This window comes from Melanostigma gelatinosum (assembly GCF_949748355.1).
Source record: "Melanostigma gelatinosum genome assembly, chromosome: 17".
Lineage (NCBI taxonomy): Eukaryota > Metazoa > Chordata > Actinopteri > Perciformes > Zoarcidae > Melanostigma > Melanostigma gelatinosum.
This window is the reverse complement of record NC_136650.1, coordinates 14,456,406-14,573,790: the sequence shown is the minus strand read 5'-3', so window position 1 is coordinate 14,573,790 and position 117,385 is coordinate 14,456,406. Positions and strand designations below refer to the sequence as shown.

The following is a 117,385-nucleotide window of genomic DNA, read 5'->3' as shown; positions in this document are numbered from 1 at the left end:
TAACGTTGTGCAATAATTTGTCTTGGTGACACATATTGTCAATATTCTAAAGTAATAATTTCTCCATATTTTCGTTTATTTAGTTTCACCTAATAATATTCTTTGGAAACAAACCACCTAAGGGCCAAATCAATTCAAATGTTCCTATTTTAAAAGTTTTAAAAGTTTCAATGCCAGATCTTCTAGCTTGTGAATTTGGATATTTTTGTGCTAAAGCATTGGATACAAATTTGAACGGAAGCACTCAGTACATGAGTGACAACATAATATTTTGGGGAAAAGCTGAAAAGCAGACTGCTGCCTTTGAGTGGTACATTAAAGGTGGGAAAATAACAGAAGAGTGAGTGAATAAATTCTGACCTCTATTTTCTCAACAAATACTTTTGTGTCTGGTCTGTGTCTATTTCCTCATCATTCTTCTCCCTCTCTTTTACATACACACAAGCAGACAAGCAAGCCCACACATTCTTATATACTCGTGACAAGGTGTCAGCAGGAGCAGGTGGAGGGCACTCTGCCACACACTGAACCATCCGTCTGTTGCTGCCTGTCTCCATATCGCGCCAGGTACACAGCATACCAATGCAACTTGGCGGACAGCAACGAGCACTCTGCAGCAATTTGAGAGAACAAATACAACTCAAACACTTAGAGAAGAGAGATCACTGCCAAGACATTAGACAAAGACCGACTGTGAAGCAGCAGAACAACTGACATATTCGCTGGCTTCAGCTATTTGTTAGTTTTCTCAGGATCTGTGATTGAAAAAGTGTTCATTTCAAGCCATTACTGCAATTGCCATTCTATGAAAAAGACATATAAAGAAGTGCAAACATAAATGCAGAAATGGAGTATGCATATTTGAAAATGGCCGACAATAGTAAACAGTTATATATTTAATAAAGTACAAAACAAGCATGTGAATGCAAACTGTACAATAATTTAAGAATCGTTCATCCTTTTCCTTGTTTCAGCATTTCATTACATCCATGTTGAGTTGACAAAAATGCTACATTTGTGGAAACAGGGTTAAGTGTTTCAATGGGAATAAATAGATTGGAGAAAAACATAGAAATAGAATAAAGAATCTGGCGTGTAATCCATGTACAATATTTACAATTAACCTAAATATATTTCATACAAGAGAACGCATTCATCATAACACTTATCACAAAACAGACTCTCATTGGCGGGAATAGGAAATTAGAAATATATTATTGAGATGGCAAATAAAACCTTAGTGTTTAAAATGAAACATGATTTGACCAGTTGTGGTACCTTAAATGTACCTCATAAGATCATGCTTTAAGACTTACTTGCTTGGTTTAGTATGACCTAAAGTTTTGAATGAAAAAAGCAAAACTGTTTCAACTTGTGTTGTACTTTCACATAAAAAAAAACTTTAAAAAAAACATTTAAGCCATACATGCACTTTCATCTCACAATAATGTCAGCAAAAGTCATTTAACATCCGTCCCAAACTGTGGACAAGCCTCCGTCATCTCTTGTGCAAAAAATGGCCCACCAAAGCTAGAGTGTCAGCCTTTGATAACAGAGAATAAAGCTACTCTTCAAGTGAAATGACTGTAAGTTCCATCTCAACTCTCCAGCTTACTCCAGCAAACTGTGACTGGGGGTTTCAGGAACATGCCTGATCACATCGTAGATGGTGGTGTGCATATCCTGAACTGACTCGAGGTGAGCCAGAGATCTGCATGATGCCTGCAGGACAGTTGCACGGGCTCATTTTAAAAACTACACACAACTTTCCAACAATAGACAAAGGCTTACAATCTTGCCACGTTATTACTGAATCCATATTGATGTACAACATGTTAAATACCTGTGCTGATTCCATTTTCCCAGGTATGGAGACAAACTCGTAGATGCCAAAGTCTTCTGTTGCATCTTCATGGCCTGTTAATACACAGGCTTCAATGTCAGACCAGTGCATTAGTCTATTACGAGTCAAACTTTAATTTAACATGACAAATCATACAGTGCAATAATGACACCATGAAACTGCTTTCTGGTTGGAATCAATGAGACACCCTGACCTTGTTTACTTTCCTGCTTAAACTCCTCCTATCTCAAACCAGTTTTTTGGGAATGACTTTCAGTTTAATGGAAAACCGAGGCCTTGTTCATCCCTACAACCGCCTCAAAATATGATGTAATATAAATATACACGTATTTAAATATGATGGCATGAGGCATGCTCTACAATCGAAGTATCCAGCAGGTAGCTCACCTGAACGATGTGGTCGTTTCTGCTCTGAAAGTGGCCTGTCAAAAACAGGCAAATAAAGTTGTTAGTCAAAGCATACACAATGTACATAAAAAATGCAATTGTGCATATCTGTATTGATTTCACATTCAAGCTTACCTGTTGTAAATGCTCATCAGAACTGTTGATGACGGATAGAAAGAGACAGTGGGAAATAATTATTCACAAACACAGAAGTTACACGTTTTTAAATATTACCTTGCCTTATTCAAATGCAGTAGCTACTTTGCCATGGTTACCTTCGGCTTGACTGACATTTGCAAGTTATTTACATTTATGGCTAACCTCAACGTGTAAGAAATCAGTCTAGCAAGCAGTTAGCGTTGTCTCACTCATCTCATCATTCAGATTTCGAACATGGAACATTTTAAACATGTTGCAGGACTCACTGCTTAGAAAACCACCTCTGTACGCAGCAGAAATTGACATTACCTCTCTTAGGATGGCAGGTTCTCCTGAGGAAGAACAGCAACATACAGCCGATGCCGAACAAAGAGCAGACGGTAATGGCTGCCAGAGGAGTTACAGGGCTGCCATCTTGGCTGTGCTTTTCTTTCCCTGCAAACAAATACAGGACGGACACTGACATTAATGCTCATTGTTAGCCAAGCTGGCTCTAGGGATGGCGATGGCTTCCCATTGGTCCACCACTTTGGTCTGGGCATCAATAACTCAACTACTATTAGTTAGTTGGATTTACATAAAATCTTGTTCATGGTTCCCAGAGGATGACTCTTAATGGCTTCACTTACTAACGCACAAGCGCACAGTCACACTAAACACGTGGTTAAAGTCTTGAAATCAAACAAAATCTTCTGCTTAGGTTTAGTTAACGAAACCACTTAGTTAGGTTTAAGAGAAACATCATGGTTGGGCTTTAAAAAATGACTGAAAGTAAAATATAAACAACGAAACATAAGTATGGAAAACACGTCACAAACACACCAAGCTAAACTTTCGGAGACAAACACTCTCATGGTTGAAAGTCCTGTTTGTTTCCACCTCGCCTCCCTCATGGAGCATTTTTTTTAGCTCAAAGCAACACTGCCTCATACAGCCGCTAGCGCAGCTCATCTTATTAAAAGGTTAGTCATTAGAGGCTTCTTTGGTAATGTTTTTCTGTCACTAAAAAATTGTTGCTGTCACGACATCCGTTGACTCACTAAACAACAGCATTTTAAATCATAGCCGGTATCAACAGCAGCCATTAGTGAGCCTTTCTCAATATCACCAAGACAACATTTCAATGTCGCATTCGGCACACAGAAACTCCACATGCTATAAAACTTAGTCAACAAATACGACAGCTGTTATCCACTGTTTGCTTTCCCAGCAACTGAGCTTTAATACAGGCTGCAAACGCAGGAACCTGGCAACAAAGATAAAACGACAGGTTCATAATAGCCATGTATATTTCATGTTATATCCCATAACCTGGTTTCACTTTGTCACAGTGGACACACTGTTAAAGTATTTTATCCACCCACATGTTCCCATAGCTGGCCGTGGTGTTTGTCATTGTCAAGATATATATCTCACAGCTCATAAACCTCTTCTGCTTTTGGCATGACACAGTGTTTACAGAGTCTTTATCTCAAAGGATTCCCAAAATCTCCCCACGCTCTGCTCTTTCCTGCCATGTTCCACCCTCTACCCACCTGTTCCTAAGCTGGCCACCACCAGAGTGAACTGGGCCTCGTTCTGCTTCTGCGTGACGTTGTTGAAGGCGCGGCAAAGGTACTCTTCTGCCTGGGCCAGTCTATAGGAGCGCACCTCCAGCCGTGGGCCCTCAGTGATGACCTGGGTGGCGTTGTGGCTCTTAGAGATCCAGACGTAGCTGTTGGGTGGGTTGGAGTCAGCCAGGCAGTCAAAGAAGACCAGCTCTCCAGGGTTGATGGTGAACACTTCTCCTGTCCGCAGGCCCTGGTCTGAGTTCACCTCCAGGTTGTAGGGGCCATCTGCAGGGGCAAGAGTGGGTCAGGGAAACATGACTGTTTGCTGCTGATGTGGTGCGTATGATACAGAATGGTTACTTTTCTATGGTAAACAGGGTCATAAGTTCGATCCTCAGTTCTTGAGGGGAAAAGAAAGAGCAGCGCTTGCCCTCGAACACAAACATGTAACCAAGAAAACAGCTTCAGTGGATGAGAAAACATGAACACAACTTTGCTTATTAATCCATAAATATATCTTGCTACAAATCAATAAGTCGGTATGTGATATGATAAAATGAAATCTTGTGAAAAGTTTCATTTCATTTTGGGTTTATGCATTTGTGGGACATATAAATGGAAACAAATAATGTTCTACGGTATAATTACAACCAAAATAGATTGATCTTCTTTTGTTTCTTAATGGTGCCAACGTCAGTGTATTTCTGTTATAATTCTGTTAAGATAGACTTAAGATAGACCAGTTTTAATGTTTTTTACTTGTGTAAGACTGGAAATATGACTTTGAGAAAATCAAAAGTCTTTGTCAGTCGTACACCAACATTACTAAAAACTCTGTAAAAGAAACTGAAAACGGTAAAATTGAAATCTACTTTCTGACACGGACATGCTCTGCCTCTGCAAACTGATTATTTTCACACAAATGTTCCACGTCCTTTACGTCCCATCAATACAGAAACATTAGTTTTGTGAAAATGAAAACACATTCAAATGATTCCACAGAGGGATTATATGTTCTGGGTACCACTTCAAAGAAACCGCCCAGTGTATCAGTTTATCTACCTGCTTTATGGCAGGGCAGAGGAGCTCTGTGAGATAAGTCTGCTCCCATGCAAATACCCATAACAGTCACATGTTTCCAGTTGTCAGAAAGTAGTCTGATCTCACTGTCATTTACATATATCCTACTACAGTGCAAAGACAGAGAAAAACAACAATAGATGCTTAGTATTGGTATTACAGGAGCTTTACATCCTACAATCAAATGTTTTTGAAAAATAATTCTATAAAATAATTGAAAATGAACTCCACTGAACCATGTAATGTTAATGAATCTGGTTCCAGTGTGTGTCAAATAAAAAATACTTATAGGTGCAATAAATCACACCTATTGACTTATTTGTCTGCATAGTCTGATCCCAGTCCCTGTGATACTGGCCGGGTATTAAGGACTTCATTTTTGCTGTAAACTATCATTGCTGGCAGCTACTTTCACAGTAAAATAAAAGTGATCAAAGTCTTGATGAGTTTCAGAAGCTGCTGGCTTTGAGACGTCAACGTTTATCTCCTTTATTGTGAAAAAAAAGAAAATGAACCCAATTGCAATTCTCTGGGGACTAGTTGGGAACTACATTTTCAGTTTCAGGTGGTCTTGGTGCCGGGACAGACAAGTAGAAGGAAAAGGAGAATACGGATGGATACTCACAATAGACGTTGAGTTCCCCGGCCCTGCTGTGTCGCTCCTGGCTGACAGCGTTGCTAGCCAAACAGTGGTAAGTTCCCTTGTCCTCTTTCCTCACAGGACTGATTAACAATGTAGAGTTGTCTTGGGAGAAGAGGTATCTGTCGCTGAGACCTAGTGCGACGTTGTCCCGTAGCCACTGGAACACCACTCTTGTTCCCCTTTCCACAGAACAAGTCCAGGTTACGTTGGCCTTGTCCTCAACAACCGCATATGATGGGCTCTTCTCAATGACTGGAGTGGACACAGGGACTAAGGAATAGACAAAGAAGTTAGGCCTGAGTCCATAGATGACATCCAACTGATGACATGTGATAGGCAGACACTCACCGTCCACTGTTACGTGCACAGTTCTCTCCTCCTTGATAACCAGCCCTGTCCCGTTATGAAAAGCTATGTTGAGGTTCAGGTGGTATTCCCCCTCATCGTCCTGGTTCACTTTCCGGATTAGCAAAGACACATTGGGTTCTCTAAAGAGGAGGTGGTTGCGGTACATCATGTCAGTGATTGTGGTCTCTTTGGTAAACGTCACCAACGTGGTTCTGATGCCGCTCGGCCTGGTGTGGGACCAAGTCCCCTGGATCTCAACATCATCCAGCGGGAAGCGAGTCTCAACGGACAGAAGCACCGACTTCCCTTCAATACCATGATGGATCGATGAAGGGACGTGGATGAACTCAGAGCTGACGTCTGAGTCGGTGAAGTTGGCAGGGAAAAGGAGAGGAGGAGGAGGGAAACAAAGATAGTTATTGCATAATTAGGTCATTTTAGTGATGAACACGCAAGGTGCTACAGAGTGTCTGCTAGTTAGCCTTCTGAGCGTGTTTCTGTTCCCATAGGTTTCTCTCTGTATTTCAAAATAAATATGGGTTTGGAGATCAAGAAGCCACATCATTCATTTGGAGTTTAAAATGTAGTTCACCCTTCTTTTGGCTCTGTTTTAGTCTCCACCAACTTCTGAGGGAGAGTCCGACTCTTTAGCTGCTGAATGCTCCACTATGTACACCAGTGAAAACAGCTGCCATGAGAGCGGTAAGAGTGAATCAAAACCAGGAAGTAAACCAAAACAATGAGCTGAAAGATGCTAAAACGCTCCGTAGAGAGAGAGAGTGAAAGAGTGTGTTTGTCACTACGAGAGACAAGATAAAATAAGATAAGATAATCCTTTATTAGTCCCGCAGTAGGCACAGTGTATTTATATTGCACAGATTGTTAGTGTTGGGTCTACTCTCCCTCACACACCGGGGGTGAATCAACCGGTGGCTGAAGGAGCTGCACAGAGCTGCCAGGGCGTCCCGCATGGGGTGGGAGGTGTTGTCCATCAGGGATGATAGCTGAGCCATCATCCTCCTGTCTCCCACCACCTCCACCGTATCCAGTGGACGAGTTTGTTAAGGCTCTTCCTGTCGGCTGTCGAGATGCTGCTGCCCCGGCAGACCACTCCATAAAAGATGGCTAATGGCACCACAGAGTCGAAGAAGGTCCTGAAGATGCTCCCTGCACTCCAAAAGACCTCAGTCTCCTCAGCAGATAGCTGCTCTGACCCTTTTTGTAAAGTGCATGTGTGTGGTCAGTCCAGTCCAGTTTGTTGTTCAAGTGAACACCCAGGTACTTATAAGATCTCACAATCTCAATGTCCATTTCCTGGATGTTCACTGGTACCGGAGGAGAGTGTTTACCCCGGCGGACGTCCACCACCAGCTCTTTGGTTATTTTATTATGGCTGTCACAATATCAGATTTTCACGACATGATTATTGTGGCCAAAATAATTTATGATAAAGATATTATCGCAATATTGATTAAAAGATTTGAAAAATAATTATTATGTTATCAGTGAAATTCATCTTTAACTTTGTTTATTGTGTTTATTTGCGTTTTTTGTCTCTTTGTTGGCAAATTAATTACACTCAAAATATGAGTGAAGGGAGGTGGAGAGAGTCTGTAAAAAATATATACAACTGTATGAAATTATTAAAAAAGAGCTGGACTATTTACACATTATTATCGTATGTGTATTATTGACCTAATATCAATGCCAGTATATCTTGATGGCCCTAATACATACTGTATGCTAATATACTGGTGTCGTCAGGTACACCACCTCACAAACAAAAACAAGAGACTGATAAAATGTCACCCCTTTGTACATGTTGTATGAGAGCAATCCTAACACATAAAAATCCAGTCAATCTGGATTTAAACATATTGCACATGAAAATGTTGTTGGCCAAATTAAGAAATATTAGTCTTTTTTTAAAGACCATATGCCATAGGCCTATCGTGAATTACAGTATATCAATGCTGAAAAACATTGATAACATTGTGCTGTTGATTACATGGAGTGATGGGGAGAATATGAAAGCAAAACAGGGCTATTTTCGAACCCCTTTCACTTGTGTCTGACTAATCTCATAATCTATATCCTCGTCTTCAAATTGTCCAGGTCCTGAAACTGCAATGAGTTAATATTGACCCAGCTCACCACAGATTGTCATTGTTGCTGAACAAACACTCGGGCTGTCTGAAGTAACTAACTAGATAACCGTTGATCTATTGCACCAGGCTGTCTGTTCTGGCTATAGTTGCCAGGGCAGTAATGTGTCGAAACAACTTGGAACAAAAACACCAAGAATAGGAAGAGTTATGTCTGTTTTTCAGGAGCTGTTGTTCTTTCAACTGGAAGTTTCACCTGTCATATTAAAAACCTTACTCAGTACAGAAATTATCCTGTCTCTAACTTTCCATACATTACATTCCAAGGATCAGTAACATCAGATCAGAGCTACGACGTCAGGGTTTCATTTGACAGAATTGTTTTGATAACTTCAAGCTTCACTTTTTGACAGATTGAAGATACAAAGTGAGCAACTGAGTTTGGATGCCAGGTTGAGATAAGCGGCAGGATGTGAGTAGGCAGTTACTGTGAAGCAAACTCACTAAAAACCTCTCACTTTTCTCTAACTTGTGTCCCTTTGTCTCACTTCTGGCTGTCTATCCTGTCTTTCTCAGTTTGCAGCATTAAAGGACTTGGGGGAGGTGGATAATATTCATGAGAGACTGTTCATTTGCCATATGATTTCTCATCATTTAGGTGTGTTACATCTCCTGCCATAAAATCTTGAATGAAACTAGGGGAAAACTCGTTTCCCTCCCATCTCTACCTTCTACCCTCTAATCTCTTTTTGTCTTTGTCACCCACCCCTCTTCCCTCCCCTCTGACCCGTCCACACTTCCTCCCTGGAGACGTCCAGCTGGTGTCAGCCAGGTCCCTGGTGACTGCTGCCCATCATGCTCATCACAATAGATTCACTGTGTCACGTTCTAAATAATGCAGACGCCCCATCGACATGTTCCACTCTTACAGGCCTGCAGGCCAGTTAATGTTTGTGTGTGTGTGTGTGTGTGTGTGTGTGTGTGTGTGTGTGTGTGTGTGTGTGTGTGTGTGTGTTTGTGTAGTCAGTGGCAGGAGTGTGCCTGTGTTTACACCAGCTGAGATCTCGCGAAAAGGCAGAATGAAGAGGAGTGTGCCGAACCCGCTCCTTCGCTGTTGTCCCCAAACAACACGGATATTGTTGTGGTGATACAAGAGATTGCAGTGACAATGGCTGAGAGGATATCTTCATTTAGTCGACACACACACACACACACACACATATTCAAACAACTATTGTGTGGAGACCCACAAGCACCTGCCTCTTATCACCCTCACACACATATCCGAGTTGTTTGGATACTAAATAAAGTCTCCCGGTGCGTGTCAGAACGCCATCAATCGCCTGTATAGGGCTCCTCAAGGAGGGCTGATGATACAAGCATCAAAGTGAGTCCATGTTTCAGGGACTTTATTTGTTAGAGTCATCGGGTCATGTGGGGAATGCTGGTACATGTTTGTTATCACTGAGTCACAGACCTGTGGCATCGGTCACTTCTTCTTTCCACTAACACCCTCCTTATGTCTTCACTTACAGCAGACAACCAAAGAAAAGCTAATTCTGTCAAGTCACACAGTGATGATTATGGAGAGGACATGCAAAACAAGCCAAAATAGACTCTAGGAAAGCGTTCTAGGAAACTTTGACATTGACAAAGGCTAAAAAAGATAGAGGTATACTTGAGTGTTTTTGCCAAAATGTTACAATATTAGGGTGCCAAGTTAAAATATACGATTGTCCTTGAATTTGCTTCACCACTTTTACATTTTGCAACCCAGTTTCAATACAGCTTCTCTGTCCTGAACCCTCTAAATACAAAAGGATTTCACAAGTTACCACTTTGTCACTGCGCACCACTGAAAACTTCCTCAACTCACCCTCAGCTTTACCCTGCCAACCACGCAAACACAGCAACCCAAGTAACTGCTATAGCTGCACCAACGCAACGCGGACAACTCAAGCAAAACATGCCTCCACGGCAACTGAACGCTCACCTGTTAGGGTGAAGAGAACACAGCAGACATAAAGCGCTGTTCTTCCTCTGGCCTCCATGGCATTCTCTAGGGTTTTGTGGGACTTCTGACAGGCAGGCAGGCAGGGAGTGAGGGATGTAGGAAGGAGGAGAAGAGTGGATTAGAAAGAGATGGTGGAGGAGGAGGAGGAGGAGGAGGAAGAGGAGGAGAGAAATGTGACTGGTTGTGGTCATAACATTTGCCAGGGAAATAAGAGGAGCTAGCTTTAGCCTGCATGCAGCCAGGCCCCTCCCATGAGACACCAGGAGGAAGAAGAGGTCCACCTGGCAGAGAGGCAGCACAGCATGGTCCTCTCTCTGTCTCTCACACACACACACACACACACACACACACAGCTGCCCTAAGGCTGAGGGTTTCTCTCCGTCAACTGTAAAAGGATAGTTGAGTCTTTACATTGTAATACACCAGCTGTTTGCTGCTTTAGTCCCTGAGGCTGTGAAACAAAGAAAAAGCAGGCAGACAGAGAGATTTTAACCGCTCCCGTCACCCCGTTTGGTTACGTTACAGAGCCTTCGGTGAACACAACGGTCAACAATCAGCTCTTCTGTCGGCAATGATTTTGTAGTCTGGAAACTGGAGGACAGAAAGACAGAGAGAAAAGTTTCTGAGCAACGACGTACCAACACACGTGTCACTGACTTTTCAAATGCCTTGAAGATACAGACGAGATGTTGACGGAATGTTTTTATTGTTGTTCAGCCCTCTGGGACATTGTGCAGACAACATCTACAACGGAAAACTGCAGGGAAAGCTGTTGTTAATTCTTGTCTCGTAAGTGGTTTGCATTGCTGCTGAACAAAGACTTATTTATGTCACTATGTGAGTTTCACTCCAGTCATATGTATAAAATACTTCAAATCATATTCCTCAGAAAAACTGGGTTTTTTTTTTAATCATTTCCTGTTCATTGCCCGCAGTAGTGAAATCGAAGCCAGTCAACGGTTTGTCTCAATGTGCAGGAGACAAACACAAACAGACACAGAACAGTCACACGTTAAACACTGAAACACACACCCTTAAGACCTTGTTTACTGCCGTTTCTTTCCTACATGGCCATCCTCTGAAAGGATGTGGGGAAACTTGGGACTGAACTGCACATTGAATGAATTACGCCATTGTAGGTTTTGTAAATGAGTGCCTGGTTTGGTGATGGCACCATTAAATACACTGATTGTTATCTTTGCTGTCAAGCACTCCATTGGAAGTCCATCTGCTGAGAAACCTGATGAAACTGAGGTTGTGTCACATCAATACGATATTTGTTAGAGAGAGCACATGATTTGGGAATTTTAATAAGGATTCATCTATTAATGTAATGGGAAACAAATTTTGAATGAATGCAGTCCAAATGATCTCAGTCTATAAAGTTTAAATGTGTTCTAGCAGTGAGAAAAGAGTCATTGTATTCTCTTGGACCTTCACTTTATGAAGCAGCGGCTCTCAGAACCTGCAAGTTTACTTTCCACCTTTAGATGGAGTCAATGCATCATCTATCAGACAAAACCTGCCGAAGGATTTTTGAAATGAGGCGTGTTCAGCAGGATATAACATGTTTAGGGGTTAGTTTGTGTGTGTTAATTGTGACGATTTGTATTGAAGGGTTAGACTTATTTACTTGTGCTTACTCTGGCATTGCATGGCTCTGTGGCAGTGGTTCGCAACCTTTTTAGACTTGTGACCCTATAAGTCAAAGCAATGTCTATTCACAGGATGCATATGAGTTACTGGAGCGATAGCTTCTCAGAATTGTTCTCAGTCGTAAGACGCCTGAAGACAATTAAAACAATTAAACACACTAAAGTTTTGTAAAACGTGAGAAAAATGATCTCAATTTGTAAACATGACAGATGATTTACTTTGTACTTCTCTGTCACACACAGTACGATTATGCTGTTGACAACATTTTGTTGCTGTCAAGTGAAAACGAAGCATCTCTAAAACATTTGGTGATTTTGAATTTTTCAGAAAGGTTGTTTATTTTTATTCAAAGGGAACAAAATGTTGGCATAACACTGGGGTATTTTGAGAAAGACAAACAGAGCTTGCTAATAGGTCAGGATGATGTGACTTGTACTGTGGTGAGTGATGAGTTACAAAAGTTGATCCAGCCTCGAGCTGAGACATATTTAACAGGGTCAAGATGAAATGTCCTAGCCAAAATGTCTGCCCAGGCTCTTCCTCTGAGTACATTATCATGAATGAAACAATCAACGTGATCTATCTGACATATTTTATCCATCTGATCTGGCCTGTGTTATGTTAGAGGCCTTTTTGGACCGCTTTAAGACCAGGACACAGCAGCTGAGTGACACACACACACACACACACACACACACACACACACACACACACACACAACCTCATATGGGGCCCTCTTGCTGTGTTAAAACATGTCACGTTTTCCATTTGCAGCCTCCCAGCCCATGTCTGTGACTGTTGCCACACTTCACCACAACTACCCCTCTGTGTCGATTGCCTCCCGCCGCCTCTCACTCCTCCACCTCGTCACCTCCATCGTGTCATCTTGTTGTTCTTATTCTTGTAGCACCACATCATTTTCCTACTGATGATTTATTCCAAACCCAAACCCCTCCTCACTCTTTTTCATGTGGCCTGTGCTCCTCTTGATCATCATGATCTTCTTTTCTCTCCTCCGCAACATCTGTATATATCTCTTCTCCTCGACTTCAATCTTCTTCTTCTTCTTCTTCTCCCTCTCTTTGGGATCGTTCCTCTTCTCCTCTTTCATTCCTCCTCTCCTCTAGCAGCCTTGGCCTCCAGCTGCAGATACTCAGAGCAGACACAGCACACCAGCCCACATCAAGGCCACACAATTGGCACACGTGTGTGCATGTGCATGTGCGTGTGTGTGTGTGTGTGTGTCTGGAGTAGTCGTTACAGTGGGGCCACATAGGGTGTCAGCGGCCTACTGTGATATACTTTGGGCCGCCATACATATTTCTGTCCACTGAAATGTGGATTTAAATATAACTGTGTCGTTATGTTTAAAGGGCCCTGTATCTCGTCAGTGAGGTCGTTGAAGTGCAAGATGAACACATCTGTGCCAGTCACCTACATGTAACACCAGTTCAAGTTATGGGAAAGAATATTTCGCAGCAAAAGCAAGCAGTCACACTCTCACACACGCAATCCATGACTGTGCGACCAAAAAGAGAAGCGGGCACGTACAGTTGTGCCTTTATGGGTTGTCGATAAGAGGATGTCACGCCTTGAATGACAACTTGAAATGCTATATCGGCTTCATATGAGGAAATGTTTGCCTACAGCTGAAAGAGAACAAGAGACAGAGAGAGTGGGGTTAAGTGGAGCAGTGAGGCAGCAAAGAAAAGGGGCGGGGATGTCTGCAAGGCCTGTGAGTGATTTGATTGGATGACAGGGTTTCATTCACAGGCAAAGATTTATAACAGTGGGAAACAGAAAGTTGGACACACACGCTGCACTGTCTGTGTGCGTGCATGTGTGTGGGTGGATGCAGGCGCATGTTTTCCCCTCATGCTCGCATGTGAACAGCACTTTTTTTTTTTTTTTACTGCTGCACCGTTGAACCCTTCTATCTCTCTCTGGATCTGACTGTTGTTGCACTGTTGTAGCACCTTGACTTCACGAACCGAGGGTTTGCACCAGGGCAGCACAGGTTGAGTCAACGTGAACCTTTCAAAGAGGTCTCGCCATTCTCCACCCTGAACGTTCAACATCAGTCAAAACACATTGTGTGTGCATATGTGTCCCAAAGCAAACATGTAAATATGCTTCTACAAGCTACATAAGTTTGTCTTCCTTCAAGTAATGCTTTGTATGTGTGTGTGTGTGTGTGTGTGTTGGGGGGAGGGGGAGAGACTGTGTGTCTGGTGGCAAGAGCCTCACCCCTTTAATGCATTCCACTATCTCGCGCCCACGCACTCGCCATGTGACCCGCAGTCAATGACAGGAAATAAGCCGGTGTCAAATCCTGCTGCCTGCAACCCAGATCCTCTTCTGCTTCCAGTCAAAGACTCTGTGTGCTCAAAACCTAACACACCCACAGCAGCACAGAGCTCAATGTAAATCTATAGGAAGATAGCCGCATTCTTCCCCAGGCTGTGTGCACTTTGGTTCCCCTACCGCCATTGCTTCATCTCGGTTGAGTCATTTGTTTCTTAATTCGAATGACATAGCGTGAATATGACTGAGCACATACTTCATTTAAATTCCCCGCTTAAATAACTCATAGTAACATAAAGTTTGCATTCGCTGCAGCACATGTGGCATGGTAGGCCTATCTGTCAACGGCAGGTGTAGCGCTGATAAAAACTTTTCTCAACAGTTGTGTTGACATAGTTGACACCCATATATGCACACACATATTATCTTGTTTCCTGTTCTCCAGTCTAGAGTTCCTTAGAGAGATTAAAAATCAAAGATTCATACTGTGAATGGGTGCTTTTCTGAGACGTATGTCATTTTTTGGTGGGGGAAAGAAAAACATACACTAGACTTAAAGTATGCAAAGTGTCGACTCCAGATATGAGTAAGTTAAATGTCTCTGCAGTGCAAAGTGTATATTTACTAAAGAAATGAAAGTTCACAGTTGTTCCATCGCAGTAATGACTTTTTAATTAATTCCCTTGCAGCGTTTAGTCCAACACTCACACACACGCGTCCATGAAGAATCGGTGTTTACATCGTACACGGCACAAACCAAACTGGTGTGTGTTTTTTTCACGGGTGGGTGCACGTGCATGCATACAGAGTCGAGTGGACACAGCCACCTCTATGTTCTCTCCAGCAGTAAACCGTTGGCTGTTAAGACAGACCACAATCCCCGGCTGAAAGGCAGTACTCCCTTTGCTCAGGTCTGTGCAGGTCGTCTTAGCTTCACACAGTCGTGAAGTGCAGAATAAGGGAAAACAACACGACGCTACCAATCACAGGTAAAAGGTATATAGGTGTATATGTGAACCTTATTTCACTGGCGTAGTAACAGCCTCGAGTAACCTGAGAGGAAAAGGTGGCATTCTGCGACATAATATCAGACAAAAGCAGCAAGTATACTTTTACTTTCCTGAAAGCACAGTTTTGTATTTTGGTAGTGAGGTAATAATAATAATGTTCATAACTGTATTTATAAAGCAACTTTGAAATCGGAGTTTACAAAGTGCTTTGACAAAGCAGCAAAAGGAAAGCAAGGTAGGAGTCAAAACACCCAGCCTTCAACACACACACACACACACACACACACACACACACCTTTGGCTCTAACAGAGACCACCTCATTGGCCTCTTTCCTATCATGGAAGGTGCCAACGTTTTCGGTCACTCCCACACACTGGTGGCTGCTCATGTGTATACCAGTGTACCAGAAAAAAAGCATTTAACATCACGCAGCATCCTGCATCCCTGCTACGATGTCCAACACCGGGTGGTCTCTCGCTCCCTCCCCAGAGGTGTCACGGTAAAATATTCCCCGCAGGTGCAAAGTAGAAGTATGAGATTACATCGTAGATTACAAATTTGAAGGAATTTCAGTGTGATACCCGTAACCACCCACAGTGGTGATGCAATCAGCAAGAGGAGTGAAGTAAAACTAGCCGAGGTAACCCGTTGGTTGGTTTTCTAGTTCTTCATATTATGCTGAACCAAAAAGCAGCAATGTGTCCACTTTAACAGAAGCCTGACAATCATAAGTGAGTTGTAAAGAAGTTTAGTCACTGCCTGAATTTGCAGGTACAAAAGTGTGGCAAGAGGAAAAGTCTCAAAATTCATACAGCAAAGTGCCCAGTGCACACAAGTAGTCCCTTATCCAGTGACTAAATAAGAGAATAATTGCTTAGCAACAGTACAGCCTCAAGAATAACCACTGAGTTGTATCAACACCTCCAAAAGGCTGAGCAAAAACGAATAATTATAAGCCTTACCCCATTGGCATTTACTCCAAAGCTATTTTGTGTTGTTCGGCATTTCTACTATTTTGTCCACCCCTGTATGCATGAACACAAACACTGGAATGTAAAGTATGTGTTGACTTGTGCGAAGACCATAAACAACGACAGAAAGAGACCCTCTAATTGAAAGCGATGTGGAAAACAACCATCATGTTACCAGTAATTTGATCCCACCTGTCTCCAAGGAGAGGTACGAATACAAGGGAACGGGACAGTAACACAGCCCTATACTCCCACAGCATGCAAATACATGTATCTGTGACCACTCAACTGATTACAGACAAGATGCCATAATTGTTCCCAGGTGGAACAATAACAATTCTTCACAATGCATGAGCCGCAGATGCCAGCGAAACACCAGCGGTGCCTTTAAAGGTCCAATTAAAGTCCTCTCCCTGCGGAAAGATAAACCGACTTTGATTTCTTTACGACAGATGCTATAAAACAATGCACGATGAAACAGGTCCTGATTGTTTAGTGTATTGTCCTTTTTGCAAAAATGCCAGTGAACGATGACCATTATGTCACTCCAAATATGGCCTGTCAACAACAGGTTGCATGGAGCACATGTGTTGCATTCTGTCCGTCCACTTTAAGTTATAGACACAATAACCCTTAGCAGAAATATAAATGATCGTTTGCGTCGTTAAATGTTTTTTTTTGCCACAAGTGGCACCTTACAAAAGCCAGTCAAAGTCCGTTCCAACCTTCCTTTGTTGATTAGAATCAGATACGACGGATATGTTTACATCCTTAAAAAAGTTGAATTGGTGATAAGATAACTCACCCCACAGGGATTGTGATTGCACTTGACCTTGACACTGATTCTGCATTTTTACAAATTCCTAATTGGTCACTCACTGCGTACCACTGTTTGATGTCTTTCATCTCCACCATAAAGTTGCTGAGTTCACTTGATCCACATCCCCTGAGCGACTAACCGCAAACACAGCAAACCCCCCCCCCCCCCCCCCCCCCCCCCATCTTCCGCTTCTCTAACTATTACCGTCGAGGCTTGAAATAATCCTTCCGGTCAACCCTTTAATCGCCAATCCATCGCTTTAAAAAAGAAGACAAAAGAAATCTGTCAAATATTATTCATTTGCTCCCAGCTTGTTTGTTTTTTTCTCCTGCGTCTGCAGTTAATTTTCTGCGGAATGTGAGAAGCAGCTGTCACTTCTGCACATGAATGGAGCCAGCTTAGTGGCCCAGAGGCATCGGAGTGGATCAACGACGGAGGAGGGACAGCTGGGCCCGAGGGGACAATGGCACTCTCAGTTAATCATTAATACTCTTAATGAACAGCAGCCAGGCACCAGAGGTTCACTCACCAGTCTCTCCAGAATATTCCGCCTGCAGCAGGAGGATGCAGGCGGCCTTCGGCTTGCCGGCTGACCCCAAACTGACACTTGTTGATCGGGGCCTTCAAAGGGGCTACGGGAGCTTTCAACGGCTGTCTGTTTGAGGAAGTTTCCCCCATCAGCCTTGAGAAGAATGACAACTGACTTACATTAGCTTGATTTATAACATGGTGGACACAAGAGATCGGGGCCAAATTGTCTTCTCTTGTTAAATTACATTGTTTGTCAACACATGTGTTCGTTTTCCCCCACATGTGAATACAGTCACGTTGAAATCTGTGCGGCCCAGTGCTCCAGACATGAGGACAACATAAAGTCCACAGTTAAAACAATAACATACACAATAAGACCACAATGTACTCATAATAAAACACGTGTGATTATGTCCTTGTGGTAGGCTAATTGTCCCGCCCCTCTGCACTATGATTGGATGGCTTTGTAAATAATGACAGTGATGAAAGCAGCGTTTTACTCAACATTTTTCAGCTCTCGGCGACCAGAAATAACGTCATAGTGCAGAATAGACGCTCAGTAGCCTACCTCGTCATGCTGCTGCCATTTTTTAAATACGCTAGTCTCAGTCTTTGTGCTAAGCTCAGCTAATCGCCTGCTGGCTCTAGCTCCATCTTTAAAAGAATGGTTAAGCCTTTTTGGGAAGTTGCATATTTGCATTTTTATCGAGAGCTAAATGAGAAGATCGATAACCACTCTCACGTGGTTAGCTTAGCTTAGCGCACATACTGAAAACAGGGGGAAACAGGTAGCCTGGCTCTGTTCAAAGGTAACACATTGTGTGTATACTGGCACCTCATGAGCTCACTAATTACACGTTATATCTCCGTTATATCTCGTTATATCCAATCTGTAAACAGTGTAAACAAATATGACACAGTGTGTTTATTAGCAAGCTTTGGATGTGCAGGTAGAAGATAAAGAAAATACAAAAATCCAGATGCTAAAATCAGGAAAGATGAGGGTTGTAGCCTTAAACCATAAACCTTATCAATAATGGTTTATTTCTTTCCAGAAAAAAAAAGCTTTCCTTGTTTTTAACATGAGTTAATAAAGCCACCAAACAACCTGAGATGTTATTGGAAGATAAATGAGTTTCTAAAAGGGAGCAGATGTTAGCTAAAGGTCTCATTTGTTAGACTGATCCTCTGTTTATGTTTGTGTGGGCGCGCGCATGTGTGTGTGTGTGTGTGTGTCTGCATCGGTGACCACATGAATTTGTATGTAAGTGTGTGTCTGCTCGTGGCTAGGCATCCAGCCCAGCCCTCCCCGTCAGCGGAGGTGGCAGGTGTTCCTGTGTCCCCTAAAAGAGCAGGTTTTTATGTCTCCTCAAGTTAGTGCCTTGGTTTCCATGGCGATGCCCCAACAGAAAGAGGCTTGTGTCTGGGGGCCGGTGTCGGGGAGGAGGGCAAGGGAAGAGGAGAGAGAAGGGGCTTTACTTGCGCCACACACTCTGGACTTCAGTCTGGCTTGACAAGAAAAAGGGAGCGAGGAAATCAAAGTCAGAGACAACTAACAGGCTCGGATTGTCTGCTGGCACCACGGCTGGTTCTGTCTCCACACTCAAAATGTCGCTTAGACATTAAGCTGCTGATGGGTGGATGAGACTCGACTCACACGAAACACTGCGGACTAAGTGATGCTTGTAAATCCTGACAATGGGATTGGTAACTTACAAAGGAATCCAATGTCACACATCCTATCAGATTCCAGGTGTGACAGCTGTCTACCTTAAGACTTATTATCACCCTTTGCCTTGTGGCATGGACATCCCCCTCTATTTAGGCGGGACGTGGTAGACAGGCCCACAATCAATCTCTCCCTTTCTCTGTTTGTGTGAGCAGGTCCTCTGCTGTGTGTGCGTGGGTGGTGTGGGTGGGTGTAAGGAGATCTGGCAGAGACTGGGAGTCACCTGTCCCTTGTTGGCCTCTCTCGTCCTCCTCGGGAGGGACATAAATCTCTCTTGGCTGGACTGATCAGCAGCTGCCATGCGCACACACACACACACACACACACACACACACAGACACACACATACACACATTGGGATAAAGGCAACACATTCAGACACACAAATACAATGAATTTTCTTCACATCTCAAAATCCGAGTGAAAGATTGGGCTGGCATTTTTTGTGGGTGCACAAAAGCAGCGGCACAGTATCCGTCAAATGACTCACCTTAGTGAATACATGACACCATATTATTACTGCACTGGCCTCAAATTCATGAGCAGGGAAAGCTAGATCCATTTTGAAAAGGGAAACATTCATCAATATTTTCTAATGACGTGTAACATGAAGGGAGGGGTTGCGCAAAGGGACAAACTCACAGAGAATTTTCACCTGCCTGTAGTTTTCTCAGCTCAACTCTTAATATAGCACCAAACAACTATGAAGAAAGAAAGTGGACTAATACCTTACCTTCATTCTGCTCAGCGCTACGTTTTTGTGTCTTTTAGCACATAGTTTTGGATCTCCTGGTACTGTTCTGGTTCACGTTCACCCGTCTCATCAACCTGCCGCAGCGGGTTCTAGTTGCTAGCACACACTGCATGTTAGCAACTAGCTGGTGAAGGTATTGGAGCATTTAGCAGCTAAAGGGCCAGACGTTTCCCTCAGAACTTGGTGGAAACCATAACAGACCATAAAGAGTGAACATTGGATTTGGATTGTTGGCGACAGAAACACGACTCCAGCTGAATGCTGATGTTGCTCTGCTGGATGTTTGGAAAGGCAACTTTACTGCCATAAAGACTTTATTCAGTATGATGTGTCAATGATGTGTGCAGCTTGCTCCGCTGCCCCAAGTGAACAAAACATCAATTAATGGAGCTTTTTTAAGGTTTTTTTGTTTTGTTACTGCTGATATGTCAACAGATTTGATAAGAGATTGAAAAGGATTTGAAAAAGACTTCAACCAGACAAATAAGAAACCCATGAAAGCAAGCTGCACGGTCGTCACAACTACAATGTTTGTGTTTTTCTTTTCCCCTAATATTTGAACCTTTATCTTGAACCTGAAGAATGAGCAGTTCTGCTCCAAACACCTTGCACAGACTTACCACAGCAACATGAAAATATGCTGAAAGAGCTCATTACCAGACCTGCACATATATGTGAGGAACTGTCTGGACAACCTGTCTCACAAACAGTCAGATCACCTTTTTAGTATTATTTATTGGTCAAATGTAAAGGAGTGGCCCTGCTAAGCAGCATTGCTTCATGAATGCCAGTAGCAGATTCTCAGGAATACTGAGCTGTCAGTTGGAGCATTTGGCAGCAACTTGTGTTGTGTTTCTTAACTGCTGAGGTGTTAATGTTACGCCTAGACCTTCTGGGTAGTGTTTGTTGCCACAGTCTGTTCCTGTTGTGTTGTCTATCACTCACCTGTCTCTCGTTTCAGACACCCCTCCTCCCTCGGTGATTACAAGCCCCGCCCTCATTGCTTCCACCTGGGCCTCGTTCCCCTGTGTATTTAGTCTGTGTTTCCTCCTTGTCCTGTGCCAGTTTGTCTCGGAGATGTTTGAGGAGCGTATCAGCGATATTTCCCTGTGTGCCTCTCCTGTGTACCGAACCCTGATCAAAGTAAAGAACTTGTACGTGGAACCTATCTACCTCGCCTTGAGTCTGCTTTTGAGTCCTGCTCCCTGTGGGCCCCAGACCCCCCTAACAGTTAAAGGTTTAGATAAGGAGTCACCACAAAACTTGATGAACTCTTCACTGGTTTAAAGCTACATACTGGGAAACTATATGCCACCTGCTATAAACACCAATTACAAATAACTACATACATTTACTGAAGTACTACATATTTGATGGTATACAATTGACGTCAGTATTTCCATTTCATGCTTCTTTACACTTTGCTAAGTTTCAGAGGAAAATTATGTACTTTGAACTTTTTTTTTGTTGCTCATTTTAGCTTCTGTTTCTAGACCAGGAAGTATAGCTTTCAAGACATTTGACACATCTATAAAAAAAGAATACATTATAAGAAATTAAACAAGTGATTCCCTGCCTTGCCCTTATGGAAAAAATAAATACCAGATGGTTTAATTTAAATAACAATTTCAGTGTCACATACAATTATCCAATATTTCACAAAATAGGAAATATTAGAAAACCAAAAATTTGTCCAAATTAGTGTAGTATAACTTCTTATTTCTCCCATCAATCACTTTACGACCCCCCCAGATTTATTTTGCCCCTAGGTTGCATTATACCTTCAAGTAAACAAGGTTAAAACTAGCACCAATGGCTGAGATCAGAGAACACTCAGAATAATTATTTGTTAATGCAGAATGCATATTTTGACTTTTGATAATTTAATTTAGCTAATTATACGTCTGTACTTTTATTTAAGCAGCATCTTGAATTTGTACATGTTTGTTTCACTATTTATACTGAAGGACCTGAGTATTTCTTCCACCACATGACTAACACACCATCAAGACACTGGCAGAAACATCTGCAGCTAAATTAGAAATGCCCCTATTGAGTAACACTCTGTTAAATGTGCCTTAAGTCACCAAATCCACATAAGCACATGTTAGGCAACCATTTGAGTCCGAAAATCAAGACGAACCTGTTCTGTTCTCGCCCTGTTCCCTGCCTGCTTCTTGTCAAAGTTACGAAATAAGGTGTCGCTTTTATAAATGACTCAATAACCATTATAATTAATGAAAATGAATGTTTAAACGAGTAATTAGGTTGGTTTTTTTCATGTCCACTAAAATTATACCATCAGCGAACAGTATAATAATTGTTTAATCTTGTGAATTATTGTTGTTCAAAGGGCAACTTCAAGACCTCAAGAGAAGAACAAGATTAAACATTAAATTACATTTGACATATTGTTCCAGTACAGGGTGTTCTTGATTGATCTTGTTCCTGAGACTTCTCGAAAATGACAAGGTGAACACATGACAAACAGAGGAAACTTTTTAGAAAGTATTTTTTTGTCAGAGAATGACTAATCAATGAGTGTTGCAGAATGTATATGCGTGTCTGTCTCTCATCTCTATACCGCACACAACAAATCTAATTGGTTTGTTCTCCAGATAAGAAGTATGCATGCTAATGTTTTCAATCTGGGCGATGGCTCTCAGAGCTGATTTAACAAGAACAATGATGATGAAGAAATGTAAATGGCCACATTTACAGTAATTGGTCTGGGAAACATTGCCTGCATTGTGTCTTTTGTGATGCAAATGATTTAAATTTGGGTGCTGCCTATAAAGTTGGGGAGGAGAGACTGTCATACATACTTCCATGTCATTATTTCCCCCAACTTTGCCTTTTCAGTGGATTCTACAAGCAGCATGCAAAACAAGTTTTTTATGTTAATAATGGCAGCGGGGGAATGTCCTTTCTCTGATCTTCTGTGCATCTCTAATACAGCCTCCCAATGAAGTTATGATAATGCAGCTTGGTTACACGCCTGTAACTGGCTATTCAGTGGGTTAATCTGACATCAAGTCTTGTCATGTCTAAACCGTGTCCAGTATTAAAAGAGAAGAAAAAAAGTGTTTTGTTTATGTCAGAGTTTGAAGAACTTTCAGACAGCATACTATTTGAAATGTCTACATCTGATACACAATGAAAGTTAGTTAGATAAAGTTAGAAATGTAAACATGATTAGGTCCTATTAAAATAAAACAAGTAAAATAAGGCAACATCTAAACATTTAAAAAATATTTTAAAAAATGGTAAAGCCAAGAATGAAAGTATACAATTAAATATTTAAATGTAAAGTTTTAGGTTTTAAGAAATGACAATGAAATGTATTCAATATTGCAGAAATGTATTCATAGTACATTCCTTCACATAATAGGCTAATTTGTAGGCTACATGTATGGTTATATCTTGTTGAATTGTAAATAAACTAAATACATTTAAATTGAAGAGTTACATTTCTTTGTGTGTAACTTTGTGTTAGTGTTAAACAAATAATACTAATAAGTGTTGTTATTATTATTAATACTACAACTATGTTGTAAATTAACACGCAGAATCTCATAATCTTCCATCGTTTGCTGTGAAATAAAATGTGAGGTATACCCTGAGATGATCATGATGATGATGAAGCTCTGCAGAATTTCCCATATTTTTAAAATTTAAACAACATTGCTATCTAGTCGCCCACGCGGCCACCACGCCTGTCCTCGGGCATGGAGACGACCACCCGAGCGGAGGAGTCCCCCCCTGCCACCGATCAAGCCCCTTGAACCTGACCCCTCAGGACCATCTATCGGGCGAGCTTGACACATTGCATCCCCGCTGGCGCATTGTTGCCGCAGGAGTTCCTCAATGGCTTGAAGGGGAGATAGATAGTGTGGCCGTCCATCCAATAAACGGCCTCTCTCACACGCGGAGGGGACTCTGAATGGTAAAGCACAGAGGAGGCCGAGGGAGAGCAAAAAGGAGGCGGTTTGCCATTGTAGTCGGGGAGGAATGCGGAAATGTCCTCGCTCCGTGTCAAACCTCTCTGAAGGGGGTCAGGCCACATTCAGCCGGCGTGGGAAAGCCAGGCAGAGACGGAGCTCACACGGGCGAGCGGGGCTGCAGTTGCATGGGGCTATCCGGGGATATATGGCAGAAAAAAAGAAGAAGAAAGAAAGGAGAAAATCCAAAGAAGAGCGTGGTTTTGGAGGGCCGTATCACGCTTTTGCCTTTGTCCTCTGACCCCCCCCCCCCACACCCACCCATCATACACCCCCTTCCCCTCAACCCCCACCCTGCACACACACACACACACACACACACAAAGTTGCAGTGAGAGTGTGGGTGTGTGAGTTTTCGTACAGCCCTCCACCGCCGCCGCCTCCTCCTCCTCCCTCGTTTGAGTGTCTCTGCCTGGGCTGGTGCAGTCTGAGGGATGGGGGATTAGAGCCTGCACCGTCCAACTACCTGTGTGGCCCCCGCATGGAGGACAGTGGACAGGGATGCGTTTGATGCACTTCTTTTTTTTTTTCAAATCCGAGACACGAATGCCTCCTCAGCATTTTCTCGGACATGCCGAAGTTGCGACATTTTTACTGACAACATATACCAAGGTAAACACTGAAAGTGTGGATATTTATGCAGAATTGTGTGCATTATTTTTTCTTTGCGAGGCTAGAAATGTTACTTTACAACGCAATACTATTTTGAGAAGTGAAAAGAGCAATTCCCCGACTTGCCAGCATTGAAATGAGCACCATTTGAGTCCACGCACAATTAAATTAAAAACAATTAGAGGAAGCTATCTAAGACAATGAAAACATCGTGTAAACCCTGCTACTGCATTGTTTTACACACTTACAGCGATCTCGGGCGCGAAATATGCGTTTTACTGTGTTTTAAATGGATTGTTGCTGTAGGAAGTTCAGACAATGCAATCAGTAGACAGCCACGTGCTCGCCAAGTTTGTGTCGCCTCAAACAGAAACTTTGATAAAACGGGTCAGAAGATGCAGTTAGTTTGCTAACTTGAGCACAGCGTGCGGTGTGAGGTCTGTGCTCCCGTTTCGCGTGTTCTCTTTAAATGTTTAATTTCCTTTTTAACAGAGTCGGACAGCCGACATGAACTAACTTCAACACCACTGCATGTGGGGCGAATTGCTTAACACGCGAGGCTGTTTATTTGGTGCAAATAATAGCTTTAAAAAGAGGGTAAATGTGGCTAATTTGAATTATTTTTGCATTACTGTGTGTTAGTGGTAGGAGGACATGCGTTGCTGTGCGTAATAGGAGGAGGAGGAGTGGAAGTCGGGACGCAACGGGGCTCTTGTGTTGATAGTCGGAATAAAACATCATGACAGTCCTGTTGTTGCCTACCTGGAGCACCGTTTGACCAAATTTGACAAAGATGATGTCTTCCTCCATCTGTGTCTCCCTGTCATCTAGGCATTGCATGTGCCAACTTTTTTCTGTGAATATGCCTTTGTGAGGAACCCTCTGGCTCGTCAACCTCGCCGGGATTCCCCGCAGTAGTTTCAACAAGAGACGAGAGGGGCAAAAGAAGAAATCTGCAAAAATGGACAAAGAAAGTACTGGTACTCAATATGAACCCGTGGCCGAGATTGGAGAAGGCGCTTATGGGAAAGTGTACAAGGCGAGAGATTTGAAGAACGGCGGACGCTTTGTAGCCCTAAAAAGGGTTCGTGTCCAGACGGAGGAAGAGGGGATGCCTCTCTCCACCATCCGGGAGGTGGCGGTACTGAGGCAGCTGGAGGCCTTTGAGCACCCCAATGTTGTCAGGTAAGTGTGGGGTAGAGGTGGGTAGCTGTGTGTGTGTGTGTTTGAGAGACAGAGAGAGAGGGGAGACAATGTGACATAACGTTTGTATGTGATTCAGAGGAACGCACACTTCTTCTGTTTCTCTGATGGCAACCATGCTGCACCATGAGACTTTTTCTTGAAGGCCGACACTTATACTCTCTCTTTTTGCGGCAGACGTCCTCTTCTTTGAAGTTTTTCTGCTGACCATGTGAAAATGTGGGTTGCGCAACAACTAGCCACTTGCAACCACTGCTATCGTGCAGTAGGCGCACACCTGTCGGATCAGAACTTTCTTAATTTTTGTTGTCCTCTGCATTGCTGGTCCAGTTTGAAACCTAGTCATCACCATTGGTCCACTTCTATTACATTGATTCACCTCATGCACTTTCCTCTAAAAAAATCAATGAGTACCTGAACTAAAATCAAAATTCAGTTTGATCAAGTGGCATCGTGTTTGATGTCGTGAGTGCTCGGGGCTTTGACAGGACGGCAGAGTATCGATGAACGCACATCAGCTTGAAGTACATCAAACCCGGGAAGTTTCCATTCAAAGCCGGTATTTCTGATACTATTCCTTTCGCTTTCTGCAGGATCTTTGTAACTTACATTAGTTTTAATGAGAAAATATTACCAGGTAAAAATTATTCTGAGTATCTGGGATTCCATTTTCTAAACTAAAAGGTTCATTTTATGGTTAATACGTAAACCAGGGCTGAAAATAACTATTATTTTCATATTCTTGTTAGTTGGTTGCATTGAGGCACATTATGATGCATTTCTGCTCTATTCAGTAAAAATGAGTATTGGGCGATGATAAATGATAACGTTGTCATGTGTTCAAATGTAAGTTGTAAAATTTAGTTTTGGCGAGAAACTTTAATACATACAACTGTTTGAAGGAGGTTTTCTCACAGCAATATAAAAAAACAGAGAGAGGGGATGATAACCCATTTAACGTTTTACTTTTTTGTACTTGGGATCGGCTGATATTCAAGTTGAAACAAAAAGATCCGGATATATTTATGTGATTTGTTTTCTTTGAATTTACAATGTGCTATCCGGTATGTAACTTGTTTTGAAAATAGCTATACAGCCAATTAAAAAGCATGTCGCATGTTTGAAGCATTTTATATATTCAACGTTAGTGTGTGCCCATCAATACTGATCTATGCTGTCCCATTGCCCTTGAGCAAGACACTGACACTCTCCCTGCTCTGTTACTGTAAATCAGACTGGATTAACTGATTACAGCCATTTTGAACTTCAGTTACTTAGTTTGTTGTTTTGCTCCTCTGTGCTCTGCACACAGAGGACGTTTTCTTTCAGTTTGTGATGAATTGATTAGTCCGAGGTTGGTAGTCGGATACTGCGTCATATGTTGGCACTAGCCAAGGTCTGACCGTGCTACTTTTTTATATTATGGAATATTGAGTGCTTTGGGATTGAAGGGGAAGCTCTAAATGGACGTTTCAGAAGCTTGACTAGTGCCCTTGTGCCTCTAACAATAATTCCCCTGCGCATAAATGAATGATAGAGGACAATGGTTGTGATCTTAATGGGATCACAATGGGTTTTGTGCTCACTGTCAGACAAATGCGTCAGTGGCTATAAAGTTCTATCAAGGTCGGTTTTATTTAGTGGTTGAACACACTTTGTGTAGCTACTGTGGACGCAATCGTTTAAATAACACGCAGTAGCATTTGTTGCAATGCATCGGTTCAAGAGTGCAAACCGGCGGCTCTTTGGACTATTGGAGGAACTTAACTATCCTCCAGTTTAGCCAAGCAGCTCAGGCCAGGAAGGGTGCATTGTGGGCCTTCTGTGTGACTCCAGGCAACCCCTGGATGTTTGTAATGAGGCCCATTATTCATTCCATATGTTCAGTGTCTGCTGAGAGCCCCCATTGTAGCCCAACAATCGAGCTGTGAGGGGCGTTTAACCCCAGCGCTTCAAGAGGAGGGCGCCGTCTATTCTGTGACATCATGCACAGTACTAATACCTTGACTGAATCGCCTCTCACTCCCTGCACTGACTCCAGCAATACCAGGTCCACTGATTACAAGGGGGGTTGGCAAGGACGCACGATGCCTCGTTGGATAGGGGTGAAAGAGTTTTCGGAGCGATTGAGTCATTTTTACCCATGCTCCGAGTTTAAAACGGCTCATGTAGATGAGCTAGTTTGAGTTCTAGCGGTACGTACACGAAATATTTCCTCAAATCCAATCGATCTCTGCATTTTGAGGCACATATCGTCGCATTGGGTCAATAAAGATATTGTAGATGTAGTCTTAGTAATGGAAGACGATGATTCATGTGTTGTAGCCGACACATTTATACCGACTTTACAAATCATATTTCTCACTTTTATTGGATAATATACTTTAACGGTGAGGTGATTACAGTAACCCATGACAACACGTATAGATCCACGATGGCTCCCTTCGTCTCCCGTGTTGTTGCAATGAAAGGTGCTGCCTCTGCAGCTACAGCCGGCGTCCACTCGCCTTCCCATCGAGCGTCAGGAGTTGTCATAGTGCCGGTTGAGGAATGCTGCTTGTGCTCCCCAAGCTCTTTGAAGAGGACATACTGGATAGCTTTTTTTCAGCTTTTCACCAAAGCCCGCCTTGGCAGGTCTGCCAGCATAATCTGGATTCTTGGCCATAGTTTGTTGCCTAGTGAAACACAGCCACAAACTCTTTGGGTGTTTGGGGCTTGGTGGTCTTGAGTCTTTACAAGCTTCGCGTAGAGGTAGTTTTTCATGGGGAACCCGACGCAATGTTATCGGCGTGTCTTGCAGTACATGATAATTCTGCCCTCCAAGCTTTCTCTTGTAAGTTTCTGTAGGATAAAAACACCCAGGAGTCATAGAATTTATTATCCAATAATGGAGGATCAATCTCCTGTATCCAGCTGTGCAGTTTTCATTGGAGGATTTTCCTTCTCCATTAAAAAGAATATTGGAAAAATTGTGCATTTCAAAGCTTTACGCAGTGGAACCAAAGCTATTGTGTTCATAAAACTGTGCTACATGGTACGAAAAGGGCAATGCTTTGACTTTACTGAATGTGAAGATGACTGTCACTCAACAGTGCACCTTTCGTCGATAGTCTGACGTCTCAATATACTGCTCACCACAGGTTAAACTATTGTTGAAGGAAAGGGTGAATGCGTGAACAATGGAATGGATGGGAAAAGAAAGAACATGCAGACACAATAACAAAGAGATATTCACTCATATTAGTTGTAGTCGGACGCTTTGCCGCATGCTGAGCAGTGCGGAGCCCACTGAATCAATTGTATTGATCTCCTCCACCTGTTCCTCTTGTTCCAGGTTGTTCGATGTGTGTACGGTCTCCCGGACTGACCGAGAAACCAAGCTCACCCTGGTCTTTGAGCACGTGGATCAGGACCTGACCACCTACCTGGAGAAGGCCCCCGATCCTGGAGTACCACCCGAGACCATCAAGGTAACCATTGGTGTTGTTATCTTGAAGTGCTGTGGAAGACGGATAGTGCTTGCGGTCTTTAATGGTGCGAGTGACTTCTGTTGTCTTCACTTTTAAAACGTCAGTGAGCAATACATTTAAACACGTGTAAGAAGTGAGTTTGAAACCTTATTCACAGTATTTTAAATACATAGGAAGCTATTTGCTGACACTCTGGCTTGAACGCTGCAGGGCCACAGTTTGAGTGAGTGATTATTATTAATTTTTTTGGCCAAAGACACAGAGGACAGAGTGCAGTTCCCTCCGACATCAGAGGTACCGGAGCATTTTGAAGCGCAGCACATGTGGCAGATGGGCTCCAAATTAGAGACTCCCTGCCTTCTCTATTTTCACTCTGCCCCGTCTCCCAGCAAGTTTAAACTGCATTACAGATGGAGACAGAGAAAAAGTGTGTGCGAGAAACGGGATTTTAAAATCCTCCCTTTTGTGTTTTTAAAAAGGGACTCAATTTGATGCCAACAATTGTACTTCACAGAAGTTCCACCCCTCTATCAACAATTCCAGTGAGCCGATTCAAACTCACCACCACTATCACATTCTCCGATTCATTAAACAAATCCACCGAGTGTCCATTTCCTACTTTGTCAAAAGGTCGGAAATGGACGGGGGCGCCTCCTTCTTTCCTCTGTGACTGTCTCCCTTTTTAAAATTGTAATCTTTCCCACACTCAAAATCTCTTCATCGTGTTTCACCCCCAAGGTCTGTAAATGTATTGTGTACCATGACATATACTGTATATTCCTATATTTGGAATGCAGTCCTCAAGAGTTTAAAGTGTCACATTTGAAAACGGAGAAGTTGTGGAAGCTTGAGTAACCGTTGCTTTTCACCCCAGGGCCGGGTTTATGTGTGAAAGTTTTTGTGTCAAGCTGCAATGTCGGTGCGACGCTGTGCAAGCGTAGACGAGTCGGGTAGATCACACCCGAGGCTTTCCCAGGGTTTCCGCTGAAGTCGATACAGCGTAGGGTGCTTTAGTTTCTACGGATATCTCGGCGCGGTGGTGATCGTGCTGATCACGCTGCTCGGCTCCAAATATTGTATTTCAAATCACCCGTTTAAATGAAAAACCCTGCCGATTCAAATTGTTAGCAATGTGTTGCAATTTAGTCTCTTAATTGATTAGTTGACAGAAAATGCATCTGCAACTAATAGATTAATAGTTTGAGTCATTTTCCAAGAATTTGTATCGTGTGTCTAGTTTTCCACCATTTATTTTATCTGTTGGCTTTGTGCTGTTGGTTTGTTTGTGTGTGAGAGCCACTCCCATGAAGCGGTTAGAAGAGCTGTACAAATGTTAGAAACAACAACAACATTCCAGCCTTATATCTGCCAAAAAGTGCCTTAAATCTGCAGCGTGGGAGCATTTTGGATATAGAAAATGACATGGGAGGCATGTGAACCGCGGATTCGTTACACAGTTTACCATCATTTCACTGCCGATCATTGGCCTATATTCAGTAAAAAATATGCGATCTGGGGATCTGCATTAATCGGGAAGTAACAATCCTGGCGTTGGAACACGTTTGGGGGGGGAGGAGGTTTCTTAACGATGTTCAACGATCCAACAAGTGCTTTTGAAGCATACGGAAGCCTTAAGGCACCCCTCCTTCTTTTGCTTTCTCCTAACATCCATACAGCTGGAGCCTTGAGGGGACAAAAGGACAATGTTGGAGTGACAAGATGACACAGGCACCATCCCCTGTTATTTCTAGGACAGTGGACACTGCACAGTAACCCCCCCCTCCTTCCTAGCAACTTCATTTGCCCCCGGCGATCGTGGATCCCGGTCCGCCAATCCCAAAATGACCACACCTGTGCCCATCTCATGAAATACTAACTCTATTCAAGAGCGTCCCCCTTGAAAACCAAAAGGAAAACATTCAGCCTCAGCTAAAGACCCTAAACCCAAAAGAACAGGCAAACTTTTCCTTAAAAACAATCTACCCCCAGCATCAGACAACCCCACCCTGCCCCAGCCTGTTCATTTAAGTCCCCCCCCCCTCCGCCCTCTACCACCCACCCTCAGCCTTACTCAGACTCAAGACCCACCGCATGGTCATTGATGAAAGCGGCCCTCCTCCAGGAATCAAATGAGCTGGAAGGACATCAAGGAGCCTGGCTGCCCCAGCCTCGGCGCTAGTCAGCCGGGCCAGCGCTTGGGTCTCACCCACCCTCCTCCGCCGCCATCGTCCAAGCTTCCACAACTCCATTCTCTGGGCCCATAAAGGGGGAGGTTAATGAAGCATGGGGAGGGAATTACACTAACGCTAACCGGCAGATGTCCCATATTGTGCCTAGCTACAATAAACAATATGGCTGCCTCTGGTACATTAGCATTAGAAAAGGAGGCACACTCAGGAAGCCATGTTTTGACTGCATCTTGCAGAGGGCTGACTACTTTTTTTTTTTTTTTCCCCTGATCCTCCTGCTTTTTCAGGGTCAGATCTGTTGCTTTGTGTGATTTTTGTTTCCTCCTGGCCAAGTTGCTTGTAGGGTTTTTTGAAGTTTTAAAGTGCTGTCAGTTGAAGACAGTTATTTGTTGAGCAACTCTCGTTGCTGCAGAAATCCACTTGGTGTGACGAGACGGCTCACAGTAGCTGTCCGTGCCACATGTGGTCTTAAACTTTGTGGCCGTGTGGTAATCTGGCGCTTCGAATTTTTCGAACTTGGTACTCCCCCATTTGCAATGCGGCAAGTTATGCTGTTTTACATAGTTGGAGTATTTGTCATCACTCAGTTGCGAGGTTAATTGATACAGCAGAGACTGTGGCACTCGGGCCAAGGGGGCCAAGATTGTTTGTGTGTTTGTCCAAGAGTCACACTTCTGAGATAATTAGTGTTTACTAGGAAATGCTGCTGAAAGGAAGCACGGTGAAATGGCTATTTAAAGCGGAGAGGAACTGATTTGGGGGGGGGGGGGCATGCTATTGTGTCAGCCCCCCTACACACACACACACACACACACACAAAATAACCAACTGCCTGCCTCTCTCCTATGGCCCTGTGTGCCTGCTACCCTCCTCTCTGGGTCATGGCTGGATGGAGATGTAGAAAGGAAGGTCTGTTTATGCATCCTGCCTGCCCTTGGTCAGAGGACACACACACACACACACACACACACACACACACACACACACTAAGGCACCCTTACACTGAGGTGCGTACACACAAATGGAAATGTAGATACACACATATTATGTTAACACAGACCCAGAGGGACATCCAGTTTGTGTGTCTAAACACACACACACACACACATCACTCCCCATCGCCACAGCATTGTGTGGGGTGTCCTGTCTCCTGCTCTGTGGCCAGCACAGCAGCCAGCCCCACGCCGTTTGCTAATGTTTTCTGCTTGAGTGTGCAGACCCCTTTGACTCACTCACCAGCTGGTGGGCCAGTGAATAGAGCAGCGGGCTCAGGTCCATGTCACTTGTGAGGTCTTGGCAGAGGCTTTTCGGGGTGTGTGTCGGGGTTAATGTGTGTGTGTGTGTGTGTGTGTGTGTATAGGAAGGAAGGAAGGCGTGTGTGTGTGGAGGGGGATGTACAGTCCAGAATCCAACACATGTCGACATTGTCTCCTCTGATTTTCTAACAGAGTAAATTATTGGGACTTACATTTTTAGCTCCGAAAACTCCATATTTATTTATTTGCATCTGTTATTAATCGTAAATAGCTCCCCCGAGACATCATTTGTTTTACAACAATCCAAGCTAAAACTCAGCCAAAACCACCGAGCCACAATCCCTTGTAATGACTTGTTATTTGTTTACGGGTGCGGGACCTGTTTGAGAGTATTTCGGTTTGAAAAGAACAAGTCTAAGCTGGTTTTGATGTAGTTCATCCGTGTTACTTTTGCTCGTGTGTCATGGATGCAGTGTCTATGGCCATTTCTAAGGTCAGCTTTTGGTCATAAAAAGGGGACGAGTGCCAATTAACTCGAGCAGGACAGCTGCTGAGAAACAGAGATCCATGGTTGTACAGAACGGGGCCTCTTTCTGCCTCTATATCTTGTGTGTGTGTGTGTCAGTTATCAAACATCTGCCACAGTCGACAAGAAAAGACACATGCCTCCTCTAGTTAACTCCCTCCATACCACAATGTCTCAGCCTTTGTACTTAACTTCCCACTGCAGCGTCTTGTCATTCCGGCCTTTAGTCGCCTGGTTTGGCAGAGGAATGAATTCAAATGTTAAATGTGGAGGCGTGGGGTCATGAAGCCATCTGTCTTTTGACATTTTGAAAGGTCAATTAAGGCTGAACTATTTGGGAAATCAAATTCATCGGGTGAGATTCATCATACAGAGCCACATATGATGTGTATAAATTATCTGTCCTTGTCCATGTTTACAAAAATCCACCCTCCCCTTGTTGTCTTCCAGGATATGATGTACCAGCTGCTCCAGGGGCTGGACTTCCTGCACTCGCACCGCGTGGTACACCGTGACCTGAAGCCCCAGAATATCCTGGTCACCAGCGGAGGACAGATCAAGCTGGCCGACTTTGGTCTCGCCCGCATCTACAGCTTCCAGATGGCGCTCACCTCTGTGGTGAGTTGTGTTGTTCATATCTGTGAACTCGGCAGGGTTCGTCCAATAGTTCCTTTACATCGGGGTAGCCTCAAAATAAACACTCCCAAAACACCGTGGGCCCGTAGCTTCACACCTGATAAATAGAGACCCAAAAGTGGGTCACAGAATGTTTTAACTGGGTCATAGACACAAATAGACTTGGATAGGGGAATATTACATAATATATTGGTGTGGGATGTCATATGGAGTTCAGGCCCTGATGCAAACAGAGTTGGGCTCTTCTGCACCGGTTTACTTTGCTAAACACTGAGTACTACATCTGCATCCTTATTCCATCTTCACTACTCTACCTCTTTCCAGAGAGGCGACTCACTACATTTAGCCAAAATCTACCCACAAAATATCTGAATACTTTTAATAAAACCGATCCACCATCAACAGATCAATAGATTAGAACAGTGATATTTTTATGAAGGGAATATACCAGATTTTGATAGTTTGCATCTCCCTCTTGACTCTTTTTCTTATTAACCAAAAAGAGAGAACAAAAATACACTCACAAAGGAAATATCAACATAAACCAGTGAGAATAACAACAACTCGGAAAGAAACTTTATGTACCCGTTTCACCATTGTTGTCCTCCTTTTCTCTCCTCCCATTATCAATTCATTTCTTCTTTAATACACGTATACTGTATAACTGACATTTATATTTTTGCCTTGCTCAGGCTCACGCCGTCATTCTCATCAAAGCACACACACACACTGGCTTGAAATACCCTCTCATCTCCAGGGAGTTAGATAAAAAGCGTCTAATGTGATGTAGCGGGCACTGACGGAGCATCAGCGGGTAGCGCCGCAGCACTGAGCCAAGTGATAGGGTTTCTCTGTGTAAAGTGAGAGGCGAGGGCCCCCGTGGTCCGTCTCACGAATCCCTCTGTGGCTGTTGCAGACAGGGATGGGACAGATGAGGAGAGACAGACACCCCTCCCTTTCCACTGGCGGTACTTTGATGTCCAACTGTTGAGCTCTGGGCTCTGATGACCAGATAAAATAGAGAGGGAGACTGAAAGGAGTCTTTGGAAGAGGGAGAGATGAGACTTTTTAGATTAAGGTAGCCGACAACAGATGCTCAGTACCTTGTTATGAACCTGCATTTACCGGGGGAAGGTTTTCTCACATTCACTCGGATATATGCACCCATGCCTTTAGCGCCTTTGCTCATCACCCTGACCGGTCTGGACCCCTCGAGTTCATTCGGGTTTGCATGTTGTCGGTCCTTTTCAAAGATGAATTTCAGCAAAGGCCCTTGACATTACAATGGACTGACATAAAGTGTTTAACACTGATACAAAATGCTGTGTTAAATATACTGTAAGTTAAGGTTACTCTTGCACCTTTTAAGAAGCACTGATAAAAGTCTGTGTACGAAATGTCAGGTTGAGTTTCAAAGTTTAGTGTTGTGTGACTAGTCCAGGCCCGAAACTGTAATTTCTCTGTAATTGTTATGATTCTGATAAAACTAGTCAGTATTTCCACCAGTTGATTTCTACAGTTTATCATTCCGATTGATGATGATACACAGTTAACTATCAAAGAGGAAGACGTGCCTAACCATAGAATTTACATAGTGTTACACAATATTCTGTGTGTGTGTGTGTGTGTGTGTGTGTGTGTGTGTGTGTGTGTGTGTGTGTGTGTGTGTGTGTGTGTGTGTGTGTGTGTGTGTGTGTGTGTGTGTGTGTGTGTGTGTGTGTGTGTGTGTGTGTGTGTGTGGTTTCACTGGAGGTTTTGTCTTTATGTAGATGTAACAATTCATTTATGACTAAACGGGGACACTTTCTATCCAGGGTTGAATACTTAACACAGGAATTCACCTCTTTAAAGATAAACGACAAATATCAAGTCCCCGAAACTACTCGCGCACACACACGGACACTAAAAGCGTTTGTGCACCCACTCACACGCTCATTTCCTTTCTTGGCTGGACAGATTGGGCCACAAAAATGAGATTGTGTGTGTGTGTGTGTGTGTGTGTGTGTTAGTGCACGCATGCGCTCGGGAGTAGTGCTGTAAAGGGACCACAGGATCTTCGGTTCTAGATGAATGTTCCTGTCTCTGGAACCCCCCCCCCATCAGTCCAACACACACTCACAATCTCCATTCATCCATTCAGTGTTTCCTCTTGCTAATAAAAGCAGATAATCAGCGCACATGTACACAAATACCCACAGCGTTTAAGAGGATCTTCCTCTTTGCCCAACAGAGCAGCAGTTGCTTATTTAGTCACCTTATGCTACCGTTACTGGTAGACAGATGGGCTTTGGAGAACTGCAGTTGCTTAAGCGAACAAGACACTTCTCTCTCACTTTCAAAATGATTCATTTAGCACTTCGAGAATGACAAGATGGCTGAAGTGAGCATTTGCATAAAGTTCTCAAAAAGAGTCCCTTTCTCCTCTTATTTTTTCCCCGGTGTCAACAACAGAAAGTAGCCCTCTTGTACTTTTTTGCTGATGATTTATGAGTGGTGCCTGAACTTCTCTTTTCAGAATGAATTTGCTTTCTCACCTCGCAACACGTTGGGTTGTAAATATGTCATTGACCAAAAAAAAAATGTTGTGTGTATGAAAACGTGCGCGATGGAGTCCGGGTGCATTTGCACATGCATGGTTGCGTGTGACTGATGGCCTCATCGCCATCACCCACCTACCATGTTGCACATATTTCACCCTCCCTGAAAGAGAGCGAGCGGGAGAGAGGGAGGGAGACCACCCATTGGGTTGGTACGGGGGTCCAGATTAGGCTGCCCCTGGCAGTCCCTGGAGATTCGTTGCTTTGTTGATGGTTTTTTAATGACCCCAGTCTGGCTACGGGCTCATTGTGAGATCTTGAGTGACAGGCAGATGGGAAAAGCTGATGGGTTAATCTGACATTCCAGAAAAAAGCGGAGAGGAGGCTTTTTTTTTTTTTTTTTTTTGTTCATCTCATTGAGATCCCATTTCTACCAAAGCACTTTAGAGAGAACCACTTTGTGTTTGAAGTTGGAATAAAAGCAGAAATATACAGACCAAGAGTGCAGTTATACTGAAATTCCATGTAATGCTGTGTTAAAACTTGACTTATTAACGAAACAAAATTTGTTTAAATTTGGGCACGTGTGATTAAAGGCCCTGCTATATATATCAAGTTAGAAGGAAATCTTTCATCATCTGACTTGGACCCATCCAAACAAAGTCAGGGGACACATTCCTAAAACATCCTGAGGCTAAAAGTAGCATCCTAACTTTAAGACTCAAGTTTTTTGTCATCGGGCATTACACCTTGTTACATGTTACAATATGTACAATCAATACACATACAATCATAAGGTTAGTTATCTTCAGTATTAATGTTGGCAGCTACTTTAGATACAATTTTGATTATGCACTTGAGAAAATGCTCATTCGATTTAGTCACATTGTAGCCATTTTTATTCTAGGTTCACAAACAGATTTTAATACCGGGCGCCTAATTACATATTAGAAAAATACAGAAGCGATGATAAACTAGGAATAGCTCCGCTGTTTGTCGGAGTTATTCATTGAACCCAATCCACTGACGCAGATTGGTAACGTGTCATTCAATCACTGTCGATGATTTAATTCATGAAACCATAATTAGCTAGGAGCTTTTACCTTCATCTCCTAGTGGTGAGAGAAGATGCTTTGTGCATACGGCTTCTTCTCTGTAAATGACATAATGACAGGATAAGACATTAGGTCAGGTGATGTTTTCAAAACATAACTTCCAGTAACTGGATTAACTTGTTGAATTGAGCACACATAAAACTTGATCAACCCAGAGGTAAGCACATGAAAGCGTACTGAAACACTAATGTCCGCTGGACGGACCTGAGCATGGTTTTTCTTTTCGTCTTCACCGGCCACATATTGGCGTCGGTCGAAGTAAAAGGCCGACGGGATGGTCCTATGAAACCCATTAGCTTCCACTCTCATGCATGTCATGCGCATGCTGTTGCCTGTCAAATGGGATTTGGGAAACTGAAGGGGAATGCCACCGGACTATTGTGTAGGCACTTGTTGTCGAACTCCTGTGTTTTTCTAGATCAAAACCAAAATGTACCGAGGGGTTGCCGTAAGTGACAGGAGATGACAAGATAAGCTTATCAGTGGTGAAAATGTGTTTTTGCCTCTGAGCTTATCTTCAGTAAGTCTGTTATTGAGTAAAGCCAAAGGACATTTTAGACTCCTCAAGTCGGGTCCTTTTGCAGTCTTTTCCAGTCAATGGAATGGCTTCTAAATGTCCTTTTTATACCCTCAAATGAACCAATTGTTTTCACTATTATTTTTAGCTTTTTAAAAATAGAATCCTGTGACACGGTGTGTACAGTCACCGTCGTAGTTTCCTGTAAACTCTGTTGTTGCAGAGGAGTGAAATTGTCACCTGATCAAAGGTATTTTCCCAATTCTTCCCCCTAGTTCATCTGCTTATAGCCCTCCCACTATGCTTACCAGAATTAGACGCATATCTCAGACGACATTAAACAAATTGAAACCAGATTTCCTGCCCACGCTCAAACGGCAGACCGGCTTTTACAATACAGAGCTTTCAAGAGCAGTCAGACTATTCACGCTGGGTTTTTATTTCCACTATGAACATGTCTCCTGTTTCTGGGCCCATGTTTGGCTATGAATATGAGTTAAAATCTGTGGGTTAGGGTAACGTGTGGATTATTATAAGTTGTGATAACAAGATAATGATGAAAATGAAGATGCGCCGTCTTTAAGTCGGCAAACCACATGTTTCTTGATGGCAGTTCTTTTGGCCCTTGATTAAAATGAATTACGTAAGCTTTATGTATTTAACAGTTTTAAGACGATTTTAAGAAAACATCTTTGCTGAACAAACATGCGGGTCTCAAGACTCCCATAATCTTTACGCTTTGCTGGCATGCATGCAAGCATCAGTAGCTCACTCTGCAACAGGGTTCAGCAACACGCACTGATGAAATGAACTTTCTCTGTGGTGACCAAGTGGACAGTCGTGTCTGTGAATCTCTTCTTTTGCCAGACAATCTGTTTCTGCTCTGGACAGACAGACCGAAAGAAAGAGAAAGGCAGGCGAGTAGCAGCAGGGAGAGGGAGAGGGGGAAAACCCTTGCACTGCACGCAGGAGAGCACGTGCAGCGCACTCTGGGAATGTTTAGATATCTCCTCAAACAGCTCCGCATGGGGAAAAAAAAGGAAAAGTCATCCTCTGTGCTTTGACTGCAGCCGGCTGGAGCAAAGGGGCTGGCCCCAATTTGACACAGGCAAACGCACACAGTTCACACACACGTATGAAGAGGGATATACTGTACGTACACATGTTCAAAGGTAGACGATTACATTGTTAATAATGTTTGCACGGAACATATAGTAGATACACATTTCACATGCACAGTGCAGTTCTTATTTAATTTCTTCTGTGTGTACCCCTAGGGAAGCAGCGGTATGACCACCCTACGCACACACACACATACACACACACACACACACTCTTCTGCCCTTCACTGCATTGATTGTTGATGGTCTCTTGGCATTGCTCCAGTTGGGGAAAAGGGGGTACTGACCTGTGTGTGTGTGTGTGTGTGGTGCATGTGCACACTCCTGCACACACCGGCATCTGAATATTAAAGCCTTGGCTGTACCAGCAACGGCAAGAGGAAGAGGAGGGGGAAAAAAGAGAAAAAATGACGGCATATATCAGGAATTTTCCAGCTAATGATGTGCGGATGTGGTAGCACTGGGGAGAGAGAGCCCCTGACTGTGCTGTCTTTGTTTCGCTCGCCGAGGGCCCCATGCAGCATTCCTGTACACTGTGCATACTTTGGCAACAGTTGTAGTGCCCTTTTTTCTGCATTACTGTATACAGTTTGTGTGCTGCTCTTGCACTTTTCCTTCTAGCCTTGTAGCTCTGTCTCTCCCTCCCTCAGCCTCTACATTTCCCCCCTTTGTCTCCTTTTTTAAAAATCTTCTTTCTCTTCTTTACTTCCTCTCTTGGCCTGGTGCAGCTGTATTGTTGGGACTGTAAATTGTCCTTTTTGCAGTACAAGAGAAAGAAAGAGGGAAAGTGAGGGAGGAGTGAAATAATGGTGTTTACAACATGGCTGACTGCTAGAGCTTCGAATGGGGCCTCTCTGGAGACACAACATTACAGCCTCAGCTCCACTGTACTCTCACAGTGCATAGTTTTGCTCATATTATTATAACATCCGCTCTCCCTCTCCCATATGTGGCTTGCCTATACACTCTTAAGCCCTTGTCCATTTTCTTCCCTTGGATTCATGCAGGAAGACTTTAATTTGACGGTTTGCTTTCAGGAATCTAATCAAATTCGAGCTTAAGACTTAAAGCGCGAAACAGTCGAGCCATTTCCAGAAGCGTTTAACTGCACTGACAGTGTATTCCACTTGATTCAGTAATTGCTGAAAGTTAAAACTTCCAATCCTGCTCTTATTGACTCAATTACAACTGTAATTTGGTCTCGGGTGCATCCAAAATGCTTGTTTGTTAGGTGTGCATATGTGAGTAGATGGTATGTGTCTGTGTGTGCAGTGGTGCTCTTTCATCCTGGGCTTCCTCAGTGAGAGAGAATGTAAACACGGGCCCCCGGCCAAGCTCCATCAGCCCCAGTGCCTCTGGCCCAGCAGCCTTAAGCCCCTGGCCTCATCCTCATGGCATCGGGTCACCGTGAAGGACCGTCTCTGGGGTCCACACGGAGGAAAATGTCACGTAGAGGTGGTGAGAGTTAAGGAGGGATTGCATCCTGGGTGTTGTTTTTGTATTTTGGGCCATCATTTCGATGGGAAATTATAACCTTTTGTGTTCATCAAAGTCATTGCTGAGATCTGGGAACACGGCAACATTACTACAACCAAATCTGATGGGGCAAAACAAACAGGTTGTCAACAATGCAGCCATTTAAGGGAAAGTGAATAAGTGTTTTTCTCAGACTATAAAAGAGTTGGATAAGAAGTTTGATACCACTCTCATGTCTGTGTGTTGAATATAAAGCTAGTGCCAGGGGGGGTGATTAGCTTAGCCTAGCTCAAAGTTTAAAAAGTCCACATACCAGTAGCTCCATTAAATAACACACATTCTATTTCAATGTATTAATTGGTAAGCGTTAGAAGTGCTGCAAGGGGGATGTTTTAATGTTTGTTAGAGCCAGGCTAGCCGTTTACCCTCTTTCCAGTATTTATGCTAAGCTAGGCTAACGGCCCCCTGGCTGTAGCATGCATGTGCGTCCTTGGGGACCAACACGCAAATTCAATGCTTCATAGCAATCAGCGGTCAAACACTCCACAAGATACCTTTTAACTTGGTGAGTTCAGTCCAGTGTTTTATTACCCACAAGAAAGATGGCCAACACTTAATGAAAATAAGTTGGAATGAACCACAATGATCAAACACATGCCACAGATAACGTGCATACATTTGCAGACACACAGACACACGCTTGGCACTGAAGCACATGAATCCATGCAAGCACTCGCACATAACATAACTCAAAACCAAACGCCCCCGCGCTCACATGCATGCAGCCCATTGTCATACTCCGCCGGTGGTGCAGGTCCGGATGTTGCAAGTGAGACAAGTTTGGAGGTCCGGCCCAAGAGGTCAGGAGGTCTTCTGGGGCAGGAGAAGCCATTTCCTCCTGAGGCAGAGCAGGGATCCGCAGTGAGGGAGGAGGATGGTGGTGGTGAGGGGGAGGATGCTCTCAGCAGAAAGGAATTCCCAGAATGTTGTCCTTTTAATCTGGAGTCAGGCTCACACACTCTGTGTGTGTCTCTCTCTCTTTTTTTCCTCCCTAGGCTTTATCTGACCTCCTCTGGCTTTTTCTGTTACCATGCGGAAGGAAAGAAGGGTGTCAGATAGGCAGAGAGACAGATTGAAAATTCAAAGCAGCTGACCTAAGAGCAAAACACTGTATTGCACAGTTAAGGGCTGACTCACTCTCTTGTGCCTGATTGTCCTACATACTGTGTGTGAGTGTGTGTGTGTGTGTCTCTGTTTTCATGCAGCCAGTACAGAGGAGGGAGAGCAGGAGTGGGTAATGACGGGATATGTGAAGCAGAACAGAGAATGAGAAGGGTGAGAAAGAGACTAAGGAAGAAGGAATGCAAACGTGGTCGGAAGAAGAAGAGGAAGGAAAAGGACAGAAGAAAGCTCAGAACCACATTGCAATCGGGGAATGTTTCTCTTTACAGCAGTCTGTGTAGTTATAATCATGAAAACTGTTAATGGGTTGTGTGTTACAGCCACAATTTAGAGCACAGTCCTTTGTAAGAGCATTAGTTTTGAGATATTAAATATAACACACTTGAGACTTCCTTAACACAGAGACAGTTGAGTATTTTATGGAGAGTCTAAATGTGTGTTCAAAATGCGTTCATGGATATTACAGGCTCTACTGTTGTATATAGACTTTACTGCATTTCAGAGACTTTTACAGACTCATGGGCTCACTGAAACAGATGGAGAAAGAGAGTTCAGTTAATAGAGAGCGAGAAAAGTGTGATGACTGCTGAGTGTAAAGCAGGACTGACAGTGGAAATGTTGTTTGGAAATGAAAATGAGCGTCCTGAAAGTCAGAATCGGAGGTTTGAGATGAGCCATTTGAGGTGCGGAGAGTGACTAATTTCACTGATGCTTGGCACTTGTATCTAAGTAGTGTGAGAAGATGGGTGCAGAAAGTCAGTGTAAAACAGTAGAGGTATTTTCATCCTATTCAACACCAATCATTTATTGATCATACTAAAACAATAACCTGTGTTTCCAAAGCCTGACATAGCATATTCCCCTCTGCCATAGACCTCCAATGTTGTCCAAAAGCTTAAACACGGGGTTACATGTTGCTTCATTATGATAATCATGGGTGCTGTAGACACAAACAACTGCAGCACAACAAATGTGTGTTGATCTAAAACAAACTGAAAATATTCACCAACAAATGCACAAAATAAGGGAAAGGATTCTATTGGTTTAGGTGGTTACTTGGCCTTTAAATAATGAAAGTTTATATTTGTGGTCCTTTTTTTCCATCTTAAGTCACAGTATGGCGATAAGTACCGGTACTAATGCATTGATATTTTTTTCATTATATTCATTGCCAAAAAATAAAAGTATCGAATAATGGCTGTCTTATGCTTTAATGCATGTATAGATGCACTGCTACAAAAACTATTTCCTACAGTTCAAGTTGTTAGGGTGTTGCTTAAAACATTCATTCCTCCGCGTGTGTGCAAGTGCATGAATGTGTGACATGCAGGCCTTAATCTGCAGTTGTGGCCAGGTTTTCGAGTAACTCTGCGGCTATACCCCGAGCTGTAGCTCTGTGGTTCTTCCTAGAAGGCTCTGTCTTCAAACCAGCCCTGACTTTTGCTTCTGCAGGCCTGCTAACTCCATGCAGCAGACAGAAGTCACATAGATTTGAGCCTGCAGCTGCACACTTTCAGAGAACCTAAACGCATAGCAAGTTAGAAGCAATTCCTATAAAAGTGAAAGCCATGCAGCCTTGAATTTTCCTACGTTGAAAAAAAAAAACCATCGGTGACCTTTTGTTGCCTGCCTATATGGGCAGCTCTGCTACTTTCATTCATGTTTCACTGTTTTTAAAATCTTCAATGACCGTACCGGTCAATCAGTTTATTCTCGGTATGTGTCTCATTTCTGGTCACGTGGCTCAGCCGACGCATCTCAGCCAACTAGCCTCAACTTCCTCCCTATTTCCAGCGAAGCAGGAGACGAGAAAGTATCACACATCTGCAAAATGCTGCCCCGGCTCTATTAATAGTGTCATTCAGTTAAGAAGAAAAAAAATGTGACCAAACTCTTTATTCCTCTTATCGGTCTCTGTTGACTGCCTTGTTTAAGAATTCCAGCTCAGTTTTGGCAGTTTCAGAGTTTGCCTCAGATGACGTAAACTTCCGTTCAAGCTGCAATTATGAATAATGCCCCTTTGTAACGGAATTATTATTATTGACGTGTTATGGGTGGGTTCTGAAGTATTCCCCTGCAATCAAACTAAAGTCATTGTTTTTATACACTTAACAAGATTTAGGAGTCCACAGCCACGCTCGCAGCTCTGTGAGGCTGCACTTACACACGTTGGTACTTTAAGCTGAATGCTAACAGCCGCATGCTAATGTGCTCACAGTGACGATGCTGTTCACCAGATGCGTTGTAGTTCAGCCTGTTGGCGTGCGAACATTGGTCTTAAACCAAAGTATTGGACAAAATGATGATGACGCGACAGAGAAAGTTCGGGGATTGTCAAAGTCAATTTAATTCATCATCTGGGGAGCATGAACATCTGTAACAACAATCATTTCAATTGTTTTTGAGATATCTGTAACTGATATGACGGACAATCATTGCCATCCACACAGCCTCGCTGCTAGCGTGGCTAAAACGCAACTTTTTTTCGGCAGCGACGAACACGTCTACTTACTGAAGTGCGGGGAGGTAAATCACTGGGACTTGTATTCCTAAAATCAACCTCCCCCACTGAAGGAATCCTTGTCCAAAAGGCTGTAAACCATAATGTTACTTGACTGCTTACTCAAAGTAATTTCTCAGAGGGCGCTTGAGCACTAGTTCATATTTGGCTGTCGACGTCATTTTAGGATCATTGCGCTCGTATTACACATGCAGGCTTGTGGACAACATCTAAAAGCTCAGGGTATCGTTTCCACGTACTCCCGCAGAGCGTGCAATAAAGATATCTAGGTGACACTGCACTCGTTTTGCTTACAAACATTCGCCTCAGACTCTAAGATCCCGATAAGCACTCTGCAGTGCCTGAGGGAGGAACTGCAGCCAAAAGCTGTTGGAAAAATCTGGAGTTTAGGAAAGCACCTGGAACCAGTCCACTCTCCTACTAAGGGTCACTGAGTTTTGTCTGGAGGCTTTCCTTGCTGTAGCTGTTAACAATGCTGCTGCCTTCCTGGAGGCTATGGCTACACACACACACACACACACACACACACACTTGGAGCTCCCAATAGAGTTACAGGGACAAATTTGGAAACCAGGCTTGGTGTGAAGTGGCACAAAATGGCTGCTGTAATACCTCAGGTGGGTGCAGGGTTGCTTGATGCATGACAGAAGGAAGACGGGTGGGGTGGGGGGGGGTCGTTATCACTTCAAATACACGAGACATCTGCCAGGTTTAATCCAGTAAAAACATTGTGTCGTTTATTATTGTAACGGGTACTACTGAACGTGTACGTACAGTATTTTGTGTCACTGGTGGATTGCTGTGGAAAGATTGTGTGATGCGAGTACACCAAAATGGGAGCAGGGAAATGTGTCCTGCCAGATATGATTTCATGTCTTATGTAAGCTTAAAATGAGGGCAGAGAAGTATTAACCCTGCGTGTGTGTGCATGTGAGCGTGAGGCCCCCTCCAATATGGTGACATTTACTCAATGCTGCAGGCAGGTACACGCAAAAAAATTGGGAGTGATTGTTTTTGTCTGTGTCTTTGTACGTTTAACCGTCTTAATGTTTGTGTGTTGTAGGTGGTGACACTGTGGTACAGAGCCCCAGAGGTGCTCCTCCAGTCCAGTTACGCCACACCAGTGGACCTGTGGAGTGTCGGCTGCATCTTCGCTGAGATGTTCAGGAGAAGGTGAGAGCAAAGAGAATTTTGGTGATATAGGGCTGGGCGACAAGGCCAAAAATCACGATATATATATATATATATATATATATATATATCTGAGATCAAGTCTTACTCGCCACAATATCACTGGTGTCACTGTTCAGCCTGTCACATGGATCATAAGAGTCTTCGGAGGCCTTTACTGAGGAACAACAGATTATGATAAGTGAGCATGTGGCTGTGCATATACACACATCCTTGTGTCTAGGTCTCCATACAGAGCGAATATCACGAAAAGCTTTCTGCCATCTCCTCTTTCCCATGAAGTGGTTTTACTGTTTGCATGAATGCTGAAGTATTGAAGTGTGCGGAGATGTCCCAGATCTGCGGCTGATGTTGTCTGTGTTTGAGCTTTAACCCAGAATCTAAGACCGCGCCGGGCTGTCTGTCCGTCCCATTCTCGTGAACGCGATATCTCAGCGGCTTGAAGGAATTTCTTCAACTTTGGCTCAAACGTCCACTTGGACTCGAAGCTCAATGTCGCTGTGACCTCACAAAACACGTGTATGACCATACCTCAAGCAAAAACCCTTTCCTGGCCATTATTCAACACCAAAACTGTGACCGTGTTTCACATTTGGTCGGATACGGAATTGACTTTGATCTTGAGGGTGTCCACCTTGAAACTGCAGTGATGTGTAGATCTTCTGTGCTGCGAGTTTAGGATGTGACCGCCACAGCACACCACCACGAAGAACTGGCTACTACAGACTGAAAGAAGATCATCAGGAGCCTGCAGAACACACTGAACGATCTGAGGCTCTTCAGGAAGAACAATCTGCTCTGTGCCTGAGTCCAGTCCAGATTTGTATGGATACTGGAAGGTACTTTGGGGTCCAAAAGTGTGGGGCCACCCTCTTCCCTTCCTCTCCCTGGATGACAGCCAGGACAGAGAGCCTCCTGTTCCTCTGGTGGTCCACAAGCTCAATGGTTTTGCTGATATTGAGCCTCAGGTGATTGTCATGGGACCATTGACGGTATATGAAGACGTGGACGCAGTCACCGTGATGTCACCCATTGTTTCTTTGGATTGAGGGTTTTGAAGCCTTGAGTCGTCATTTTGGCCGTTGTCTTGTTTTCGTGGGACACCAGTACAGCAGAACGCTGACTAAGACATTTTTAAGCAACCATAAATGTTTTAATAAACTTAAATTAACTGAAAACACACTCTGAACGGGTTGAAGTTGTAAGATGAAAACACGGACAACTTCCAGACTGTACAACACTGTAGCCGTGACCTGTCAATCACCAGGTAGCCACGCCCTAAAGCATACCCTGCTTTGTTGTCTGTTTTACTCTAAATAGGACCATCATTTACAAAATTATTCTGTATTGATGAAGACTTGAAACTAGCGATTGAGACCATAAACTCGTGTTTGCAATGTTTACTGAGCTAATAAATCAAGTGACAAGTAGAGTCAGTTTCTCATAGACTTCTATACAATCAGACTTCTATTTGCAAGCAGAGGAGTCGCCCCCTGATGGCCATTAGAAAGAATGCAAGTTTGAGACACTTCAGCATTGGCTTCCTTTTCAGAACCGGAGGTTGCCGCCTGCATGTGATGAAGCTCTCCATCAGTCCTCTGTACTACTGTGTGAAAACAGCATGTTTCTCACTGGAAATGATTCACTGGAATCATAGATGTCAATACTTTGTTTTCGCCAAAGAAATACACTTTTATTAAATTCCTTCAAAGTCTTCACTACACATTGAGTCTGGACGAACTTGGATTTAAACTGCAACATGCCCTGTTGGTGAGGAGGTAGTTCTAGTTTGAGGTATAATCTACAGAAACCTGCTGTCGTCGTTACAGAATCAGTTATTTGAGTGTTTGTTAAACGTGTCAATGTTTTCTCAAAATGGCACCTGTCGGCTGCGTTGCGAGCAATGAACAATCACATGTCGGTTGACTTATCAAACCATTACAGAAATGACAGGCTGGATGCTGGGGTTGCAGCATGCAAGTCAAGATCCTGCTTCTTGGTGTAGGTATTTGTCAGTTTGTGGTCTAACGAACTTCACACACTGGAGAGCCAAACTAAAAACGGACTACTTTTCTAAAAAAAAAAGAGGTTCAACTGCCTGTCTATGGAAGGAAGTTATGTATTCAACAGTGACCTGGGATCTAGCCAGACTGTAGCGGTGTGTGTGTGTAGGAGTAGATAAGAACGGTCTTTCTGAGGTAGGGCTGAGTGCCAGGAGGAGCAGCCCTGCCTGTAATTTATGCTTCCGTCCCCAACCGTCCTCACACCCCGACATGCATGTGTGACTTAGTGGGAATATAAAGGCTCCAGTGGCAAAGGGTGAAGAGACTGTGTAGTCATGTGGTGCACAGACAGATGGCAAATAAATAAGAGGAGAAATAGGGATGTCGGGATCAACCTGTTTTGCCAGATATACCAGCCTTATATTTGCCAAAAAGTGCTTTAAAGCAGCAGTCGGGGAGCATTCTGGATTTAAAAAAAATGACAAGGGAGTCATGTGAACTAAGACACAGTTTACTGCGTAAAGTTTTACTGCCCATCGTAATCGGCCGCTAGACGCTAAATAGTGCCTCTGTGCATCGGTGTCAGACGCCGAGGAGCCCTGACTTTTTCCCCTTTTCACCTGTAGTGGTATCAAAATGTATATCATTTTAGAATACATTTCTTTAAGAGCATAAAAAGTGAAAATGCATCTCTGGGCAGTGAAGTGCTGAAAGCTGCAGATATTCATGAAAATGACATCAAACTGTGAAATCAACTGTCCTGAGGCACTTCTTTGAAGAAAATCTTTGAAACTATGTTTACTTTCACGAAATCAACTTTTGGCTTCCTGTCTGCCTGAAACGTCTTTTAAAGGCCTTTTTCTTTGGGCCAGAAATCTCCACTTTAGTAGTACTTACCTAAACCAAACGTTTGAGTTTAACTCATGTCTATATTCTGAAGGTTTTCACAGAGGGTGTTGTTTGTACATCGTTCATGGCCTGATTTGTAAAACATTTTATTCCTAAAAATATATATATATATTTATATATGTCTATTTTTTTTATGGCTTTTTTATTTCGTGGTGCATTCTACCTATTTGCAGGTCAACCACGACTGCCTTATACCCAACAGTGGAAAAAACACGTTTCAATATAAACTCTCCAGTGTTGTTGCGTCTGACCTTTTTAAGTGCGCCTTGTGCATGTGTGCTATAGGCGATCCTAGCGGTGCCATTATGCATAATGTGCAGAGGATATAGTGTTCCTTTTTAAAACCAGGCACAATCAGATAGCAGTGAGGTGTGTGTTTGTGTGTGTGTGTGTGTGTGTGTGTGTATGTGTGTGTGAGTGTGTGTGTTGGCCAGGTTAAGGTACTTCTTACTTCACCCTGACACAATAAGCTGTAAAAAGCTTTGGTGTGGATATGTGTGTGTTTTCACAATCTGGCACCTGTCCAACTTTGCCTTAAGGCGGAAAGCAAGGCAGAGCCCTTTGATGGCAATGAACAGAAAATGCTCTCTCTCGCTCTCTCTCTCTTCCTCTCTGCAGGTGATTAAGGTGGCTTTTTAAAAGGCCACCTGTTAGAGATTAAAGGGCACCTGGGAGAAACAGTGAAAGAAAGCGTGGTTGAGGGAAAGTGCAGAACAAGAGAGGATGACAAAACGCTGTTTATTTGCAGTTCAGGTACAACGAACCAGACATTTCCACTGGTGTTTTTAATTACCTTTTTAAAAATGATTGGTATCTAAATGTAATGTTTATCTTTCTGGGAATGAACAAATATATCAGCTAAGAAATATCGTCTGCACAATTAGGCGATTGATCCGTCAGTCCATCGACATAAATTCACTGCCGTTTTTACACTCTCTTAATTTTGGACTCTTGCTGGAAAAAAAACAAGCGATCTAAAGACTTTACCTTGAAATTGAGGTCCGTTTTTTATTTTTGCAATAAGTGTTGGTTGAAGCCCCACTGAGCCGTGACAACTCCAGTTCACCCGGTTACCTTATGCTGCAGGTCAGAAAAGTGCAAATCCAACTTCAAAATGTCTGTTTTATGAGTCATGAAACTTCAAAGCTTCTCCCCCCCCAAGCAGCAACCTCTCCCCTCTCCACTTCCATTATCAAACATGCCATTGTAAGAAAAAGAAAACTCCTTAAATGACTATCTGAGACGAGTTGGGAACTGGTTCTCTGAGGAATTTGACCAAATATCATACAAGTCTGCATCTGCATGGCTGGGATAGTGTCGGGGTGAGTCATAGTTCGAGTGAATGGGGGGGGAGAGAGCGCCTGCTTGTTGACATTCCTCCAATCGAAACGGTTGAACGTGTTGTGTTAATGGTCTGGGAGAGGCCCCACATCCGTGTGGACGTTCTCACAGTTTGGAACTCAATTGATGAATCCTCAAAGAGACAAACGCATGCCCCACACATACAGGACGTCCAAACTTTTGACGGACACACTTGCAATTCCAAGCAAATTGCACTGACACGGGCTAAAACGCACTCCAGCACACACTCTTGTGTCTCTCCCGCCGTTTCCCACCCAGTCAGATTGACCCTCTCACGTGCAAACATGCACACACACATTCCAGAGGTTGTTTCGGTGAATGTGGGACAGAGCTGTGCTGGCACTAAAGGAAGCGTGACTCAGCTGCCTGTCTCCCAACCCAGTCTCTGTCCTCCTTTCACTGTCGCCCCAGTGTGCCTTTGTGCACAGCTACGTATGTGCACGTGCAATGCCCAGAGTGCATGTGTGGACCTACTTGAGTGTGTGCATATGCACTTGACTGTTGACTGTGTGTGCATGCCAGTGGTCAGCTCTATGTGAATCCAGTCATCCCCCTCCAACAAACCACTCCAGGTTTAAAAATGGACCTCTTGGAATTATCAGCCCTACTTGTTCTGGCATGATGACTTTGCTGTCGGTGATTTCTTTTTTCTTCTTTTTCTTTTGCAACAGTCCAAACTGGTTTGGTTTGATCTTGAATGGCTTTCAAACCTCAGCGCAGTGCTTTACCCCGAATAACCTATGTGGTGTGTTCCTCTTTCAGTTCGATGTTTAAAGCAACGGTTCAAGAGACGAGCAACACTGAGACATCCATTAGTTCAGGATGCCAGTTGTGAATAACTGAAACAAACATGTGCAAAATAGCCCTGTGTGACGAACTTCCCAGTGTCTGAGTCTGTAGGAAAGTGTGGGTGTTGAGCTATGCAAAGCTTCCTGCAAGTGGGAAAACACAGGGAGCACATGGTGGCCAGTCGTTCTGTTGACTTCAGTGAAGTGGGGTGCACGTAAACTCTCTTTGTGCCTGGATACAGACTGCATACACAACTATGGGACAATACCCTGTATTACATTGACATCTGCTGGTGATGAATCATTTAAAACGAGGACAATATAACGGAAAGAAAGCGTCTCGGAGTCCACTGCATTTCATACAGTCATTTTTGGGAGTAACGGATTTAGAAAGTAAGTCTTCTCCTTGAGAGCGACACATTCTCATTTCCTTTTTAGAGGAACTTCAGGTCTCGTTCCCATACATCTTTCTGTTGGAATAATCCAACAAAAAAAAGTTTGTCACGCGCCTCTCCCTCCAACTTTCCTACACACTTTCTCTCACACAGAGAGAGCAAAAGCAGACGCACATGAGGGATAAATCGACTTATTTTGTACAATGGAGCGGCCGGCAGGCTTGTGTTGACGGTGACTACTGGAATTTGTGCGGGTGCCAGGGCAGGCATGGCCGCCCACGGGCATCCAAAGACGGCCCAAAGCCGCAGGAACCACCAGCAGCCCTGCTGCCGCTCTCCTCCCTCCTTTCATCCCTCCCCTCCTGTTTTCAGTGGTACTACCAACACTGCTTCACAGCCCTGGCTACATGAGATGGAGCTGCTAGTGTGTGGCTACTTCAAACGCTCACATCGGAGTCAAACATTCCATCGTTGCCTTGAGCCAACAGCTTTTATCTCAGAGCTGTTTGTCTGCAGTATATACCGTGGGATAGTGAGCATTGGGGCTCAATAAGAACATAATCAATGCTGTACACTTTCAACCAAAATGCATTTAGCCTTTTCCTGTATTCATGTGTTTTTGTGCAACACAATATATGAAGATAACGTCTCGCCTAAATGTTGAAGCAGCATCAGTCAAACTGAACTTGGGTTTATCTTCTCTTTCCCAGACCGCTATTTCGAGGAAACTCAGATGTTGATCAGCTGGGGAAAATCTTTGAGTAAGTATTATTGGCTGCATATCCTGTTCGTTTCTGAGGTCCTGTATGTTATATTTGTATCGGTCTGAATGTACAACCAAGCCCTGAAAACTTTATTGGACTGTCCATAAAGTCGATCCGATCCAATGTTTGGGAACTTAAATCCAGTGTGTGGGTATTCTCAATTGTTAATTTGTTGGACCTATGATGCCTATGGACTAAATATAGAACAGGCTGTACAAACCTTCCTGTGATTCATGCGGCGCCTCCCAGACAAGGTCATGCTGCTCTGCTCGGGTGAATATTGTTGTCGCCATTCTGCATCCCTCCAGTGCGTACCAGCAGACACACAGGAACACAGTCAGTTGCTTCATCAGAAGGATTGAACTGGAGAGGCAGTGAATGCTGAACATGTGAAGGCACTAATGATGATTATCATCCCACAGTGTTGTTGGGGTACCTACAGCAGAGGACTGGCCCCAGGAAGTGGCCCTACCACAGAGTGCTTTCACTCCCCGGCCCCCTAAGCCCACAGGGGACTTGGTTCCAGACATGGACGAGCAAGGACGGGCCCTCTTAATGGTGGGTCGTACGAGCCTCGGTTCAAACCAATCCAAATGAATATACGATACATTCATTGACCAATCTTCTCATCTCATCCTCTTCTATTTCTCCTCCATCGTTTGCAGCAATTCCTCGCCTTCAACCCCTCCAGGAGGATATCGGCCTTCGCTGCGCTCAGCCACCCTTACTTTCAAAGTGTGGACAGCCACAGTAGGAGTGTGTACGCGGCCCAGCCAATCCCCAGCAACAAGCCCACTATGGAGGAGAGGACTGCCTGACTGTCCTCCTTCACCCTTAATCATCCCATACAGTGTCTATAAAAAGTATTGTGCGCACCCCGCCTTGGTATTTTACATGTTTTATTGTTTTTACAGCGTTCAATCAAACTGTGTTAATAAAGCTTTTTTGGCACTGATATACAGATAAATCTTAAATGTCAAATTGAAAGTAAGTCCGTTCAAATAGATGTAATTTCAGTACAAATGTAGAACACAGAGTGTTTGTCACAGAGACGTATAGAGGCACCGCTGGCATCGTTTCCAGCCTTGAATCTATGTGATTACATCTTCTCACGTGCTTCTTTGCACAAGTCCTCGTGCTGAGGTTGCATGGTGAGCGTAACAGAACAGCAGTTTTCAAGTTCGAAAACAAATAGTGTCTGATTGTGATTCGGCCATTTGAGTGTTGTGCTTTTCAAGACAGTTCTATGCAGCTTCTAATCTGTGGGTTGTTTTTCTGCTTTGGGAAAAACAACCTTCTCCCATCATGACAGCAGGTTTTCCTCCAGGATTCCTCTGTATTCTGCTGCATTTATTTCACCCTCAACCACTGCTACAGCATGACGCCACCAACATCAGGCATAGAATTGAGTTTGTTGGTCAAAAAGCTTGGTTTTAGCATCATCCCACCACGGAGCCTTGTTTCGCCTGTGGGCAAATGCAAGCGTAAATGCAATTTTTTTTTCAACAGTGGCTTTCTCTTTGCTAGTTGGCCGTAAAGCTAGAAATGCAGAGCACCCAGGCATCAGCTGCTGTAGGGTCAAAGTCTCCCATCCCAGTTAGGGAACAATGTACCGTCTTCAGGGTCCACAGACCTCATTGCCTTATGGCCTCTTCATACATAACCTTTAGTTTTTGGGGATGACCTGCTATAGACAGGATACCAGTAAAATGCGAAGGCACTTAATTACAGAGTACAAATCTAACTTTCTTCTCAATAACCTTGTTAGTTTGTTGATGTTTCCATAGTGTCGTTTATGCCAGCTGTTCAGCTTGATCTTACACACTTGATCGCCATTCTACCCATCGTTCAACTTCTGAAAAGCAGCTGGCTGCACACAGTGAAGCGAAATCATTTAAATCCAGTGACATTTCTTTGTGATTATCAGTGTCCAAAAAGCTTATTAACAATGATTTTGTGTTGAATGACATGACATGGACCAAGGGGGTGCATACTTTTTTATCATCAAAGTACAAAACTTTAGGAGAGTACTCCTGGAGAGAGGAAAGAGGACACCAGACACTCTCACCCACTGAAAAATGCACAAAAGCTATCCTCCTTCCATGAACTGATGGATTGTAATTGCTGCTTTTAGGTTAAACGTTGATTGACTGTGTTAACAATGCAAAAAAGGCTTGTATCTCACATAGACTGGTAGTAGTGGGCAAGCAGACTGCAGAGGCCTTGAAGCAGAGGCCTCTTTATGACCAGTGTTTAGCCTCGCAAGAGCCCCCCTTGGCTGGGGGTCCGGACCACACAGGATCCTGGGTGGACGCCGTGGATCTCACCTGCCTTCATGCGTACTGTGGGTGTTTGCAGTGAGCAGATATACAGTACAAGATATGTACAAAAACATTTAGTGTGTGTGCACTACCACTGACGTTAGAAAGCTTTTGTACACACCTACTTATTGAAACATTATTGGGCATCACAAGCCAGCCACTCACTGCCATGTTGTGTCTTATCATTCCAGTCCTATACATGTATTATAATACTGCCACCATGAGGATGTCCTGAGTAGCTGCAGACCAGTAGCAGGATTCTAATGGTGTATGCACTCTTCTGGGAACTCGTCATAATGGGCAGATATCAGTGCTGAGACAATGATGAATAGAAACGCTCCTGCCACTCACTAGCCTGCCTTCATGGGCTTTTATCATTATAAGATACAGTTATTATTTACCATCCGAATGTTACAGTAATGCACAGGCTTGCAATAGGTGGAGAAAGTCCCACCAGCACTAATCAACATGAATACATTTGGCACAGAATAGTGTCGCCAATATTCTGTATTTAATTTAAATGTCATTGACAAGTCTTATATGCTTGTTTCCATCAAGTTGTTACTTGATTTAAAGATGCTGGGGCATACAATGTTCCTACACCAATTACACCAACTGTTTAGATGATGATAGCGTTTGTGTAAGAATAGTTTGACAGTGTAAGAAATGTATAAAGGATAGGCAGTGGTACTGTACAGTATAGAGTGCTAAATGCAAGCTGTAATGATAGAGAACTTTTGATACGAGCATCGTCAGCCCGTCGATATGCCGTAAAAATGGATGGATGTAGAGTAGCGAGGGTCTGTGGATTGTTGTTTGGCAAGAGTCCTTTGTCCATTGAAAATGTGTTGCGGGCTCTGTGGGTGCTTGTTGCATTTCATTTGCTTTGGATTGAGAATGATTATGAATTTGACATCGCTTTTGATGATGAAATAATGCACAAATATTTAGTGTACAGTTTTTGCTTATTTTACAGTCATGTCCAGTTACATTCAAGTACAGTTATTTTTTACCAGAAAGGAAAAAGCAAGTAATGCAGAGTTGTATTTTTGTATGTAGTAGTTCTTTCAGAACAGTAACATATTTTTAACACTGGTTTACGTTTTCTTAACAGGTAGTGCTGCTAGCACACACACACAGACACACACTCTTGTCTTTCTCAGGTTCTTGTTATGGTCGTCCGAACCTTTCGGGCACAGTTTGCACATCTCTGGGCTAGTAACTGACCACATCACAACTCCTTCAGGTTTTCTTTCGAGCTGTTCCGGGATCATGTCATTGGTCATAGTCTACTGTCATTCCTATTTATCAAATATATGTTACTGTAGTCATTACTGTCGGAAGATAACTGCCTGTATCAACTGTTCCCCCCCCCCCCAAGCAACTTGTAATTGCTAGATGGCGAACACAATGTAGATTCATGTATAATTGTCTGCTTGACTAAGCTCTGTGTGAGATATGTTCTACTTGATAACGACTCGCAGTGGTGCGTACAATGCACAATGCATTATTGAAACTGTTAATTCATTTCAATCTCAGAACACAAAACTGTCAACTGTTGAGCTTTTAGAACTTTTAACTGTTTTGAAACCAACGTAGCTTCATCCATGGTATAACTCCAATTACACATTATGTTCCTGTGTCACATTTGTTATTAGCATTCGGAAATGGCGACCGGGAACCACACAATCATGGCATTATACTTATGTATGAATGCAGGCATTGGTGTCTTATTATTGTGTTGCACCAGTTGAATAAAAAGCAGCTTTTTGTGAATTTTATTTTGGACTCATTTGTAAGCGTGATTGACATAATAATGAATCGTTCTAGTGAATGTGTAGGTATTCATTTTTGGAATGAGGGAACATTAGAGGCAACGCAACTACTGTTGTAATTTGTTATAGTGTTAATTACTTGCATTCAGCCACACAGTCTTCTGTAACAATATACTTACATTTCGCATTGGCACAAGAACATATATAGTCTGTTTCACTATAAATGCCAATTTAAAAACTAGAAGATATACTATAAAGGAGCATGTACATATATTGACAGCTACATACGTATATATTATACATATTTTGATAAAACTCCAGACCAGTAGGTGGCGGTATTTCACCATTTCGTTGTTTGGTCAAAAACAAAAACCTCAATAAGAAAAAGAGTCGTCAGCTGCCATTAACAACGTCTGATGTGGCTAGCTCAATGCTAGCAAGGTAACACTAATGGTTGCCCTCTTTCTTAGATATTGTCCCCATTACTAACTCGACATGGGCAAGAGAGACAATCGAGTGGTGAGTCATGTCACACGATGTCCGTTAGTCGGATAAATCATTGATACGCAGTTATATTTGGAAAGATGCTAGCCTGGCGTTAGCTTAGCGGCTAGCTCCCGTTAATGTACGTTATTCCTCCGCTAGGTATTCTGATGCTAGGCCTAGACACACTGATCTCTTAACACGCGTTAACATATCTAATATTTAAATACATCAACATGTTCATTTGATGCAACAGTTTTCTAGGTTTTAATGTTTGAACGTCAAAAAGTGGATTCTCGACCAGCACAAACCTTAGTGGTCGCAATGCTAACGTTAGCTCACAACAATCTGGGTCATGTCTTTTCGTGGTGCTGTTTTAGTGTGCAGTGTTTTTCGTCGCTTCTTGGGTCTATATTAAGCCTTATTAGCCCTATTAAACTAATAAACGGTAGTCCAGTGTGTTTGGTTAACGTTGCTTGTTTCTGACAATTTACTCATTTTGTCACTGAAGCACATAGTTTACTAGCTAACGGGTAACGTTGCATGTGTTGTGTGAATATTTCGTCTGATAATACACATCTCTGACAGTTTATTAGGTAACTTATCATCTCTCTAACACTGCTGTAGTGTAATACTACGGTCCAGCAACACGTCACGTCTTCATTGTAGGTTATAATATTACTGTACACGAGTAACTTGTGTTGTTTTTAGTTTAAAGTTCTAGAGAGGGGTTGTATGGTTAAATTGGGGATACATGTGTTGCTGCAGAACTGTCTTGTTTATCTCAATGTAATCTCTGGTGTCTGGATGTATTTCAATAACCTCCATTCGAGATGTATAACATGCTTTCCTCTGTTTGGTGTCCCAGGCTTACATTAACCCCATTGCTGCTGCACGAGCCAGGGGACCGGCAAATAACGCCGGACCAACTATACAAGATTACTTAAGCAGACCTCGACCAACATGGTGAGTAAAGGACGGACCTCCTCACTGCCCTGACATAAATAGTTCCTCTCTCACAGGGTCATTATCCTGTTATGCCTGAGAATTATGTTGCATCCATGTCAATCAGTATCACTGCCAGGTGTAGATGTAGAGACGTGTGAGGTTTCATCATTTGAGTCAGTATAGTTGCAACATCAGCATCATTTTAGGACGAGGTGCTCTCACAACTGAACTGCCAACGAAGATTGAGAGCAGAGAGGGAGGTCCTCTGATGTGTGTAAACCAGAGTTTTGTTGCCGCAATGCATTATGATTTAAAGATGATGAAGATTCAACTGTTAACGGCATCCTCTAACCCTTTTTACTGTCCATGAATAATTTTGCCTTCTGCAGGCAAAGAGCTTTCAGTTCTCTTTAGAAAGAAAAATAATATTTGTCTCAGGAACAGATTGAATTGATAATATATGAATTAATCTGTAAAGTTTACAGAGTGTTTCTGTCTCTGGAGTTATGCATTGTCTGTCTACTGTAAATTCTTGCTGTTGAAACGTTGATAATCAGGTTACACATTGCATGGGAGGGATGTTAAAAGAAGCAGCTGCCGGTTAAGTGGTTGGCCGGTTAAGAGCTGCAACTGACCTCACCATTTTGCCAGATGTAGTCCTCTCCAATGTCGGCTGAAACTCGTAATATCATAAATTGTGTTCCAACTGATTTATTGTCTCTTCATCAGGGAAGAGTTGAAGGAGCAGCTGGAGAAGAAGAAGAAGGGCTCGCGAGCCTTGGCTGACTTTGAGGACAAAATGAACGTGGTGTGTGTCAATATAATGACTCCAGTTATGGTCGTCTTTTAACTCTACTACAAAAAACTATTCTGCGTGTTTGGATTAGCAATATAGAAGATGAATACCTTTTCCAATATGTGCCATTGTTTTCAGAAATGGAAGAAGGAGCTGGCAAAAAACAGAGAGAAGTTGTTGGCTGGAATTGAGAAAGAGAAAGACAAGAAGACAACGGACAAGGAAAAAGAGGAGAAGAAAGAGAAAAAGGAGGTATGGTATCCCACCTTCATCAGACATTTTAATGACCCTCACTCTCTTGAATCATCATCGTTTACTGACTTTGGCTTTTCATTTGTGCTCAGAAAAAGAAGAAAGAGAAGAAGAAATCAAACAGGGTGAGGAGAGAGACCTCCAGTGATTTGATGACCAGCTTTGCTACAGCACTGTCAGACACACACACGCACACACACACACTGTCTGCTTGTACTCTGAGACGGTCTCTTGTTGTGTTCCAATTCCCACACAAGCAAATAACCTCAAATCTAATGAACCCTGCTTTCATTGTGTTTTGGTCAAGCATTCTCCATCTTCCTCCTCCTCATCGAGTTCTGATTCCCCTAGCAGCTTCTCCACAGAAACTGAAGACGCGGTGAGTCATTGCAGACTTCATCGTGTGCTAGATAAAGACAAATAAAAACACATTTTGTCACCCATAATCCAACTACATGCAATTAAGAAGCATGGTGCTCCTGAAAGGGAGACGAACCAAGATGCTGGAAGTCACTAACTGACTTGATTGATTACTGCTAGCTGCTGTTTGCTTGTGGTGCTCTGTCAAAGGTAAATTCTAGTAATAGCTTCCTGTGTTTGAATAAAGAACATTTGGGTGTTTTTGATCGTCTGAGTTAGTTGACATTTAACAGCTGATCAGAAATATATTTTGACTCTTATGTAGCTCAAACTGATCAGTTTAAAAAAGGGTTGTGATTTGTTTCTTGAGCAATTCTGCACAATTCGGCTCGACGTCTCCATTCAATTGTCACAATGCAGCGTGACACTGTTTGATTGCATTTGTATCTGTGTGTACAGGATGAAAAGAAGAGTGTGAAAAAAAAACGGAAGAGAAAGAAGTCATCGACGAGGAGAGCGTCGGACAGCTCCGAGGGAGAATCTGATGCTGAAAGCAAGGTTCTTCTTCTTTTTTTTTTAACAGCACAGTGACCGTGTTACAGTGCACTCCAATAGAATCAGGTTCTACTGTTGAAACATGGGCGGTTAATGTAGTCGTCCTACAATGACTTACATTTTTTTAAATGCCAGGGTTTAATCAAATTGTTGTTGTTTCCCCAAGAAGAAAAAGAAAAGAATAAAGCAAGAAGGGGACAAAGATAAGGTAATCTACTCGTGTTCAGTAACACACTTAAAGTTACTGTTAGGAACCTTAAACTGGTGATGAAACGGTCTTAATTTAACACTGATGCCTCTTTATGACCTACATAAGTAAACAAGACCATCAGCGACAAGATTAGCTATTTCTATATCATTGTTATTTATAATGCCTGTCATCGGTACCACCGGGTCGGACCCTGCTGCAGTAAAATGAGAGGTTTTCTGAAGGGACTCTGGTACTTTGACTTTGACCACAGGACCTGCAAAATCAACACAAAATGGAAGATCGTCACAGTAACTTTTACCTTTTTTACAGTGTACATTTCCACAGATACGTGAGGCTGTTAAATGACATTTTATTTCTGGTCCGTTGTTCTTGCCGGTCAAACTGAGCTGAATGGGTGTTGTAAAGCATTCATAACTGTGATCTTGTGTCCGTCAGGATGACAAGAGCCGTAAACGAAAAAGGAAGGCCAAGCGAAGTTATAAAGACTCGTCCTCAGAGTCCTCTGCAGAATCCGAGGGGGAAGAGGTAGTAAGTATTGTTCCTCTATGGTTGTATATGTCGCGCATCTCTTTCACCACGTATAGCTGTTTCATTTACCCTCCGACTCCCAATAGACCGTCAGTAATAAACCTTTAACGTACTACCTTCTCGCTATTCCTCTTTTAGCTCTTTGTTCCTCTTTGTCGTGTTAAGTGGGGGGGGGTGGAAATTATCTGAAATATTTGTGTGATACCTGATGCTGAACTCAATGTACAAGTGTAAACAGTTTTGCAGCTTTCATTACATTTATTCAACAAGTTGGACACATTAATATTATGCTGATCACAGATAAATATCCGGTTGACATTGTTGCAAGACTCCCTTTTGCGGTGTAGTTGTGTTTGCTTGACTGCTTCACCATATACCGACACACAGTTATGTTACACAATGGCCAAATAAATTAAGTTTCAGTTCTCCCTGTATCATGGCTCACTCACTCGTCCAGATGTGCTTTCTGTCTGTCACGCTTCATGCGGGATAAACGGTCAAAGAGGAAACAACGGATCAACCGGTTGTGAACCTAACTGCAGTAGCAGATGCTTGTACACACTCCGTAAATTGTGAAATAATACTGTTGCATGAAAAGGGGCTTTTTAAGATTGTGTGAGACTTCCCTCAATTAATTTTGTCATTTCAACTTTTCCCTTTCCATAGGCCGAAGCCAAGAAGAAAAAGAGAAGTAGCGAAGAGAAGGAGAAAATAACAGTGAGAAATCTACTTCTTTTTTTAAAAGTTACAGTTCACAATTTAGATTTTGGTTTGATCCGGTACAAATCATGACTACAGCAAAGACTAACATTGTTATTTCGTAAGTAGATGGTATTTAATTGCGAGTTGAAAGATGTTTTGGACAGATTAATAACACCGATCCAGCGTCTAGTATAAGCTGAAACGATATGTCTTAAAGTGCCTACTCTGCCAGAAAGTAACTAGCCATCTGCAGTAATTGATTCTTAATTTAAGAGAAACGACTTGGACACAAACCTCAAATGTTTTGCGTTCGCAGGACAAATCCAAGAAGAAAAGGAAAAAGAAGCACAAGAAACACGGCAAGAGAAAGAAAAGGAAGGCAGCCTCTCAGTCAGACTCGGAGCTCGATCAACAACCGCATCGTCACGGTTCTCTCATCCTCCCGACGGTTCACAAGTAGTGTTATTTGTGCTTTTGACCTAAAAAAAAAATTCCCCCACCACGCTTGAACAAGAGGCCGACAGACTTGTAGTGCTGTGGTTCTGAGGTGAAAATAGAGGGAGGCACTCGTCCCTCTTAAGTGGAAACTACCGGTACATCTATTGATTTTTACCACCATGCATTTATAGGTAATTGTTCTTTCAACCATGGGACTGAAGTGAACTCCTCACACAGCCCCCCCCCCCCCCATCTCGGAGATTTCAATGTGACTGACACTTGCTTTCATCTTTCATCACGCTGGCCCTCTAGGAGTCACTGTCTCTGCTTCATACCCGACATCTTGCATTTCTAGTCGCTAGATGAGGCTGCCGTGCTCGTGCCTGCGTCGTGCATGTAGACCAGACGGCCTGATGTCTCGCCCAGCCTCATATTGAAGTTGGACTTATGATAAGAAAGCTTCACAGTCAACGTTTGTACGAGGGATAATTGTTCCGATAGACAAATTGTTACACTGCCGTGTAAATGTATAAAAAGAAAATGGGAATTCATGAATAAAGTATTGTTTGAGCCTTTAGTGCTGTTATTGGTCACAACCTTTATTGAGAAACTTTATGTTGTGTGTGTGTGAATGAATGGTTACCCTGCTCGCAAATATGCTTCTGCACTGTCTCACTCCTTTAGTTTTCAGGACAGAGTATCAGCAGTGGGTTATCTTCAGGTTGCATACCAGAAAGAGCTATGATGGACTTTGACTCTATAGGTTTTTTTTTTGTAAAAACACTGAATATGGAACTCCAGAGATAGATGTCTTGGAATATTATTCCTTATGCATTAACATGGAAGCAGCATTGTAATGTAGCTAACTACTGAACCCATGTTAACTACTTAACATAGTGTAGGTTGGTCTCGTGCATAGCCTGGTCCTGTTTGTGCTGCTGCTTTCTCTGCAGAGTGGAAACAGCTGATCAGCAACACATGGGCCCTGGTACTGACTCCACTGTTAGTTTATGATTGCCTCTTATGTTGCCGATAAGTTAATGAATAACTTGGTTAGCTTAGTTGTGTGCATCTCACTCTTTAATCATGGTTAGTGGCCCAGTTTGTAACAATAAAAAAAAAATTCTAAGCTGATCATTTATATGTGTAAAGTCTTTATCTGCAAAGTAACTACAGCGGGAAAGTAGCAGAAAATGGAAATACTCGACAGTACATGTGCCTCTAAATTGTACTTGGTACAGTTCTTATTTATGTTCTTATGAACTACATTCTGCCACAAACTGCAAAACGTTGATTAACAACTTGAAAAACTTGCTTGTCTTGCGCTTCCACCCACTGAGTGAGTATAAAGGTTGTTGTGGTTTGAAACATTCAACCGACTTGTAAAACAAGCCATTCCATGTCGCACGAATACCTTTGAGGTTTTACAGGCTCGGTCTTGTGATGTTGAACAATGTCGTATCAAAGTTCAACGTGAGCTCGTGAAGTCATCCCTGTTTAATCATTGTGGTATTTGGGTATGTTTGCAGGAGCATACAATGATAACCCTAACCCTTTTAAAAAAGTGATCAATGGGTGGGACCTAGTTCCAGAAAAACGACTGTCCTAATCTTGACAGTTTAAAGGACACAGAGTGTGAGAAACTTTGACTTCCAGATTTTTGCTCAGTGGGAGGTTCTGATCTGCCATATAAAGCAGTGCTTCCGTGGTTCAGTTGAGAGGAAGTGTGAGACAAAGGGTAGTTAGCTGTTGAATCACTTCACTTGCAAGGTAAGTGATAAAAACTATGAATCTGTATCAAATCCTGTCTTGACATTGTAGATGAATTGTAGAGGGTGCTTTATAATCAGTCAGAAGTCCTATTAGTACTTTTCAGTGATGTTTTGAGTGAAAGGATCGTTGTTCAGGCTGAAATTATACAAAGTCACAGCAAGTGAACAGAGTTAGGGAAGTTACAAAACTTTTATTTATAGATTTATAAAGTGAAAAGAAGTTGTTTTTTCCTGAAACCTGACATAATGTGTCATATTCAACTGATTAAAATGAGCTAAATATTACTCCTCTTTTGCAGATGTTGAGGGTAACTCTGTGGTTGTTAGTGGGAGTGTTTGTGTGTGCCTCCTGCTCCATTACATGTCCGGATGGGAACGTCTGCTCTGATTCCACCACCTGCTGTCTGACTAAAAATGGGTATAGCTGCTGTCACTATCCAAATGTAAGTCTCTTGTCAGCATATAATGTAACTTGACCTGTAAGTTGTTCACATTTTGGTCTTGCAAATATTCCACCCTTAATCTCTGTGTGAATTTAGGCGGTGTGTTGCTCTGACTTGGCCCACTGCTGCCCTTCAGGGTTTCATTGTAACGCGGTTACCCAGATGTGTGAGAGAAAGCCGTGGATGATGATACCCATGGTGAAGAAGGAGGCTGCCAAGGAACCAATCCCTCATGTTCTACCTGTTTCTCCCCTTCAGGAGCCCGAGAACAAACAAGTGCCAGACGAAATAAAGAGCTCAATTGTTCATTGTGACAACTATTACGCTTGTCCTGATGGCACTACCTGCTGCAGACACCCAACAGGTGTCTGGTTCTGTTGCCCGTACTCTCCTGTGAGTCTTTTGCAATAACAACTGTCGTGAAATTCCTGTGGTCTACTTTTGACGTGATAGTCAAAGCTTTCAACGCCTTTTTTTGGCATGTAGTTGTTGTGCATACAATAAATAACCTGTGACTTGTAACTTGCAGGGATGGTGTTGTCGGGATGGCTACCACTGTTGTCCTTGGGGCTACGACTGTGATGTCACTTATATGCACTGTGTGAGGAGGCAAGGCCTGAGATATCCTTTCATCCCCGACCAAAGTAAGCCGTCAGTGCCTGCCACTCTCATTCTGCCTTCAGAGGAAAAAGGCAGCTTGCAAGAGGTAAGACATACTGCGAATGGGCCTTTTGACTGCATATGTGGTGGATATGCATCCATTCACATAACATTTTAATTGAAAGTTCTCAAACTCCTTCTTACTCTATCTATACGATGGGGTCCTTCATGAACACACACTTTTCAGACACTGGTTTTACTGGTTTGACGTGGGCAGTCCTCCTGTGCACCAATCAGGATTTAGCATCATGTAAATCAAAATGTGACAACAGTTGTGGGTCTGTTTCCTCATCTTGGCAGTCCACTGACAATAACATCTGATCAAACTACTCCTGCAAAGTGCGCAACTCTTCATAGATACAAATCTTAATAAATAATAAACTTATTGGTGTTTTCCCTCTAAATGTAAAAGTGCTGTAACCAATATTTTTTGTTTAACAATGAATGGAATGAATATATGTTAAAGATTTCCCTTGTAATGACAGATTTACAGAGAATTGCTTATCACACTACTCTGTTCCACATAGCTCTACAAAGTATTTCGGTCATTGGTTACGGTCTGCAAATTTCCTGTTTCAATTGCCGTCGAGTGGGCAAAACAATCGTAGGTTTTACTTTGTTTATTCAGTATTATGGAGAGAACATTTTTAGGTTCTTTAAAGATCTATTATTTAAAAGAATATAGATGGCTTGTTGACTAATATGAAAATAATTATGTGTCAATGATTGAATATATTAATAGCCAGGGTATAATGGTCAGTATGTATTTACCTTTTGCAGACACCAATGACAGCTCTGGCAGAAGCCAGTGATGTCAACACTGCTGATGGAGTCATTCGCTGTGACTCCAAGATGTTCTGCCCAGCTGGGACATCTTGCTGCCAAGCATCCGCAGGCAAATGGAGCTGCTGTCCCTTCAAACTGGTATGGATTGGCCAATTTTTAAAGCCATCATGAAGTAACGGTGCGGTGATCTGAAGGAAAACAATTTGACAAAAGTGCTTAGATAAACAGGAATATATAGAGGGTGTATTGCACATAGCAAGCACCACAAACTGATGCAACTGACAAAATATTCAATGTTCTTGTTTTGACCGTAAACCTTGAAATTCACCTGCACTGCAGTCAGTCTATACTATAGTCTCTACTATATTTTTTTCTAACATCAATACTTGTTCTGATTCAGGGCCAGTGTTGTGCAGATGGTCAGCACTGCTGTGCGTATGGATTTCAATGTGACTCCACCTCATGCATAGGACAGTACTCTGACATCCCCTCAGGAGCACAAGAAGATGCCAAATCAGTCTGAGGACAAGTTTGTGCACTGTAACAGCTTTGCCATTATTAACGTACATTTACCAGATCAAATCTAATGCATCATCATCAGGCCTAGATGACGGCTGAATGAGTGAATAATGTGCTTATAACCTCAAAAAATGATTACTCTCCATGGTGAATTCCTTTTTAGATGAATGTTACTGTTACCTGTATTGGTTCCCACAAGGGATGAAATGTAAACATGGCTGTGGTTTAGGAACTATGTTGCGACTGTTAATCTGAAGATTTCTTTTAGATACGCAAGTCAAAACTGAATGCCAACCTCAAATAATTTCACAATCTTTTCTAATGAAGCAGATATTTGAACACTTGCAAACATATGAACTTCTTTAAATAAAAAAAAGTCAAATATGAGTGTGAGATGTTTCCTTTTTTTTTTTTTAAATACATCTTGCAATAAATATATATCTTCATGCTGCGTGAATAGACTGTGCCATCATTAAATGGTAAACTGTTGTGGTCATGAAAGGGGCTTTTACTTTGGAAGGGACAACCGGAAATGTTATTTTGGATTACTTCCGTGGTTTGCAGCGCGTTCACATGTGGTTCCGGGGTGGGCATTAGGAGTTTTTTCAAATGGTGGTAAAATGAGCCAAATGGAAGAGCTAAAACAGTTTGTCTCCGAGCGGCTACATGCGGCTGCTTCTGAAATATTCGGTGCTCTTGAGAAAACAATAACGGACTACGAGGTGAAGGTTACCCGGTTGAAGGAAGACAACGAACGCAACCGGTCTCTGTTGGACATCATCCTCAAAACCAAATTACGACAGAAAGAAGGTTGGTTCATTCTAGAGCGACTCGCAAAGCTTAGTTTGTGGGAATTAACACCGAGAGAAACGGAGCTAAAGTTTCCATTCAGTACATCTGGGCAATGTTAAAGTATTTATTATTCAGTATGCGACTCCAACAGGGTACATTACGCTGGCTATAGACCGAGCACCGCCAGTTCGGGTTAGCTTAAACAATGAAGGTGGTAGCTGCTTAAGTGTCGCATGCTCCAGGGATCTGTACAGTGGCATACAAATCAGTCATTTGTCACACTCTCTTCACGCTCTCCGCTATTAGCATACTCATTATATGCACCTATTAAACGTGCATGTCAATGAAGGGACAATATAGACCGATAGCATAGTTGTAAATATGATATTGATATGAGGCCTCCCATCTTTTGGGCTGTATTAATAGCTACATCAGGTCAAAATCTTATATCCATCTTTCAGTTGTTTGGTTCTGTTATTTAGATAGCTATGCCTTGTCTGAATAAAATAATACAAAGATCATGTAATTCGGTCAAGGCGTTACAAAGTTATTCCACTTTGAAGATGGTAGAAACGTGTGGATTAATGAATAGATTTCCATGTATCTGTATTATAGGCAATGGCACCGTAATGTGGAGGATTATCACAAATTTGGCAAACAAAATGTAACCATTTGCTCTGAATTATACTTGCAGCCATGAAATTTGGATCTTGGCACAAACAAAAGCCGATCTTCAAGATGACAGTGACAAATTTTATTTTTATGAATGTGTTTGCTCTGTTACTACAGGAGACATGGTCAGCATTGGAAAATAGTTGCTCAGTCTACTCGATGAGCTTGAGGTCACCCTCCACATAGTCCAAGAGGAGCTGGTAGTGGAATGTATTCTGAGTTTCCTCATCACTCTCACAGTCACTGCTGTAAGACAGTGGTCATTGACAGTGTAGAATGCTTTGCTAAAAACAGAAAAGAATTGTCTGAAGAGGAATTATGGGAGGGGGAGGGAGAAGAGGAGCGAGGATAATAAAAATAATAATAATAATAATAATAATAGTGCTGCATTAAATTTAAAACCTGATACTTTTTTTTAATGTTGAAGGAATAAATGACTAAAATCATAGATCTAAATTGATGTGAAGAAGAAGAAGAAGATATATGGCTCCATCACCATTTTTAAATATTTATCTACTCAAACTAAGTTCATTCTTAGTATCTAGGAACGATAATTAACACCAACTTGTCACAGAGGCATCAATTTCAAATACCAGTTGCACTGCAGCCTAGTGCAGGTCTGATTAAAATATTAAACGTCGCCTTCCAAATCCACCAAAATCCCTCTCATTTCACTTCATCGAAATCTATGAATCGATTCCCAATAGGTATAAGGCATATATTTCACGGCTAGGAGAATTTAATTTGGTTCTATATCTTTTTTATTGAGTTTGATCAACTTGAAATGTGATCCAGAGATAGCCAAGTTAAAAAAGGCCGTATCTGGTTTAATTTGACTTCCCAACCCTGCTGGAGCACACATGGACTCGTCCGCCATGTCTCACACTGAGCGCGTGACGTCACAGAAAGGGGTTATGGCTTTAATGGCATCGCCCAAGGCAGCCGGCGTTTGCGGCGGGAAGGGTGGGTCAGAAAAACATTCATTTACAGCCGATTAATCAATTTATAGGGATTTCTGTTACTTACCAACAGATTCTATGTACTTTTTGCTACAAGATACAGTGAAATCGATTTTCTGAAAGTGATGATAGACGCATGATTTTGCTAACTGAAAGCTCAAAACTGAAAGTCAACAAACTTCTCGTGTACTTAGAAATCTCGTTGACCCACCTGCATGGAGCTGCGATCGTCTGCTTCAATCGTGACTACTCTCGGCTGTTCCAAATAAGGTTCGGTAACAACCGTAAATGGTTTTGTGCAAGTCGCGTCATTGCCGGAAACTCCGTGCCGTGCAGCGAGGCGGCGGTGGAACCCCCGTTACTCGCCTTCTCGGGCTAGTTCGTCACAATGTATGCGAGCAATGAATACAGATGTTTTGATATTATTAATCTACATTTTATAACCTTTCCATAGATACAAACCGTTTTGTTCTAGCCCGAAAAATAAATTCACAGCAGCAGAGTTACCGCGCCAGGTCTTGTGTACGCTGATATTCTACACGGATCCACTCTGGATCTGATGTCCCTAGTATTAAACCCTAAAGATATATAATCATGCCATGCCACAGGAGGAAATGTACAGGTTTATATAAAGTAGCACGTTGTGGCAGCTGCCACAACTTGCTGCGCAGTGGCAGCTGCCACCTTTTGTGGCTGCGCAGTGGCAGCTGCCACCTTTTGTGGCTGCGCAGTGGCAGCTGCCACCTTTTGTGGCAGCTGCAGTCGTGAGAGTGACCACTGTTTGTGCTGCCGTCGTGGCAGTTACCACTGTGCCAGACTTGCCGTGGCAGCTGAGCTTGCCACAGGAAGTGCCTCTACTAGCTGCCGCTGCCACATTTTGAGCTTACCCCTTCTCCAAAATCATGCGAGTCTACTCATCATTTTTTAGTTGACGACAGCCCTAGTCCTGGTACTGTGCATGCTGCCTTACTGTCAAGACTTTGATATCATGTAACTTTTTTATTTTGTGCTTCTCTTTACTCTTCAGCAGCTATCCCTACCAAAAGTACCGCTGCTGGTGCTGCTGCTGGTGCTGCTGCTGCTGGTGCTGGTGCTGGTGCTGGTGGTGCTGCTGCTGCTGCTGCTGGTGGTACTGGTGCTGCTGCTGCTGCTGCATCACATTCAAGTCCCAGCCGCAAGGCCAGAGACCCCAACCGCAATTCCAGTGGTAGGACTTAAGTCTCGCAATACATTATCCTCTCTGGTAAAATCTGTCTATTAAAATCCTCTGTGAAGCCGATTGACAAAAGCCAGGAGTGACTGTGAAGTTGTGTTTGCGCTCCCATCATAATATATTCCTGTTAAGTGCAACCTGGTTTTACTATCTCATAAAGTATTTGAATTCCCGGTATATCTTGATTTATTATTTTTTTTTCAGACTCTCCGTGCTCCTTCACCTCACGTACGGACTTTCTAAAGTTTGCAGCCAGCGATGACTGTCGCTACTGCTTGAAGAGAATTCAAGCCACTGAGACACATTTGACGAGAAAACATTATCTATTTGCTGTCCATTTTACTGAGGGTGGCACTGGTACGTTTTATTACCGTTAAGATCAAAGCATGATGATACTTTGTCATTATAATGGATTACCTTTGTCGTATTCTAGCTGATGAAATGCTCAAACAATGTTCTTTGAAGTCATTTAAAGTGTTGGCATGTAGTAAGTACGCTATCGTTTCTCTTTTCAGAGAAATTTGTTGTACCATGTACGTGCACGGACTTGATCCAGGGCAGAAGTCACTGGCACTGTCCATATTGCACAAAGATCATTTATCGTAAATGTAACTTTGAGGTGCACATATCTAAACAACATGGTACGTACAATTTCTTGGAATTCTCCAGATTTTGCTGTTACTTTAACATTCCATTGTTCTGTTGTAAAAGCATGTTTTTAAGTTCTGCTTCAGATAAATGCTGCGTGCCACCACTGATAATGGTCCTATTTTTGGTACTTTCACTGCCTAGATGTAGTTATTGACCACACTGTCTTTTTACTTTACAGGTTTTGCAATACTGCAGCAAAGCCAAGACTCAGGTTAGTTTAGAAAATGTCTGATGTCCCTCTGTTCATAAATAAATATTACCTTTTGCAATTTGGGAATGATGCTGTGAAAATACATGGCTACACTTCGACAGCAGTGTTTTTGGTGTGTCAGAATGATGCAACCTTTTCTACTATGAAATAGGGCTTTTAAAAAAATGTTTTATCTGGATGCCTTTTTTGTTGTTTTGTTTTTTTATCAAAGAAAATCACTGATGTTTTTTCTTACTCTGAGAAACTGTTTTTCGGTGAGAATATGAAGAAAAATGTCGATGGGCTGTAGGGGGAGTACAGCCACAGATTTGCATTCACAGAGGCTTATAAATACATAGTTTGATGAAGTATTGACTGCAAAAAAAACTGACATTTGGCAGTCTACCAATATAATAAAATGCATTGCTCTGTCCTTTCTCTTAGAGATTGATCAGCCCTCCGTCTCTGCCATTGAGGAGGCGGCTCTCCTGAGTCCTGAACCCTGGTCTCAGCAAGAGCTTGGCAGTCTAGACCAGGAGGACCAACAGGCCTCACTGCTGCTTCATGTGAAAGAAGAAGAACAGGAAATTTGCAGACAAGGTCTGGTCGAAGAGCTTGGCATGCTGAACCTCACTTTCACTGCGTGTGCAAACTTGTGAACAACTGAAGTTTTGTTTTCCCCTTTTCCCCCAGTGAGTCATCCTGAGTGGCAGAACTCAACGCAACTGCAGATTAAAGGCGATCAAATACCAAAAGGTAACAGTCAAGTGAGTGTGGAGGAACATCTCCCTCAAGACTCTGAATTCAGCATCGTCTGTGCAGGCAGTTACATTCAAGACCTCAGCGAAATGAACTGTGTGGAAAGCAGCGAGGGACATGTGCTTCCTAACTCTTCAAATCAACCTCTGGAAACGCGGCCTGACAGTGGGGTTTGCCAGCCAGCCGGGGAGTCTCAGCACACCACACCTCGTCTAAAGGCACTCGGTATCAAGAAGAAAGTGCGTGTGAAAAGAAAAAACACTTTGCCAACCGTGGCTTTAAATATAAAGACATCAACTCAATCTGTCAGTCAGAATCCCAGCGGTCCTCATTGTTGTAAAGCATGTGGAAAGAGTTTCTATTACATGTACACACTGAGGACACACGTGCTGACACACGCAGGGGATAAAATCCATACTTGTGGAATCTGTGGGAAACATTTAGAGTCTGTGGAGAGTTTTGTCCAGCACATTCAAAGCCACACATTGAGGAACAAATGTGGTATATGTGGCAAACTATTTTCCAGTAATTACCGCCTGAAACGGCACAGGAGATTCCACAGACCTAAGGGTCTAAATGTCATGTCATCAACTTAGAAACCACAAATGGGCAGAATCCTACAGATATCATAAATGCATCAAAACGTGCTGTGATTATTGGATTATTATCTGCTAAGTGGGAGATACTGGTCCAGTAGTGTACATATGGGAGGGATAATTCAGTCATGTTTAGTGTATATAACTGTATTCTTACACTATTTTGTGGACTTCAATAAAAAAAGTCTTTGAAGTTAGATTTCTTCCCTGTGTATTTTTGTTTCTCATAAATCATCAGTTTGAAAGTGAAAGGATTTCAGGCGGATGCAGTCACAATACAACAATAGACTCAGCTGGAGGACCTACATATAATGAAAGTGGTTTTAATGCAAGTTCATGGAATGCTACTGTAATAAATAAATTAAAACTATAATACGTTTTAATAGGCTGTAGCCTCGATACTGTGATGATTAGTATCCCAACTCTGTATTTGAAACTACTAGTTGCTCTTAGACTTGCATAACAAACCTTTTATCAATTTTACATTAAAACGGAAAATGTATCTCATAACACGAACATGCCTTTTTGATTGCTATAATATATAAAATAGTATATAATAAATAATCAGTGTAAATGTTGCTGAGTTTTGGTCCCAACTCTCCCGTATTGTCATTTGAGTCTGTACACGACAGGAAGGAAGAGGGAAGCTCCAGAGAGTCGCTCCTCATTCAGTTTCCCTCCGTTAATTTACCGTAACTCACGGGAGAGTTACGGTAAACGTTACTGCCTCCTCTTGGTTTTTACACGGAGAACATGGCTGTGTTGAGGATACAAGACCAGGTAACGTTAACAGTATCTAACGTCAGCGAACATTTAACGTAAAACTGCTGTAGTTTTGAGTGCGTTTATGTGTAACTTTAGTCACCACCATGTCACACTGACGCTTCATTTGAGCTCAAATTTGAGCGTCTATTCATGACTTCAACCGGTCTAGTAAATCACATTTAAACGGCTTTGTTAAGCTTTAGGTTTGCTGTCGTTCGTACAGTTAATGTTAAGTCGACTGACATCTAACTAAGCTAACTAGTAACTGTTAGCTAGCAAGTAACCAGTTAACTTAAGAGCCTATAGCTTCACGTCACCTGTTGCTTTACGTTTACTGAGTTCACTTTCATGTAAAAGCCATGGTAACGCGGCCGTTTGTTTCGACTGTGTCGGTTTGTTTCCGTTTGTAGTGGTGATGGACTGGTGGACACAGCTGGTAGCCAGGAGGTTAACACGGTGGCTAACTCCTCTGCTAATGCTAGTTTGCAACTTGAACTCACGCACGACACCGCGTTATTATTATTAAACCACCCCATTATAAGGTTATTAAAGTTAGTGACGCGTGCTCCACTAAATTGTAAAGCATATTTCCGATTTAACTACCGATTTTCTACCCAGGGAGATTGCTTTGTCAGCTGTCTTTTTTCAGCTCCCTCTGTCACGTGTTCCTGGTGATAAGAAAGGCTGTCAGACTGAAATAGCAGCTGGTGCTGGTTCTACACTCCAGCTGTGGTCAGGAATTAGCAAGTTTCCACAAGCTTAAATTCTAAAGGAAGTTATGCACTGGCCATTGTAGTGGATGCATGCATCAGGAACAAAATAGTGGATTAAAACATTGTTTTGTTAGGTTACCCCCCTAAACAGTAATACATTAGGTAAACTATTCAAATAGCTGATGTATCAATCATCAGGAAATTGGCTATTTTTGTAGTTATGAACCATTTCCATGATCAAGTAAAGGCACCATGTATTTCTTTTTAATCCTGATATTTTGCTCATTTTCACATCGTTGTAGTGATTGCAAATGTTTTGTGACTGTTAGTCAAACACTTAAAGCTACTTGGGGCGCTGGTAACTTGTGATACGTCGTTATTTATTACATTTTACACAAAATCATTTATTCATGAATATCATAATCAAATAATACATGAATAAAACAACTGTTAGTTGCACTCGTTGTAGTAAATTATGGCAAACAAGTGCTTAGAAATAGAAATTATTTCAGTTCAGAATTGGCCTAAATCAGGGGTCTCAAACTCCCGGGCCGAATCCGGCCCGCTACGTCATTTTATGTGGCCCGCGAATCCGCCAGCAAAACAAAAACAATTCTTTCTTTTTTTAATTTTTTTTTTTAAGTTAGACTTGATAATAAAAATATCCCAGAGTCGAAATTATGAGATAGAAAGTCGAAGTTATGAGATAGAAAGTCATAACTATGATAGAAAGTCATAATTCTAGATAGAAAGTCAAAATTCTGAGATTGAAAGTCAAAAGTATGAGATTGAAAGTCAAAATTATGAGATACTTAAACAGTCATAGAAGCAGCTCTTTGGCTGGTTACTGTACATTTAACATGGAAATGTATTGTGAGTACATTGAAGACTACTTTAAACTGTGAATGCAGAGAGTTATTTAACAATATGTTACGAGTAGTGACATTTACAACCGGCCCTTTGTGGGCGACCATGATGCTGATGTGGCCCGGAGTGAAAATGAGTTTGAGACCCCTGGCCTAAATGGTTATAGCAAGATGTTTTCGTAACTATATGAAGTTCAGTCAAAGTGGGTCAATGATAGCGCAGCTTTGTCCTGGTCTGACCAGTCTTCCCGGACAGGCAAGCAAAAAAACGGAAGTGTATGTGATTAGATCCCCCCTCTCTATTCTCCATTGTTTGCTGTAGTGTTTGCTGACAGAGAACTGGACTAAGGGACAAAAATAGTCCCACTGAGAGCGACAGGAGTGAGTCTCCCTTTTTGGCTTCTGTTCATCCTCCAGAGGGCATCCTGTACCTTGCATGCAGAGCGTCCCAACCACACTATGGTGCTGCCTAAAGAGATGGTGGAGGCATTTAAGAACACAATCAATGAAAGCACTAGGTCAAGCACAGGGGGGGGCGCTTTGTTGTTTTGTTTGTGCTTGTCCACAATACATACATCAGCTATACGCTGTTAGTGTGGGTTATTAGCCAAAGAGCCTTATTAAAGGACAATGTAACAGTAAAAATGTGCACGGTATACACAGAACAACTGGGGCAGCTGTGGTTCAGGAGGTAAAGCAGGTCGTCGATCTCTGGCTCCTCCGGTCGATGCGTCGTAGCGTCCTTGGCCAAGATACTGAACCAGGCTGTGCTATGGGTGTGTGTGTGTGGGTGTGTGTGTGTATGTATCTGTGAATGAGCACTAGTTTACATCCTGATGAGCTGGCTGGCTCCTTGTAGGGCAGCCTCTTGCATCAGTGTATGTCTGTGTGAATGGGAGAATTTTTGCATACTAACTCATATCAATTTAGAACCATGTCATGTCAATGACTCATCCTCTCTTCAATTAGAGCATTAATGGATAGTACGTTGTGTTGTGCATACCATATAGTACATGTAATACCAGGACAACAAAGCTTTAAAACATCCAGATGTTACCATCGTCGCAGCTGCTGTCTGTGTGAGTAGGTGTCCCAGCACACACACACACACACACACACACACACACACACACACACACACACACACACACACCTTTGAGTTTCTGGACTGTGATTATATTGCACACAGTGCATCCTGTCGCAGGGTCAGAGCAGAGGTCAGTGCAAGCTGCATACTATTCCACATCTGGACGCTCACGCTGGGTCTCTCACACAAAGTAAAGCTCAGGAGTTGTATTCTGAATTTTATTTGAGGGTATTTGTGATAATGTTGGGCCTGCATCCTGTTGTTGTTGCTTCACTTTCAGCATGTGTTGCTAGTGTCCCACCAGCTCAGCATGAATGGAGCAGACATTTGAGCTCAGCACAAAATAGATTTTTTTCAGGTTTTGTTGTCAGACTGTCATGTAGTTTGTGTTTAGGAATGATCAGTTTGTGTTGGTCACCCTGTACTGTACGTAAAAAAGAAATGCTGCCTATTCCACATGCTTGCTCCTGATTACAACGCATACATACGGTGCACACACAGTGCACACAAAGACAATATTCTGTTTGGGGAAATGGAAACAAATCTTCTCTGTAAACATCTCTGGGCTACGTTCCTGAAAGTATCCCCGGGTCTATGCAAGAGGGAGAGACAAAACATTGCTTGTTTGTTTCTCTACTTTGCTTCCCACACATCACTCTTTGTTTGTGCCCTTGAGGCAAATCTGTAGTGTCAAACTCAGGAAGCAGAAAGAATGTTAGCCTGAGTTTCATTTTCAGTCTATAAATGTTAATTAAACTCAAAATATAGGCCCCGCAGAACGGCCCCGTTCAGCTGAATCGCTCTCTCTCATTCGCCCTCCCTCGCATCGTCCCTCACTCTGAGTTAATGGGGTCGTGTGGCTTGGCAAGATTTCTCTTTTTAGGATCTGCGTTGAATATGAAGGAGACTGAGACAGACACAGACATGCACATACAGACTGGTCTTGTTAGCTACCCTCACATTCTCTGGCAAAGCCAGTTTGTTCCAGTTTTATAATGAGGAGATGGGGACTTTTGAAGCTATGCCAATACACCAAAGAGGATACTGGAACACACACACACACACGCCGATCTGGTCTCCATTTTCTCTCATATTTAAAAGGAAAGGCCACTTCTACTTTAGCACCAACTTTACGAAGATGCAAACCACTAAAACCTTATTTAGCAAACTCTAAAAACAAGTCAACAGTGTACTGCACATGGTTTAGTTTGTACCATGCTCCGTGGGCTACAGCTTCCCGTGAAGCAAATTACAATACCGTAGTAAACGTTCAGATATCCAGTCAGTGTTGAAGCGCTCAACAAACATGGCGTGATTTTGCCGAAGGTAGCAGGGCTCTCAATAAAGAATCAATAGTGCTGCATCATCATTCTCCACTGGAGCATCATCGCTCCGCCTCCACTTTCGTTATTACACTTAAATGAACTCACGGGGGGGACTCGTGGACCAGCACTGGCCAGCAAGTGGCATAATCAGGCATCAAAATAGATTCCTAACTCTTCGTCAGGCGAGTATTTCTCGCTTCCTTTGTCATTTTATTCTTTTTCTTCTTTTCTACGTATGGTCCCCTCTTAATCTCTAACCCTTTACAGTCTGTGTTTTTAAGCCAAGTTGTTTCCAGGTTAACTTTCTCTCATCGGTTTTTGCACCCTCAGTGTCCTTTGCCCCATTCTTCTTCAGGTTCCTTTGTGTTATAGTGGTCTAGGTACATACCTACAATTATTCTAGCACTCTGTCCTCTTTTCCATTCACTTTCTCCCTCTCTCCCCCTCTCCCCTCCCCCTTCTCTCTCCCTCTCTCTCTCTTCTTTTGAAAGCGCTGGCTTCAGCAGTCTGCCTGAAACGAGCTACGAATGCCTACACATACACTGGCTGCTGCTGCTGCTGCGGCCCCCCCGTCCACACTAATCACAGGGTCTCTGTGTGTGTGGGTGTGTTTGCATCTGACGTGTGTGTGTGTGTGTGTGTGTGTTCCTGGCTGCAGCACAGCAGTGAGGATATGTAGCTTCCTGTGCGCTGCTAGGCAGCCCAAGCTCATTCTGCCGCATGCCGCCTACCGCCACCATTACGCAGAGGAATTCCCTGTTGTCTCCGCTGCCGCTGCACACAGAGCGTGTTGGCTAGAGAGGAGAGAGGAGACCTGCAGCAAAGCAACGCTGACAGATAGAGGACACAGCTGGATCTCACATTGGATTTTACATGAAGATGTGCAGCGTTGTTTTGACGAGGAAATTGCTCTTGTTTATGGGATTTATTTCTGACCTTTGTCCCCCTGAATTGCGCATGTATGTGAGAGGGAACACTGTGTATTCATGTGAGTATGCATGAGAGAGAGAGTGTGTGTGAGTGTTCCCGATGCGGTCAGAACGGGCAAGTCGTGTGTGTATCGTGGTGCTGGAGGAGGTGGAGGAGGATGAGCCCTCCTCTTCACCTCCACCTCTCCGGCCCAAATCATCCCCAGACCACCGATCCCATCATGCCTCTCGAAGGGCTGCCGCTCAGGAGGACAAGGTGAGATGCGGTTGCTTCTGTTCGCTTCTTTCGTCGAATGAATGACAAATGACAGAATTGAGGTTTTAAACAGACCGATGAAGTTTAACGCCGTGCTGAAGTACGTAGTTCCACACGTCCCATTGCATGAAAACACAATGACTGCCAACATTTGTCATCCTGTGCTAATTATAGCACCAACAATCACCGATATAGCCTGCCATGTGAGATGACTGCTGGTTTGCATAGATTATCAGTAAGGCCTTTGTCGTCCAAGTCTACAATTGAAACATGGTAGTAAGTCTGTTCGTCGTATGAAAGCTGCTCTTTGAAGCTTACACCGAGAAGGCGGAAAGCCAGAGGGTTTGCTCTCTTCATGTTTGTCAACCTTCTCCGACACAGTTGAAGAGGTCATCGGCGTCGTAGGCATGAGACAGACGGCGACATGCCTGACGGACTCACTTATTTTTAGTTGGGACGAAATGAGAGAGCGATGGTGAAAACCGAGACGCTCCCACATCATGATACTCGTGAAGTACGAAATGGTGCAACTTGGCTGTGTGTGTGACAAAATGTTCAGTGAGACTCATTACACTTCCACAGACTTTAAGGAGGGAATTCAAGCCTCTCACGATTTCCAAGGAGGGAATGTCATTATGATGTCATTTAGAGCGGCTTTTTAATTCCAAGCCTCTCCAGACCTCCTTTGAATCAATAATGTTCTTATGTTTGTTTAGTTTGTGTGTGCATGGTAAACGTTGCAGCTCAAAGAAAAGCACTGCTTACAGTACATTGTGCAGTGTCTTATTTCCTCGTTACAATCTTAATTACTTATCCAAATGTATTGAAAACAAGGAAACTGCTGTGATGATCACATATTAAAAGTAAAGAGAGTGTAGTGTCATTATAAATAGAAATACATCTTGATTTATAATCGTGATCAATTCTATATTTAAACCCAGTAATCTGATTTACTTAACCTTTCATTTGAATGGACGTATGCTCTTCTCTTGAAGGTTGTCATGCCTGCTGAGCAACACTGTTTACAAAATCCAACTCAGTATGAGGCACCACACACACACACACACACACACACACACACACACACACACACACACACACACACACACACACACACAGATGTACATAAGTGAAATAGTCTTAAAGAGCTGTTCCGAGATCTGTCTTTCATTTTTAGCTTCGTCCTTCTGGGAAAACGTGCATCTCTTCATAAGCGCATGCATATCTTGTGTAACTTGTTAAAATGGTCCTGCTTGTACAGCTGATCTCGCATCATGTGGCGAGAGGGCATAGCTGTAACTCCTCACAGATACAACAATGTATTGTTTGCTTTACTGTCATAAAGAAACGAGCGATATACAGCCGTGTGTAACCTGTGGCTCTCTGCCAGCTCAGGATCCTAGTGTCTCATAACTCACACTGATAACACCGTTGTCAGCATAGAGAACGACTGCCTTGCAAATGGAGCTTGTAGTGGTGTACATCAGCATCTCCTCGTCTTCTCCTTGTAGCCGTCTCTGTTAAGAGCCATCTTCAACGTCGACCCGGATGAAGTTCGCTCGCTCGTATTCAAGAAAGAGGATGTCAACATTCAGGTATAGGTCACACTCTTGTATTCTCCCAATATAACACTGTAGCGTCACACACACACACACACACACACACAATGACAGATCAAAAACAAAAACAAGGAGAGTTGATCGATTGACTGACTCAGAGTGCCTTCTGGCAGCTTCCCCGTGCTACATAGCTGTCAATCAGGGCCGGACACATGACCTGTTCATAACACTACCCTCTCTTATCATTTGAGGACGTAATCTTTTATATCTTCTTCCTTTTTCTCCGTTTCATCCTTTTTCCACAGTTCTGACTATATTTCCTCAGTTTACACCTCATTCTTTTTTTACAGTCTTTGTTTTTCTCTCTGTCCGTCTTTAACGGGTCTATAGTGCTGGGGTCATCACACTGAGTGTTTGAGAGTCAGCAACACTGGCCGAAAACTATTGCAGTCACATGACATTTGTTTAAAGCCCAGGTTTATTGCTCGCTCCTGCACAGAGAGAGAGAGAGAGAGAGAGAGACTGCAGCAGGGTGTGCAGCAAGTGATGGCGCGAAGTGCAGAGTTGAAGTGAACACATGACGGACATTGTTCCCCTTGTGGCTGGAGTCTCATGTTTCTTGTGGTCTGAAACAGTGTGAGGTGTATTGATTTTGTTTGGGGCCTTCAAAACAATGAACAATTATGCCTTCACCCCATCATGATGCGTGAGCGTGTGTCCCACGGCTTCTGTTTGTGTGAAAAAGAGAAATGATGCACATGCTTAAATTTGTGTTTTTCTGTATGTTGGGATCTCCTGTCAGGACAATGAGAAGAGGACGCCTTTGCATGCTGCAGCCTACCTGGGAGACGCTGAGATCATTGAGCTGCTCGTCCTCTCAGGTAAACACTGCGGCCCAGCCCAACCTCTCGTATCAGTTATTGTGGAAAGCTTACTTATCAGTGGCTGTTGGCGTCCATCTGGTCCTGTTTTTCCATCTGTGCATCCATATTAGCTCTCCTAAATGTGTCGAGTGTTTAATCATTTCTGTGCATAATTGAACATTCATTCATTTTTCATTCTCACACTGCAAAGTTGACAAGTCATTTATTCTCGAGTCAAATCGTGTAATCCCGCTTTTTGCTCCTAATACCTGTCAGTACTTTAGATTACATTTGTTTTCATTGAACAGTAAACTGTTTCCAGGCATATGAAAGTCATGTATTTGCCTTATTTTAAGATTTCAACCAGGTCAAGAATTGGAAACACATTTCTTTTTTCTTTTTTTTGTTTTGTTGTTTTTGTTTGAAGAAAGACAAGATTTTTCAGTCAGAATATAAAAAAAATGCTTTCCTTAACTATTCAAAGCTACTGTCTTTTCCTCATTTATTTGTTCCTGTTCCCTCAATAGTTACAAGCGTAGTATGGAAGTGTGTGTGTGTGTGTGTGTGTGTGTGTGTGTGTATATTTGTGATCACTGTTTCGCAATGACGTGCAACAGGTGCAGCTTCAGGGCTATTTTAACCCCAAGCGGTGCCAAAGAGCATCACGGGAGTTCTATATCTTCCAGGCCCCGTTGCCTCACAAGACCCCCTTCCCATAAGTGAAAGTGTGAAAAGCCTTTTAAGCTATTAGTTTCTCTTAAAGCTTTTTTTTTTTACTATATCTTGGGCATTTTCAATGTATCTTTCAATGATTCCACCATGCTGGACTTTGCTGTGTCTGCCATTGCGGCCATACCGCTGATATCCGCTCACTCTCTCCCTCACTCTCCTCCAGGGGCCAGAGTTAATGCCAAAGACAACAAGTGGTTGACTCCTCTTCACCGAGCTGTCGCCTCTTGTAGCGAGGTAACACACTACTACACAAACACTCGTGCTAATGTGTGCTGTGATGACTCCACTAATTACGCCGCGATAGCCGCGTCCCTCAGCAGCTATGGAATGCTGCCTTCTCGGTGCTATTGTCGGCACGAAAGCCCCCGAAGAATAGCAAAGACTTTCACAAGCGCCCACACATTGGCATGTACTTTGTTAGTGCACTGAGGCATTTAAAAAAAAAAAATGCCCTCTGTCTCCACACTCATGCTCACTGTCCACCCAGGACGCAGTGGCAGTGTTGCTGAAGCACAGTGCAGATGTTAACGCCCGGGACAAGAACTGGCAGACGCCGCTCCACGTGGCAGCGAGCAACAAGGCGGTGCGCTGCGCCGAGGCTCTGGTCCCGCTGCTCAGCAACGTCAATGTGTCTGACCGGGCGGGACGCACTGCCCTGCACCACGCTGCCTTCAGCGGACACGTAGAGGTGGGTCTCCTGTAGACACACACAGGGACACTCGCATGCCATGTCCGCATCTAGTTGATTGGCTTTTGTGTGGTAGATGGTGAAGTTGCTGCTGTCCAGAGGAGCCAACATCAATGCATTTGACAAGAAGGACAGGAGAGCCATTCACTGGGCAGCCTACATGGGTGAGACTCTTTTACTGCATGCTTTTGAATGCAAACATGCTTTTTATCGGACTAGATAAAGCCTCTCTCTCTCTCGCTCTCCCTCCCTCCCTTTTTTTAAATGTCATTGTCTGCCCTCCTCTGTTTCAGGTCACCTGGAGGTGGTGAAGTTATTCGTGGCCAGTGGAGCAGAGGTTGACTGTAAGGACAAAAAAGCGTACACTCCGCTCCATGCAGCCGCCTCCAGTGGCATGAGCAGCACAGTGCACTACCTGCTGGGCCTGGGGGTCCACGTCAGTACAGACACGCACACACATGAGCATGCACGTGCAGTATAGACTGTGCCATAACCCTTTGACCCCGGCTAAGTCTTTAACCGTGGATATACAAGCTATTTGAAATGGACAAGACAATAAAAGTGCTTCTCGCCTTGCATAGGTCAACGAGGTGAACGGCTATGGCAACACGCCGCTCCATTTGGCCTGTTACAATGGACAGGATGTGGTGGTCGGTGAGCTCATCGAGGCGGGGGCCAACGTCAACCAGGTGTGTGTGTGTGAGTGTGCGTGTCCTTGTGTGAGATGGTGTGATTGTGCGTGTTTAATGGTTTTCTTTGGCACCTTGCTTCAGGTGAATGAGAGGGGGTTTTCTCCTCTCCACTTCGCCTCCTCCTCACGCCAGGGGGCGCTGTGCCAGGAGCTGCTGTTGGCCCACGGAGCTCACATCAACATGCGGGTGTGTCCATATGAAGATACACTTTCACACAAACACTGAAACAGCCAAATGTAGCTGATGAATGGTATTTGGATTCATACGCCACCTGTCGGCCTATAGAGATAAGAAGCCCGTGTCCTCGTGTGTTTCCTGCCCATTATCTAGTAGGAAGTTGAAATGACAGTGTTAACACTTTGGTAGCAGTGATGGAAACTGATATTAGATCCCCACAGCCTCAAGATGCGAGGCCATATGGAAGATGATGGGGGTGGGGGTGGCTCCCTGAGGCTGCAAGCTGCTCAGGGAATCTATCTGTGTGTGTGTGTGTGTGTGTGTGTGGTCCATGAGGGCGTCTACGATAGCTTCCTTACACTACAGTATTTTATTAGACTCAGCTTCCCACACTGGCACTTAAATGTAAATCATGCACTGCAGCACTGATATCGGTCTAAACTCTACAGAACATCATATTCATCGTCTTTGTACCGCTCTGCTTGTCTCCACCGTCTCTCGCTCCATCTGTCCAGAGTAAGGACGGTAAAACCCCGCTCCACATGGCGGCTACCCACGGAAGGTTCTCCTGCTCTCAGGCGCTCATTCAAAATGGTGAGAGCCTCCCTCTGCAGTGTGTGCTGTCTGCTTCACACACAGCCTACATACGTAATACCACTTTTTTTGTTTGTTTGTTTTATGTGTGCGTAGGAGCCGAGATTGATTGTGAGGACAAGAGCAGAAACACTGCCCTTCACATCTCTGCCCGCTGTGGCCATGAGCTCATCATCACAGCACTCATCAAACACGAAGCCGACACCGCCAAGTTAGTAGCATTTGACATTTAAACCATCTGCCCATCTATCTTCTCGCTGAATATGTGCTTCAACGATAAGACGCACAAATTACAACGGGACGGTTTGATGATTGGGGATGTTTCATCTCACGATAAACCACACTTTCAATCTCTTTTTGTTTTCTTTCTGTCGTTATTAATGCACCCATGCTCTCACACCTCACCCTCCCGTGATGGCTTGCCTTCTTTGCCTCCATGTTTTGTTCAGGAGAGGCATTCACGGGATGTTCCCTCTACACCTGGCAGCTCTTAGCGGCTTCTCGGATTGCTGCAGGAAGCTGCTGTCCTCAGGTACATTCATGCTGATGCCGTTCTTGTCAGTGGAATTACCTAGTTGACATCTTAATTGATGCCAATACCATATTTCTGCAGGGTTTGACATGGACACCCCTGATGTCTTTGGAAGGACCTGTCTACATGCTGCTGCAGCTGGAGGGTGAGTCATCATTCCTGCTCAATGCACGACTGTTGTTTCATTCCTGAGCCCCTCTGATGCTTTTCTTTGTTCCTTATTTAACGGCATTCACCCTTTTGTTTTATTTTTGCCATCTCTCTTGTGCACTGAAATATGATCCGTGCACTTGATTACAATAGATTAGTGTGTCAGCAAAACACCACTGTTGAATCTTGTCTATCCAACCAGGAACCTGGAGTGTCTGAACCTGCTGTTGAACATTGGAGCGGACTTTAACAGGAAAGACAGCTTTGGAAGGTGAGCCACGCGTGTGGTTTGATTCTAGAACTGCTAGGAATAGAAATAAGGTCTGAAAACTGAGGAAGGCTTTTTGACCATCCTCAGGACTCCACTACACTATGCATCGGCCAACTGTAACTACCACTGTGTGTTTGCCTTGGTGGGCTCTGGGGCAAGCATCAATGAGCTGGACCAGAGAGGCTGCAGCCCCCTGCACTACGCCGCTGCAGCCGACACTGATGGAAAGTACGTTCTACTCTGTGTTTAATTGATAACGTTAAAAGGTTAAGTATCAAAGTGTAAAGAAATAATCCTCGGTGTCAGATGAAGGCTTTAAAAACCATCTCGTCTCTTTGGTCTTTGTCAGGTGTGTGGAGTACCTGTTGAGGAACGATGCCGATCCAGGAACGAGAGACAAACAGGGTTACAGTGCTGTGCACTATGCCTCAGCTTATGGACGCACACTCTGCCTGGAACTGGTGTGTACAGCGACCACAAAGAGTGACACATATGTTGCATGTCCTACAGACAGTCAGAACATCTGAACGCCTTCATGTGCTAAAAGGTTTATGAACTACAGCACACAAGCACACTTGTCATAGTATCATAAACAGTCTTTGTGTTTCTTTTAGATGGCAAGTGAGACACCTCTTGATGTGGTGAGTGAGCCCTTACCTTGATTGATTTTCTTTTTTGTACTTGGCTCCCTCTGTTGGACAAATGGGGAACAGAGTGGTTAGATCGTGTGGTGGGCAGGTGAAGCTACTGTGAAAACTCTTCTATCTAGTTATTGGTTGGATAACGATTGGCAGGTCAACCTTGTATGCATTTGGAAGGAAAACACTCGTAGCGCACACCTTTGCGAAAACACCCGGAAATCTCTCCTTCAACACATTTGCACCAAATGCAGCAGTGTGATCGCGGCCTGATTTCTGTGCATCTTGCTCTGTCTGCACACCTGGATGTAAAATGAGTTAACGTGGGAACCGTCTCTCTATTCCAGTTAATGGAGACATCAGGAGCAGACATCATGAGTGACTCAGAGAGCCAGGCCCCCGTCAGTCCACTCCACCTGGCGGTGAGTTCAAGATGTCTGCATTTGGTTGTTTGTCTCTCTCACGTCCAGGATTTCGCTGTCTCTGCCATGTCTGTTCCCATTAGACATAACAGGAGTGTCTATTGGTGTGTGTCTTCCATTGATTTAGGCTTACCATGGCCACTGTGGAGCTTTAGAGGTTCTCTTGTCATCCTTGCTGGAAGTGGATGTTTGCAACCTGGAGGGCCGAACCCCCCTCAGCCTGGCCTGCTCCAAGGGTCACCAGGAGTGTGTCTCCATGCTGCTGCACCACGGCTCCTCACCCATGACCCGTGACTATACACACAAAAAGACGGCCATACATGCTGCAGGTATACATACATGCAGTGACACACACACACAACCACAGAAACCTGTTTGGATGCCACACGCTCACATGATTGGATTATTTTCTCGCTTATAAAATGTAAACATGAGTCAAACAAAGTTGTGTGTGTGTGTGTGTGTGTGTGCGTGTGTGTGTGTGTGTGTGTGTGTGTGTGTGCTGTAGCTATGAATGGCCACCCAGAGTGCCTGCGCCTGCTCATGAGCACCAACGACCAACACATTAATGTGGATGTACAAGACACCAATGGACAGTGAGTGTGAGATTATTATGTATTTATTTTGTTTGAGAAGATTACTTTAACTCGTTTCATGAATGAATAAATAAAAGTACTTCGTTATGTCATGTTTCCACGCTGTGTCCAGGACTCCTCTGATGTTGGCGGTGCTGAACGGACACACAGAGTGTGTGTACTCTCTACTCAGTCAAGGAGCCAGTGTCGACAATCAGGACCGCTGGGGGAGGACGGCACTCCACCGAGGGGTGAGACATTCACTCACTAATATTATAATATTTTATTGTACTATATTTATCATTATTATTTTCTACTCTCTTGATTTTCACACAGGCGGTGACGGGCCAGGAGGAGAGTGTCGAGGCTCTGCTCCAGCGTGGGGCCAGCGTGTGCATCAGAGACATCCTGGGCCGCTCCCCTGTTCACCTGGCATCGGCGTGTGGCCGTGTGGGGGTCCTGGGGGCCCTCCTGCAGGCCACCACCAGCACCACCTCACACACGCACCTCACTGACAACCAGGGCTACACACCACTGCACTGGGCCTGCTACAACGGTACGGGGGGGGGACATAGCACGACCCTTGAGAAACTTTCTGTGTGAAACCACAGCAAAGTAGTATGTCTGTTCCTCCCTTTGTACCTCCATCCTCTCTTTGTTTTCCTAGGATATGACGCCTGCGTGGAGGTGTTGTTGGACCAAGAGGTGTTCAAGAAGATTAAGGGCAACTCCTTCAGTCCACTGCACTGTGCTGTGTAAGACAACGTGCGCCAACGAGTGTTTTGTTCATGTAGATAGACGTCGGTCTGAAGGTGTGTGACAGTGTGTGTTGTGTATTTCAGTATGAGCGATAATGAGGGCGTGGCTGAGATGCTAATCGACTCCCTGGGCACAGCTATCGTCAACACCACCGACTCCAAGGGCAGGTGAGAGACGATGTGATGATGATGAGGAGATGTCTGGAGGGAGCACAAGCTCTGCCGGTATTTTATCAACGGTGTTTGTGTCAACGCAGGACCCCCCTCCACGCTGCAGCCTTTTCCGACCACGTGGAGTGCGTTTCCCTTCTGCTGAGCCAGGGAGCTCAGGCAAACGTAGTTGACACACACATACGCAGCACACCGCTGATGATGGCGGCTCTAAACGGACAGACCAATACTGTGGGTCAGTACGCCCCATTGACACTTAGATACCCTGTTTGGCCTTTCATTTCTAAACCTTTGACATGTAACCATTGCCGCTTCGTGTGCTTCAGAGATGTTGGTGAGCAGTGCGAAAGCAGACTTCACACTACAGGACACAAACAGGAACACAGCATTACATCTGGCTTGCAGCAAGGTAACAACCATTTACAGAGACAGGAAATGCGTTTGTATTCACTGGCCATGGTGAATTATTGATGTCAATATCTCACCAAGGATCTTTGCCAAAGAAGAAGTATGTACCATGGGTACACATGTGAAATGTACAAAAGAGACAATAGATTCGGGACTAATTCTGCATTTGAACAAGTCAAAGTTAATTATTTCCGGATTGTGCAAGACATCTATGATTATACTTATTTTTTATTCCTTACTTGGTCGCTCTCTGTTCCTGTGAGGGTCATGAGACGAGTGCCTTGTTGATTCTGGAGAAGATCAGCGATAAGAACCTGGTCAACTGCACCAACACTGCTCTCCAGACGTACGTAGTGTTCCTCGGCGCAGGCCAACGTTTAGCCGTGCTGTTGGGTAATCCTCTATGTTCAGACTGGATGTCTTTTTAAAATCCCCCTCCGCCTTCTTTCAGGCCCCTGCATGTAGCAGCCAAGAAGGGACTGACGGTGGTGGTCCAGGAGCTGCTGAGGAAAGGAGCCAGTGTTTTAGCAGTGGACGAGAACGGTCAGTGTTTCTGCTTCCTCACACGCCTCACTATTCATACACACTTCAGCAGCGACATGTTGTTAGGCCTCCGTGCCGTGTCCGTCTGTCCCATTCTTGTTAATCTCAGTAATGGCATCCATGATATTTTTGATTGGATACCATATTATAACTTGTTCATGACTTTGTGGCATTTTTATGGCAGACTGTACTCTGACGTTTTAATGTATTTTTTTTAACATACCACACTAAGACTTTTTACGATACTATAATCTGACTTGTTCAACATACTATACTATGACTTTTTTCGACATGATTTTTTGACATACTATAACTTTAATGACTTTTTATTTTTTAAATACTATACTATGACTTTTTAACATACTATATTATGACATTTTTCTGACGTTTTTCTGACATACTATACTATGATTATCTTCAACATTTTTTATTTTTACATACTCTAACTATACCATCACTTTTTTTGAAATGCTGTGCTATGACTTTTTAACGTCTTTTTTCCGACATACTACATCAAGGCTTTCTGATAACCTTTCGACATAGTATACTATTACATTTTATTGATTTGTTTTTCAACATACTATGATTTGACTTTTTTTAACATGCTATACTATGACTTATTTTTGACATGCTATACTATGATTTTTAGATGACTTTTATTGACGTTTTTCTTACATACTATACTGACATTTTTCACCCCAAAAATAGTCTTTACTTTTGAACATACTATACTTTGCCTTTTTATTCGCATACTACATTCTTACTTTTTAATGATTTTTTTCCGACATTCAATATACTATACTATGACTTTAAAAAAAATACCATACTTTGACGTTTTAATTGTATACTATGCTATGACTTTTTCATGACGTCTCTTGTCTTTCTGTTGTCAGCTGTTAGTTGGTTGCTTTAGGATGAGTTGGGATGAATGAGTGCAGACCTGAAGCTTTAGTGTACTCCTATTATCTGTATGTTGCCATGTGTAGTATACTTTGCATTCTCAATGTTGCTATGTCTAGATCTCTTTCTGTGTACTGGCTTTGAAAAAAAAAACTTCTAGTTTTAACTCTCTCGCTCCTGTCTTATTCCTAGGTCACACTCCTGCTCTGGCCTGCGCTCCCAACCGTGATGTGGCCGACTGTCTGGCACTCATCCTCAACTCCATGATGCCCACCTCCCCTATGGTCACCATAGCAGCTTTGTCTGCACCCTCTCTAACTCAAACAGTCATCAACCACAACCCCACCAACAACCACGTCTCCAAAGGCGTGGCCTTCGACACCCCTCCCTCTCTGAGGCCTGACCACGTTTCCTACTGCAGACCGGATCGGCCGCTGACGTCCGTCATTGGGGATGATGAACTGAATGAATCAGACTCAGAAACATACTGAGGACATATACCTGCTATTGGACAGAGCCCCACAATACTGACAAGCTAGCCAGCCACTCAGGAGCCTTAATAGATCACTGACAAGGAACTGCAGATTATTTTTAGGTAAGCTTCAATTTAAAAATAAACTTTGTTCGAAAACGCATTTGTTTCCTTAAGGTGCATACCCACGGGGTGAAAAATAATGTACTAAAAGATAGAATATATTTACACTATGTTTATCTCAGACACCATCACTAACATGGCCAGTGTCTTTTTCGTTTTCAAGCAATGTTATTTTTTTAAATTAAGTACCTACTCTTTGCTGATACTTTGGAGTAGTTTTAAGCCTTTTCATGGTTTTTCCTTCAACTAACACTCGAAGAGCATCTACTGGAGAAACGCTCACAGGACTTTTTTTTGGCACGATTGTCTAAAGAAGAAACGGGGGACGATCCTATGGGACCAGGAGATTGATTACTGTTTTCCCTACTGTACTTGAGTTTTTAATTCGTGGCAGACACTGATGGCTGTCACTCGCACACATTGCTAATGTGTTTAACCACTTTTTAATTCCTTGGAGAGGAAGTCCTGATTTAATCCTATAAATGTATTCCAAGTGGAGACTGAACCCACGGCGACTGATGAGGACAGCAGGTGGCTGTCAGACCCATTTACCTTGTGATTGGTCCAGGAGTCATTTGATAGATGACCCCAATGAGCTACTTTAAGGAACTTTTAACTTGCAATGCTGTAACTACTCAATGACTGTGTACTGTACAGGAGACTGGGGAAAGTGGCTGACACTGTGTGTGTGTGTGCGTGTGTGTGTGGAGAGAGAAATTGATAAATATTGCCTTTTTTAGGAAAAAGCAACTTTCAGGCAGAGGATGAACGCCACTGGTGATGTTTGTAAAGATTAAGTAATGAACAAATAAAAGGATTTGTTTTTCATTCATTGCAGTTATATCTGACAGAACACAAATGTTCAACACGTGACTTGTCATTAGCAGTCTTGGTCAGATTTGTTTTTCATTGTCCAGGTGATACATGCGTCCGTACAGACAGGCAGTGACCAGCCCATCAGTCATATTCCAGTGTTTCATGGTCACTCTGCCATCTGCAGCTGTTTCCAGATGCTCTGGCTGCTCCAGGACAAACTTGTTAACCAAAAGTGATGGGTACACATATCTGGTCCCAAACCTCCCCTCTAACAGGAAGTCCATTTTTGACTCTGCCTCTTCCACTTCCTGTCCACAGGAACTGACGTCCGACCCTGCACAGCGGACTAGCGCACAAACCTGCAACAGACGTGATAAATGTGACAAGAGCATCATGACGCAGTTATATGTCCCCAATTCTTCTCTTTCCTACCTGCAGGGCGTAACGTCCGTTCACTGTGTGTGTTCCGGCAAATGCTCCCAATGCGTAGAGCTCTTTACTGCCGCCCGGTGGTAGCCGCCGGTACTGCAGGTGACAGCAAAAGGTGCCATCACATACGTTCACTTTGCTCTCTGTCTCGTTTAGGAGGATAAATGTAAATGGGTCGTACATCATGGAGGAGGTGAAGGTGGTGGGGGAGGAAAGAACTGGTGAAGCAGTTTCAGGAGGAGGAGGAGAATCAAAACAGTTCTCTTTGTGACAGTGTCCAGAGTCTGTCGCTGTAGATGATGTGGACTCACCGCTAACTACCCCCTCCTGTGTGACCACGCTCTGCCCCATCAACACTGGGTCTAAGACTGGCACCCTGGCTACCAGCAGCCTGCCCTTTTCTGGGTCTCCTTTCTGGGCGTGGTGGTACGTGGCAGAAGACGGGGTGTAGATACCACTTCCTGTCATGATCAGTCGGTCATTGCGAGTGTTGGCCGCCAGCAGGGTGACATTGGCACCTATGCTGAAAGCCCGCTGGAACTGGATCGCGTCCAATAGAGGGAGCTGGTTCATCCAGGCTGTGGGGAAGATCAACTGACGAACACCCTGAAAGGGGTCCAAGGAGAAGGAGGACGTGAGGAAAAGAGAAGACCGACCACAGGAACGTAAAGTTGGGTAAAGAGTTAGAGTGGCTGTTTTTCTACCTTCTCCAACAGGGTAACTGTGGGCTCGTGAAACAGGATGTCAAAGCAAATGATGAGACCAAATTTCCCGGCAAAAGGTGTATCAAACGTTGTGATCTCAGGTTGTGGCGGCGAATCGAAGGCCTCCTCAAAGTAGAGGTTGTGTTTATGGTAGCGCGCCACCAGCAGGCCATCTGACCTGTATGAAAGAAGATTCTGTTAACAGCTCCCATAGACCAGGAAATGATGCATTGGTGCACTTGCTAGACTTCAGCTAAACTTTATTTCAATGTCTGCACTGTACCTGAAAACCACGTTGGTGTTGAACTGCCAGCGTCCATCAGATGGACAGGAGGAGGGGTCCGTCTTCAGGGGGCAGGGCTGCAGGTCAGCCATATTGGCCACCAGGTAGAGGTTGTGACGACGGGCCATACAGCTCAGACGCTGGAGAACCTGTGAAACACAACCACACTCAAATGGGATTATATTCACAGACTGCTGCTGCACGGGTGAAGGCTCTGAGCAGCCTAGTGGTGTCTCCGTGTAAGTGCGTCATGTCAGAATGCCTGTTCAATAATAACGTCGAACCTAAATGTGTGATTGTGCACCTCGGTGTTGTTGTATTTGCCTGGTTCTGTGCAGGGGTTCCAGCTCTCCTGCTGGGGGTCAGGAATGGTTTCTAGGTAGCTAGAGATGGACGAACGGCTGAAGTTAAAACCCTGAAGACCATCTTCTGGAAACACCAGGATCTGGGCACCCTGAAGGGAAGAGGAGGGCAGAGTATAGAGCTTAATTACTCTACTGTAGTCATGTACTGTATTAAATGTGCATCATTCTGTCGGCATACAGAGAAATACAACCTCTCATGTTGACTGACTCAATTCGTAATGTTATACCTAGTGTGATTTTCAATCATGTTTACAGATCAAACAGAAACTTATATATCAGTTAGTGGTCTGTCTAATATCAGGGGTGTTTTTAGCTGCTGGGGAAACTTTAATTCTGTTAAATTGAGTGGACTCAGGTAACTGAAATTGAAAAACAAATGTATCGCAACCTTCAATGGCAATGACATTTGAGGCTTTGCTTAAAGGGTGCAAAGACCAATACAATAAAAAGTTATGAATTAATAATAATGTAATAGTTGTATCAGGAAAAAAAAATAGGGTCCGGAAAAATTGTTAAGTTTGACTTTACGGTAACTTTGACATAAATAGTAAACGTTTAACTCTCCTGACCGGACCTGCTGAGCGGCCAGGGCAGCCTGCTCCTCGTAGACATCCAGGTTCTTCTGCATGTGCTGCAGGGCAGCGGGGCGGGACAGGGGGACACGAGGCTCCGGGTTCAGGACTAAGTTGTGCTCATACACAGCGGCCACGTAAGAGTAGTCCACGGCTGGTTCTGTCTGACCAACAGCGGACGTTAGAGAGAAGCTAACAAAAACGACAAGCAGCAAAAACATGGTTTCTTCCACGAGAGACATGACGCTCCTATCCAGACGCACTTGTTACACCATCGCCTGTGTGAGGGGTCAGGAGTACGACAGGGAGTCATCTTATTTGCTTACTCCTCTTGCAAAATAATGGTTCAGTCTATGGGTCAATGACATGACATGCATATTTTTGTGTCCGAGTCCACTATTTCCTCTTAAAATAATTGTATCAATTCATGGCATAAATCATTTCATAAAACCTATCCGGTTTTGATCAATTTGCACCGGTATACATACTGATCCTCACGATCATAATTTGTGCAGTATGCGTTTCAAAATACGTATTTACTTGTCCCGCCCTGAACGGATCACAGAAAAATTGACTGGCAACCTAGCAGCGAGAAATAAACTAACTTTTATTTTGAAAATTCAAGACAGGAAACACAAGGAACATAACCCGGAAGTTCTTTACAAATCGGATGATCTTCATACAACCAGCATGATCAGTACCCGAATTAACATTTGGTAGTGACTTTGAATTGTTTAAACTTATGAGGGGGATTTCGAGAAACTGAGTGTTTAATTTTTCCTCCATGTTTTCAGACGTCTCCATGCGTTTCTGACCAGGAAGTCTTGTTAACATTAGCATTAGCACTTGTCCTGTAGTACAATGTCAACAGCACCAGAGGCTCCAACAGGAGGAGCAGACGCCCCCGTGTCAAAACCCAGCCAGCTGTTTAAGGGCTGCTGGAGCTGCCGGGTCATCTCCGGCGGCGGGTTGGTCCTGTCCGCAGCTTACGTGTACCATGCAGCCCGGAGAGTGATGCGACTAGGTGGACCCACCTCTATGGGGACAGTGGCGCAGATCACCTTTGCTGCTTGTAAGTTCTCCAATAACGTTACAGGTATGACATGGATTGTCGTCTTTTAAGGAATATATGCACAACCGTATTTTATCTTTCAGGTTTGGCTGCATGTGGAGTTGTGATCATCGCTGACCCGGTAGGAAAAGCGCAGAGGAAGACGTGAAGGCTTCTCACGAGAGCATGAATACACGTTTATACTGGCTCTAACATGGACTACCAAGTTGTTTGTGGGCAATATGACACACAGTTAAAGAAGTGTGTACAGTGTGTGGGGTTGACCAAGGATCCTACAATGTTGGAAGCTATCGATTATTTGAATTAAAGATCATATATTTAATCCAAAAGGCAATTTTATATCTCTGTCTTCATTGAAACGTTTAGCATAAAAACACAATTTGTAAGTTATTTCTTACAGATTAATGCAGAAACGTTGTATCCATACCAATGAGTAAAACAACACAACTTATTTTTGGAATCAGTATCAAGACTGACAGTAGAAAATACATATTTAATTATTGAGTTATTGGAATTGTAAGCGTGCTAAACAAAGCTACAACTTCAACATTAAGGGGAATGTATAATGTAAGTTCAGACATTTGCTTTGAGTCGTCCAGAGGTATTTAATGAATGTCTGTTTCTGCTCAGTGTCAACAGACTCGATTTGCTCCACAAAAATACATCCGTGAATAGTAGAAAAGAGACCTGTTCTTACAAGATAAATAGCAAACATCTAAATTAGGAGAGACAGCGAGATCCTTCTTGTGGCACTGGCACCTCTGCGTCACTCAGCGTCAGTCTGTGGCACGCAGCGTCACACAGCGTCCCTCTCTGTCTCTCAGCGTCCCTCTCTGTCACTCAGCGTCCCTCTCTGTCAGTTCAGCGGAAAGATTCAGCTGTGGCACGCGAGCATAATTCGGCAATTGTCAAGAAGCTGAGGGGGCGGAGCAACATTTCCTGAGACATTTCCTGAGAACACCCGTTGTTGTTACGACAGATCAGCTTCCATAAATCAGTTTTATGATTTTAGTTGAGTCACAGGAGCCCCCTGTTCTCTGTATGCATCCTTAGAGTAAGTACGTTGTACTTTTTTGTTTCTCATTCATTTTATTTCAGTATGATTTTGCTGCTTATGCAACAAAATGGAACATAATACACTTTCCAAATTATTACTTTTATAGTCACTTACAACAATCGGCTAAAATAATGAAAATAAATCATCCGTTTTAGAATCATTTAAAAGTATATATTAAAATTAAGACATAAAATGTCCAATCCAAAAATACATGTTTGAAAATATCTTCACTCTTCCTCTGCTTATATGTATATGTATGTCAGTAGGACATATGTTAACTGTTAACAGTTTACAGCATACTTAAATAAATATAAATAAATACAAACACGATTCCGTCTTGTCTTGTCTTGTCTTGTCACGCGTGTTTCTTGTCTTTTGCACATATCTCACACCGACGCCGCTCGTAGATGAAAAGCAATACGTGTTTGGGATCGTGTTATAAAACGTGTTAAAGGGAACGATCTACGTGGATAACCTGTGGATACGTATAGTAGGTCGAAGTAATCAGCATACTTTTAGGAGAAAGGAAGTTGATTGACTGACTTGTACGAAGGAAATGGATCAATAAAACACGTATTGCTTTTCATCTACGAGCGGCGTCGGTGTGAGATATGTGCAAAAGACAAGAAACACGCGTGACAAGACAAGACAAGACAAGACGGAATCGTGTTTGTATTTATTTATATTTATTTAAGTATGCTGTAAACTGTTAACAGTTAACATATGTCCTACTGACATACATATACATATAAGCAGAGGAAGAGTGAAGATATTTTCAAACATGTATTTTTGGATTGGACATTTTATGTCTTAATTTTAATATATACTTTTAAATGATTCTAAAACGGATGATTTATTTTCATTATTTTAGCCGATTGTTGTAAGTGACTATAAAAGTAATAATTTGGAAAGTGTATTATGTTCCATTTTGTTGCATAAGCAGCAAAATCATACTGAAATAAAATGAATGAGAAACAAAAAAGTACAACGTACTTACTCTAAGGATGCATACAAAGAACAGGGGGCTCCTGTGACTCAACTAAAATCATAAAACTGATTTATGGAAGCTGATCTGTCGTAACAACAACGGGTGTTCTCAGGAAATGTCTCAGGAAATGTTGCTCCGCCCCCTCAGCTCCGCAGCTTCTTGACAATTGCCGAATTATGCTCGCGTGCCACAGCTGAATCTTTCCGCTGAACTGACAGAGAGGGACGCTGAGTGACAGAGAGGGACGCTGAGTGACAGAGACGGACGCTGAGTGACAGAGACGGACGCTGAGTGACAGAGAGGGACGCTGTGTGACGCTGCGTGCCACAGACTGACGCGTGCCACAAGAAGGATCTCGGCCCTGCTGTAAATTAGACCGCAAGCAGATCATGTTATACTAGTTAGTGGTCGAATTAAGGCCTTTTTAGCTGCTTCGTAAACGTCAGCCACATCAGAAGTGTTTCATCAAGCTCAGCACCGACACAGAACCTGCAAATCTATACGAATCACAAATGCATCACACAAAGGTACTGAAACCAGCAGAGCCCCGAGGGTGTGATAGTTTCAGTTATATTTTATTAGTGTTATACTGATCTGAGCACAATAGCTCACAAGGAAGAGTTTGATAAGCATGATGCAAGAAAACACCCTAAAGTCATTTTCAGTCGCATAAATGATCATGACATTCAGATTGATTCTTTTTTTTTTAGGTTAAAGAAAAATATGAAAATAGTCGACAGTACATTTAGGCACACTATTAACACATACTGTACACAGATATGCACAATTTTTCATAATCATACATTCATAAATACTGGGATTAAAAAAAAGAAACACCAAGCCTTCCTGTATGGAGAGATGTGCAGAAAGTTAGACGTGACACCTCCTCCACCGTGGGAACAACAATATTCACCTCCCAGTAAGCGAGGCTCCAGTTCACGTCCTCCTCACTCAGCCAATCGGAGTCCACCGGGGCTGCTCAGTGCAAGCAAACCAACCGAAGCAGACTGCAGCAGAATGGGGCTCCGTCCAGCCCACGGCCCCTCCCACAGTTGCTACGGTAAGTGCTCATTACAGGACGCGGGGCCCTCCAGCTGTCAGTTAATAACAACAAAGATCTGTTCACACTCAACAGAACAGGCTTGAAAGCATAAAACGCCACGTATGTGTTAAAAAAAAAGAAGAAGCAGTTGTCTGAGGCGCCTCTGAACTAGTTCTAGCCCAATGAGCTAATCATCAGGCTGCTACACAGAAAACCCCGCTGCCCAACTGACCCAAGATTCCATTCGAGTGGGCGAGGGATAAGTGTAAAATACCCCCCAAACACCAAAAAAAAAAAAAAAAAAAAACCTCAGACTTATAAAACAAGTCTATAAAATAAACATTGTACTTTTACAACAACAGAATGTTAAGTTGTTGGGATGAGAAGATATTTCTTGGGAAGCTTCTTTCATGTTTTCTATTAAAACAAGATTAATTACTTCTTTTTTTTGAGTATACAATGATTCAAAATGCACATGCATTAAAGAAAAAACAAATATTGCACAAAATTAAAGATATTTTCTCTGAATAAAAGTGGATATATCTCCATCTTCATTTCCTTGTAACGTTCAGTCGAGTGAAGGGGAGCTACCTCTAGCGCGCCTCTTGGTCAGTATATACTGTATATAGTTTTAAGGCTGGTTCACTAGCTCACACTGGCACAGTTTCTGACTGAAGACTGCATCTTTGTGCTAAACACACGCTCACACACACGACCAGTCACACACAATTCTGCATGAGCCAAATACACTAGACCAGATAGTGCGTTTGGACCGCCAGAGCAGAGCCTCCCACAGCCGTGTGTCCTCACAGCCGTGTGTCCTCACAGCCGCCTTTTAGGGTTGTTCACGGTCCACTTTGCATTCTCTTTCCTCATATGATTAAGGATATGAAGAACAGCGTTCAGAGTATCCCAACACCAAACCAGTGCGTGCACACACGTATGGAACAGCATGAGCTTTGGTCGTCACAGGTTATGACAGTAGCATTAAAGGGGGGGTGGATCTATTTGAGGATCATGGGTGGTACGTCAGATGTCACGCTTTGGAAAAAAAACACAAAAAAAAACACTGTCTCAAGAGAGGCATTGAGGCTGGAAAAGATGCAGACAATACAAATCTAAATCATCTCTTTCGACCCATATTTGTTCAGTCACATTTTAAAAACAGCGCCTTTAACCCAGTGCCATTGACATATTTGGTTGCTATGAACAAAAAAAAAAGAAGTGTGCAGCTTTTGCAGATAAGATGTCTACAGCATGACGGTAAGTTGGACTACAGCTGAGTGGGCCAGGTCACTGAAGTGGTAAGAGTGAAACGGCCAAAAGACAGAAGCGGGACGGTAAGGCAAGGTGTGGGTCTATGCGATCTACTCCTGCAGTTTAAAAACAATACAGTATCTGTGGTCTGCTCTCTGGACCAGGAGAAAGCAGCATTGACTGGCCCAAGGTAAAGCTAAACACAACTAAAAAGTCCAAAAAGGAGGAGGAAAATATCTAAACTAAAAGAAAAGACTGCCATGTCCAGTCTTGGTGCAAATTACAGGATTGGTGTTGCGCATTAGTGCGTGTGTGTGTGTGTGTGTCACAGAGTGAGAGGAGGGCAGAGTGTGTTGTTCTTCCTTCAATTCTGTCTTGACAGAAATAATCAGCTGGATAATTGGAGTGTTTTCACTGAAAATCGTGTGTGAGGGAAGTGGAAGGGCAGAAATCACACACATACCTCAACGTTCACATCAAGCCCCCCCTCCCACTCTCAAGTCTGTGTGTGTCTAGTCGGCCCATGTCCCGTTGCCTCTGTCCTCTCCTGTCACCTCTTGAGGGACGAGGATTTGAGTTTCTGGCCGTATCTGTGGATGCGTGGCGAGCGGGAGTGCAGCTTGACGAAGAGCTCGGGGAATTTGTACTGGGGGAACATCGTCTCCAAGAAGCCCTCCAGGAAAACGTAGACCAGCCGGCGGTTCATGGGTTGGTACTGAAACATGTCGAAGACGCGGAGTATGCCTTTTCTCGTGGTGTCTGCTCCGATGATGTGCTTCAGCTCGTCTGAGGTCGGGAGAGAAATACAGCGGTCAGGAGCGAGCACAAACTCTCACGGAGGAAATGAAAAGAAGGAACCGTTGCGGTATTTGGTTTGACCTGAGGAGCGTTTATGTCACTTAATTGTCCCTTTAATGTGGCATTAGGCCAGAATGAGGCATGGAGCTGTTTAGTTAGATAACAGAGACATGACACGAAAGGAAAATTGAAGTGAGCAAACATCTTTTACAAAATCAAAAGGGACAGACGAAAGACAGTTGCTTGAAAAGACACAATATGCTTAATATAGATGGAAAAAAAGCGCCGTGCTTGTGTGTGTGTGTGTGTGAGAGAGAGTGACAGAGATGGGGGGAAAGGATGTGGAAGTTGAGGAAAATAAAGGGAGATTTTGGTGAAGTTACTACTTTGGTCTTTGTTCGTCAATTATATTGCATGTCTTCCAACAGTATGTTTCAGTAGATGAGAGTCCCAAATGGGGCTGAGGGATAACTAGATAAAGTGTGTGTGTGTGTGTGTTTACCTGGCATGATGCCCAGCAGACTGGTCTTGGCAGCTATTCGTGTCCTCATGCGGATGCTCTTGTCCCTGCGGGGTGGCGTCTCAGCCAGCATACCGTTGGGCCAGTAGGAATCCCTAAACGGAGACACAGCCACTGAGGGTCATTCATAATTCTTCTGACCAATCAGTTATTTCAAGTAAAAACGTGAGGGGTTACCTGAACTTCTTGACGTAGTCTGCAACCTGCTCAGGTGAGGTCAAGTAGTCCACATGGTCCACTATTTTCCTACAGAGACAAAGGAAAGATGATTCAGGTGGTGCTCCGTGTGACGCTATTCACTGCCCTTCACTCTGCGTACCAGAGAGACTGTCTGAGGCTCTGAACACGTGTGTACTTGTGTTGAGTTCAGCTGTGTGCAAAACATCCTGTGATCTGTGAACTTTAACACCACGATGCTGTTTTCTCAGGTGGACCTGGTTCTGCAATGAAGATGTTCGTTTCCATCGGTCTGTGTACTTATGTCAGTCTGCTCGGTGTATTTTGTGTGTCTGACCTGTTGATGGTGTCTCCATAAGTGGCCCTGATGAGCTGCTGCAGCAGGTTCTTAATGTTCCTGCGCAGCCACTGGTTTTTCTCCTTGAGGTCAAATACTTCATCCATCAGCAGCAGCATTACCCTCAGTGGGATGTTATCATCCACCTGGACACAGATAAACATATGAATGACCATTTAAATATATTTTTGAAAAAAACAAGGAAATGAAAGACGGAAAACAAACCCAACATGACTCACGTTGTCATCAAGCTGAGCAGAAACCCGACAGTGTTCAGGGTCGATGTCAGACTTGGGGAGGAGTGGAGGCACCTGGAAAAAAGAGGAGACATCAGACCCCTTTCACATTGTATTTGAACATCAGCCATCAAACGGACGATTACGGAAAATATATTCTGATGATTTCAACCACAAAAAAAGAAGAAAAAAACCCCCAGTAAATTGCATTGCTTTCCTTTATTAGGATGCACAGTACTTGCTCCATGTGATGGTGTTACCTTGAGAATGGACTGTTTAATGTCCTGACCCAGTCTTTCTGACATGCGGCCCATGTTATCAGAGACCTTGGTCATGCCTTCAGCCAGACTGTCTGGCAGGCCCTTCACCGCGTTGGACACATTTCTCATGGAGCTCCTCAGAGGATTTACAAATGTGTCTATCTGATCGGGGAATAAAACAAAGAGGAGAAAATCTACTTTAGAAAATCAGCAACTCATATCTCTGCGATTACATAAATGAGTTCAAAATCTACAGCCACAATAATTCTGCAGCAAGTTAGTAGTAAATAAATGACCTTGCGTGCAAACTCTCCCTTTCCCTTGTTGTAGGCCTTGTTCTCTAGGAAGTCGTATACATAAGGAATCAGCGTTGGACAGCCCTTCACCATCTCTGGGTTTAGCAGCAACTGACACACATACGCATACAAAAGTTACTGATATACACTCAACAAAATGATGTAAGACAACAAAGGCAACACGAGGATGTGAAACAGTTACCTGGAGGTACGCATTGAGGTCTTTTTTTCTCTTCTCCAAGAAGTCTCTGTCCATGTTGTTGAAGGTCTTCTTCCCTGGCAGCTTGAGGATCGGCACCAGGTTCTCACACTAAAACAGGATATATGCATCGCTCAGAGGGAGACTGAAGAACTGGTACACAAACACCATATCTCTCACACACACACACACACACACCTGTTCAGTGATCCTCATATGGAAGTCGTGGAAGTCAGAGTAGCGGCGATAGGTCTTCCAGCAGTCCTCACTGCCGTCCTGGCTGCGTCTGAACACGGTGATGGCGTACAGCGCGTAGGTCTTACCGTGGTCGTTGCACACCCCTGCAGCACCCCAGAAGCCGGGGAGAGAAGCGTCAGCTACGGCGCCAGGATATACATCCAAAATGGGAATGGAGGATGAGGGGGCAGATGAAAGCGGAAAAGAAAGAATGTGCAGGTTCGGAAATGTGACGGAATGACAGGACAGGAAAGGTAAGGGAGGGGGGGGGGAGGAAGGAAGAACAGAAAAAACAGTGAAGGTGATAAAACGAAAGAAAAAGAATACTGGAACAGTATGAAGTGACAAAGCAGACGATGAATGGAGCTAGGAAATAAAAAGTTCAAAGAAGAAACGTGCAAAGAGGGACCAACAGGGGCTAACATATATAAACACACACACTTATATATACACAATAAATTCACACCCGCTCAACACAAACAGTTACAACAACCAACAAACAACACTTTCTTTAAACCCGACATGCGTACACAAGTTGCCAGAATCTAACAAACTCTTAAAAGTTGGATTCGCAACCCTTTGTGAACATTAAGCAAAAAGTGCCGGAGTGATTTAAACACTCCGCCCTACACTTTTAGACGAGTGTATACGACAGTGTGTGTGTGTGTACCTGTGTCAGAGATGAAGGCATGTAGGTGCATAGTTTCATCATGGCAGGAGTTGGACAAGTCATCCAAAGACTGAAATCACAAGAAACAAGTCATTTAACGATGTAGTTTGCCAACAACAACGCGGTGCAGTGCCGCTTCGCTGTGGAAGATGGGCGACAAAGACAATGCCGGGCACGTCTCCATATCGGGATTATTTTTCTGAGCCCTGCATCAGGGAGTGACGGAAGACCTACTAGGTTTATGCTTCCTGTGGGAGAGCCATTGAAGGATTCTCCTTCGCCGTCATCAGACCCCCGGTAGCTCGGCTCTTTCAACATGTCCAACTCTGCTAGCATGCGGACATAGAGAGGACTCTGCTTGAAGGAGGGGTAGTAGCGCTCATCGCGTAGCATCATGTCATGCACCTGGGACAAATGTGTGTGAAACAGTTTTTGTCAACACTAAAAGCTTTGCAAATAAGAAGATATATAATCTCTCGGAGTTATGGCACGATTCATAAGATCGCCTCATACACAGATAGAAAGAGATTCAGTACATTTCTCTGGATCTCATCAAATATCTCTGGCGTGGGGTCGTCTTTCTGTAGCTTCTCCCCTAGTGTTGTTACGGATGCTTCGTCCACCTGCACCCTGGGAGACGCCTGTCCGCAAAGAAAACAGGTGAAGACGCTAAGATACTTTCTCAAAATACTCGACTACACAAGCTAAAGAAAAGGGTTGGGGAAACACTGGTGCGATCCCTCTCACCTTGTCTGAGAGGTATTGTTCGAAGACGCCCAGTGCAGCGGCCTTCAGCAGCCCCTTGGTGGCGCTGGGCTGCTTCTTGCCGTCCGTCTGCCAGCCCTGCATGGCCTCCAGCTGCTGCTGCGCCGTCACCCTGTAGCCCTCTACGGTGAGCCAGAAGAACAGCTCTGCCTGGGCCCCCGCTGCCTGCATGAAGTCTGGATCAACAGACACACAAGAGTTGGTGTCCGTCTGTCGTCGCACTTTGGTTGCACATGCATGCATAGAAAGAGGCCGGTGCCTTTAACGTCTTGTCCTGCTGCTGCATCTGCTGTTACACTCTTAGTTAACGCTTTTGATATTATGACGGAATAACAAATGACGGCCATGATGTCTTGGCTTTCCACACCAGATCTGACACACGCTCGACTCCTAATTCGCACACAAACACACACTCTACCGTAATCTGTAAAGTGACCTTTTAAAGTCTCTGACAAGGTCATTTGGGACTGAAAACGAGTGCGCCTAACAAGACAGGTTTGGGTTATAAATTCTGGAGAAAATGGAATAAGTTATGGATTATAAAGATGATTAACAGAAATGTTCAGGGTTAAGGCCTTGGGATAACTACAGTGACATTTTGGCATCCGTGGTTCGTGTGATGATGCATTTCCAGTTCCAATTACCCATGAAGAACTGCAGGGCTATGTTGTGGATGAGGATGTGATCCAGTGGGATAACACACAGCTTGCCAAAGTTGGCTGCCAGCTTCAAGGCATCCACCTCCTACAAGACACAGGCAAAAGGAAAAGTAAAGACTGAAGCACAAAGCAGAACAGATAAAACTTCGTCTGTCTGACTCCAAAAAGATACAACTGACTTTGAGCATTTGCAGCTGGGACTTGCAGACAACGTTTTACCATCACACTAACAATAAGTGATGTATGTTTAAGTGTAAGCACTATAGAGCAGCGCTGCAGTCTCTCACCTTGCCAGAGTGTAGTCTCTGGATCCTGGTCTCACACACTTTCTTCACAAACAGAAGACTGTTGATCTGGTTCTTGATCACATTGATGTCTGAAGGACAGAGAAACAGAGACATCAAGGGAGGAGATGAAAGCAGTGCATATATTAAGCCACGTTTTACATGTGTGTCTTCCTATTCTCGTGGCAAATTAAGCTCCTTTCACACATGCACTGCCACCCCGGAAATGATCCAGACATTACCCAGAGGAGCTGTATGTGCCAAGGCAAATCTCAGAATCTTTTCAACCGGACATTAAACGGACTTAGCATGCCAGCTCCCGATTGCAAACGTCTGTGTCGTGGCCAATGTGTGAATAGAGCCACTAATTGTCCCGAGAATTCACAGTGAGCTCGTTGATGACGTTTCTATCGCAGCAAGAAGAGGAGTAATTTACACTAAGACGCCACCGAAAAATATCTAACTGGAGAGACGACGAGATCGGGGAGCTTCTGCCTGTAAAGGCCGACGCTGAAACAGTCCTGAAAATTAAAGGAACAGCAAAAGACTCTGCTGTTTAAGAACAAATCACGAACCGGCTAAGTGACTGAAGCCTTTTTGGGTCACGTCCTGCCCCCGGGAACGCTCTACCCGGGCGCCATTCCTCGCCTGAACCAAGCTGAGTATTTCCAGTAGGCGAGACCGCATCTGACACGGATATTCTCCTGCTGTGTGCTACACGTGTGAAAGGGCAACTCTGGATAATATCTGGACCCGATTCTCCGGACCATATCCATGCTTTGGTTTCACGTGTGCATGCGTCTGTATGTCGGTGAGAAAAAGCGAGTGCCCACCATCTCCGGCAGTGTCCAGAGAGCGGAGGAACTGCAGCTCCTCTAGCACCTTGTCCTTGACGGCCTCCAGCTCAGCAGGCCGGTCTGTGAGCTTCAGGATGTTCATGAAGGCTTCGTAGTTACAGCTGGAGTCCTGGATCTATACAAAAATCACATCCATTTGTATTGTCCTCAACATACTGTACATAACCAATGCAGTTTTTGACCCATTTCATTGACTTTCTTGGTTGTTACTTGGATAGTTTTTTATATTATTTGCACAAAAAGATAGAATAAAGCTAATAGGTAGGAGGTATGGATGTGTGTCAACTCTCACCATCCAGATGACAAACTGGTTGATGTAGTCTGGGTCGCTAAGCTGGTTGATCAGAGGAAGGAGGACACCACGCGCCAGCACCTCCTTCAAAAAAACAAAAAACATCACTGGGCATTTTTTAGGTTAACTCAACAGTTTACACTAGAAGCATGCAGTCACATGGTCTAGCAGGACAGTGTAGTCTATTCAGGAGCCTGTTGTTGGCTCGCTGGCAGCCAAAGTGGGAGCATTTGGCCGGCGGCTCCGGCGCGATAAATTAACAACACAGGATGTAGAACATATCGTGTGACTGAATGTGTAACTTTGCGCCTCATATTTGCATCTAAGACCAGTGAAGTCACGCGTGTCGTGATCGTTCGACAGACTGGGCAAGCGAGAGTGCGATCTCGTGATTGTTTGTGTGCACTCACCCGTAGGAAGTATCTCATGTTCTTGTTGTGGAAATCTCCAGGAGGTAGTAACAGATACAGAAGCAACTCACACAAGTCCCGAAGAAAACCTGCCACACACACACACACAGGTCACATGTCACAGCATCAAACAGCCACACGTTTGTGTGAAGAGTTCTTCAGGGCAGTGTGAACTGAAAGGCACTTTACAAAAGTGCGTTTACCTTCTTCATCTTTGAGTGAAGTGCACACTACGTCTCGACAAATCTTCCTTTCCATCTCCACCTCGGCCTCAAAGAAGGAGTCCACCAGCTCCTCTGTTATGTCCCCTGTTCAAACATCACTCTCCGTCATTATCACCATTAATGCCTGAACTTTCATCATCTGTCTTCGTGGACAATTGCAGCACAATTGTAATCAAATCTTATAATGTAGAGGATAAAAAAAAAACACACAGAATGAAGGATTACTGGAAATGACCATTTGTATGACGAAGTGTTTTAAATGGTTGGTTTTCAGCAAAGATGCACGAGTTCGGACAGCCGTGAACACACGACTGGATGAACGAGACTTGGATTATTCTGCAAGAGTTGTGCGAGTGAGAAAGAAGGCGCGTATGAATGCGTGTGCTCACTTTGCTTGTCCTCTTTGTCAGAGAGGCGATCCTGGGCTTTTCTGAAGACGCGCAAATGAGTGGCAAAGTCGTCCACCAGGCGAGTGGTGAAGTAAGGCTGCCAGTCCACTTCTTTGGACCTTTGAAGATAAACACACAGGAATAATGTAAAATAAATACACAACATTTGGTTTGTATAAAACACTCAATATCAAGAGAGACAGAAGTTTTTCTTGTACCGTGTAGAGAACTGGACGAGGGCATTCTGCAGCGTCTGCCTGATCTCCAATAAAAAGGACTCATCCTCGCTCAGAGTGTAGTACCAGTACTGGATGTAGTCTCTCAGAGCAAACTGGATCACCTACAGCGGCGAAGAAACGGGGAGGAGGGAAATAGAAAATACATTTAGTGAAAACAACAACCCAACAAGCTGGAGATTGGAAAAAAGTATTTTTTTTAAAGACAATTAAATCTTTTTATTGTCAGTGTCGAGTATTAACTGATTACGGGACTATTAGGTCCTAGGAAACCTTGTTAAATCAATAATTTAGTAGTGCTCTGTTGCATACAGTAGAGATACAGCTGAGTAGTATTATAAAATCAAGCAAACACTGTCTACTGCGCTACTATCTGAGCTGCAGAGGGAGGGAGGATTTAGTTATGACGGGTTTTTTTGTGCATATGAGAAAAGAGACAAAAGGAAAATGTGCCAGAAAAATCAATACCATCGATGTCTCTTGGAGAGCATGACGCATGTTTACATGATGTCACACTTAGCTAAAGATCTCAAGGTTCACATGCCGCTGAAATGATTAGTGTGCATTCCCAGGAAGGAAGGGGAGAACAGAGCTCACCATAGTAGAGCCGTCAGTGTCATCTGACCATCAACAAACTGCCGTGTCTGCATTTAACTCGGCCAGCCACGCTGCTTTACGTTGTGTTGTAACCACAGGATCGGGTGGAAAAACACTGACTACCAGACAAAAGCCAGGAGGCTCATCTTGCCCGTCTGCAATGATGACGGACAGCCTCAGCATCATTTAGAGGATCTATTTATGAATGTGTTCAGCTAAAAGAGATTCTGAGTCAATTACCAGCAGAGTCACCGCCAGAGAGTAAAAGCAACAGCACAGAAACCTTCACTTCCACTTTCTGTGAGGAAGGTTTTTCAGGTTTTTATCTGGACAGCATGTCTGATGAGATTAGAGAAGGCCACATAAGTACGGCATCATCTGCTGACATGATGTAAGCAACTGTAACACATTTAAATATTGTTTTGTAGACTAAAGCAGTTTATTTATTACTAAATTAATACAAACCTGTGGTGATCACATCAGTGTGTGGTCCACTACTTTTAAAGACAGCAACAAGTGTGAAGATAAAAAAGAGAAATAGAAGCAGAGCTGAAATTCATTCAGTGTCAAGTCAAGATGGGGAATGTGTGCAAGTGACATTTGTTGGTAGTACCCGTTATAATTTAATAAAGCTATTATTTCATTTAGTTATTCGTCATATTTCTTCCAGAGCTTTTGGTCGATAGTATTTTCATTTGATGGACCAACAGCCAACAACAACTAGCTGACAGACTTCCTGCTCAAGGACCGCTGAGGCTTTATGCACACACTGTTTGACAGAGCATATATAACTTCCACCTACTTCCTGCTGACCTAGGCCGGCTGATGGGTCAGCGACGTAAGTGGGCCAGTGTCCAAAATGTCTGGAGTACAAGTATTTCTTCGTCATAAGCCTGTTATCTTCTGTTGTGCAGAGCTTTTTATGACCATACACTCAGCTATGTCACCTCGTAAGTGGACAGAGGGACAAAGGATAATACTCATGGAGAATCCTGCGTGATGACATTCATGATCCGTACACACCTGTTGTAGTGGTTCATCAATGAAACTGGATCCAGTCAGTCTCCTGTCAATTTTGATGGCCTTCATCTCCAGCTTCATCTCATCCAACGTCTGAAGGAGACAAAGAGACACCCAATGAAGACCTGACTGACCTGCATGGTAAGTCGACCTCATCAACACAGGAACTCGATTTACAACTAATGCATTCGTTTGTGTAGGCGAGGTCAAAATGCATGTGTGCTTCAGCGGGCTTTTACCTTCAGGATACCAATTTGAGTGGGTGGCAAGTAAGACTGCTCGCACTTCTCCAGGTGTTTCTCTGAGTTGATCTTTCCATAGAGCAGAGTGACCGCAAAGCCCCTGAGAAGCAGAAGGGAGAGAACGGCTAAAAGATATCCATCGGGTGTTGTGGTTAAGGTGCCTCTGTAAAGACACGGTGGCTGGTTTAGTGGTCTTCCTGCTCACCCTCCAATGAAGCAGAAGATATAAAAGGCCAGGTAGAATATGGCAAAGGGTCCAAAAGTGACGAGGAACAGCACGACTCCAAGACCCCCCCATCCCCAGATGGACAGACTGGCCTGAAACACACAAAAACAAGGAATAAATACTCTATGTATACTTGGAGATACTCCGGAAATCATTATAGTTGGTCCGAAGAAACACTCCCTCATTACTTCCATCACTGACAGACGTAATGGCAGGTCTTTCAATATGCAGACTAAGACTAACAGTCCAAATATAAGAATGTTTCTTTTGTTTACGATCGTACCATTTGTGTCTGGCGTTACTTTACTGTACAGTCAACAAACCTACAAATTAAATTGAAAGTCTTCTGTTACAAATCAATTTAATCCCCACATAAATAAATCACCCATCAATCAATTCACCACATTAAACTGTTTGTGCTTGACTGCCCACTCTGAGAGTGAAAAGTAACAATAAATCAGGAGCAAGTCAGAGGATTCGAGAAAGGCACCGAACAAGGACGTCATGCAGAGATAAAAACACCTTTCTACAGTGTAGAAAATAATATGTGAAAAAAGACAAGTGTGTTGTTAGAAAGAATCAGGCATAGTGTGTGTGTCTGTGTCACATCCTATGGTTTTCCTGTTATTGTCAATGCAGGAAACCAAGCTGTTGTTTCCATCCAACAGCTCTGTATCCCAGTTCTCCACATTAGTTACTCTAGTACAGTGGTGGCCAAATTATTTTCACTGTGGGCCATATACAGAGAAATATAAAAAGAGTCACGAGTCAAACAATAGTGAATGCAAATTTTTCAACCAATGAAAAGAAAAAAAAAGAAAGAATGCAAGAAAATCAGAGTTTCTAGACCACTGCCATAGAATATTCATTTTCTATCAAAATGATTTCAATAAATTAGGCAACATCTTGTGTTTGAACTAGGATGTGCAACATACACACAGACAGAATGTCCTCCAGACACTGAGACATTATCCTCTCTGCCACAGCCAGCTATGGACAGTCGGATGAAACGCATGCTGCCAACGGGGACAGCAATGTACAAAAACAGGGAGTCTATTGACACGAAGAAAACTACTGCTGAGGAATATGGTCTATAGCAGGGATTCCCAAAGTGTGGTGCGTGCACCCCTGCCTCTAGGGGGGTGCGCGAGAGGAAAAGTGTAATGGCGGTTTGATGGTGTAATAATATTAAATATATTTAAAAAAAATGTAATTTAAAAAGTGGAATTTTTCACAAAATAAAAACATGAATTATAAAAATTCCCTTTGTAAGATTTAAAATTAAAAACGTACAATTTAATAAATGCACTTGCACGTGCGCGGCCTAAAAAGTTTGGGAACCGCTGGTCTATAGTATAGTACGAATGTGTGAACCAGGCTAAGTGCAACCTATGGCTCTACATAGGGCTGGGCGGTATGACCAAAAATGACCAAAAATGCCGGTATACCGGTTGAACCGGTATACCGCCCAGTCCTAGCTCTACATGCAAATCTGAACGTGGTGCATGACGTAGGTATCCGTCTGCATGGGAGGGTGCATGATGTGATGGAAATGATTGTACAACTATAGTATCAAACCTCTAAAGAAATGCATGTCACTTACTTATTGAAAACAAAACAACTAATACACAGAGTGTAGGCAGAGAAATCAGGTTCGAGCAGGAAATATTAGAACATATCAACATGCACTGTAATTACTCTAAAACACTCATTTACATGTAACTGGTCAGTAATCAGTTCTCTTCCCTACCACCTACCATATTTTGCACCAAAGCTAATATAAATGATTGTATTACAATGACTCGGTAGAGGGGGCAGATCTGATGTGGTGGGTCTTGTTCCACAGATTAGCGCCCGGGGAACGACCACCAGTGACTGGTCAGAGGACCTTACCAGATTAACAAAACCGGGATTCCTATGTACATAATGTTTAAAACAAAAAAAACAGGTTATTGCAAAAAGCTGAGTGTACCAGAGTGTATTGAGTGAACGTGAACCCAATGGTGCTGCAGAATGTGTCTAAACTGGCTAGACTACCCTCTCTCTCAAGTCATAACTGGCTGGGACAAAGTCGCTAAAAGCAGCTAGGGTTAGGAGTCTGGGAAGAGAATGGCCTGGCGTAAGAAGAGTTGAGCTAGGAGTGGTGGAAATACAAAGGAATGCTATTCACAGAGTTTATACCCTGCCACAAATCTTACACCGCAGTGTCCTGAACATCAACAACATTGTCACCATATGAGAAAAACAAATAAAACTCTCGGTAATGACTTTCATGCAAACCTCAATGAAGAACTTGACCTGTAGTAACACATCCACTCTGTTTACCTTTCACCCACTCAGTCAGAGAGACGGCAGTGGCTCCTCTGTTGGTTCAGAAGCTTTCAGCTAATCCACTGCAGTCATCAGACACATTTATTACCACCAGGCATAAGCTACATGCTAACAGGGGACTGTATTCTACAGACACACACAGGATAACAGTGTCACGATAAATTCTCATAACTGTGGATTAACCTGAAGCAGCAACTACTCATTGAACCTCTGCAGTGAACAGCATCATGTAGAAACCAGTAAGGGTCTAAGAGCACACTGCCAGACAGTCAGCGCCGGCTAAATCGTTTTTGAAAAACATTTGAATTCCTTCGAGACAGATTCAGTGGATACGAGCTGAGTTTGAGGTTACCAGAATAAACTGCAAGCAGTGTTTCCTGCTTTAGTAATATAAGGGCTTAGATGGCTTTAGTGCTGATACCCAGGTTAAGCCAGGTTAAGCCAAGTTTACGCTGCGTAACTTTCAAAGTCATCAGATTGCTCTACACCACACAACTTGCTGTCTTGTAAGTTTTTCACATTAAATAACCGATAGAGGCTCACACACACTATGAGATATTTCACCGGGAGGAAACTCAAAATGAGCTCTCAAAACTACGTTACACACACACACACACACACCCACCAAGGGCCAGTTATGCTTGTTCATGTTATCGTTGACACACGTCAGCCTGTTTCCACACACGCCTTTACTATTTCCACTATGTAGATCAGTCACTGCGTTGTGTTTATTCATGCAAACATCCATGACCCTAGGTGCAGCAGAAACTATGCTATGTGTCGCAATTGTTCCTATCGTTACACGCGACGCCTCCGACAGGTTTACCCACAACCAGTGCCTCGCACTCTCATTGGTTATAGCTCCCTGACAGACATTTAGCATGCTAGATATATCTGGAATGCAGTGAACCGGTGTATTTGAACAGTTCACACATAGTGCTCGAGCCCCAAGCCTACGCTGATTTGCCTCTGATCTGGGGCTTCTGTCCGGGAGCTCTATTATTGTCGTTGAGTGGAAAAATCAAGGCTAAAGTCTTGTAGCGTGAACTAGGCATTAGGAAGATAAATCCCTGTATCAGTTTAATACAAAATAACAAGTTTCCAATCAGCTTTTGTTTGTGCAGCATTCATGGTTTCTTATTTGGTCTTTTGCCTTTTTTTCTGGGTGTGAAGGCAATTTTCCAACGTAAAAGAAATACTGTCCGAGTCCATCCTACCAAATGCAATCATTCCCTGAGAAAAGTATTTCGATGTAGCTCAAATGTCCCGTCTGACATCAGCAGTGAATGTGGAGGCTATCAGCAGGGCTGTGTGATGAGGCTGTGGAGGCTCTGCAGGAAAGACGATAGCAGACACCCTTGAGTCATTACAGCTTACACGGGGTTTTAAATATGAACCATCTGCTCCAGTGATTAACACCCAAGCCCAACGGGAAAGCACACATCTAAACATCTCGGCAACTCTTCCTTACGCAACCCACACTGCACAGACACATGATAACCACGAGCGTAATAATACTTGCAGGCTCTGAGCAAGAGGTCTGCATGTGAAGATAGACGGACATATGGACGTCTGTTGTTCAAAAACATGTCTTCATATATATTTAAACCACAATTCATTCAACTGATCATCAGTTCTAAAATAAAAAAGGTTTACTTACGTAGCTGTTCATATAATGGCCACGGATCAAGTAGAGAGCTATTCATGCAATGGTATCTTAACTACGACACTAAAATAACTTAGAAACTATTACTTTTAATATATTCATGTCCTAACTCTAGTTGCATCTGCCTGCTTCTCTGTCTGCTACAAAGGTCTTTAAGGGAGCTATTTGGATGTCCTTGACTAAAGGCGCACACACAGTGTTATCTGTGACTTAGATTATTATTTCACAGATTTCCTGGCAAAAACAAATCCATGCAGAATTACACACACACTGCACTGGACACACACACACACACACACACACGTGGTAAGAACTGCTCCAGGATGAATATTGCTATTTCTGCGATGTATGCACGAGTCAACTAGCGCATAGCTGCAACCCCGATGAATGTGGTCATTGGGTGAGAGGTTAACTCAGTCCATTAAAGCTCTCCTGTGGGAGATCCATGGTTAATGCCTCGAAGGGAGAGAAAGTGAGTGGGGCGGACTGATCATGCTGGCCTAATCCACCAGGACCACCATGATGACATAATACAAAGAGCTCTCATATCAGCTTCATGATTAAAACCCTTCGATGAAAAAAAATAAATAAAAAAAGAGTATATAAAAGGAAAACTATCCAATTCAATTTCAAACGACGACAAGAACAATGAAATTTATTCAAAAACAACTGAAATTGCCAGGATTATAAGGAGATGTAAATAGATTCAGTTGTTGTCGTTGATCAGTCTTCTTAGAAAGACTCATCAATCAAATGGGAGTAACATTTTGTGATGATTGTAACACGTTTCTTACCGTTTGATATCTTAGGACACAATTCATTTAATGAAAACATTTGCCCTGTTTGGTTGTCTTCTCCATAGGGAGGTTGGCTGAAAGCTCAGCAGCTATTCTGTCATCTGAAGGTGGTCAACCCACAGTAACAAAGTCAGTAGAGCAGATACTCCACAGGCTAAATCTGTGCTGTGCAATCACCTACGAACTAGACTTCAGCTTTCCCTAAATTAACTAAATACACATTAGGTAGAGCCGGAGAGCAGAAAAAAGGCCAACCATCTCATAATGAACACTGCAATTCTCACCCGAAAAAACACAACCTGAGACATTTGAATAAACTGTTCATCTTTCGCAATCACAGACCAGCTGGTGTAGGACTAGCAGACTACCCACAGATTTGACATACCAGTTAAGATGTAACAAGTTGAGTTTGTGAGATTATATGTATGACATGTGTATCACGAACAGCCATTTGACATTAATCGTTGGCCCTGCTCTAACTTTGCATCTTGGATCATCTGATCACTGCACAAGGATGTACTCCACTTTCTGAAGTGGTAACAGATATACATGTGAGCATATTTAGTATGGGTGACAAATTAAAGAAAAGAGTGGAGAAACACAACTTATCAGATGCTTTGGTCTGGCGGGTTAGAAGCTCCATCATCAAAACACCAAATATCTTTTGGAGGAATGATGTTCATCTCTTCAGTAGAGTTCAAGTTCTAGATCAGTGGCTAAGGTGAGGTACCAATTTAGTCATCTGCTCCCTAGCTGTGTGGCTGAGCACTACTTTGTTCCCCTATTTTTCCATCCCTCCAGCTGTAGTTTGGCACCGCTAACTCCACTGTTACCCTGGGGAGAAATTAGCCACATGCCTCCTCTGACACATACTCAAAGTCCCCAACTATGTCTCTCCACTTTCTAGTAGAGAGAAGCTTCTCCGGTCGGGCATATCTGGAGGTTTATGTGATTCACCCAAGATCCCAATCAAAGAGTAGGAATCATTAGGCCATCAGCATCACCCACTGGGAATTGTACCTCTGCAGCAGTAGGCGTCTGCATCACCTGTGCTGCCCCAAATTTGTTGTTTTAAGTTTAGCAGCTGTAGCCATTCAAATTATACACAAAACTGATACACAGAATGAAGTAAAATATAACTGCTTGACCTCGACACACTATGGATATATCTGGACACGGGTCAGGACGGGACTTGATTCTTCACAGGTGTCCACTTGATTGGCAGTGCCTTCTATGTACCGGTACTTACGTTTTACTTTATGCTTCTATTTAAGGAAGGAGGGAGAGGTGTACTAGACAGGCGGGCCTGATGTGACTGTGTGCTGGCCTTAATGTCTACCAAGCTTTGATTAAGACACCTTAATGAGATTTAGCCAGGGGTGAAAAGTACAGAGATAACTTTGTGTGCCTGTGCATGAACACAAAATAACTGTAAAACGGTGTATTCATCAAGCTATGTGTGTGTACACCATTTGCTCAAAAGGAGTAAATCACAGTCAGACAGAAATAAAGTCTACAGCCAAACTTGATATTACTGTTGAATGTGCAACAGACCTACAAAACACAGCAGCAACATTTGCATCACAACTTTGTGTGCAAACATGCACTCAAAAATCTAATTACATTACAAGCTGGTGTGAAGCCCAAACTCTTCACAGGATGTTCCAATACAAGCCCGTCATTTACTTCACACTAAAGGTTAGCAGGACGTAACATTTTGCAAAGAGCTACTCAGCTATAGTTCTCCACCTGACTGCACATTACACAGAAAGCCTTATTACCGACACTAAGCCTGTACTTAAACTACTAGAGAGGTGCCTAAATGTGGCTAGGTCACTTGTCTCACAGGTGAGGTGGACAGTGCGGTCTTTTTTTGCTTGTGAGCAGGTGTCAAGGCTCTCGTGGATCCATCTATAAAAAAAAAAAATTTAAATCAGGGAACTACCGGTAGCCTGCATTGAGAAACTGCATCGCGTGAGAAGAGCTGTAGCAAAACTACAAAGTCATCACAAAGTGTCACTAACAAACCGGCTCGTCAGGCTGAGTGATCAACCACTGACCAGCGAGAAAGGACCGAAGACACCCTGTGAATATTTTAGGGGAATCATGTGTTAGACTAGTTGTTTGAGTCTGATTAATGGGGAGTTTTTTCTGACCGACAGCTGTGTCTACATGTCTAAGACTTTCCCTCAAGTAAAAGTAAAACGAGAAGGAAACGCCACAACACTTAGCTAATGTCCTTGTTACCAACATAAACGTTAGTGTATCATCATATAAATTAGTTTAGGAAGCACTAACGTTAGTCTACAACTGTGCTTTAAATCAGCCTCGAAGATAGCATGTAGGTAACTTTATTTCGCTTTCATGATTATGTCAAACAGCTAATGCTACCTCTCAGCTCACCTGTGTACGGTGTGATGAAGAAATTCGCTGTTGAGGGACGTTACTCATAATATAAACTTACTCTCGGCATTGCCTGTGTCGCGCTAATTCCAGCACGGTGTTGACAGCGAGGAGCTCATCGTATTAACTTCGTGTTAACTCGTGTCATCCCGGGTTGAGTGGCTCTTTTTAAGCGGCTGAGTGTCGTCCTCTACCCTGTCAGGCTGTGTGTGTTTACCTGCGGGGCTAACGCTAACACCGCTAGCTGCTACACGCTAACTAGCCGTGGCTCTCACTCGGAACAACAAACTACAGTAACGACACGCGCGTCTATTTCACGGGGCGTTTGAACTTACCTCTGCAAACATTGTCCAAAAAGGCTGTGACTGCGGTGGCTCTGGCTAACCCCACCACATTGTAACATGCGAAGAGGAGGGTTTATTTTCTCGGTTAAAAACGGTCGTACTTCCAATCTCCGTACCCTCCTCGGAGCGTCGCCATGTTTGCAAGATTTACGTCTCGGGTGCCCGGTTTCTGGACGTCGCACTGTGATTGGCTGGGAGGCGATGACGCAAAAAACCACATTCGTGACTGATTGACGGGCACACATGCAGCGATCATCGCCACAGACTGACCTGAATATCAGAATATATTCACAATTTATGATATATCTGACTCTAGTTTACCTCAAAAACACTGTGCAGTGAACATACGAAAGCGTCTTTAATGTGTTGGTTAGATTCATTACAAATATTTATATTCTGATGAAGGTGAAACAGTTCGCTGTGAGATTATTCAAAATATATTGCAACTCCATTATGCTAAATTCCATTTTATAAATGATTTTAACTAACTTTTGATCAAATTGATGGTAGCTTACGTTTTTCATTCCCAGTAGACTTAAATGCAATACATGAGATCCATTAAACCCCAAACAACATAATGTATTAAATGTCTTTATAATTATTAGTATGTAAACCCAGCACTTTTGGTGTGTAGGAAACGCTGGACAATATATTTCTTTTTTTCTGTTTTTTTTTCTGCACAGATTTAATTGTTATTGATATAATTTATATTGTAGCATACTGCCTGTATTGCCGTTTGTTCTGTGCTAAATAAAAAGGCACAACTGCACTGACAATCACGACTGTTTGAGCCAAATACAATACAATATTTAACAATTTTCTGACTTCTCTTTCCGTTTATTACAGAAGCAAATCATCTACTACACCGACTTGATCACTAAATGTAACTTGTATCTCAATATAACATAATGGTGATCTAAAAAAAGATATCTTAATGATGAGTCTTTCCAAAAAAGACTGTGCAGTCTGATCACATGTTTGAACAATGGCTACATGCAAACCTGCTGATAATGCATAATTTATTGCCAGAGTGGCACCTTCATTAACCTGAGCTGTACCGTACACTGCTTGGCAAAGAGGGAGCAGGGAGGTGGGGAGTGAAACAGAGAAGCAACGACAAAGAGTCCCAGAGTGACTGAAAAAGATTGTTATCTACACGAGATCTCGGTGTTGTTGTTCTAGGTCATGATACCTGTCTCCAGATGGACGGAGGCCTGGCAGGGAGGCAGGGATGAAGCAAAATAAAGTCTCTGGCTCTTCTACATCCAGGAGAGCAGAGCGCACTCACCAGGCTGGCCATTCTTCTAACACCCAGGAGCACACAAAAGATGTCTCCCATGCCCTCTCATGTTTCTTGTGTCTCTATTTCCCTGTGTCTTTTTCTCTGTCAGTCTACCACACACACAAAAACCCACAGGCAAGTTACAACAGTATAGACTTTATACCCACGCTTTATGAGCTACAGGCCTTTTATGAGCAAAGCATGTGACAAGCGTAGTGGTGTTTTTGCATCCAGTTCTGAGAGGTCAAGTCATTTCAAATATGCTAGATAACAGTGGCTTGTTGATCAACCCGTTTTGCTGGTGAGCTCATCAATGCACCTCGTGCCGAGCTTTTAAAACAATAAAAGCAAATACAAAAAGGACGTTTCTTTTCATGCCATGTCTTCAAACCTCTGAATTTCTCAAATGGTCTCAAAAAACAAGTTTTTACAGGCTGCACAGACACTATTTTCACAGCTCCTAACCTGCAGTGTTGTGTCTTTACCGCTAGATGTCACTATCAACCCGTCACAAGCTCATGTAACTGTGAGTGGAGGGCCTAAAAAGAAGCAGTGGAATGTCTCAAATAAATCACGTTGTGCAATCATAGTTTCACAAACATTCAACAATCCCTTGAAGAAGAGCACAAAAGCACAGCAGATCCACTTCCACAAATAAGATACTGAGAGGAAGTTGAGGTCTGCTATAGAATAAACATTTATTCATATGGCTCAAAGTGTGACAGCACATTTTAAATAGTTCAAGTAAAAGTCCTTGTTCGCTGCGAGGCTTTAATTCTCAAAATGAGTGAAATCAAGCAAATATATTTTTTCGAGCAAAATTCTCTCTCTTTTTTTACTACTCATGCATGCAATTCAACTGGGAATATAACTTTGAAAAATTGCCACAACTCGGACTGCTGGAGTCTGAAATGAACTTCAGATAAACGTTTGAGTGCATTTTTCTGCACTCTCCACCAGTGTGAGCTTCAGCCAGACTGGAGGCCAGAGTTCCTGTGTATGTCTTACCTGCTCCATCACTCTTAATGAGAAAGACTTTGGCCAAAGATGCTGTGTGCAGATCCCTCATCTAGCAGCACATCAGGTACTTTGAAGAGAACACTAAAACTGTTGTGGTCAATAGGATGTTACGTCTTTTGGAAGTCCGACATAATATTAACCTGTTTGCATTTGTTGGATGACCATACGTCCAGTTGAGTCGCTTAACAACTTCAAAATTTGTCATTTAGAGGAGATTCATTTCCAGATGTAACGACCTCGTTCGCGCTGCTTAGTAAGCGAACGAGTGACCTGAGGCCGAGTGTCCATGGTGGTTTGGCCTGGAGGAGGAGGACCTGCGTGTCATAGGTCAGAGGTCAGGAGGTGGAATGTGACAGCCGACGGTCATTTAATGACGAAGGAAATGTGTGTTATAGGTACATATCTTTGTTGTTGGATCGCCAAAATGTCACCTTTTACAATAAAAGAAACCTTCAGCCTGTCACATTGCATTTTGAGAAGTGTTAAGTCCTTTAACAGTAAAGTGATACTGACAGATTTTACTATAAATATAGATAAATAATCACCTCACGGGGCTTATTGCACTACTGTTATGTATTATGTATTATATAACAGCATTGCTCTGACAGATTCTAACAAAAAGTGTGTCAGTAGCCAGACTTTGGCAGAGACACGAGAACACAGATGGACAGTGTGGATTATGCTGCTGAATTCTGACCACAGCCTCTGTTTTCTGTCAAAAAGGAAACTATAACAT

The 117,385-nt window shown here is 43.3% G+C and overlaps 8 protein-coding genes across 15 annotated transcripts; 5 read left to right on the top strand and 3 right to left on the bottom strand.

Annotated features, from left to right (window-relative positions):
• Positions 1-1,015: 1,015 nt before the first annotated feature.
• Positions 1,016-10,217, bottom strand: hepacam2 (HEPACAM family member 2). Its single transcript, XM_079287523.1, has 9 exons — positions 10,130-10,217; positions 6,032-6,391; positions 5,666-5,953; positions 3,946-4,245; positions 2,720-2,845; positions 2,387-2,408; positions 2,252-2,286; positions 1,844-1,917; positions 1,016-1,722 (listed from the first exon to the last, which is right to left on the bottom strand). The coding sequence occupies exons 1-9, from the start codon at positions 10,185-10,187 to the stop codon at positions 1,612-1,614; spliced, it is 1,374 nt and encodes a 457-aa protein (XP_079143649.1). The 5' UTR covers positions 10,188-10,217; the 3' UTR covers positions 1,016-1,611.
• Positions 10,218-24,365: 14,148 nt separating this feature from the next.
• Positions 24,366-55,802, top strand: cdk6 (cyclin dependent kinase 6). Its single transcript, XM_079288661.1, has 8 exons — positions 24,366-24,539; positions 25,371-25,724; positions 29,077-29,212; positions 33,634-33,801; positions 45,352-45,461; positions 51,647-51,697; positions 52,123-52,258; positions 52,366-55,802. Exons 2-8 carry the CDS (start codon positions 25,501-25,503, stop codon positions 52,516-52,518), a joined length of 978 nt encoding a protein of 325 aa, XP_079144787.1. The 5' UTR covers positions 24,366-24,539; positions 25,371-25,500; the 3' UTR covers positions 52,519-55,802.
• Positions 55,803-56,177: 375 nt separating this feature from the next.
• On the top strand, positions 56,178-61,655 carry fam133b (family with sequence similarity 133 member B). 5 transcript variants are annotated; one of them, XM_079287903.1, is made up of 11 exons: positions 56,178-56,315; positions 57,148-57,245; positions 57,957-58,035; positions 58,162-58,275; positions 58,368-58,400; positions 58,583-58,654; positions 59,095-59,193; positions 59,360-59,398; positions 59,837-59,929; positions 60,596-60,646; positions 60,948-61,655. In XM_079287903.1, exons 1-11 carry the CDS (start codon positions 56,292-56,294, stop codon positions 61,089-61,091), a joined length of 846 nt encoding a protein of 281 aa, XP_079144029.1. In that variant the 5' UTR covers positions 56,178-56,291; the 3' UTR covers positions 61,092-61,655. The 5 variants fall into 5 exon arrangements, with proteins under 5 accessions (XP_079144029.1, XP_079144030.1, XP_079144028.1 ...); XM_079287904.1 differs by having other exon boundaries at positions 59,357-59,398; positions 59,837-59,926; XM_079287902.1 differs by having other exon boundaries at positions 59,357-59,398.
• Positions 61,656-62,738: 1,083 nt separating this feature from the next.
• LOC306791641 (progranulin-like) lies at positions 62,739-65,636 on the top strand. Its single transcript, XM_079288470.1, has 6 exons — positions 62,739-62,839; positions 63,141-63,284; positions 63,543-63,677; positions 63,814-63,990; positions 64,725-64,868; positions 65,131-65,636. The coding sequence occupies exons 2-6, from the start codon at positions 63,141-63,143 to the stop codon at positions 65,251-65,253; spliced, it is 723 nt and encodes a 240-aa protein (XP_079144596.1). The 5' UTR covers positions 62,739-62,839; the 3' UTR covers positions 65,254-65,636.
• Positions 65,637-65,873: 237 nt separating this feature from the next.
• On the top strand, positions 65,874-71,195 carry LOC306791369 (uncharacterized protein). Of its 3 annotated transcripts, none has more exons than XM_079288041.1 (7): positions 65,874-66,059; positions 68,703-68,879; positions 69,090-69,242; positions 69,401-69,526; positions 69,715-69,747; positions 70,171-70,326; positions 70,420-71,195. In XM_079288041.1, the coding sequence occupies exons 1-7, from the start codon at positions 65,879-65,881 to the stop codon at positions 71,079-71,081; spliced, it is 1,488 nt and encodes a 495-aa protein (XP_079144167.1). In that variant the 5' UTR covers positions 65,874-65,878; the 3' UTR covers positions 71,082-71,195. The 3 variants fall into 3 exon arrangements, with proteins under 3 accessions (XP_079144167.1, XP_079144166.1, XP_079144168.1); XM_079288040.1 differs by having other exon boundaries at positions 68,700-68,879; XM_079288042.1 differs by having other exon boundaries at positions 68,700-68,879; positions 70,171-71,195.
• A 5,079-nt stretch (positions 71,196-76,274) lies between these two features.
• ankrd28a (ankyrin repeat domain 28a) lies at positions 76,275-89,118 on the top strand. Its single transcript, XM_079288449.1, is given in 30 exon segments — positions 76,275-77,022; positions 78,534-78,617; positions 79,384-79,462; positions 80,340-80,410; positions 80,664-80,864; positions 80,941-81,028; positions 81,158-81,300; positions 81,446-81,553; positions 81,638-81,742; positions 82,249-82,327; positions 82,424-82,538; positions 82,777-82,900; positions 82,902-82,931; positions 82,934-83,004; positions 83,212-83,280; positions 83,368-83,508; positions 83,630-83,741; positions 83,895-83,921; positions 84,266-84,340; positions 84,468-84,669; positions 84,849-84,936; positions 85,049-85,166; positions 85,252-85,471; positions 85,583-85,670; positions 85,758-85,841; positions 85,931-86,079; positions 86,171-86,253; positions 86,516-86,598; positions 86,704-86,795; positions 87,888-89,118. Coding segments are annotated over 30 exon segments (3,384 nt in total). The 5' UTR covers positions 76,275-76,866; the 3' UTR covers positions 88,187-89,118.
• Positions 89,119-89,183: 65 nt separating this feature from the next.
• On the bottom strand, positions 89,184-91,680 carry btd (biotinidase; the record flags this gene model as incomplete). Its single annotated transcript, XM_079287781.1, has 6 exons — positions 89,184-89,465; positions 89,539-90,141; positions 90,240-90,417; positions 90,523-90,671; positions 90,827-90,976; positions 91,462-91,680. The coding sequence occupies 6 exons, from the start codon at positions 91,678-91,680 to the stop codon at positions 89,184-89,186; spliced, it is 1,581 nt and encodes a 526-aa protein (XP_079143907.1).
• A 5,738-nt stretch (positions 91,681-97,418) lies between these two features.
• snx13 (sorting nexin 13) lies at positions 97,419-114,476 on the bottom strand. 2 transcript variants are annotated; one of them, XM_079287475.1, is made up of 25 exons: positions 114,339-114,476; positions 106,786-106,898; positions 106,578-106,680; positions 106,342-106,431; positions 104,704-104,825; positions 104,486-104,604; positions 104,076-104,180; positions 103,873-103,961; positions 103,463-103,546; positions 103,147-103,285; positions 102,317-102,405; positions 102,015-102,114; positions 101,353-101,546; positions 101,142-101,246; positions 100,840-101,010; positions 100,606-100,675; positions 99,897-100,075; positions 99,702-99,809; positions 99,500-99,610; positions 99,204-99,365; positions 98,947-99,018; positions 98,708-98,853; positions 98,371-98,439; positions 98,176-98,288; positions 97,419-97,661 (listed from the first exon to the last, which is right to left on the bottom strand). In XM_079287475.1, exons 1-25 carry the CDS (start codon positions 114,348-114,350, stop codon positions 97,426-97,428), a joined length of 2,901 nt encoding a protein of 966 aa, XP_079143601.1. In that variant the 5' UTR covers positions 114,351-114,476; the 3' UTR covers positions 97,419-97,425. The 2 variants fall into 2 exon arrangements, with proteins under 2 accessions (XP_079143601.1, XP_079143602.1); XM_079287476.1 differs by having other exon boundaries at positions 99,897-100,039.
• Between the last annotated feature and the right edge of the window lie 2,909 nt (positions 114,477-117,385).

Excerpts from the sequence above, each read along its gene's own strand:
- cdk6 (XM_079288661.1), top strand. The coding sequence starts at position 25,501 with ATGGACAAAGAAAGTACTGGTACTCAATATGAACCCGTGGCCGAGATT. Across the intron at positions 29,213-33,633 it reads TACCACCCGAGACCATCAAG|GATATGATGTACCAGCTGCT; the intron begins GTAACCATTGGT and ends GTTGTCTTCCAG. Across the intron at positions 45,462-51,646 it reads GCTGAGATGTTCAGGAGAAG|ACCGCTATTTCGAGGAAACT; the intron begins GTGAGAGCAAAG and ends TCTCTTTCCCAG.
- LOC306791369 (XM_079288040.1), top strand. The coding sequence starts at position 65,879 with ATGGAAGAGCTAAAACAGTTTGTCTCCGAGCGGCTACATGCGGCTGCT. Across the intron at positions 66,060-68,699 it reads CAAATTACGACAGAAAGAAG|CAGCTATCCCTACCAAAAGT; the intron begins GTTGGTTCATTC and ends TTTACTCTTCAG. Across the intron at positions 70,327-70,419 it reads ACAGGAAATTTGCAGACAAG|TGAGTCATCCTGAGTGGCAG; the intron begins GTCTGGTCGAAG and ends CTTTTCCCCCAG.
- hepacam2 (XM_079287523.1), bottom strand. The coding sequence starts at position 10,187 with ATGGAGGCCAGAGGAAGAACAGCGCTTTATGTCTGCTGTGTTCTCTTC. Across the intron at positions 2,846-3,945 it reads GGTGGCCAGCTTAGGAACAG|GGAAAGAAAAGCACAGCCAA; the intron begins GTGGGTAGAGGG and ends ATTTGTTTGCAG. Across the intron at positions 2,287-2,386 it reads CTGATGAGCATTTACAACAG|GCCACTTTCAGAGCAGAAAC; the intron begins GTAAGCTTGAAT and ends TGTTTTTGACAG.
- snx13 (XM_079287475.1), bottom strand. Across the intron at positions 101,011-101,141 it reads TTGATGAGATCCAGAGAAAT|GTGCATGACATGATGCTACG; the intron begins GTACTGAATCTC and ends CATTTGTCCCAG. Across the intron at positions 99,019-99,203 it reads TTAAACAGTCCATTCTCAAG|GTGCCTCCACTCCTCCCCAA; the intron begins GTAACACCATCA and ends TCTTTTTTCCAG.
- fam133b (XM_079287902.1), top strand. The coding sequence starts at position 56,292 with ATGGGCAAGAGAGACAATCGAGTG. Across the intron at positions 56,316-57,147 it reads GCAAGAGAGACAATCGAGTG|GCTTACATTAACCCCATTGC; the intron begins GTGAGTCATGTC and ends TTGGTGTCCCAG. Across the intron at positions 58,401-58,582 it reads AGAAGAAGAAATCAAACAGG|CATTCTCCATCTTCCTCCTC; the intron begins GTGAGGAGAGAG and ends GTTTTGGTCAAG.
- LOC306791641 (XM_079288470.1), top strand. The coding sequence starts at position 63,141 with ATGTTGAGGGTAACTCTGTGGTTGTTAGTGGGAGTGTTTGTGTGTGCC. Across the intron at positions 63,285-63,542 it reads GCTGCTGTCACTATCCAAAT|GAGCCCGAGAACAAACAAGT; the intron begins GTAAGTCTCTTG and ends TCTCCCCTTCAG. Across the intron at positions 64,869-65,130 it reads GCTGCTGTCCCTTCAAACTG|GGCCAGTGTTGTGCAGATGG; the intron begins GTATGGATTGGC and ends GTTCTGATTCAG.